The 144,179-nt window shown below is 42.6% G+C and overlaps 3 protein-coding genes across 5 annotated transcripts; 2 read left to right on the plus strand and 1 right to left on the minus strand.

Moving 5' to 3' along the window:
• The first annotated feature begins 2,645 nt into the window (after positions 1-2,645).
• LOC111972242 (lysosome-associated membrane glycoprotein 3-like) lies at positions 2,646-5,310 on the plus strand. The gene is made up of 6 exons (XM_023999183.2): positions 2,646-2,781; positions 3,563-3,747; positions 3,986-4,111; positions 4,383-4,437; positions 4,556-4,729; positions 4,937-5,310. The coding sequence occupies exons 1-6, from the start codon at positions 2,736-2,738 to the stop codon at positions 5,077-5,079; spliced, it is 729 nt and encodes a 242-aa protein (XP_023854951.1). The 5' UTR covers positions 2,646-2,735; the 3' UTR covers positions 5,080-5,310.
• A 143-nt stretch (positions 5,311-5,453) lies between these two features.
• mccc1 (methylcrotonyl-CoA carboxylase subunit) lies at positions 5,454-25,811 on the plus strand. The gene is made up of 19 exons (XM_023999182.2): positions 5,454-6,279; positions 6,949-6,992; positions 8,340-8,479; positions 8,565-8,660; positions 8,795-8,916; positions 9,037-9,184; positions 9,307-9,428; positions 9,521-9,632; positions 10,850-10,931; positions 11,104-11,231; positions 12,761-12,944; positions 13,051-13,160; positions 13,242-13,458; positions 21,524-21,610; positions 23,665-23,714; positions 23,814-23,951; positions 24,206-24,310; positions 24,666-24,737; positions 24,865-25,811. Exons 1-19 carry the CDS (start codon positions 6,227-6,229, stop codon positions 24,979-24,981), a joined length of 2,127 nt encoding a protein of 708 aa, XP_023854950.1. The 5' UTR covers positions 5,454-6,226; the 3' UTR covers positions 24,982-25,811.
• A 102-nt stretch (positions 25,812-25,913) lies between these two features.
• Positions 25,914-93,449, minus strand: LOC111972240 (phospholipid-transporting ATPase IF). 3 transcript variants are annotated; one of them, XM_023999181.1, is made up of 30 exons: positions 93,193-93,449; positions 72,227-72,343; positions 72,004-72,093; positions 71,558-71,638; positions 71,094-71,201; positions 69,085-69,213; positions 67,645-67,748; positions 64,537-64,584; positions 64,348-64,412; positions 64,136-64,217; positions 63,856-64,006; positions 60,553-60,750; positions 60,277-60,435; positions 59,864-60,042; positions 59,505-59,573; positions 59,325-59,398; positions 59,021-59,124; positions 58,452-58,633; positions 51,425-51,628; positions 50,037-50,190; positions 48,806-48,908; positions 47,002-47,147; positions 46,835-46,894; positions 46,360-46,487; positions 46,081-46,219; positions 45,201-45,266; positions 44,925-45,028; positions 44,478-44,643; positions 31,460-31,596; positions 25,914-27,243 (listed from the first exon to the last, which is right to left on the minus strand). In XM_023999181.1, the coding sequence occupies exons 1-30, from the start codon at positions 93,220-93,222 to the stop codon at positions 27,162-27,164; spliced, it is 3,459 nt and encodes a 1,152-aa protein (XP_023854949.1). In that variant the 5' UTR covers positions 93,223-93,449; the 3' UTR covers positions 25,914-27,161. The 3 variants fall into 3 exon arrangements, with proteins under 3 accessions (XP_023854949.1, XP_023854947.1, XP_023854948.1); XM_023999179.2 differs by lacking the exons at positions 25,914-27,243; positions 31,460-31,596 and adding exons at positions 41,559-42,865; positions 43,733-43,818; XM_023999180.2 differs by lacking the exons at positions 25,914-27,243; positions 31,460-31,596 and adding an exon at positions 41,559-42,865.
• Between the last annotated feature and the right edge of the window lie 50,730 nt (positions 93,450-144,179).

Raw genomic sequence — 144,179 nt, forward strand, 5'->3', positions numbered from 1 at the left:
GGGGGATGACCACGGCAGCTTTCCAATCTTTGGGAATCTCAGACGATACGAAAGAGAGATTGAACAGGCTAGTAATAGGGGTTGCAACAATTTTGGCAGATAATTTTTAAAAGTGAGGGTCCAGATTGTCTAGCCCGGCTGATTTGTAGGGGTCCYGGTTTTGCAGTTCTTTAAGAACATCAGCTATCTGGATTTGGGTGAAGGAGTAATGGGGGAGGCTTGGGCGAGTTGCTGTGGGGAGTGCAGGGCTGTTGACCGGGGTAGGGGTAGCCAGGTGGAAAGCATGGCCAGCCGTAGAAAAATTCTTATTGAAATTCTCAATTATAGTGGATTTATCGGTGGTGACAGTATTTCCTAGCCTCAGTGCAGTGGGCAGCTGGGAGGAGGTGCTCTTATTCTCCATGGACTTTACAGTGTCCCAGAACCTTTTTGAGTTTGTGCTACAGGATGCAAATTTCTGCTTGAAAACGCTAGCCTTAGCTTTCCTAACTGCCTGTGTATATTTGTTCCTGACTTCCCTGAAAAGTTGCATATCACGGGGGTTATCGATGCTAATGCAGAACGCCACAGGATGTTTTTGTGCTGGTCAAGGGCAGTCAGGTCTGGAGAGAACCAAGGGCTATATCTGTTCTTGGTTAAAAAAAATTTGAAAGGGGCATGCCTATTTAAGATGGTGAGGAAGGCACTTTTAATGAATGACCAGGCATCTTCTACTGACGGGATGAGGTCAATATCCTTCCAGGATACCTAGGCCAGGACGATTAGGAAGGCCTGCTCGCTGAAGTGTTTTAGGGAGTATTTGATAGTGATGAGGGGTGGTCGTTTGACCGCAGACCCGTTACGGATGCAGGCAATTAGGCAGTGATCGCTGAGATCTTGGTTGAAAACAGCAGAGGTGTATTTGGAGGGKAGGTTGGTTAGGATGATATCTATGAGGGTGCCCGTGTTTACAGATTTGGGGTTGTACCTGATGGGTTCATTYAWAATTTGGGAGAGATTGAGGGCATCAAGCTTAGATTGTTGTCACGCCCTGACCTTASTATTCTATGTTTTCTGTATTATTTTGGTCAGGTCAGGGTGTGACGAGGGTGGGTAMGATTGTTTTGTATTGTCTAGGGTTTTTGTATGTCTAGGMGTGTGTGTGTGTAGTCTAGGCATATGTAGGTCTATGGTGGCCTGAATTGGTTCCCAATCAGAGGCAGSTGTTTATTGTTGTCTCTGATTGGGGATCCTATTTAGGTTGCCATTTTCCAGTTTGGTTTGTAGGTTATTGTCTATGTGTAGTTGCCTGTTTAAGCACTCGTTGTTTATAGCGTCACGTTCGTGTTGTTAGTTTGTTTAGTGTTTCTTCGTTTTAATTAAACAGTATGTATTCATATCACGCTGCGCCTTGGTCTCCTCACTACGACGAACGTGACAATTGTAGGATGGCCGGGTTGTTAAGCATGTCCCAGTTCAGGTCACCTAGCAGCACTAGCTCTGAAGATAGATGGGGGGAGGCTTCTAATGTTAACATGTATGAAACCAAGGCTTTTATGGTTACAGAAGTAAGCAAATGATAGTGCCTGGGGAATGGGATTCGAGCTATGAACTGCATGGCCTGGATTAACCTCCACATCACCAGAGGAACAGAGGAGGAGTAGGATAAGGGTACGGCTAAAGGCTAAAATAACTGGTCGTCTAGTACATTCAGAACAGAGAGTAAAAGGAGCAGATTTCTGGGCACGGTAGAATAGATWCAAGGCATAATGTACAGACAAAGATATGGTAGGATGTGGATACAGTGAGGGTAAACCTGTGCATAGAGTGACGATGAAAGAGATATTCTCCCTAGAAATATAATTTAAACCAGGTGATGTCACCGCATGTGTGGTAGGTGGAACTAAAGTGTTAAATAAGGTGTATTGAGCAGGACTAGAGGCTCTACAGTGAAATAAGGCAATAAATACTAACCAAAACAGCAATGGACAAGGCATATTGACGTTAGCGAGAGGCATGCATAGCCGAGTGATCATATGAGTCCAGTGAGTGGCTTCAGGCAGCTTGCGGGCCGGGGCTAGCAAGCTAACAGAGGGCCTTGGAGGGACGTCGCGACGGAAGAAAGTCTGTTGTGGCCCCCTCGTGCTATTACATCGGCAGARGGATCAGCAGGGRTCTGTGTGGTAAACCAGGCCAATTGGCAGAATAGGTATAGTGGCCAAAGAATTTGTCCGGGGGGCCTCTTAAGCTAACAGTCTGATGTGCTCTGYACAGCTAGCAGGCCGRGGCTAGCATGCTAGCGGATGGGATTTCAGGGGGACGAAGCYACGGCGGAGCCAGTTGAGAAAAACCCCATCGGGCGAATCACGTCGGTGGTCCAGTCGTGATGAGTCGGTAAAGCCAGTTGGCAAAAAGAGGTATTGTAGCCCAAGTAGTGGCTGATGGACCTCTTTGGATAGCRGGGAGATGGGCCTAGCAAAGTTAGCTTCAGGCTAAAGAGTTGAGTAGACACAAAACAGAACATATCTGACCTGCAACAGCACAAGGTGCAGTTAGTTACATCATATACTGTCCATCAGCCATTTAAATAATAAAACAATTTAACACTCTTTGCCCCTCCCCTTGAATGTGCTCATCACTTGAACAAGACGTTTTGGTCTTCTGGAGAGGAATTAACCACGTCACATCTCACAACCCACATTTGGTGACAAACACCTAACTGAACACACAAGAAGACAGACAAACTCAGCAACAACATGCATCGTGAAACAATACTTTTTCTACTGGTTGTGATCATAATGGGTGAGTTACATGCACCTTTATCTAATAATGTTTAATCTATTCAGTGTTAGTGGTAGTCTGAAATAAATTGAAACTGGACAATGCTGCAATGCAGTTAACCACGAAGTATGGAATCGTTAATCTGCAAACAGAATAATACAGGCCATTTGAATCTGATTTTGATTCTGAGATGATAACAGTGGTACTCTATAACAGTGGTCTGTTGAGTGCACTCTTACATTTAAGTCATTTAGCAGACGCTCTTATCCAGAGCGACTTACAAATTGGAAAGTTCATACATATTCATCCTGGTCCCCCCGTGGGGAATGAACCCACAACCCTGGCGTTGCAAGCGCCATGCTCTACCAACTGAGCCACACGGGACCTCTTATAAAAAAAAGTGCTATATAGAACCTAAAAGGGTTCTTCAGCTGTCCTTATAGGTTCCAGGTGGAACCCTTTTGGTTTCCATGTAAAAAAAACTTTCCACAGAGGGTTCTACATGGAACCCAGAAGGGTTCTACCTGGGAAAAAAAGGGTTCTCCTATTGGGACAGCCGAATAACCTTTTTGGAACCCTTTTTTCTAAGAGTGTAAAACATTGCTCGTAAACTTCATGACATTTTACAAWCATAATCATGACCACTTCAACACATGTAGTAATACCAAACAAGTTGTTAGAATAGCTTATTTAGGTTTATTGTAAAAAAAGAAGCAGCTGAAACCAAAGGGTGCTTGTGAATGGTGCCTTGTGGTTTCTTTAAACTGTTTCACTTTACACTTCACTGCATACCCCTTTACAGGAAACAGCCTCATGACTGCAGCATTGGATCCTAAGCCCACTGAACAGGCCAYCCTACCACAGAGGCCTGTCCTTCAGCCCAAAGAGACTGTTCCTGTCACCGGAAACTATGTGCTGAAAGACCCTGCAGGCACGTCGTGCATCAAACTCTCCATGGGAGTTGAGTACATAGTTATTGAGAAGAAGGTAGGGGAAGTCACTTTCTCAGCACTTTTTGTTTAGTACATTTCAGCACTTCTTTGTCAGGGGTGAGATCTCATGTGGGTTGCTACCTAAGCTGTGAAAAATAGACAACAGTCACACAAAAAAAGGCTACAGATTAATATTATATTATAAGTAGCTGTAAATCCTACAACATCACTTGTTTGCTATTGCTTTTGTCCTTTTCCAATCCAATGCTACGTTGATTCTTATTTTTTTTCAGAAACCTTCCTATTTCAACTTAGACCCTACCACCACCAAGACTACTGGTAGATGTGCTGAAAAAGAGTCAGTTCTCTCCCTGGCTTTTCTAGGAAAGGGAGGCTATCTGAATCTCACCTTTGAAAAGGTACAAATTCAGAGACTTCCATTATCTCATGTCTGACACACATGACCACATTTTATAACTGGAAAACCTTTTTAGCCCCATATCTTTCTGACTCATACTGAGATAATGACTGTGAATTCACAGGTTGACCACAGTACTTTTCCATAACGAGCAGAAGCAGAGCCATAGATTATACATGGCTCTGAGTAGAAGCATACTCATTCAAATACATTRGCATGATGATTTGCATGTTTGGCTTTGAATAAACACTTAAGTATTTGTCCACCCACAGGAAGGGAACCTGACCTATGTGTCAAAGATCACAGCTAATTTGGCACCAGGCAAAGGTAAGTAAACCATCATGATCTCACAAAATAGACACATGATGTGAAACAAATGCATATAGATTTTTCTACAGATGTCATTGTCAGAAAAACAAGGCTGATCTTATTCTTCCACAATTAGGAATTAAGAACTATGCTGGGGTAATAGAACATGAGAAGCTGTTCCCAACTGCCGCTGGCCGCAGCCTCAAGTGCTACTCTCAGACRGAGTTTCATCTGTCTGAAAACCTTCGAGTGAAGATTGTGTCTCTTCAGTTCCAAGCTTTCAAACTCACCAATGGGAAGTTTGGAGAGGGTAGGTCACTTTAACTGGGGCCTTTCTGTTCACGATTTACAAAACCATTATACTTATGATTTTACTGTAGGGTTATATATGGTTTAATGCTCTTTGAAATGTAACATTGTAAAGGTAATGTTTTGCCCTTTCAGCCCATCAAAAACAATTATTCAAAGTGCTAAGATCCAGATGTTGTTTTCTAATGTCTCCCTTATGGCATTTCAGAGGTTGAGTGCAGGGCTGATTTCATCAAGAAGATCATTCCCATTATTTTTGGTGCCACGGTTGTGGGACTCTTGCTGATTGCTGTCCTGACCTTCCTGATAATCCGGGACCACCACAGACAAGCTGGCTATGACAGGATCTGAGAACGCTTCATGCAAAAAACATGAACACTTTTTATAGCCATGTTTTGTATTTCCTAAATGTTTTTTTTATCCATTGCTCAATTATACACTATTTATTGTTGTTTTTAAATATMAAATATTTCTGCAAAGAAAATATAAATAACATTATTACAGTAAAAAATATGTGAATGTGGTTAACACTTATAGGAAAGCTCTGTAAGTTTTCAATCATAATCAGCAAATATGGTCTGAATAATGTGGCTRTATTTTAGCAAATAGAATTTTGATGCTTCCTAATGTTTGGAAATMATATTCTGGTTTGAAGAGTGCATACATTCCCGTGTGGCTTTATCCAGTTGGAAATCCATTATCTTCAAATGCACGTATAAGTATAGATGTCTTGAATGCCTTTTTATAAAAACACACTGCCCAAAAACATATAATTCTGTAAGACATTGTTAATTCGGTCTTGAACCTCTCTGTGACCTCTCCTGAGGGTTAGTGCTATTCGTGATCCTTAGTATTTCCCGACCTTAAACACTAACCATAACCACTAACCATAACCATTTTACATTTCAACTTCAATAGTGTAGGGACACTCAAGGATCCCGCAAAGCACGGCCAGTCCAGAGACCCGGTTGACACTAGATAAAACACTCCACAAAGTCATAAACCTCGTCTATTTCTACAATTTATCTTCTTGATTTTAAACCTAACCCTAACCACACTGCTAACATTATTCCTAGCCCTTACCTTAAATTAAATTAAGACCAAAAAGTAKATMTAGGTTTTCGTACATTTTTACCATATAGACCGATTTTACTTTGTGGCTGTGGTAACTAGCSGAAACCCCACCTCCGTCTCGACTTTTTCTATTGGTTGATCATCTTACGGGTACTAAAGAGAGACAGTCTTAGCAAATGGAACTTCATTTTTGACATCACTCTGTATTTGTTGTTATTTTCACCAAACTAGAGCATGTTTTAGTTTTATAATTTCATAGAATACCAGTTCCACCGATCAACTCTAGTTGATAATACTTATTATAAAATGCAGTATCGTAACTAGCTAAGGCTTAATTGGTAAATCAAAATAATCGATTTCATAAAGGCAAACGCTTATAATTTTCTCATTCGGCTGCTACTAGACAGTTTGTTCGACAGCAGACATGTTTGCTGTCCTGAAAGTTCAAACCCTACAGGGTCTAAGAATATTTCAACAGTAAGTCGATAATGCTTGTCATATGTTATGTTATGTTTACTATTACTGTTATCTATTCACAATAAATGAACTGCTAAGAAGAAAATAAAAATGTTTATAGCTTTTTGTCTAGACAGTTGGCTAGCTAGCTAACTAGCTAGCGCCACTGGACAGCAAGTCGAACGTGCATCAGAATATTGTAGTTATCATCTAGTGTTAAACAAGTAAGCCAAAATAGCCACAACGACTAAGTCACTATCTTGTGTCGTGTATTTCAACATAACTAACGTAGTTAGCCTAATTACTTTTTAATATGCACCGATTTTGTGCAAGGTTAAATAAAGGTAACTAACTTAGCATAACAGCTAACAAACCAGCTAGCTAAACAATTTGAATGGTGAAATGTTTTGTTTCCAAAACAATGGGCAGTTCAGTTAATGCATATATATCAGCTAGCTAGCTAGTTAGATAATAGTCATTATCTTTGAGCAATGGTCATTATGCATTGTAGTATTATCCAGCTGTGATGAAGGTAGCCACCTGCACTGTGGTACATGGTGCAATTAGCATGTATGCCCTTGAAAGCCATTCATTTATGTAAACGGCTGTAACTACTGTAGGTGCTCTCTTGACATGACCTGTCCAACCAAGGTCTGTATCCTGCAATGACCTGTGATTGTCTCATCTTAGGAAATGTATATGGACCAAAGGATCAGTACGGTTTGCCTCAGTTGGTAAGTAACATGGGACAATAATATTCACAGAAGTGCTGACTTTAATGTGGTCTGTCTTTCAAGTTATTACTCTCCATCTAGATTGAACTGCAGAGGAAGCATTGTAAACTTAGCAAAAAAAAAGAAAACGTCCTCCCACTGTCAACTGTGTTTATTTTCAGCAAACTTAAAGTGTAAATATTTGCATGGACATAACAAGATTCAACAACTGAGACATAAACTGAACAAGTTCCACAGACATGTGCCAAACAGAAATTGAATAATATGTCCCTGAACAAAGGGGGGGTCAAAAGTAACAGTCAGTATCTGGTGTGGCTACCAGCTGCATTAAGTACTGCAGTGCATCTCCTCCTCATGGACTGCACCAGATTTGCCAGTTCTTGCTGTGAGATGTTACCCCACTCTTCCAAGGCACCTGCAAGTTTCCGGACATTTCTGGGGGGAATGGCCCTAGCCCTCACCCTCTGATCCAACAGGTCCCAGAAGTGCTCAATGGGATTGAGATCCGGGCTCTTCACATTGTTGCCAGTGATGTCTGGTGAGGACCTCCCTTACAACAGGCCCACGAGCTCTCAGTCCAGCCTCTCTCTCAGTCCAGCCTCTCTCTCAGTCCAGCCTCTCTCTCAGTCCAGCCTCTCTCTCAGTCCAGCCTCTCTCTCAGTCCAGCCTCTCTCTCTCTCTCGCTCTCTCTCTCGCTCTCTCTCGCTCTCTCTGTCTCTCTGTGTCCGTCCAGCCTCTCATTGTGCGTTCCTGGTGTAACTCGGGAAGTTGTTGTTGCCATCCTGTAACTGTCCCGCAGGTGTGACATTCGGATGTACCGATCCTGTGCAGGTGTTGTTACACGTGGTCTGCCACTGTGAGGACGATCAGCTGTCCGTCCTGTCTCCCTGTAGCACTCTCTTAGGCGTCTCACAGTATGGACATTGCAATTTATTGCCCTGGCCACATCTGCAGTCCTCATGCCTCCTTGCAGCATGCCTAAGGCACGTTCACGCAGATGAGCAGGGACCCTGGGCATATTTCTTTTGGTGTTTTGTCAGTAGAAAGGCCTCTTTAGTGTCCTAAGTTTTCATAACTGTGACCTTAATTGCCTACCGTCTGTAAGCTGTTAGTGTCTTACTGACTGTTCACATGTGCATGTTCATTAATTGTTATGGTTCATTGAACAAGCATGGGAAACAGTGTTTAAACCTTTTACAATGAAGATCTGTGAAGTTATTTGGATTTTTACGAATTATCTTTGAAAGACAGGGTCCTGAAAAAGGGACGTTTCTTTTTTTTGCTGAGTTTAATTTACTAAATTGGTACGTGTTACATCACTTATAGATCAGGTCTCTTTTCCTTTAGGGCAAGGCAGGATAGAGAAAGTACTCATTGCCAACAGAGGAGAGATTGCCTGCCGCGTGATGCGAACAGCAAAGAAGATGGGTGTGCGCTCTGTGGCAGTATACAGTGATGCAGACCGTCATTCCATGCATGTGGCCATGGTATGTCAAGGCTGTCAACTTTGACCCCTCAGTGTTATGTTTGTAGATGCAACTGTATTGATGAGGTTTTTCTCATGTTCCTTAGGCGGATGAGGCCTATAACATTGGGCCAGCTGCATCCCAGCAGAGTTACTTGTCAATGGAGAAAGTCTTGGAGGTTGCCAAGAGATCTGGATCACATGTATGTCAAGTGCAGTATTGTATTTATAGTATTTTTCGTTCTCAMTTATTATGACAATCCACTGTTTCTCAAAGTCGCCATACCGGCTATCACTGAAGAATAAGTTGGTGTTTGTAATTGTGTTTTTGTTATAGGCTGTCCATCCGGGATATGGCTTCCTGTCTGAGAACACAGAGTTTGCTGAGGCGTGCAAACAGGAGGGTATCATTTTCATTGGTCCTCCATCATCTGCCATCAGAGACATGGGTATCAAAAGGTATAGTTAAATGAATCCTCTCTTTTCAAGTCACTTTTCAGTTTTGTATGTTGTAAGTCTGATCTGAATTAGGGTTATTCAAAAGTTAAATCTTAAATCTACTCCTTTTCTTTTTCCTAGTACATCAAAATACATTATGTCAGCTGCGGGTGTTCCTATCATCGAGGGTTACCACGGAGAGGACCAATCAGATGAGAAGCTCCAAGCTGAGGCTGTCAGGATTGGCTACCCAGTGATGATAAAGGCTGTGCGTGGCGGGGGTGGTAAAGTAAGTAAGATATTGTAAATTCGGTTTTGAACCTCTCAATGTACAAACCAAAATGGTTGTTTCATGGAATGATAGTGTGGTTTGTGTTTCAAGGCTCCTATGGTTCTGATTGGTTTATCTAGGGAATGCGCATTTCACACACCGCTGAAGATTTCCATGAACAGCTAGAGTCTGCGAGACGAGAGGCTCGCAAGTCCTTCAACGATGACGTCATGCTAGTGGAGAAATTTGTAGAGGACCCCAGGTATGTAGAAGACGCTGTATATCTATTTGTTTTGGAGATTCAGACAGTACCCTTGTTTAGATGTCGTGTGACCAGATTCCTTCCCTGACCAGACACGTGGAGGTCCAGGTCTTTGGGGACCAGCATGGAAATGCTGTCTACCTGTTTGAGAGGGACTGCAGCGTGCAGAGAAGGCACCAGAAGATCATTGAGGAAGCACCAGGGGTAAGTGCAGGGTACCGGACTCCGCCCAGTACCCTGCCCTGAACTTTAGTCACTGTTACTAGCCGGCTACCACCCGGTACTCTACCTTGCACCTTAGACTGCTTCGACACTGGTATTTTTTATAATGTTACATACTGTTTTACCCATTTCATACTGTATTATAGTCAAAGTTAATCCTATATAACTACTGCAGTACACACCTTTTCTATTCATATACTGTCCACAATGTCTATACACACCATCATATATACATATACACTGAGTGTACAAAATATTAGGAAKACCTTGCTAATATTGCCTTCGGGACAGCCCCAATTTGTTGGGGCATGGACTCTACAAGGTGTTGAAAGCGTTCCACAGGGATGCTGGCCCATGTTGACTGCAATCTTTCCCACAGTTGTGTCAAGTTGGCTGGATGTTCTTTGGGTGGTGGACCATTCTTGATAAACACTGGAAATTGATGATCATGAAAAACACACTCAAACTGTCAAACTGGTGCACCTACAGTACTACCATACCCTTTTCAAAGGCACTTAAATATATTCACCCTCTGAATGCACGTATACACAATCCATGTCTCAAGACTTAAAAATCCATCTTTAACCTGTCTCTTCCCCTTCATCTACACTGATTGAAGTGGATTTAACAGGTGAGGATCATAGCTTTCACCTGGATTCACCTGGCCAGTCTGCCATGGAGAGAGCACTCAGTGTATATTTATATTCCGGACACTGACACTACTCATTCTCATATTTATTCATTCCTTTTTGGGATTTGTGTGTATTGTTAGGTATTACTGCACTGTTGGAGCTAGAATCATAAGCATTTTATTTATTTAACTAGGCAAGTCAGTTAAGAACAAATTCTTATTTACAATGACGGCCTACCAAGGAACAGTGGGTTAACTGCCTTGTCCAGTGTCAGAACGACAGATTTTTACCGTGTCAGCTCGGGATTCAATCTAGCAACCTTTCGGTTACTGGCCCAACGCTCTAACCACTAGGCTAGCTGCATTTCACTAGACCCGTGATAACATCAGCAAAATATGTACATGCAACCAATAACATTAGATTTTTGCTCTCAGCGCTAAAGTAACATGTCTTGGTTTCCTGTGTAAATGCTGAATAGGAGACTTGACTGCACTGTGGTTTGCACAACCTAGGCCATTCGAGTGTGTTTAATAATTTTTTGTTTGTGTTTGCACCTGTGCTTTGTAGCCTGGTATAAGCGAGGAGGTGAGGTGGAAACTGGGTGAGGCAGCGGTGAGAGCAGCCAAAGCCGTCAACTATGTGGGAGCAGGTGAGCAGAGAATGGACCTCAAACATTGTTGCTTTGAACACTCACTCACTAGAGGGTTATGAAAACATGATCTGTTGTTGTAATGTTTTAAATAGATGCTTTCCCATCCTTTGCACTACCCTGTGTAGCGGTGTGACAACCACATTTACAGTACGTCCCTGATTCTATGCAGGCACTGTGGAGTTCATCATGGATGCACAGCACAACTTCTACTTCATGGAGATGAACACACGTCTGCAGGTGGAGCACCCTGTGTCTGAGATGATCACTGGAACTGACCTGGTGGAGTGGCAGCTCAGGGTAAGATGGAAAGAGGGATGCCTTCAGAAAGAGGGGGTTGGGGACATCAATGTGTTGTAATACACTGGGTGTACAAAACATGAAGAACACCTGCTCTTTCAATGACATAGACTGACCAGGTGAATCCAGGTGAAAGCCATGATCCCTTATTGATGTTACTTGTTAAATCCACTTCAATCAGTGTCGATGAAGGGGAGGAGACCGGTTAAAGAAGGATTTTTAAGCCTTGAGACAGTTAAGATATGGATTGTGTGTGCCATTCAGAGAGTGAATGGGCAAGACAAAAGACTGAAGTGCCTTTGAACGAGGTATGGTAGTAGGTGCCAGGCGCACCGGTGTGAGTTTGTCAAGAACTGCAAAGCTGGTGGGTTTTTCACGCTCAAAAGTTTCRCATGTGTATCAAGAATGGGTCCACCACCCAAAGGACATCCAGCCAACTTGACACAACTGTGGGAAGCATTGGAGTCAACATGGGCCAGCATCCCTGTGGAACGCTTTCGACACCTTGTAGAGCCCATGTCCTGATGAATTGAAGCTGTTCTGAGGGCAAAAGGGGGTGCAACTCAATATTAGSAACACCTTCCCAGTTTTTTGTAGACTCGGTGTGTTGAGTGTATTTATGAGCTCCTCTAGAAGGCCTCATAATCCCAGAGATTAAAGATTGTATAAAGATTAAATGAACAATTTGTTAAAGCACCACCCTGATGTAGGGCTCCACGATATGGACAGAAAATCTTATAGCAATCTTTTTTATTTTCAATGTGTGATATAGATCAAAACACTTGGGTGAATTGTTGGAATCATAGTAATATAATTATTTACACTGAATGTACAAAACATTAACAACACACTGAGGGAGTGTGACGTAGCCTGTCCACCACTGTAAGCAGTGAGGTACAGTAGATAATTAATAACATGGGCTTTCTCTCTGAGGTTACGCAGCACAGCGGTAATGATAGCTAGCCACAAGATTACCACGTTAGATTACAGAGCAGTAATGCTATCACACAGCAGTCCTAAAGATAAGCTAACCATCAATGAGATGATTCACCCCAGCCATTACCAAATGTTCATACAATGCAAACTAATATTTTGTCCTCAGAACAGCCTCAATTCGCTGGGGCATGGACTCTACAATGTGTCGAAAGCATTCCACAGGGATACTGGCATAAGTCTTCAAAAATCCTTCTTTAACCTGTCTCCTCCCCTTCATCGACACTGATTGAAGTGGATTTTACGAGTGACATCAATAAGGGAGTATTGCTTTCACCTGGTCAGTCTGTCATGGAAAGAGCAGGTGTTCTAAATGTTTTGTACACTCAGTGTATATTAAAAAGCAAAGTGGAAAGCAGCATCGTTCTTCTTTGGATCAATCTGTTGACAGCATGCACATTTATAGTGAATCTAACAGTGAGGAGGAGGAACTGTGTTYCTTGAGTGACAGGGCGAGGCTTTGTGTGTGTGTGGGAAGCAGCCGCAACAGGAGAGAGACAACAAACCGAGTCAACTATAAACTACTTGGCTCTCAGGTGGCTGCAGGCGAGAGGCTGCCCCTCCTGCAGGAGGAGATCAAACTGATGGGCCATTCGTTTGAGGCCAGGATATACGCTGAGGACCCCAACAATGACTTCCTCCCTGGGGCAGGACCCCTCCTTCATCTGTCTACACCCCTGGCAGACGAATACACACGCATCGAGACGGGCGTCAGGGAAGGTACAGTACACCCAGCTTACCTGTAACTACTTACACCTATTTTGCACTAGACTGTCAGACAGAACTCTTAACCACATAGTGATGATGTACCGGTCTGTGTTCTCAGGAGATGAAGTGTCAGCCCACTATGACCCCATGATCGCTAAACTGGTGGTGTGGGGAGAAGACCGATCTGCTGCTCTGAAGAAGCTCAGATACGGTCTACGCCAGTACAACGTAAGAGCATTATACACACACTGGACACATCCCGTTTCTGTCAGAGACTTTTGATTGACCTTTGACCACTGATCRCGGCAGATCGTAGGCCTCAACACCAACATTGACTTCCTGCTGAGTCTGTCTGGGCATCCAGAGTTTGAGGCGGGGAATGTGACCACCAGCTTCATCCCCCAGCACTATGAGCAGCTGTTCCCTAAACCCATCGCTCCCTCCAGGGCCACACTGTGTCAGGCTGCCCTGGGCCTGCTGCTCAGAGAGAGGGCCAGCACCCAGACCTTCAGAGACCAGTCCAACGGTGAGGAACAACAACAGGCCTGTCTCTACAGGTCACTGAGAACTACACTACATGACCAAAAGTATGTGGACACCTGCTCGTCGAACACCTCATTCCAAAATTATGGCCATTTAATATGGAGTTGATCCCTTTTGCTGTTATAACAGCATCCGCTCTTCTGGGAAGGCTTCCCATTAGATGTTGGAACATTGCTGCGGGGGACTTTCTGCTTTTCTGTCACAAGCATTTGTGAGGTCAGGCACTGATGTTGGGAAATTAGGCCTGGCTCACAGTCGGCGTTCCAATTCATCACAAAGGTTTTTGATGGGGTTGAGGTCAGGGCTCTGTGCAGGCCAGTCAAGTTCTTCCACAKCGATCTTGATAAATCATTTCTGTATGGTCTTCACTTTGTGCACAGGGGCATTTGCTGAAACAAGAAACAAAGTTGGAAGCACAAAATTGTCTAGAATGTCATTGTATACTGTAGCGTTAAGATTTCCCTTAATTGGAACTAAGGGGCCTAGCCCGAGCCATGAAAAACAGCCCCAGACCATTATTCCTCCTCCAAACTTTACAGTTGGCACTATGTATTGGGGCAGGTAGCATCCTCCTGGCATCCGCCAAACCCAGATTTGTCCGTCAGAATGCCAGATGGTGAAGCTTGATTCAGAGAACGCGTTTCCACTGCTCTGGAGTCCAATAGCGGCAAGCTTTACACCACTCCAGCCGACGCTTGGCATTGCGTATGGTGATCTTAGGCTTGTGTGCAGCTGCTCGGCCATGGAAACCCATTTCATGAAGCTCCTGACGAACAGTTATTGTGCTGACGTTGCTTCCAGAGTCAGTTTGGAACTCGGTAGTGAGTGTTGCAACCGAGGACAGACAATTTTTACGTGCTTCAGCACTCGGCGGTCCCATTTTGTAGCTTGTGTGGCCTACCACTTTGCGGCTGCGCCGTTGTTACTCCTAGACGTTTACACTTCACAATAACAGCACTTGCAGTTGACCGGGGTTATACAGTTTGACAAACTGACTTGGAAAGGTTGCATCCTATGACGGTGCCACGTTGAATGTCACTGAGCTCTTCAGTAAGGCCATTCTACTGCCAATGTTTATCTATGGAGATGTTATACACCTGTCAGCAACAGGTGTGGCTGAAATAGCTGAATCCACTAATTTGAAGGGGTGTCCACATACTTTTGTATAGTGTGTGTGTACATACATATCCATACAGTTAAAGTCGGAAATTTACATACACAGCCAAATACATTTAAACTCAGTTTTTCACAATTCCTGACATTTAATCCTAGTAAAAATTCCCTGTCTTAGGTCAGTTTATTTTAAGAATGTGAAATGTCAGAATAATAGTAGAGAATGATTTATTTCAGCTTTTATTTCTTTCATCACATTCCCAGTCGGTCAGAAGTTTACAATACACTCAATTAGTATTTGGTAGCATTGCCTTTAAATTGTTTAACTTGGGTCAAACATTTTGGGTAGCCTTCCACAATAAGTTGGGTGAATTTTGGCCCATTCCTCCTGACAGCTGGTGTAACTGAGTCAGGATCGTAGGCCTCCTTGCTCGCACACGCTTTTTCAGTTTTGCCCACAAATGTTCTATAGGATTGAGGTCAGGGCTTTGTGATGGCCACTCCAATACCTTGACTTTGTTGTCCTTAAGCCATTTTGCCACAACTTTGGAAGTATGCTTGGGGTCATTGTCCATTTGGAAGACCCATTTGCGACCAAGCTTTAACTTCCTGACTGATGTCTTGAGATGTTGCTTCAATTTATCCACATAATTTTCTTACCTCATGATGCCATCTATTTTGTGAAGTGCACCAGTCCCTCCTGCAGGTTAGCAACATGATGCTGCCAACCCCGTGCTTCACGGTTGGGATGGTGTTCTTCGGCTTGCAAGCCTGCCCCTTTTTCCTCTAAACATAACGATGGTCATTATGGCCAAACAGTTCTATTTTGTTTCATCAGACCAGAGGACATTTCTCCAAAAAGTACAATCTTGGTCCCCATGTGCAGTTGCAAGCCGTAGTCTGGCTTTTTTAATGGCAGTTTTGGAGCAGTGGCTTCTTCCTTGCTGAGCAGCCTTTCAGGTTATGTCGATATAGGACTCGTCTTACTGTGGATATAGATACTTTTGTACCTGTTTCCTCCAGCATCTTCACAAGGTCCTTTGCTGTTGTTCTGGGATTGATTGGCACTTTTCACACCAAAGTATGTTCATCTCTAGGAGACAGAATGCGTCTCCTTCCTGAGTGGTATGACGGCTGCGTGGTCCCATGGTGTTTATACTTGCGTACTATTGTTTGTWCAGATGAACATGGTACCTTCATTGCTCCCAAGGATGAACCAGACTTGTGGAGGTCTACAATTTTTTTTCTGAGGTCTTGGCTGATTTCTTTTGATTTTCTCATGATGTCAAGCAAAGAGGCACTGAGTTGGAAGGTATGCCTTGAAATACATCCACAGGTACACCTCCAATTGACTCAAATGATGTCAATTAGCCTATCAGAAGCTTTTAAATGCATGACATCATTTTCTGGAATTTTCCAAGCTGTTTAAAGGCACAGTCAACTTAGTGTATGTAAACTTCTGACCCACTGGAATTGTGATACAGGGAATTATAATTGAAATAATCTGTCTGTAAACAATTGTTGGAAAAATTACTTGTCATGCACAAAGTAGATGTCCTAACCGACTTGCCAAAACTATAGTTTGTTAACAAGAAATTTGTGGAGTGGTTGAAAAACAAGTTTTAATGACTCCAACCTAAGTATATGTAAACTTCCGACTTCAACTGTACGTCATACAGTAAGTACCAGTCAAAAGTTTAGACGCATCTACTCATTCAAGGGTTTTTCTTTATTTTTAAAAACTATTTTCTACATTGAAGAATAGTGAAGGCTTCAAAACTATTAAATGACACACATGGAATCATGTAGTAACAAAAAAAGTGTTAAACAAATCAAAATATATTTGAGATTCTTCAAAGTTGCCACCCTTTGCCTTGATGACAGCTTTGCACATGCTTGGCATTCTCTCAACCAGCTTCATGAGGTAGTCACCTGGATTGCATTTCAATGAACAGGTGTGCCTTATTGAATTTCTTTCCTTAATGTGTTTGAGGCAATCAGTTATCTTGTGACAAAGTTTGAGTGCTATATAGAAGATGGCCCTATTTGGTAAAAGACCAAGTCCATATTATGGCAAGAACAGCTCAAATAAGCAAAGAGAAACGACAGTCCATCATTACTTTAAACAAGAAGGTCAGTCAATCTGGAAAATTTCAAGAACGTTTAACGTTTCTTCAAGTGCAGTCGCAAAAACCATACCATTAAGCGCTATGATGAAACTGGCTCTCATGAGGACCGCCAATGGAAAGGAAGACCCATAGTTACCTCTGCTGCAGAGGATAAGTTTAGAGTTACCAGCCTCAGAAATATCAGCTCAAATAAATGCTTCAGAGTTCAAGTAACAGACACATCATCAACTGTTCAGAGGAGATTGTGTCAATCAGGCCTTCATGGTCGAATTGCTGCAAAGAAACCACTTCTAAAGGACACAAATAATATTAAGAGGAGACTTTCTTTGGCCAAGAAACATGAGCAATGGACATTCGACTGGTAGAAATCTGTCTGAYTCCAACTTTGAGATTTTTGGTTCCAACCGCCATGTCTTTGTGAGACAGAGTAGGTGAACAGATGATCTCCGCATGTTCATGAGGGGATGGCTGCCGTCTTATCGGCTCTTAACCAACCATGCTATATATATWTTTTATTTTTTGCTTTTGTAACTTGTTTTGTACATGTTGCTGCTACTGTCTCCTTATCACTGAAAAGAGCTTCTGGACATCAGAACTGGGATTACTCCCCTCAGATTACACAGCYTTTTTCTTCAATGAGTCGGATGGGAGGGATATACTACAGACACCTGACCAGCCCAGATCGCCTTCATTCGRTGGGGAAGGAAACTGAGATTTTGGAAAAAGATCAGGGTGCCTTGTGAAGATCAGGTGARGAGTGGCTAATCTGCCTTTGCCTTCCGTCCTGCTAGCTAACGTTTTGCATGCCGCACCAACAATTTGCATACCACACCAACAGATCCACAGATGATGCAATCTCTATTGCACTCCACACTGCCCTTTCACACCTGGACAAAAGGAACACCTATGTGCGAATGCTATTCATTGACTATAACTCAGTGTTCAACACCATAGTGCCCTCAAAGCTCATCACTAAGCTAAGGGCCCTGGGACTAAACACCTCTCTCTGCAACTGGATCCTGGACTTCCTGACGGGCCGCCCCCAGGTGGTAAGGGTAGGTATCAACACATCCGCCACGCTGATCCTCAACATGGGGGCCCCTCAGGGTTGCGTGCTCAGTTCCCTCTTGTACTCCCTGTTCACTCATGACTGCACGACTCCAGCACCATCATTAAGTTTGCTGATGACCCAACAGTGCTAGGCCTGATCACCAACATCGATGAGACGGTCAATAGGGAGGAGGTCCGAGACCTGACCATGTGGTGCAAGGACAACAACCTCTCCCTCAATGTGATCAAGACAAAGGAGGTGATCGTGAACTACAGGGAAAGGAGGACTGAGCACGCCCCCATTCTCATCGGCGGGGCTGTAGTGGAACCGGTTGAGAGCTTCAAGTTCTTTGGCGTTCACATCATCAACAAACTAACATGGTCCAAGCACACCAAGACAGTCATGAAGAGGGCACGACAAAACCTATTCCCCCTCAGGAGACTGAAAAGATTTGGCATGGGTCCTCAGATCCTCAAAAGATTTTACAGCTGCACCATCGAGAGCATCCTGACGGGTTGCATCACTGCCTGGTATGGCAAATGCTCGGCCTCCAACTGCAAGGCACTAAAGAGGGTAGTGTGTACGGCCCAGTACATCACCGGGGCCAAGCTTCCTGCCATCCAGGACCTCTATACCAGGCGGTGTCAGATGAAGGCCCTAAAAATTGTCAAAGACTCAAGRCACCCTAGTCATAGACTGTTCTCTCTGCTACCGCACGGAAAGCGGTACTGGAGTGCCAAGTCTATGTCCAAGAGGCTTCTAAACATATTCTACCACCAAGCCATAAGACTCCTGAACAGCTAATCAAATGGCTACCCAGACTATTTGCATTGCCCCCACCCTCTTCTAAGCTGATGCTACTCTCTGTTATTATCTGTGCATAGTCACTTTAAATCTACCTACATGTTACCTCAACCAACTGGTGCCCCCGCACATTGACTCTGTACTGGTACCCCCTGTGTATAGCCCCGCTATTGTTATTTACTACTGCTCTTTAATTATTTGTTATTCTTACTTTTTTTGTGGTATTTTCTTAACTGCATTGTTGGTTAAGGGCTTGTAAGTAAGCATTTCACTAAGGTCTACACCTGTTTTATTTGGCGCATGTGACAAATAAAATTTGATTTGATGTGTGGTTCCCACCATGAAGCATGGAGTAAATGGTGTGATTGTGTGGGGGTGCTTTGCTGGTGACACTGTCTGGCATTTTTTTTAGAATTCAACCAGCATGGCTACCACAGCCTTCTGCAGCGATCCGCCATCCTATCTGGTTTGCGCTTAGTGGGACTATCATTTGTTTTTCAACAGGACATTGACCCAACACACCTCCAGGCTGTGTAAGGGCTACATTTTGACCTAGAAGGAGAGTGATGGAGTGCTGCATCAGATGACCTGGCCTCCACAATCACTTGATCTCAACCCAATTGAGATGGTTTGGGATGTGTTGGACCTCAGAGTGAAGGAAAAGCATCCAACAAGTGCTCAGCATATGTGGGAACTCCTTCAAGACTGTTGGAAAAGCATTACTCATGAAGCTGGTTGAGAGAATGCCAAGAGTGTACAAAGCTGTCATCGAGGAAAAGGGTGGCTACTTTGAAGAATCTCAAATATAAAATATATTTGGATTTGTTTAATACTTTTCTTTGCTTACTACATGATTTCATAGTTTTGATGTCTTCACTATTATTCTGCAATGTAGAAAGTAGTAAAAATACAGAAAAACCCTTGAATGAGTAGGTGTCCAAACTTGTGTGTGTGTGTGTATATATATATATATATATATATATACTGCTCAAAAAAATAAAGGGAACACTAAAATAACACATCCTAGATCTGAATGAATGAAATATTCTTATTAAATACTTTTTTTCTTTACATAGTTGAATGTGCTGACAACAAAATCACACAAAAATGATCAATGGAAATCAAATTTATCAACCCATGGAGGACTGGATTTGGGGAGTCTGCGAGCTGCTAGTGAGAGATAGATGATATAACCACCACTACAGGCTGATCCAACCTTTGATGTAATGTCCTTAAAACAAGTCAAAATGAGGCCCAGTATGTGTAGTGGCCTCCACGTGCCTGTATACCCCCTACAACGCCTGGGCATTGCTCCTGATGAAGGTGCCATCCGCCATTCCGCCGAATCTCCTGAGGGATCTTCCTCCCAGACCTAAACTAAAGCATTCCGCAACTCCTGGACAGATCTGTGGGTGCAAACGTGGCGTTGTCCCAGATGTGCTCAATTGGATTCAGGTCTGGGAACGGCGGCGGCCAGTCCATAGCATCAATGCCTTCCTCTTGCAGGAACTGCTGACACACTCCAGCCACATGAGGTCTTGCATTAGGAGGAACCAGGGCCAACCGCACCAGCATAATGTGTTCTCACAAGGGGTCTGAGGATCTCATCTGGTACCTAATGTGCAGTCAGGCTACCTCTGGCGAGCACATGGAGGGCTGTGGCGCCCCCAAAGAAATGCCAGCCCACACCCTGAACTGACCCACCGCCAAACCGGTCATGCTGGGTGGAGTGATGTTGCAGGCAGCAGAACGTTTCTTCACACGGGTCGTCTCCATATATGCTGTCACGGTCTGTCTCTGTGCCCAGTGTGAACCTGCTTTCATCTGTGAAGAGCACAGGGCGCCCAGTGATGCGAATTTGCCAATCTTGGTGTTCTCTGGCAAATGCCAAACGTCCTGCACGGTGTTGGGCTGTAAGCACAACCCCCACCTGTGGACTGTCGGGCCCTCCATACCACCCCTCATGGAGTCTGTTTCTGACCGTTGAGCAGACACATGCCACATTTGTGGCCTGCTGGAGGTCATTTTGCAGGGGATCTCACTGGCTCCTTCCTTTGCTCTATATCTAGGGAAGCGTTCCTGCTTGCTGGGTTGTTTTACATTTTACATTTAAAGTCATTTAAGCAGACGCTCTTATCCAGATGCGACTGTACTAAATTAAATTATATCTATATTCATCCTGGTCCCCCCGTGGGGAATGAAACCACCAAACCCTGGCGTTGCAAGCGCCATGCTCTACCAATGAGCCACACGCGGACCACGTTGTTGCCCTCCTACGGCCTTCCTCCAACTATCTTCCCTGATGTACTGCCTGTCTCCGGGTTAGCGCCTCCGATGCTCTGGACACTACGCTGACAGACACAGCAAACCTTCTTGCCACAGCTCGCATTGATGTGCCATCCTGGATGAGCTGCACTACCTGAGCCATTTGGTGTGGGTTGTAGACTCCGTCTCATGCTACCACTAGAGTATCACAGCCTCCATGCATTCAAAAAGTGACCAAAACATCAGCCAGGAAGCATAGGAACTGAGAAGTGGTCTGTGGTCACCACTGCTAACCACTCCTTTATTGGGGGTGTCTTGCTAATTGCCTATAATTTCTCCTGTTTCTATCTTTCTACATTTCCAACAGGCATGTGAAATTTATTGTCAATCAGTGTTGCTTCCTAAGTGGACAGTTTGATTTCACAGAAGTGTGATTGATTTGGAGTTACAAAGGTGTTCCCTTTATTTTTTTGAGCAGTGTATATACACACACACACAATTCTATTTTACTTGGTATTATTGTTTCACTCACATCTCTGACCTGTATTGTTGGTGCTTAAGAATTTCACTGAACCCTGCAATTACAGTACATCTGCGACCCTGTGCATGTGACTAATAAACTCTGATTTGATTTCTTCAACTGTTGGAGGAGATCCTAAACTGTCTCTTCTCTTCTCCCATCGCAGATCCCTTCTCTCCTTTTGCCTCCAGTAACGGCCGGAGGGTGAACATCCTATACAGTAGGAATATGACCCTCCAGCTGGGTGAAACTAGTGAGTCCGAACCTCCTTCACTAGGTCATAGACCAGTGGTCACCAGCCTTTTCTGAGTCAAGTTCACTTTCTGAGTTAAAATGAATGCCCAGATCTACAGCTCAGATTTTTTTGTTCATGACATAAAAAGCGTAAGCCTATGCAACGTTATCCTATTGAAAACAGTATTGTAGCATTGAGGTTTGCAGTAGGCCAGGGTTCATCATCAACTACTGTAAATTCAGCCGCGGGACAATTTTTTAATAAATTCTTCAGCTGAGGGTCTGGGGGCTGGATCAGAATTACAAATCATTTGTAGACTGCAAATTGAACGCAAGACGCCCAAACAAATATAATATTTGACTAAAACATGATCATTTCTCAAACCTTGCTTACATTTGTATACGATCATGTGTCTCTTTTATTATGTGTGACTACTTGGGAACCTATTTACAAAATTATTATCACTTAGAGCTGATTTCCTGGTGTTTTTAGTCTCATGCAAAATAAGTACATTCTCAGAACTTGGGGGGACAAATAAAACCACTTGCGGTCCAAATTTGGGGAACCCTGCAGTAGGCTATAGGCCCAATACATTCTCACCACATATTGGCTGTGCTTGAATTGCCCTGCCAGTGCATTGTTGTTCAGACCATTTAAAAATATATATTTCAAAATTTGATGTAGACAGTATGATCACACCGGTAATAGATCAGTTGTTGTATTACTTGTTAGGCACAGCTGAGTGAGCATACATTTTTATTTTACTGGGCTGATGGTGTCATCATCAGTCTCAGCGAAGGGAAAGCGCAGCAGACTGAGGGTCCGCCTCTCAATGTCCCTCCGCTCTCCATTTTCTCTGCTGACACTGACCAAAAAGGGACACTTGTCTTCCAGCTGATGGCGCAATTCGAGTTSGCATTATTACACAAATTCATGTTACTCCTATGAACAGAGAAGGTTTCTCTATTAAAAAAAGACCCAAGCCACTAATAATAAAACAAGCCTATCGATACATGTTCCTACTCATTCATTACAGCTGCAGTGCTGGTTGTAGCAGGAAGAATGCGCATTTGATTCCTTATATAAGTGTTGAATAAAAAGTGTTGCCGGGGCCGAGTAAAAACCTAAACCATGCAGTCACTCAAAACCAGCAGCTCTTTCCTGTATTCGTTGACAGTCTCTCTCTAGTCATGGTTTTAAACGTTTCTAAATCTCACAGTAGGCTATCAACTGTGCTGTAGCTTTCTTTTACGCCTGCTACGTTACTGCAGACACGGTATTCTGAGTCATCCAACCAATTGGCCAGCGGAAGGCCTATAGTGCACTTGATTTGCTCTCTGGGACCGCCGGAAGGCAGAGTTGATCCCTTCAGACATGAAAATGGTTATAAATGTGAATAKTTTGCCTACCCGATGCACAGGGCAGCTGAATCGGGTGAACTTACTGCCAACAATGCGAGACAAKAAAAAAATTGTAACGCAAGGCTTTATCGTTGGMTTTTTTACAGAAATGTTTGCAGATCAACTAGGAATGCCTAGGAGGTCGATCACGATCGACTAGTTGGTGACCACTGTCATAGAGAAAGCAGCCAGTAGAACCTGGTTTGATTGAAATGCTAAGTCAATCTTCATGTTGATGAGGAGCCCAAGTCTGTCTTCCTAGACCTTATTCTAATGACTGTTTTTAAATAATTCATGTGGTAATGACATTGATTAATTAGTGCGTCTGATTCCTCCCAGTCTATCAGCAAGCCCATCATCTATAATTGAACTTTCAGCAGTCCATATGACATCATTAGTCACTCTCATCCTCATGTTTCACTTTTGCTGAAAATATTTATTTGAATACAGAGAAAAGTACTTTAAGAGCTTTAAATCTGCTTTTTGTTTACTTGTCACATGAAATGTATAAGTAGTTTCCACTGAGGATAAAAGTTATTCATATTTTGTCATACAAAACAATCTTTAGAATAGGACACATAGATTTGCCTTTTATAGAAAATGCATGAGTCCATTAATCAAGTGGCAGAGGAAAGACTTCACACAGAACTTGTTTTTTTATTTTCTCTGCAGAAGTGGAAGTAACGGTTACATACAATTCAGATGGGACTTACTCTATGGAGGTACATGTTCTGTGTGTGTGTTGTAAAAATTGCCATACATATGTCTAAGTTCTCTGTGGCACATGATTTACAACTGATGGGTTCTGTCCCCTTCATCAGATTGGAGGGGAAATGTTCCAGGTGTCAGGGGAGGTGGAGACAGAGGGACAGGCATCATTCCTGCACTGCTCTGTCAACGGGGTGAAGTCCCGGCCCAAACTGGTCATCCTTGATAACACAGTACACCTCTTCTCTATGGTGAGTCTCGCTCCACTACAGCAGGGTTTCTCAAACTCGGTCCTGGGGCCCCCTGGAAGCACGTTTTGGTTTTTGCCCTAGCACTACACAGCTGATTCAAATAATCAAAACTTGATGACTTGGTTATTTMAATCAGCTGTGTAGTGCTAGGGCAAAAACCAAAACGTGCACCCAGGTAGGGCCCCAGGACCCTGCTCTAGAACACTGTCACTTTCCTTCTCAGGTCTTCTAACCCATCCTCTTCTCCCCATCAGGAGGGCAGCGCAGAGGTGAGCATTCCAGTGCCCAAGTTCCTGGCTGGTGTGAGCACAGGAGCACAGGGAGGAGCTGTGGCACCCATGACCGGAACCATTGAGAAGGTAATACATTATGGATCATCCCTTTTTTCTCTCACCACCATTATTTCTGTCTATAAAAGCTGACCCAGCCATTCTGACAGATGATCTTTAATATGTTGCTCTGGGATATGATTTCCTGCCAGATGGTCAGTTAGCACTCAGGCATGCTGATTCATGGGATATTAGCTCACTCAGCAGCTAATGTCGGCACATTATTTAAGCTGTACCTCCTATTGATGACATGGTGTGCATCGTTCAGATGTGCCACTTGATAAATGTCAGTTGTGGAAAAACAGACATTGAGACTCCTGTCCTAACATTAACAGGGCCATTTATAATCTATAGGTAAGGTCCTTAATATCTCCTCTTCCTCTAGGTGCTTGTGAAGGCAGGAGACACTGTGCAAATGGGAGACGCCTTGATGGTGATGAATGCCATGAAAATGGAGGTGAGCTTGTCATTTCCTACACACACACACACACTCGCTCACCACGTTGACTTTTCGAACCCTGTAGCCACTTACATTGTGCTGTAAATGAACTGGTCCTCAGACTGTGTCCTCTCGCTCTCTGCAGCACACCATCCGAGCACCTAAAGCTGGAGTTATCAAGAAGGTGTTTTTCAAAGAGGGCTCCCAGGCCAACCGACACGCAGCCCTGGTGGAGTTTGAGGAAGCCGCTGAAGAGGAATAATGTCTTGTGAATTTTCAGAAGCTGTAAGAGTTACTGTAGAAATCATAGGGAAGAGGAATTTACTATAGGAGTCGCAAACTGCTGTACCATCCTACAGGTCCATGTGGATCACACTGTACACAGTATGAGATGCCAGAAAATTCCCTTRGAGTTGTGGCAAATGTAGATTTAACAATACTGGTATATTTGCTTTGGGTTATTTTATCTTAATTTTCAAATGGCTGTATAAAAGTAGACATCTGGCTTTTGTACTGTCCTCTGCAAAGTTCTCTTGTAGTGTTTGTCTATGCAGCTTGGCTCATGGTACTACTGTAACCACTAGKTTTTTGGTGGGTGTTCTTCCTCTCCTTCAAACTTCTTTTTTTTCTAGCTTCACTATAGCCTGGTCCCATATGCTCTTGTCAAGTCAAACATGTTTTAATGATAAGGAGTTGGCATAGCACCCAGGCTACATCTCCAATTAAGGGCCATTTGCTGCTAACAGCCTCGCCTCACAGGCCTACCATGTTGTGTTAAATGACCAGAATCTGGTTACTTTACAGTCCAATAGCTAATACCAGGGCAAAGATGGCCTGCCAGCTCTCTTATCGTGTGACATACAAAATAGATTGACCATCAAATAACCAGAGCACATGTTTTTATAGGTGTTGTAATGTCAGTTAGTGTTGAATCCCCGCAAGCACACACTCCTGTGGTGAGTTATGAATGTCTACTAACCTGTGCAGTCATCCATTCAGTAGTGCATCTATTATTCACGTTGATTTGTATTTAGCTGAGGGTTGTCATTGTTTTTCTAAAAGATAATTTCAGATAAATTCTCTCTAAATGTCTCATTTTGTGGTTTTATAGAGGTATACTACTATGTTGGTCACAGTAGTGTGTGTGTGTATATTAGTTGCATACACGGTCTGCTGGAAAGGACAAAGGTTACATGCTTTTTAAAAACATTTATTCCGTAAACAGAATTTGCTTTAAACATCAGCAATGAAACCGTTTCACTGACAGGTGAGTAACATAACTTTTTTAAATGAACATGATCAAGAGATGCTGTTCATGTTCCTGACTTCATTGTCCAGTGCAGATGCATCCTTATTGCCAATGAAAATGGAGACTTCKATATTCAAACACCTCTTGGTGAATACTGGCTCGAGGCCAAATTTGACAATCTGAACTTAAAGCTGCATATATAAAACTGACAAATGACAACCGTAGCATACTAGTACAATAAGTATACTTCGCCAGTGACCAATGCTGACCTTGATAAATCGTGCTGTGCAAAGAAAAAAAGCTCCACTGACTACTTGATGGGCATTTCAGTGTCTCCCACTTCAAGCTGATGAGGCAACCAAATAATTCCCACGATTTTATATGAACTTGGCCATAATCGAATAAATCTGTGTGCATAAGTCATGGTCATTGATAGCAAGTTTAAAACGGTTGTCTCAATGACCCTCTAGACTCGACTCTGGCATTTCCGTTATTGTGGGCCAAAGGCCCCAAAAGATAGTTGAGTCAGGTGATGGAAATAAATACGCAAACAAACATTAAGTGGTTAATAGCATAGGGGGAAAGACACACACAAACATGATTTCAATGGTAATTAGCAATGAATGGAAAATAAAAACAATATTTGGGATTTTAAACAAACTAATATGTGCAAGCCATATTATACATTGACAGCTATTTAATATCTCATTGGGAGCTATTATATGGACATTCTCTTGACATTTCTGAACAAACGTACTACTAACAATCTGTGCAGAAAAGGCATATTTTAGGGACAGTTTCCAAAAAAAGCAGACTCGAGACCTGATCCAACTGRTTTCACATGTTCAAACCTTGAAAAATCAGGTTGTAAAAATGGAGGATATGGCTATCACGAGGCCCACCTAATTTCCTCAGGAAAGATGGCAGACCTTCCACAGTCAGGTGAAGCAGCAGCAACACTAACCTACAGGCGTAAAGTAGACCATGTTCTTTTTTTTCACTCAAGTCTGACAATTATTTTATCTTTGGTAGCATCTTATTCCCTTTTATTATTTACAGGAAGAGAACAGAGGCCCATGTAGCATCTCTCTCAAAGTGGTGGTGCAAAGCCTCATGTCATTGCTGGTCAGCCCTGGGCTGTGGTGAGTAGTTCCTCTCCGTGTGACAGGGTGGCACTACTGCTCTCTGCTACCTTAGCAATGAGCGGCCTCCATGGGTGCGAGCGTCAAGATGCTCCGATCGTTGGAATAGAAGGGGTCCGAGTCGCTCCATGATCTAAAAGCATCAACGACAGGAGTGAGGGGTGTGGGAGGAGAACTAGGCTGAAAACCTGTCTCGAGTGCTTCAATCCATCTCGGACCTGCCTAAAATACCCTTTTATTTACTGTTGGATGTGACATCCATCTTGCCATGGCATGGTACAGTAGGGTGATGGTACAGGAGTAGTTGAAGACCTTATCTGTATTGATATGAGGAGGCCCTGCCTTGGAATTGAAACCCTGTCATTCTGCTCATCTTCTACTGGCTTCCTGCCCTGTCACCAGACTCGTTTCCTGCCCTACACTTCAACCTACAGGGGTAGCAGCACAAGCAAACAGAGTTAAACTCAAAAGGAGGAGAGAGAATAGGGTGAGTACAGTGAGGGTTAGTACAGGATGATTTAACATGGATGACACACACAGTCAACTTCCTTCTCTCAGTAATGTCACTATATGCATAACCAGGTATACTAAATACTGTTTCTTTGAATGATATGATGCTCAGACCTTGGCTATACAAGTATATATGTGAACAATTTACACTGACTACCTACTGCTAATAGGAAAATATCATATAATCAATATATCAAAGACATCTTAAATATGTGCATATTTATAGTAAAATACATATCTAATATCAAAGAGCCCTTAAAGAAGGCTCTCAACTCTCCTTCAGGAAAGGCACAAGGCCCCTCCCTATCTATAGCCTGTATAAATTAACATTGCCACCAGGGGGCATAGTAGGGACTTGCTACATCTCAACCATATTCAGACTCCTGTAGAATATAATATAAATCATCTTGTTCATCACTATACCCATTTTATCATCTTTGCATCACAAGTAGCAATACCCTATACGTGCTATATGGATTATAAGACAAAGACAACCGTTTTAAGATCTTGTATGTACATGGTGCTGTATTTCTCGATAAATGTGTATGTTGGTGTGAATTGTCTAGTCTAGTGGTACTCCCACTTGATATCAAGCTATTAGTCCATTGTCTATGGCGATCTATCAGAACAGAAAACCAGGCAAGTAGCAGAATATTAGATTGAATAGTGACGTCAAGGTGATATAACAGCTGCTTATGAATAACGTAGATGGGGGAAGTTGAATATGATCTAGATTTTAGACAGAGAGGTTAAGACAAAGTGCAGCTAAGCAGGAGGAGTAACGTTATAGAAAAGATCAGGACACACATGAACACATAACGTCTGGTTACTCCGCATACATAATACCAAAGGCAGCCCCATGCAACAAGACAGTTCTCTTCTCAAAAGCACCTAAGGCTTCAAATACTTTACTTTATCAAATAAATAGCAAAAAGACTCCTATTCTCATGTTGAGACTACGGTTTTCTAGTACATCTGTCAGGGAGTGTGGTCCCCATGTTTCAGCTGAGGCACACCGACACCAAACACTGCAGCATGTCAAAACACAAGCATCATTCAGTAACAGTACAGGGTACGGTAAAGTAGGGCATATGTACTGCCATGCTGCCAGTCAGCGATGGTGGGGTCTCTCTCCCCCTGTGTACTGGCAGTATCCTAGCATTAAGGCCGGAACAAGTCTCACTGACTATTTTCTTTGAGTGCTCATCTCACCTCAGTGTTGAGAGTGAGGGTGTGAAGTAGATGTGTGGGCTGAGAAAGCATTACACTGGCATCATGCTGTCATTGTCCATAGATACAAAAATACAGTATAACAAACAAGTCAGAGACCAAGAGTACAGTCGTGGCCAAAAGTTGAGAATGACATTCATTTTCAAAGTCTGCTGCCTCAGTTTGTATGATGGCAATTTGCATATACTCCAGAATGTTATGAAGAGTGATCAGATGAAATGCAATTAATTGCAAAGTCCCTCTTTGCCATGCAAATGAACTGAATCCCCCAAAAACATTTCCATTGCATTTCAGCCCTGCCACAAAAGGATCAGCTGACATCATGTCAGTGATTCTCTCATTAACACAGGTGTGAGTGACCGGGAGGCCCATGGGGTGARGCACAATTGGCCCAGCGTCGTCTGGGTTAGGGAGGGTTTGGCCGGCAGGGATATCCTGGTCTCATCGCGCACTAGCGACTCCTGTGGTGGGCTGGGCGCAYTGCACGCTGACCAGGTCGCCAGGTGTACAGTGTTTCCTCTGACACATTGGTGCGGCTGGCTTCCAGGTTGGATGTGCATTGTGTCAAGAAGCAGTGCGGCTAGTTTGGGTTGTGTTTCAGAGGACGCATGGCTCTCGACCTTCGCCTCTCCTGAGTCCGTACGGGAGTTGCAGCGATGAGACGACTAACTACTACCAATTGGAAACCACAAAATTGGGGAGGAAAAAAAAGGTGTGAGTGTTGATGAGGACAAGGCTGGAGATCACTCGGTCATGCTGATTGAGTTCGAATAACAGACTGGAAGCTTCAAAAGGAGGGTGGTGCTTGGAATCATTGTTCTTCCTCGGTCATCCATGTTTACCTGCAAGGAAACACGTGCCGTCATCATTGCTTTGGACAAAAAAGGGCTTCACAGGCAAGGATATTGCTGGATATTGCAAGGATATTGCTGCAAGTAAGATTGCATTTATCAGATCATCAAGAACTTCAAGGAGAGCGGTTCAATTGTTGTGAAGAAGGCTTCAGGGCGCCCAAGAAAGTCCAGCAAGCGCCAGGACCGTCTCCTAAAGTTGATTCAGCTGCGGGATCGGGGCACCACCAGTACAGTGCATCTGCACGCACAGTGAGGCGAAGACTTTTGGAGGATGGCCTGGTGTCAAGAAGGGCAGCAAAGAAGCCACTTCTCTCCAGGAAAAACATCAGAGACAGACTGATATTCTGCAAAAGGTACAGGGATTGGACTGCTGAGGACTGAGGTAAAGTCGTTTTCTCTGATGAATCCCCTTTCCGATTGTTTGGGGCAGCCGGAAAAAACATTGTCCGGAGAAGACAAGGTGAGCGCTACCATCAGTCCTGTGTCATGCCAACAGTAAAGCATCCTAAGACCGTTCATGTGTGGGGTTGCTTCTCAGCCAAAGGAGTGGGCCCCTCACAATTTTGCCTAAGAACACAGCCATGAATAAAGAATGGTACCAACACATCCTCCGAGAGCAACTTSTCCCAACCATCCAGGAACAGTTTGGTGACAAACAATGCCTTTTCCAGCATGATAGAGCACCTTGCCATGAAGCAAAAGTGATAACTAAGTGGCTCGGGGAACAAAACATCTATTTTGGGTCCATGGCCAGGAAACTCCCCAGACCTTTAATCCCATTGAGAACTTGTGGTCAATCCTCGAGGCGGGTGGACAAACAAAAACACACAAATTCTGACAAACTCCAAGCATTGATTATGCAAGAATGGGCTGCCATCAGTCAGGATGTGGCCCAGAAGTTAATTGACAGCATGCCAGGGTGGATTGCAGAGGTCTTGAAAAAGAAGGGTCAACACTGCAAATATTGACTCTTTGCATCAACTTCATGTAATTGTCAATAAAAGCCTTTGACACTTATGAAATGCTTGTAATTATACTTCAGTATTCCATAGTAACATCTGACAAAAATATCTAAAGACACTGAAGCAGCAAACGTGGAAATTAATATTTGTGTCATTCTCAAAACTTTTGGTCATGACTGTACAAGTAAAAAGCAGAACGAGAATGCTACATCTAACAATGGTCAAATAAATCTAGCGTTACCTCCGTTAGCATTCTCTTGAATAGATTTAGCAGCATAAACACATTGTCATAGATCAATAGAGACTTAGACTCTGAACCTGGGCTTTGCCRACACTGTGAAGGACAAACACACTGACTCGGCAGGCTTTGGAAAAGTTAAAAGCACAAAACTTCAGACAGGTGACAGAAAGCCCCGAGTGAAAGAAGACTTGCATACGAGTACAGACTTAGAAGGAGAGATTACATAGACACATGGCTACATTGGTGAACATGTTGTCCCACTGAATATAGAAGACAAATAGACTAGAAGGACTCCATGAAGTCGATCATAGTATACGAGATAAACATGTATTAAAGAACATTTAAGATCCAGGATCCAGATACTAGTCTCCCTCCCTACAAACCTTTCTCTGTCACTGGGGTGCCTGTCCTACCAGTAAGACCTTAGTCTAGTCTACCTCTCTCTCTACTAGGCTAGGCCTTCACTACTCCTGGGGAGCAGTGGGCTCATCCTGCTCCAGCTTGTAGGAGATGCGCCTGCAGCAACAGAGGCTACAGAGGGTGGGTTCACACCTGTTGGCGTAGGCAGGGTTGCAGCAGCCCATCACTTGCGCCACCATCCGGCCCAGCCGGGCGCACCCGTTCTCCCCCTCTGAGTAGCAACACATGGAGTCCACGCAGCCGATGCCCTGGTAGTTAGTCTCAATAAGCTGCAYAGAGAGAGAGAAACAGGAATGGCGAGGAAGGGGAGACAGAGGGGTGGGCAGAGCACAAKAGAATATTAGAATCAGAACACAGGTCACGCCAATATCCATAAAACAGCCCAATGACTGTCCAGGGAGCCGGGAGGGGATTTGGAGCTCTTCAAAACAATAAGAGGTGGGTGATGATGCACAAGGTGTCGGACACAAATGTACATGGCCAAGCTGGAGGTGAAAATCAATCAAATGAAAAAAACTCAAATCTATACATTTAAAAAAAGTTAAACAATGCAGTATTTTCCAAGGCCAGGCTGTCCTTGTCCCTGGCCTGGCCAAGCCTTGAAGGCACTAATCAAATCACACAGGAGTTACAGGCAGTTGCCATGCCAGTCTGACGTGTGCTTAAAATCCTATTCTCACATTAATCTGTCAGCTCAGCTCCACATAAAAATGATAAATAACGGTGATTCACTCGCAATCAAAGACAATCTACGGCTGCAAATGAATGGCGAAGGCAGAGAATTTTGTGAATATAAAATGCATAGCATTAAGTGGAGGAAAGTCGATTCCTAGGCAATTCTTGATTTTCCCCGAGTAAGCACTGGCGCAGTGAGTGCTTGAGCACTGCTAAAAAGGCAGTCCTGAACACATCCCAAGACTATCGACACTGGTTTGGGGTTACAACGCTCAATTCCCTCCTCTCCCTACCACTCAGAAACTACTGCATATTTGCAACAGCAGCAGAAACAGTGGTAAGAAGAGTGAGAACAAAATAGGTATTAGGCTACACTGCCATGGATGTATCATTCTACAGTATCCTACATTAAACACTGTCCTCCAAATGCTACTGTATGAGAATCTGATGTGCAAAGGCAAGCCGGTTTTCAGGAGATATGTATATTCTTCTCAACAGGACTGATTACATTTACATTTACATTTTAGTCATTTAGCAGACGCTCTTATCCAGAGCGACTTACAGTAGAGTGCATAATTTTTTTTACATTTTACATACTGAGACAAGGATATCCCTACCGGCCAAACCCTCCCTAACCCGGACGACGCTATGCCAATTGTGCGTCGCCCCACGGACCTCCCGGTTGCGGCCGGCTGCGACAGAGCCTGGGCGCGAACCCAGCCCAGCCTGGGCGCGAACCCAGAGACTCTGGTGGCGCAGCTAGCACTGCGATGCAGTGCCCTAGACCACTGCGCCACGCGGGAGACAGGGTTACACAAACATCCTTCATGTTTCCACCTTGACCTGTAGTTAGGGGACCACTAACATGGTTGGAGGTGGTGATGATGATTGACAAGTAACCGTCCAGTMTTTCCAGATTTGTAGAAAAAACATTGTTTGATATAATGACTTTTGCTGGTTTAAAGGCATACATAGACAGACAGGTGAAAAATGACACGAGTCATGATTAAGTAAGGTTGGGTTTTGTTTTCAAAAACTAAAAGCATTGTATTTGGGACAAATCATTCACTAAACCTCAACTAAATCTGGTAATGAATACTGTGGAAATGGAGCAAGTTGAGGAGACTAAGCAGCTATGATGGGTAGAAGTCTGTCCATAATAAAGTGTTGCTCTGCTTTCTTAACAAGGCAGGTCCTACAGGCCCTAGTTTTGTCGTACCTGGACTACTGTCCAGTCGTGTGGTCAGGAGCCACAAAGAAGGACTTAGGAAAATTACAGTGGCCCAGAACAGGGCAGCACGGTGTCCCTTTAATGTAAACGGAGAGCTAACATTAATAATATGCATGTCAATATCTCCTGGCTCAAAGTAGAGGAGAGATTGACTTCATCACTACTTGTATGTGTGAGAGGTATGTTGAATGCAGCAAGCTGTCTGTTTAAACTACTTGCACACAGCTCAGACACCCATTGGGGGAGGGGGGCAGTATTACATAGAGCCATGACCACATGGAAATCTATTCCACATCAAGTAACTTATGCAAGCAGTACAATGTCAGATAAAAAAAACAGCGCAATGGGCTGCATACTGCATTACCACAGACCCGGGTTTGATCCCGGGCTGTATCACAACCGACCGTGAACGGGAGTCCCATAGGGCGGAACACAATTGGCCCAGCGTCGTCTGGGTTACGGAAGGGTTTGGCCAGGGGACTTTACTTGTCTCATCGCGCTATAGCGACTGTGGCAGGCCGGGCACCTGCAGGCTGACCTCGGTCATATGTTGAACAGTGTTTCCTCCCGACACATTGGTGCGGCTGGCTTCAGGGGGCGGGTGTTAAGAAGTGCGGTTTGGCGGGTCATGTTTCAGAGGATGCATGACTCAACCTTTGCCTCCCGAGTCCGTTAGGGAGTTGCAGCGATGAGACAAGATCAAAATTGGGAAGAAAAAGGGGGTAAAATACAAAAAAATGAAAACAGAGCAATATGGGGATGGGTAGACAGGGGAGGATCCACACACACAGAGGCCTGGCCTGGCTGGGCCAGGGAAGCAGTAGGTTTACTACCTTGGCAGCAGCTAATGGGGATCCATAATAAATACAAATACTACCTAGGGGAGCATAGGGCTGGGCCTTGGACGGGGGGAGGAGAAGCAACTAGCAGTTGCCAATTGTCCTCCCCTCGGCTCCTGCCTTCAGCAGAGTCATATTCTGAGCTGACTGAACTCTTATCCTCTTCCATCTGGAAGCACAAAACAACCCATTAAGTCTCATGCACGGAAGAAAACAAGACAAATGAGCACAAAAACCACTCCCACATCCATAGGAGGTAGAGGATAGCCACACCAATCAATTTGTGTCCAAAACAATTAGTGTACACTAACATTTTAATTAGGAGACTGGGCACAAAGATGTTCCAAAGAACCAATGAGCCAGTTTAGTAATTTCAGTGTACTCTCAATTATGTAAATGTATCAATTTTAACTGGATGATTGAGGAATTAATTTAGAATTTGGCTTAGCAATTATTCTGTAAACATGTCAATCCAATTAGGAAATTGATCACTTGCTTTTGGATGGAGTGGTTGTCATTTTCTCTCCTCATTGTGCATATCTTAAGAAAATAATGCTATTGTTTAAAAGCATGCTATCCAGAATATGATCCGGAGATACAGTGAATAAACTACTATGAAAATAGCATTCACCAGCTTTTGCTCACTATAATGTTGGGCCTCAGAATTACTGTATTAGCAGCATACATTAAACAGTCTCAAGCTGTGCTCCACATGCCMTTATGACTGGAACATTATATCAGGGCTGCTGCAGTGAGAGGCTGCTCTGCCCAATGCATAGTGCACTAGGCTAAACTAAAGTGGCATGCAGTTGATGGATGATTTCCTAGAGCCAACATGCAGGGGTGCATAACAAAATGCCTTATCTTTCCCTTTTTTACCCCTATCCCTTTTTCCTAGAAAGCTTGGTTAGTTAGTTTGTCGTCTGCATGGGTAGGCCATCATTGTAAATAAGAATTTGTTCTTAACTGACTTAGTTAAATAAATAAATAAAATCTTATAATAAAAATGTAGCAGGGCCCCTCCTACTCTACCTAATTTTGCCCAGCTGATTCTTGGCTCTGGAAAGAGGCTGCAGTGCGATGAAGTCATCACCTATGACGACTCGATTGGAGTACATCTACAGAGCAGAGGGAAGGAGGCAAGGGCGCAACACAGAGAAGGTCAGTTAGGAGGGAAGATGACATACAAAGTAGACACAAACAGAGGCTGATCATAACACACTCATACAGACACACACCAGCCTGAGAAAGGAAGAAAATCATCTATCACAGAGACAGGAAATGAGACTCAACCCTGAGAAAGAGCTTTTATCTTCTAAGACCCACTGAGCAGCACTTTAATACTTAACTTTCTCCATCACAGATGCTAGAATTGCTGACTCGCCAACTATTTGATGCAAAAAAAGGCTTAATACGTGTAAGTAAACAAACAAAAAGAGGGCGTGTCAATATCAACCTTTTAAGCAAAGAGGAAGTTGTGACCACAAAAATGGAACTGTTCAAGAGGCTGTTTTCAAAAAATAGTTTGTTCAGCAATATGCTGCTACCATATGGCATCCACTGTCTAGCTCTCCCACGCTACAGTAGATTAAGATCAGGAACAGAGATGCACCCGCTTTGTTTGGAGCATGCCTTTGTCAGTTGCACAGTGAATTGTTCTTGTGTTGTCTGTGAGGTGAGAAGCCATGCTTTGGTGTCATGCGTTTCCTGTCAGTGTATAGTTTATTACCGCAACCCACCCCTTCCCCCTCCTCTCCCCTGTCCCTGGGTGTCCTACCTGAGACTTCTGGGTGCTGGTGGGCTGGAGGTGCCTATAGATCACCTTCTTGATGATGTCGGGGAAAAGGCAGGCGATGAGGATGATGATGATGGCGAACCAGGCAGAGCCGCTGGAGAGCAGCTGGACAAAGACAAAGTACATGTCCTGGGTGTGGAGGAAAGGCCTGGAGYGGGGCAAAGGTCAGAGAATCACACTGTTAGCCAGCCAACATCTGTTCAGGCTTAACTAACCCTGTGTGTAGAACACCCTTTGAGTACAGCCTGGAATAGAACTTCAAGGTTTGACTGTCTGGGATAGACAGTCCCTGAGGTGAAATTCTAAGTAGACTGTATGCCACATGCAGTACAATTACACTTGTTGGTCTTATCACATACTATATAATGAAATGTCATGTGTATTAGAGATACACAGGTTGTGTGGGAAAGAGATGGCAGTTCAGCTCACCAGATGATTCCCCCATAAAACAGYGAGAAGATGAAGTAGAAAGCGATGGAGCCCCAGGTAACAAAGTGATTCATCCACGTCCAGAAGTGGGTCTCCAAGGCCAGCTGTCGACAGAGTGAAAAAAAGAAACATAGTTTGGTCAGAAAAGCATGTGAAAGGTCATAGGAGAGTGAGGTGACTGACAACAATATCAAAAAGTGACAGATTTCATGTGGGATTGCTTTAAGAATTATTTATGAATTGAAGAATTGCAAAAACTCCACTGACATTATTTACCTTCAATGTAACAGTGATAACCATTACTGTGAATACCAAAGTGCCAAAGGTCCAGTTTCCAAACATCTACAAGAAAAATTAAATAAAACATTTAAGAATTTTCAAAGAGACAATACAATGGCTTAACATCCATCATAGGAAAACTGCTTTAATAGTAATGTAGATCGAGTCACGTGTTAGTAGTCACATATTTCTAGAAGACTAGGCCTAAGCCTTCTAAGCTAAATTGCTGACAAACTTGTGAAGACACTGGAAGTTACTGACTCGTCATCACTCACCCCTTGAGAAACACGGCACATCAAAAGCATAACCAAGCAGGGTGTTCATACAGAATGGACCAATTACAGCAACAGATGTTAGGGGGGTAACTATGACAGGGCTATGCATCAACTGATTCAGTCAACTCTTACCAGTTGTCTGTTAGCTCTCAAAATCTGATGACATGCAGAGCATGAAAAGAGGGAGGAGGTGAAGAAGAGAAATGAACAAAAAAGAGCAACATGGCAAGTGCTTTTTCAACAACATCAATCTAGTAGAAAGACTGACACAAACAGAAGAGACAGGAGAGAGAGAGGGCTGCAGCCCAAATAGAAAAATAAAAAACAGCACAGCCTCCTAGAACAGTCTCGAATTTACTGCCATCACACTGCCTAACTTAAACTGAAAAGGAAATATTTCATATTACTGTGCACCTTGGTAAAAMACCCAATCAATATTCCCAGAGATCCACACAGAACATTCAAAATCAGGTTCAAAGTCAAGTTCCCCTTGGAGCCAAGCCAGGTGGGGGGTGTGGATCTCCTTACCCTTTCCTTCCCCGGCAGAACCACTACCAGAGGTAGAACAGATAGTACAGTACATGCTGCCCAGCCCACCTCACCTGCCCATTCCCCATGAGAGACGTGTCCTCCCCCATCAGGATGTAGGAACCAAAGAAGAAGACAAAGGCATGGCAGAAGCCCAGCAGTGTCCAGTACAAAAAGGTCTTGAAGGAGAGGAGGGAATTCTTGCTGATGTCTCTGTTGGTGTGAAAGGATACAAAGCAACATGGTTCTGTCCGTAGCAAATGCTTGTTGTGTTTTCATGTAATTGCATCCAACGGAGGTACAGCCTCATTCTGTATGGAAAAAAATATGTCAAATAGAACACCATGTCCTACCTGTAGAGCACTGGCTTACTCTGCAGCATGTGTGGATGGACCTGTTGCTCAAACAGGCTGTACACCAGTATGGGCAGGGAGGTGAAACAGATGTTGTAGAGTGTCAGGTAAACGCTGTCATACAGAGTCTGGGGAAACAGGGACACAAAAACGAGTTAGGACAAGGTTGCCACATAACCCCGGGCCATGTACAGCACAGCACATACACCTGCCAAAAAAATCACTTCCGTTCTTTATCCAGCATCAACTAGGGACGACATTTGGCTAATTTATACTGTATGTTGATGATCCAAAGCTGGACAGTTTGAGTTGTTGATCCCTCAATGGAGATAAAGCTACACGTGGTACCTTCAGAACAACAGGGATGTTTATCACACAGAACACACTACACTGACACAACACTTAAAAAGCAACAGTAATAAGGGACCACAAAAAATGAACAAATAGAACTAATGAGACATTGAAAGACACTTACTTGTTGTGAAAACAGACAGAAGAACTGGTATAAAAACTGGGGCGTAATAAAGCACACATTCTAAAAGAAGACAAAAAGGGATTTAGACCCGAGACAAMKACATCTAGCTCCTGTATTGATTATCATTGTGTAAGACACCGCAACGCATCCTTGAACATAGAACTCACCTTGTAAAAAAAGTACTGTACAAGGGTTGCAATTCTAATGTAGTAGAAGTGGCCATGGACGAGCAGTAACTTGGAAAGGAATCTAAACCTTGCTATTGCATAGTCACTGTTTCGTACTGCTTGTCTTCCCTCCTTGCCCATGATACCTGAAATGTTTTTAAAGTCTGTTACTAGTCACTTTGTTCTGAAACTACAAGCAAAATGCACTATTGAGTAATGGGTTATTGTAATTTGATAGGGTGGAGGACTTGAAAATAAAGGAGAGCCGCACACTCTAAGKGCTCAGATGCAAAAATGTAATGTCCGACGTTTCGACAGGCAAGCTGTCTTCATCAGGGTATAATCACAAACACTGCAGGGTGACTCGTTCATATAGTGTCAAAAGACACACAGGTGTCGGTAATCATGGCCAAGTATGGCCTAATATTATTGGTTAATTCTCAAATACTAAAATGACAAAGAAAATACAAAAAAAACAAATGGATAGCATACAATTTAGATTCAATGTAGACTACATAAGCCTACAAACAATTACAAAGTCACAATAATCACAAGAATGGCTTCAGATCAAAGTCTACGTTGAGACCGAAGGGAACAAGGGTCTTTAAATTAAAGATCCAGGCAGCCTCTTGTTTTAACAATAAATGATCGAGGTCACCCCCTCTCCTAGGGAGGGTGACATGTTCAATGCCAATATAACGCAGAGATGAAATCGAGTGGTTTGCTTCCAAAAAGTGGGCCGCAACTGGGCAAGTCGAGTTTTTGCACCTACGGTGCTACGATGCGGAGATACGTACTTTTAATTCACYCTTTGTTTTACCCACATCATTTTTACCACAAGGACAWGTTGTAAGATAAATAACTGCCTTAGTGGAGCACGTAATGACACCTTTTATTGGGATCTGTTTCCCTGTTTGTGGGTGTTGAAGGATCTGCATTTATAAGTGCCATTGCATTGAGCACAGCCATTACACTTATAATTTCCATCCAGTAGGGGCGCAAATAGACGTTGTTCAGGGATATCTTGGGGTGGTAAATCAGAGTGTACCAATTGGTCTGAGATTTCTGCCCCGCGAGAATACGACCAAGGGAAGGTCCGAAAACACATTACCGAGACTATCATCGGATCTTAGAATGTGCCAATGTTTGTGAACGATTCCCTTAATTTGTTCAGAGCACTTTGAATAGCGGGTAGTTAGAACGCAAGAATGCTTCTTTTTGAGAGACTGACCTTGAAAAAGGTCATGTCTCGTTTTGTTTAGAATTTTCTCAATGTAAATATTAATCTGATCATATTTGTACCTCCTCTCCTTGAATTTTCTTTGCGTCTCAGCCATATTTCTGTCGAAATCTGATTGWTTTTTGCAAATTCTTTTGATTCGACAGAATTGGCTATAGGGCAAACTATTTTTGAATGATCTGAAGCCATTCTTGTGATTATTGTGGCTTTGCCATTGTAATTGTTTGTAGGCTTATGTAGTCTAAATTGAATCTATGATCGTATGCTATCCATTTGGTTTTTTGTATGTTCTTTGTATGTCATTTTAATATTTGAGAATTAATCAATGATATTAGGCCATGATTACCGACACCTGTGTGTCTTTTGACACTATATAAACAAGTCACTCTGCAGTGTTTGTGATTATACCCTGATGAAGACAGCTTGCCTGTCGAAATGTTGGACATTACATTTTTGCATCTGAGAGTGTGCGGCTCTCCTTTATTTTCAAGTTTTCCACTCCGCTAGCCAGCACCTCGCCTAAATAGGTGTGCGTTTCTTTTTCCTCTAGGGTAGAGGACTTACCTATGCCAACATGGGCCTCTTGAATCATGCTGACATCATTGGCTCCATCCCCAATGGCTAAAGTGATGGGTTTCTCTGGAGACGTTTTCAGCAATCTCACCACCTGCCAAGCACAGAATTCTCATTAAGCAGCCCAAATGAGACCAGGAGCATGTCCATGGCAATTAGCCTTTACTGTAACACCTGCTACTTCAGATAAAACCACAACACTGGCCAGATACTCTACTCTCCCCAGCCATGACCACAACTTTAAAAGTCTGAGAAACCAAAAGACAAAACTGAAATTGCTAGCCATCTTAAGGAAGTTTTTCTAAACAATTTCAGTAAGTGTCACGTAAGTGCACTGTTGTACGTGAGTTGTAAAGGAGTCTATAGACCTTATGCAAACTACGGAAACACAGCGCAACGTACTTGAATGTCGTTTTGTGTCACAAAATGGGCGGTTCCTTGAAGAACATAGTTCTGCCTATGTTGCTACGTCGACAAATCACATTTTGGACTGCCCTGGGACTTTAAACCATGAACCAAATATTAGTATCCCCCCAACAAAAAGGTATTTTGTTGAGAAGTGAAACAATAAAAACAGCTGGTAGCCATGTACCTTTTCTCCGTAATATATGACATTCTATTTTTAGCTGATGGGAACATATCAAATTCCGATAATGTTGTAGGTTACACTGGCAAGTATAACAATATTTGCCAGGGCACATTATTTAATTATAAATCTCATTTTTTCACATTGAATCTAAAAAGGGTAGTTGTTTTGCTGTGTTTTTAGCTAGGCTAATGCCCTCTAGCTACTACTAGCAAGGGAAGACCACTCTTAGTTTTATTCACCACAAATGAGAAGACAATTTTTTTTTTAAATAAACTCTGCTATCGCCCCCTTGTGAATGGGAGTCTAGGAAAGACGGACCGGCATCATGTCATCAAAAGGTTGCTCCAAAAAACCTGATTCACCCAGGCGCACACATACGGTAAATGACCACTGTTGTAATCATAAATCATCTACTTCAATCACGTTAATTCTACTAGCAGGTGTTATGTATTACTACAAAATGATTTATACTAATATACTATTATTGCTAATTTATTTAGCCAATTATCTTTACATGAACAATATATTTGTTTTAAATACTTGAGGGCATGAGAGATATGAGATTGGCGCTGTTGACTGATTCATTCATAAAGGAAAGCCCTAAAGGCTGGGAGTGACAGTGAGGGGACTTGCCTTGGCCTTCTGCAGAGGCGCCATGCGGCAGCACAGCACGGCAGAGCAGTTCTTGCACACCTCCATGAAGAGCTTCTCGTGCCCCCGCAGTGCCAGAGACAGGCTGGCCCCGTCCACCACNCCAGTGTTTCCAGATTTGTAGAAAAAACATTGTTTGATATAATGACTTTTGCTGGTTTAAAGGCATACATAGACAGACAGGTGAAAAATGACACGAGTCATGATTAAGTAAGGTTGGGTTTTGTTTTCAAAAACTAAAAGCATTGTATTTGGGACAAATCATTCACTAAACCTCAACTAAATCTGGTAATGAATACTGTGGAAATGGAGCAAGTTGAGGAGACTAAGCAGCTATGATGGGTAGAAGTCTGTCCATAATAAAGTGTTGCTCTGCTTTCTTAACAAGGCAGGTCCTACAGGCCCTAGTTTTGTCGTACCTGGACTACTGTCCAGTCGTGTGGTCAGGAGCCACAAAGAAGGACTTAGGAAAATTACAGTGGCCCAGAACAGGGCAGCACGGTGTCCCTTTAATGTAAACGGAGAGCTAACATTAATAATATGCATGTCAATATCTCCTGGCTCAAAGTAGAGGAGAGATTGACTTCATCACTACTTGTATGTGTGAGAGGTATGTTGAATGCAGCAAGCTGTCTGTTTAAACTACTTGCACACAGCTCAGACACCCATTGGGGGAGGGGGGCAGTATTACATAGAGCCATGACCACATGGAAATCTATTCCACATCAAGTAACTTATGCAAGCAGTACAATGTCAGATAAAAAAAACAGCGCAATGGGCTGCATACTGCATTACCACAGACCCGGGTTTGATCCCGGGCTGTATCACAACCGACCGTGAACGGGAGTCCCATAGGGCGGAACACAATTGGCCCAGCGTCGTCTGGGTTACGGAAGGGTTTGGCCAGGGGACTTTACTTGTCTCATCGCGCTATAGCGACTGTGGCAGGCCGGGCACCTGCAGGCTGACCTCGGTCATATGTTGAACAGTGTTTCCTCCCGACACATTGGTGCGGCTGGCTTCAGGGGGCGGGTGTTAAGAAGTGCGGTTTGGCGGGTCATGTTTCAGAGGATGCATGACTCAACCTTTGCCTCCCGAGTCCGTTAGGGAGTTGCAGCGATGAGACAAGATCAAAATTGGGAAGAAAAAGGGGGTAAAATACAAAAAAATGAAAACAGAGCAATATGGGGATGGGTAGACAGGGGAGGATCCACACACACAGAGGCCTGGCCTGGCTGGGCCAGGGAAGCAGTAGGTTTACTACCTTGGCAGCAGCTAATGGGGATCCATAATAAATACAAATACTACCTAGGGGAGCATAGGGCTGGGCCTTGGACGGGGGGAGGAGAAGCAACTAGCAGTTGCCAATTGTCCTCCCCTCGGCTCCTGCCTTCAGCAGAGTCATATTCTGAGCTGACTGAACTCTTATCCTCTTCCATCTGGAAGCACAAAACAACCCATTAAGTCTCATGCACGGAAGAAAACAAGACAAATGAGCACAAAAACCACTCCCACATCCATAGGAGGTAGAGGATAGCCACACCAATCAATTTGTGTCCAAAACAATTAGTGTACACTAACATTTTAATTAGGAGACTGGGCACAAAGATGTTCCAAAGAACCAATGAGCCAGTTTAGTAATTTCAGTGTACTCTCAATTATGTAAATGTATCAATTTTAACTGGATGATTGAGGAATTAATTTAGAATTTGGCTTAGCAATTATTCTGTAAACATGTCAATCCAATTAGGAAATTGATCACTTGCTTTTGGATGGAGTGGTTGTCATTTTCTCTCCTCATTGTGCATATCTTAAGAAAATAATGCTATTGTTTAAAAGCATGCTATCCAGAATATGATCCGGAGATACAGTGAATAAACTACTATGAAAATAGCATTCACCAGCTTTTGCTCACTATAATGTTGGGCCTCAGAATTACTGTATTAGCAGCATACATTAAACAGTCTCAAGCTGTGCTCCACATGCCMTTATGACTGGAACATTATATCAGGGCTGCTGCAGTGAGAGGCTGCTCTGCCCAATGCATAGTGCACTAGGCTAAACTAAAGTGGCATGCAGTTGATGGATGATTTCCTAGAGCCAACATGCAGGGGTGCATAACAAAATGCCTTATCTTTCCCTTTTTTACCCCTATCCCTTTTTCCTAGAAAGCTTGGTTAGTTAGTTTGTCGTCTGCATGGGTAGGCCATCATTGTAAATAAGAATTTGTTCTTAACTGACTTGCCTAGTTAAATAAATAAATCAATTCTTATAATAAAAATGTAGCAGGGCCCCTCCTACTCTACCTAATTTTGCCCAGCTGATTCTTGGCTCTGGAAAGAGGCTGCAGTGCGATGAAGTCATCACCTATGACGACTCGATTGGAGTACATCTACAGAGCAGAGGGAAGGAGGCAAGGGCGCAACACAGAGAAGGTCAGTTAGGAGGGAAGATGACATACAAAGTAGACACAAACAGAGGCTGATCATAACACACTCATACAGACACACACCAGCCTGAGAAAGGAAGAAAATCATCTATCACAGAGACAGGAAATGAGACTCAACCCTGAGAAAGAGCTTTTATCTTCTAAGACCCACTGAGCAGCACTTTAATACTTAACTTTCTCCATCACAGATGCTAGAATTGCTGACTCGCCAACTATTTGATGCAAAAAAAGGCTTAATACGTGTAAGTAAACAAACAAAAAGAGGGCGTGTCAATATCAACCTTTTAAGCAAAGAGGAAGTTGTGACCACAAAAATGGAACTGTTCAAGAGGCTGTTTTCAAAAAATAGTTTGTTCAGCAATATGCTGCTACCATATGGCATCCACTGTCTAGCTCTCCCACGCTACAGTAGATTAAGATCAGGAACAGAGATGCACCCGCTTTGTTTGGAGCATGCCTTTGTCAGTTGCACAGTGAATTGTTCTTGTGTTGTCTGTGAGGTGAGAAGCCATGCTTTGGTGTCATGCGTTTCCTGTCAGTGTATAGTTTATTACCGCAACCCACCCCTTCCCCCTCCTCTCCCCTGTCCCTGGGTGTCCTACCTGAGACTTCTGGGTGCTGGTGGGCTGGAGGTGCCTATAGATCACCTTCTTGATGATGTCGGGGAAAAGGCAGGCGATGAGGATGATGATGATGGCGAACCAGGCAGAGCCGCTGGAGAGCAGCTGGACAAAGACAAAGTACATGTCCTGGGTGTGGAGGAAAGGCCTGGAGYGGGGCAAAGGTCAGAGAATCACACTGTTAGCCAGCCAACATCTGTTCAGGCTTAACTAACCCTGTGTGTAGAACACCCTTTGAGTACAGCCTGGAATAGAACTTCAAGGTTTGACTGTCTGGGATAGACAGTCCCTGAGGTGAAATTCTAAGTAGACTGTATGCCACATGCAGTACAATTACACTTGTTGGTCTTATCACATACTATATAATGAAATGTCATGTGTATTAGAGATACACAGGTTGTGTGGGAAAGAGATGGCAGTTCAGCTCACCAGATGATTCCCCCATAAAACAGYGAGAAGATGAAGTAGAAAGCGATGGAGCCCCAGGTAACAAAGTGATTCATCCACGTCCAGAAGTGGGTCTCCAAGGCCAGCTGTCGACAGAGTGAAAAAAAGAAACATAGTTTGGTCAGAAAAGCATGTGAAAGGTCATAGGAGAGTGAGGTGACTGACAACAATATCAAAAAGTGACAGATTTCATGTGGGATTGCTTTAAGAATTATTTATGAATTGAAGAATTGCAAAAACTCCACTGACATTATTTACCTTCAATGTAACAGTGATAACCATTACTGTGAATACCAAAGTGCCAAAGGTCCAGTTTCCAAACATCTACAAGAAAAATTAAATAAAACATTTAAGAATTTTCAAAGAGACAATACAATGGCTTAACATCCATCATAGGAAAACTGCTTTAATAGTAATGTAGATCGAGTCACGTGTTAGTAGTCACATATTTCTAGAAGACTAGGCCTAAGCCTTCTAAGCTAAATTGCTGACAAACTTGTGAAGACACTGGAAGTTACTGACTCGTCATCACTCACCCCTTGAGAAACACGGCACATCAAAAGCATAACCAAGCAGGGTGTTCATACAGAATGGACCAATTACAGCAACAGATGTTAGGGGGGTAACTATGACAGGGCTATGCATCAACTGATTCAGTCAACTCTTACCAGTTGTCTGTTAGCTCTCAAAATCTGATGACATGCAGAGCATGAAAAGAGGGAGGAGGTGAAGAAGAGAAATGAACAAAAAAGAGCAACATGGCAAGTGCTTTTTCAACAACATCAATCTAGTAGAAAGACTGACACAAACAGAAGAGACAGGAGAGAGAGAGGGCTGCAGCCCAAATAGAAAAATAAAAAACAGCACAGCCTCCTAGAACAGTCTCGAATTTACTGCCATCACACTGCCTAACTTAAACTGAAAAGGAAATATTTCATATTACTGTGCACCTTGGTAAAAMACCCAATCAATATTCCCAGAGATCCACACAGAACATTCAAAATCAGGTTCAAAGTCAAGTTCCCCTTGGAGCCAAGCCAGGTGGGGGGTGTGGATCTCCTTACCCTTTCCTTCCCCGGCAGAACCACTACCAGAGGTAGAACAGATAGTACAGTACATGCTGCCCAGCCCACCTCACCTGCCCATTCCCCATGAGAGACGTGTCCTCCCCCATCAGGATGTAGGAACCAAAGAAGAAGACAAAGGCATGGCAGAAGCCCAGCAGTGTCCAGTACAAAAAGGTCTTGAAGGAGAGGAGGGAATTCTTGCTGATGTCTCTGTTGGTGTGAAAGGATACAAAGCAACATGGTTCTGTCCGTAGCAAATGCTTGTTGTGTTTTCATGTAATTGCATCCAACGGAGGTACAGCCTCATTCTGTATGGAAAAAAATATGTCAAATAGAACACCATGTCCTACCTGTAGAGCACTGGCTTACTCTGCAGCATGTGTGGATGGACCTGTTGCTCAAACAGGCTGTACACCAGTATGGGCAGGGAGGTGAAACAGATGTTGTAGAGTGTCAGGTAAACGCTGTCATACAGAGTCTGGGGAAACAGGGACACAAAAACGAGTTAGGACAAGGTTGCCACATAACCCCGGGCCATGTACAGCACAGCACATACACCTGCCAAAAAAATCACTTCCGTTCTTTATCCAGCATCAACTAGGGACGACATTTGGCTAATTTATACTGTATGTTGATGATCCAAAGCTGGACAGTTTGAGTTGTTGATCCCTCAATGGAGATAAAGCTACACGTGGTACCTTCAGAACAACAGGGATGTTTATCACACAGAACACACTACACTGACACAACACTTAAAAAGCAACAGTAATAAGGGACCACAAAAAATGAACAAATAGAACTAATGAGACATTGAAAGACACTTACTTGTTGTGAAAACAGACAGAAGAACTGGTATAAAAACTGGGGCGTAATAAAGCACACATTCTAAAAGAAGACAAAAAGGGATTTAGACCCGAGACAAMKACATCTAGCTCCTGTATTGATTATCATTGTGTAAGACACCGCAACGCATCCTTGAACATAGAACTCACCTTGTAAAAAAAGTACTGTACAAGGGTTGCAATTCTAATGTAGTAGAAGTGGCCATGGACGAGCAGTAACTTGGAAAGGAATCTAAACCTTGCTATTGCATAGTCACTGTTTCGTACTGCTTGTCTTCCCTCCTTGCCCATGATACCTGAAATGTTTTTAAAGTCTGTTACTAGTCACTTTGTTCTGAAACTACAAGCAAAATGCACTATTGAGTAATGGGTTATTGTAATTTGATAGGGTGGAGGACTTGAAAATAAAGGAGAGCCGCACACTCTAAGKGCTCAGATGCAAAAATGTAATGTCCGACGTTTCGACAGGCAAGCTGTCTTCATCAGGGTATAATCACAAACACTGCAGGGTGACTCGTTCATATAGTGTCAAAAGACACACAGGTGTCGGTAATCATGGCCAAGTATGGCCTAATATTATTGGTTAATTCTCAAATACTAAAATGACAAAGAAAATACAAAAAAAACAAATGGATAGCATACAATTTAGATTCAATGTAGACTACATAAGCCTACAAACAATTACAAAGTCACAATAATCACAAGAATGGCTTCAGATCAAAGTCTACGTTGAGACCGAAGGGAACAAGGGTCTTTAAATTAAAGATCCAGGCAGCCTCTTGTTTTAACAATAAATGATCGAGGTCACCCCCTCTCCTAGGGAGGGTGACATGTTCAATGCCAATATAACGCAGAGATGAAATCGAGTGGTTTGCTTCCAAAAAGTGGGCCGCAACTGGGCAAGTCGAGTTTTTGCACCTACGGTGCTACGATGCGGAGATACGTACTTTTAATTCACYCTTTGTTTTACCCACATCATTTTTACCACAAGGACAWGTTGTAAGATAAATAACTGCCTTAGTGGAGCACGTAATGACACCTTTTATTGGGATCTGTTTCCCTGTTTGTGGGTGTTGAAGGATCTGCATTTATAAGTGCCATTGCATTGAGCACAGCCATTACACTTATAATTTCCATCCAGTAGGGGCGCAAATAGACGTTGTTCAGGGATATCTTGGGGTGGTAAATCAGAGTGTACCAATTGGTCTGAGATTTCTGCCCCGCGAGAATACGACCAAGGGAAGGTCCGAAAACACATTACCGAGACTATCATCGGATCTTAGAATGTGCCAATGTTTGTGAACGATTCCCTTAATTTGTTCAGAGCACTTTGAATAGCGGGTAGTTAGAACGCAAGAATGCTTCTTTTTGAGAGACTGACCTTGAAAAAGGTCATGTCTCGTTTTGTTTAGAATTTTCTCAATGTAAATATTAATCTGATCATATTTGTACCTCCTCTCCTTGAATTTTCTTTGCGTCTCAGCCATATTTCTGTCGAAATCTGATTGWTTTTTGCAAATTCTTTTGATTCGACAGAATTGGCTATAGGGCAAACTATTTTTGAATGATCTGAAGCCATTCTTGTGATTATTGTGGCTTTGCCATTGTAATTGTTTGTAGGCTTATGTAGTCTAAATTGAATCTATGATCGTATGCTATCCATTTGGTTTTTTGTATGTTCTTTGTATGTCATTTTAATATTTGAGAATTAATCAATGATATTAGGCCATGATTACCGACACCTGTGTGTCTTTTGACACTATATAAACAAGTCACTCTGCAGTGTTTGTGATTATACCCTGATGAAGACAGCTTGCCTGTCGAAATGTTGGACATTACATTTTTGCATCTGAGAGTGTGCGGCTCTCCTTTATTTTCAAGTTTTCCACTCCGCTAGCCAGCACCTCGCCTAAATAGGTGTGCGTTTCTTTTTCCTCTAGGGTAGAGGACTTACCTATGCCAACATGGGCCTCTTGAATCATGCTGACATCATTGGCTCCATCCCCAATGGCTAAAGTGATGGGTTTCTCTGGAGACGTTTTCAGCAATCTCACCACCTGCCAAGCACAGAATTCTCATTAAGCAGCCCAAATGAGACCAGGAGCATGTCCATGGCAATTAGCCTTTACTGTAACACCTGCTACTTCAGATAAAACCACAACACTGGCCAGATACTCTACTCTCCCCAGCCATGACCACAACTTTAAAAGTCTGAGAAACCAAAAGACAAAACTGAAATTGCTAGCCATCTTAAGGAAGTTTTTCTAAACAATTTCAGTAAGTGTCACGTAAGTGCACTGTTGTACGTGAGTTGTAAAGGAGTCTATAGACCTTATGCAAACTACGGAAACACAGCGCAACGTACTTGAATGTCGTTTTGTGTCACAAAATGGGCGGTTCCTTGAAGAACATAGTTCTGCCTATGTTGCTACGTCGACAAATCACATTTTGGACTGCCCTGGGACTTTAAACCATGAACCAAATATTAGTATCCCCCCAACAAAAAGGTATTTTGTTGAGAAGTGAAACAATAAAAACAGCTGGTAGCCATGTACCTTTTCTCCGTAATATATGACATTCTATTTTTAGCTGATGGGAACATATCAAATTCCGATAATGTTGTAGGTTACACTGGCAAGTATAACAATATTTGCCAGGGCACATTATTTAATTATAAATCTCATTTTTTCACATTGAATCTAAAAAGGGTAGTTGTTTTGCTGTGTTTTTAGCTAGGCTAATGCCCTCTAGCTACTACTAGCAAGGGAAGACCACTCTTAGTTTTATTCACCACAAATGAGAAGACAATTTTTTTTTTAAATAAACTCTGCTATCGCCCCCTTGTGAATGGGAGTCTAGGAAAGACGGACCGGCATCATGTCATCAAAAGGTTGCTCCAAAAAACCTGATTCACCCAGGCGCACACATACGGTAAATGACCACTGTTGTAATCATAAATCATCTACTTCAATCACGTTAATTCTACTAGCAGGTGTTATGTATTACTACAAAATGATTTATACTAATATACTATTATTGCTAATTTATTTAGCCAATTATCTTTACATGAACAATATATTTGTTTTAAATACTTGAGGGCATGAGAGATATGAGATTGGCGCTGTTGACTGATTCATTCATAAAGGAAAGCCCTAAAGGCTGGGAGTGACAGTGAGGGGACTTGCCTTGGCCTTCTGCAGAGGCGCCATGCGGCAGCACAGCACGGCAGAGCAGTTCTTGCACACCTCCATGAAGAGCTTCTCGTGCCCCCGCAGTGCCAGAGACAGGCTGGCCCCGTCCACCACCAGGCCATGCTGGACCACATGGTCCTCTCTTATCCTACACACAGGCAGACACACACAAGCAGACAGAGAAAGGGACACATAGAAGAGCAGGTATAACTATACAGCACTAACGTGGAGGTCCTCGACACACACACACACACACACACACACACACACACACACCTTTGTTTTACTATCCTTGTGGGGACAAAATAAAATTGATTGATTCTCATTCAAAATCCTATTTTCCCTGACTATAAAAAAAGCTTTTTTCCTTGTGGGGATCAGCGACATGTCCCCACTTGTCAGAATTTTCCTTGTTTTATTATCCTTCTGGTCACCACCAGGATAGTAAAACCACACACACAAGTCTACAGTGCATCTCACACTAGAATGATTATGCATCATCTCCCAACATAAATCCACTTATTTTAAATGGAGTATAATAAAAACCTTAATTGTCTTGATTTCTCATAARCATTTCGAAACTTTGTCACACGACGCGGGTGGTATATAGGATGCGTCGTGACTACCAAAAAAATGTGGTTTCCCTGGTTTCCAGACTGAGTCATCTGCAATGCATCGTGCRTAATGACACTATCCCCCCCAGGGGACCATAAACAAGACTCCTTCACCATTAATAAGCCAAGGACCATTGGAAAAGGGACTGCATCCGTGGGCAAGAAGACATCTCTATATATCAGTGGTGATAAACAACAGAAGGTTCCCAGAGCTGCTCTGACAACATCCTGACATGTTTAAGCTATACATAGCCCAGAATTCTCAACTCCACAATCCCCGATGGAGTGGAGTGCCGAGGCTATGAGCTTTATAAATAAACTATGGATTGCAGCACCCAAAGTAAATAATGCAACTAAACAGGACAAACGTAGGTACAAGTTACGCATGAAAGAATTCCTTCTTTTCTTTTTTAAGTATCGACTGATGCCGACTCGATGTAGTCGGACGTAGACTACACTCCTCACCACTCAACTTCATCGGGGATCGTGGAGTTCAGAATTCTTGGCTAGGCTACACAGTGATTCTCTTAATTGGAGCACTGTCCTTAACACTCATAACTGATTATGATAAATATGAAGTTAAACTCTGCCTCCTATAGTTCTTTATTGCACCCAGACCTGTATATTACCCTGAATACATTAACATGCTGATGAGGGCTTGTAGACTAGTTAACCCAGAAGGACACAACATGGACTACAGACATGGTGAGTGACTGACGTGAATGGCATGGGGAGACATGGTGGTAGATGTAGGACACTGTCACTAACCTCCTGGCSAGTTGTCGGAGCTGCTCGGCACACTCGTTGTCAGACTTCTGCTGCACCAGCTCCAGGATGTTCATGGTGCGGTGGAAGTGGCCGCAGGACAGGCTGACACTGACCGCCGTCTCGTGCTTGTCCCCGGTCAGCACCCACACCTTGATCCCAGCCAGGCGCAGCGCCTCAATGGTCTCCTGGACCTTCTCCTGCAGCCTGGGGACACAGACACACACCAGTCACAGCACGTTAGCCTCCATGCCATATGAAGAACTAAAAAGGTAGCCCCAGAGGTGGGTTAATTTACAGTAAACAGAATCGCCCCGGTATGACTAAGGGGAGGCTCTGTACGAGTGCACTGCACAATGATTGCAGAAAAAGGAATAATGTTAGTTATATATGTGTGTCTTTCTTTCAGCTTCAAATGTATTATCCCGCTACCACATAATGCAAACAAATGATTGATTTCACCTTTAACCTATTTGATTAGCTTTAAAAGGGCCAATCCACAGTTGAAACAATAGCAAAGCAGGCTCCCCGCCTCTGTTTTGCTAAGAATCTGAGGGATGAGGCTGGAGAAATGAAACCACTCAAATGCCTTGTCAGTCCTAGCATCCATAGCTCTGTCCAATATATAAACATTATAGTTAAGCATGTTGAGGCTATACAGTTTGTTTACATTTACAAATGTTGACAAACATTGCAGAAAAACAAGCTTATATTTTGGGTTCGACAGTTGAACTAAGTTCACAAGGCATTTATGAGTTGAGCGATTAACCCCAATTTTTGGGGGGGGGTGAGCCCAATGTGCCGTTTCTCTAGAGCMAAATCAAATTATTCACGAGAGAAATCAAGTCAAGTACTATGTGGGATGATGGGGTGAAGGGAGTTGTAGTTTTCATTAAGCAAATATTCAACTTAGTTCAGCGCAGAAACATGGTAATTAATGACAATGACCATCATCCATTGTGCCTGCTCTTTCCGCCTCAGAGATGGATACACTTAAGCCTGCTATGTTAGGTTAGATACACATACTGCATGAGAGAAGAATGTACACAACAATGAGAGGGATAGAGACAGTTTGTGAAAGTACGACTTATCTACTTTGAAGAACTAGTAAAAGGATTTCATCAGACAGCTCGGCAGCATACTTTAGGCAGATTAGCCTAGCTAAATAGGATGACTAAAGACAGTACAATATTGGGAGCACAGAAAGAACGTCTGGCTGGCTGGCTGCTACTGCCTGAGAAGAGATGATGACTTTAAGGAATAAAAAAGAATAAAGCCATCAAATAAAAACCAAGTAATATACACACACACAACTGAAATATTTTATTATTTCATTGCAATTTCCTATTTTTCTATTGATATCTACKCAATGTGGACCTGAGACAATGGAATATTTTCAATGTTTTGGCAATTGAATGTTTCCTATTTTGGGCTTTGGAATAATTTTGTAATTATTTCATAATGCATTTTATGTAGACTTTTTTWWAATCAAAACCGAAATCCGTGATAATTTTTTATAATCGAACCGAAACGACCTCAAAAAGCACTAATCGCTCAGCACTACAATGGGTATACCGTAAAACTTCAATTAATAGCCTGGSCGTTTATTTGCTTGATTCACAACCTGCGCTTAGAGGCTTCTATTGAGCCAGGTGTCTAATTCCTTAATRCACACAGCTTTTGCTACCAAACTTAATTGTGACCAGTATAAACATTATAATAAAAGAAACCATTGCTCTTCTTTTGCACCGTCTCGATGAAGTTCACTCCTAACCAATTAATTTAGACCATACGTTTATATGAAACAGGTGGTTATTTGCTGAAATGTATGCTGATGCCCAGTTATTAAAAAAGGGACAGGCGGCTCTTTGATACTTGTCYTTTTTATTTAAGTTTTACATTATTTCAGTAATTTACAAGTCCAAAAATGGATGTACAGTAGCAACTGCAGATTGACCCTTTTATGCTGCTGCAGCTAATTGGCACACATCCATATTCCATAGGAGTGTGTTGAGATCATCCTCCTGAAGTAAACATGTAGGGTGTGGTTCATCACGACTCAAACCAATCACTTAATTCAGTTTCATTTACCATTTAATTTGCTATGGATMTTGATATGATATCAGAATCAACAGAGGTAACGAGGGCATCAATGAGATGTCATAGTCAGACCAGGCCATTAGTCAATCAACTAACTAACAAGACTTAATCTTAGAGTCAATATCCTTCACCCTAAGCTTGATGTACACTAGAAACACTGTAATTTGAATACAGAGATAACTTTAACATGTCTAAGTGGTAAAAGCCAGATTGATTAAGAGTCTAAAGAGTGGGTGCTTAAGATTAATCATATAGAAGCTTGTTCCTTTGAAGATTTTTGGGGGTGAACAGAGCAGCATCCTCTAAGTACCATTACTACTGGACGGAGGGAGAGAGAACATGATGGTGTCTGTGTCTCACTGCAGAGCAAGCGCACACACACAAATGCCAACAGAAAGTCTCTCCCGGACTGCCACTCACTGACCAATGATCAAATCCAGACTGCCTCTGCTTTAGTGTCTCCACGGCCACTCTGTTCAGTATGTGTGAATGACATGGAGGTACACCAGACAAGTCTGAGGCATTCTATATAATACATGTAGTAATCAGCGTAGATGTGGATCGTCATTTTAAGATGCATGCAAATCTAACCCAGAGGCAGCTAATGGCAAGTGAGCCCTTGTGWCATAATTGTTCTAATGGAGCATGGATACGTCCCATTACATTTCATTGCAACGGCCCCCTCAACACAATCGCAAAAAACGAGCTACAATGTTGGATCCTGAGCCTTTGTAAAGGCTTGCCTTGAAGCCCCTCTAACACAATTTTGCTCAGCAGCAGCACACTAGGCATGGCTGCATGTAGAAAGGCATGAGTCATGTTTTAAGTGGCTAAGTGCATTAGACCCAGGAGGGCTGAGCCCAGCCCCTGACCCTTACACAGGGAGGCTGCTGCACGGTGCTGGTGAGTCACAATGTGCTGTCAAGGTAAAAAATAAATAATCTGTTGACAAGGAACAGAGGAGGACGCGATCTGCCACTAGTGCCCATCTTAACAATGGCTGAGCCTCAAGACTGTTTTCACATTGACAATAGCAAAGGGACATTTAGAGAGATTAATTCTTGAGAGACAATACTGCTGTGTAAAGCTGCTAAATTAGCACGTCCAGAGGTCGGGCATCACACTCACCTGACAGTTGCCCCCCTCTGAGCAGAGCAGTGCAAACAGAAAGAGCCAGACCAATGGTTTTTGGGGTCCGATACAGATTCTTGGGGGGACAAAATGTACCGAAACCGATATACAGTGAGCTCCAAAAGTATTGGGACAGTGAATTTTGTTTTAGCCTCTGTAATCCAGCACTTTGGATTTGAAATTCTACAATGACTATGGATGTTAAAGTGCAGAATGTCAGCTTTAATTGTAAGGTATTTTCATCCATATCAGGTGAACAGTTTAGAAATTACAGCATTTTTTGTACATAGTGTGTGTGTGTGTGTGTCCCCGTCAAGGGATCAAAAGTATTGGGACAAATTCACTTGTGTATTAAAGTAGTAAAAAGTTAAGTATTTGGTCCCATATTCATTGTACGCAATGACTACATCAAGCTTGTGACTCTACACATTTGTTGGATGTATTTGCTGTTTGTGTCACTGATCCAATACCTTTCGATCTCACTGTATGTAACGATGTACTGTTTGACGCCAGTGAAATAAAAGAGTAATTGTCATTAAAATCAGCAATAGTCCAAGAAATATGCTTCAAATGTTGATTTCTTAAATTGTGAAATGAATGATATCATGAGAAGTGTTCATTCAGATAAGCATGAGATTGCTTTTTCTCTCCATACTATTTATTGAATATCGGTGGAATTATTGGCCGATACCGATATAGCAGTGAAAAGCCACTATCAGCAGATAATATTGGTGAACCGATATATCGTTCAGGCTCCAAACAGAATTGTCTCATTGAGCTCAACACTCCTACAGTATAATTGGTAATACCAGAGCAATGTTTTTGAAACAGCTGAAATTGCAGTAACAGCCTGTTAAATACTAAAATTGTAACAGTAGCTGCCGCCTGCTGGTTGCACTGAGCCACATAAAACTATGGAAGCCCATTCCCACCAGCATTCTTTTGGGTGTCGATAGGCCTACCACAGAGGTAGGCAAGACCAAAAGTATGTGGACACCTGCTCCTCGAACACCTCATTCCAAAATCATGGGCATTAACATGGAGTTGGTCCCAACTTTAAAACACATTTCATGAAGCTGCTGAGTGTTGCACCGAGGACATAGGATTTTTATGCGCTATGCACTTCAGCAGTCGGCGGTCTCGTTCTGTGAGCTTGTGTGGCCTACCACTTCGCGGCTGAGCAGTTGTTGTTCCTAGACGTTTCAACTTCACAATAACAGCACTTAGTTGACRGGGTCAACTCTAGCAGGGCAGAAATTTGACGAACTGACTTGTTGGAAAGGTGTCATCCTATTACGGTGCCACGTTGAAAGTCACTGAGCTCTTCAGTAAGGCCATTCTACTGCCAGTGTTTGTCTATGGCWGTGTGCTCGAAGTGTCAGCAACGGGTGTGGCTGAAATAGCTACATCCGTTGCTCATTTGAAGGGGTGTGCACATWTTTTTTTATACATTGCATTCGGAAAGTATTCAGAGCCTTTCACTTTTTCCACATTTTGTTAGGTTACAGACATTCTAAAATTGATTAAATAGAAAAAAATTATCAGCAATCTTCACACAATACCTCATAATGACAAAGCGAAAAAACTTTCTTTTTTTTATGTTTGCAAATGTATTAAATATAAAAATAGAAATACCTTATTTACATAAATATTCAGACCATTTGCTATGATACTCGAAATTGAGCTCATATGCATCCTGTTTCCATTGATCATCCTTGAGATGTTTCTACAACTTCATTGGAGTCCACCTGTGGTAAATTCAATTGATTGGACATTATTTGGAAAGGCACACCTGTCTATATAAGGTCCCACAGTTGACAGTGTATATCAGAGCAAAAACCAAGCCAGGTCGAAGTAATTGTCCGTAGAGCTCCTAGACAGGATTGTGTTGAGGCACAGATCTGGGGAAGGGTACCAAAACATTTCTGCAGCATTGAAGGTCCCCAAGAACACAGTGGCCTCCATCATTCTTAAATGGAAGAAGTTTGGAACCACCAAGACTCTTTCTAGAGCTGGCCACCCAGCCAAACTGAGCAATTGGGGGAGAAGGGCCTCGGTCAGGGASGTGACCAAGAACCCGATGGTCACCCTGACAGAGCTCCAGAGGTTCTCTGTGGAGATGGTAAAACCTTCCAGAAGGACAACCATCTCTGCAGCACTCRACCAAATCGGGCCTTTARYGTAGAGTTGCCAGARGAAAGTCACTCCTCAGTAAAAGGCACATGACAGCCCACTTGAAGTTTTCCAAAAGMCACCTAAAGACTCTCAGACCATTAGAAACAAGATTCTGATGAAACCAAGATTGAACTCTTTGGCCTGAATGCCAAGTGTCACATCTGGAGGAAACCTGGCACCATCCCTACGGTGAAGCATGGTGGTGGCAGCATCATGTTGTAMGGATGTTTTTCAGCAACAGGGACTGGGAGAGTAGTCAGGATCGAGGAAAAGATCAACGGAGCAAAGTGCAGAGAGATCCTTGATGAAAACCMMCTCCAGAGCGCTCAGSACCACAGACTGGGGCGAAGGTTCACCTTCCAACAGGACAACGACCCTAAGCACACAGCCAAGACAATGCAGGAGTGGCTTTGGGACAAGTTTCTGAATGTCCTTGAGGGGCCCAGCCCCTCAAGGACATTAATCAAGGAATGTATTGATGTCTTCAGTATTATTCTACAATGTAGAAAATAGTAAAAAGAAAAGAAAAACACTTGAATGAGTAGGTGTGTTCAAACTTTTGACTGATACTGTACATACAGTATATTTGTAATTCATGGATTCTATTTCCACTGCTCATAAAAGTGGGGCGCAAATGTGTACATTTTCCTGTTTCAAAAATATATTGTTCAAAACAAGCAGTTTAGTTACTTACTATTCTYCCCCTCAGTGACTACCAGCAGAAGCAGCTCCTCCTCCGTGGGCGCACAGGCCGTGTGAACAATGCTTCAATTGTTTTTCCAGCTATTTGCTATGGGATGGAACTACCCCAATGAATTCGGAGGATTGCATAGCATAAATTKTAACGGCAAAGTAAATGGACCAATCCTGGGGCACTCAAATGTGTGTCCATTCCGCCAGAACTTCTGGATGTGCTCTAGTCTCCATCACATTGAGTCTCTTGCATGACGGCTTACTTGCCAGACAGCTTACTTCCACACGTGAGACTAGATCTGCTCTATCAGGTACAGATGGGGCTAAACCAAAAAGCTAATTGTAATTGACTTGTAAATYAATWATCATAACAGTCACAGGAGCCTGGGACCTGATAAACCGGAGGGATACACTAGCTAGAACCTTATCGTGGATCTGGTAGGACAAAAAAGCATGACCAACTTTGTTGTTCATCAGGTTCTACTGTAGGTGACAAGGCGAKGTTGTCTGGACTAAAACAGCATAAAAATCAGGTGTATCGCAAAGCATGATCAAATTAATTTGCAAGCTACAGTAATGTTGATAAACATTGAGAAATGCTTAGGTCCCCAAAACATTTTTGGAGGGGGGTCAAATTAACCAGTTATCGACTTTTGAAAAGCAGCTAGCTGTTAGATTGCCACCTAGTTAACGCCCATGCCAATTTCAAGTCTTTCTAAACTAATATCTGACTAGCTGGGAAATATGAAGTTACTTCAGAATAAAAGTTGAAATTGATTGGTCTTCCAGGTCGGTTAAATCAAAAACATGAAGTACAGTGTATATACAGTGCATTCGGAAAGTATTCAGACACCTTTCTGATATCATTGCTTGGTGCTCATAATGAGCTAACCCTTGACAAGACAGACACCAAACAGTGTTGTTGACGTACTTGTCCTCCACCCCGGTCGCTCCCAACAGCTCCAGGTCCTTTTCTATGAAGCTGAAGACCTCGGCCAGCCTCTCCTCTCTCTGCTGCAGGGCCGCGCGGGCCTCGTGGAGCCGCCGGTCCACCTCCTCATACTCCTCCACATTGAAGTGTCTGCAGGCCACCACCAACGTCCGCAAGCCCTTCTGAAGAAGGGGAAGAAAGAGAAACGAGGAGCTGACAGGGACTGGCTTTATATCAAATAAACACTCGCCTGCCAATCACAAATCAAAAACAAATCTCTGTAGATCCTGATGTCTGGATAAATTGTCTGTTAAGTTGTAGGATTTATTGATTTTCTGGGGGAAAGGACCACAAGTAATATTTACATTGTTGTAAAAAATAAATAAATACAAGAGTCAAAAATCGGCCACGAGAGCCCTCGCATGGAAAAAAGGACGGGAGGCAACCCAGCTGCACTGGTGCTCTTCAGCACAGACAATAAAAGATGGCATTCAGCATAGCAAAAATCTGCTGTACTTAAGGGCTGGAAATAGTGCCTTGTCTAATATGATGTGATGTGGTATACTCACCAAGGCAAATTCATCTACATGTACTCTTGTTTTGTCAATTTCTCCACTTTTAGTAAAGGGAAGAATGGCGGACTCAGCTCCCTTTGTAAATAGTACTTTCCCCCCTACAGCAATAGATAAAATATATTGCATTGTCATAGTGAGTATGGGCCAGATATGAAATACAGGGTAGCAGCAACAGTTAGGGAAATGAACTGAACAATGTTGCAGAACCAAATCAAAGGTGGGTTACATAATGTAATGAAATCCTAATACAATGTTTATGAATGAGCAATTTGTCTAATATGGAGAGAAATCACTGTACCTGAGGGTGTCTGTAATATGACACTCATTCTCCTTCGGGTTGCATCAAACTCTAGTACATGGAGTAGTTTATACCTGTGGGACACGGGAATAATAGGTTTTACATCACTTTCTATGCACAGTAGAGGTTCATCATCAACATTAAATGTCCGTCTTTTTAACCATAGAAYATTATACTTACTTTTCTGACTTTCCAAATGTTTTTATTTCCATAACTTCTCCATGGCTACCAATAAAGGTTACCCCCATCCTGCAATTAAATTGTTTCATGTGACATTGCTGACCATAAATACTGTAACATGCAGACTGTCGCCCATACATAACCCATGACCATAACTGTAATATGCAGACTGTGGTCTGGAATGTGGTGAACCTCAAACTATTTGTCTCAATAAATGTTCATTTGTCTGAGTGCTTGTATGTCCATAAAGACCTGTGTGTCCAGCATTGGTCATATAGCTACATATATATGAATCTGATTTACCAACAACAGTARAAATGGGTTGAACAGCGAAACATGACAGCTATCCTCCTYGGTACCTTTTAGTGGCTTCCACCAGTGCTTTCTCATCCGGCGAGGAGGCATAGTATTCCATCTGGGAGGAGAAGCCATTAGCGTGGGAGAAGGGGTTCCCCGGGCCGTCGCCTGGCTGCTCGTAGCTGATCTGCACTGTGTGACACAGCGATACTGCCTTCAGGAACAGCAACTCCTCCCGACTCTGAGAGGTGGCAGACAGACGGAGAGCGAGAGAGACAGACATGAGAAAAGTACTTAGAGTCATCAAACCAGTGCGAGGGTCCAAATCCATGAGGACAGTCAATTAATAATTGTTTAACACATGATTGGAAATGCAGACCTAACCATGTATATTTAATGAATGCACAGACAACACATGGATAAATAATGTATTGCAAGTCACTTGGGCGATATGAGAGGTTTTAATGGTGTTTACRAGAGGAGGCACAGGTCCGTCAGGCGAGTCATCCATCATCCCCTCGTGTATAAGCTTTCCATTGATTTCCTGGTATTTGATACCATTGATTGAACATTCACGGAACAGCATCTCATTCTCCGTCAGGGTGCCGGTTTTATCCGTAAACACGTATTCCACCTAGAACACACACACACACACACACACACACACACAGAGGCTGATCATAACACACAAACTCTGCGATGACGTTGAGCATGGGGCGCCATACAGTAATGAAGTGCTTTATGTCCAGACCTGTCCCAGCTCCTCGTTGAGGTCAGAAGTGTTGACCTGAGCCATCTGGTCGCTCTCCTCATGATAGAGGTCCAAGTCCCAGCCAATGAAAAACGAGCCCAGGAATTTCTGCATCTCCACAGTGACGTAGAGCGAGATGGGGATGATAAAGTTGTACAGGACCAGAAACGCCAGGAAATCAGAGATGAACTTCAGGATCTGTCAACAAGGAAGTGGGTGGAAAATAATAAAAACGGGGAAATAATAGTATAGTGTATTTTATTGGAGTTAAGACTGATGTTAAATAATTTCTATTCTATTATTTATTTATAGTATTTATAAATWGATAAAAGACAATTCATAAAATAAAAAAATCCCCAAATACAAGGAACTGGAAAACAAAAGTACTCAAAGCCRGAAATTAGGCAGGAATCAACAGGGCAGAAATAAAAACACTTCAAAGAGAGGACATAGAAGGCACAGTATGTGGGTATGTATGGGTGTATARGTGGGGGCAGTACGGGTGTGTTGGAAGATGGGGTGCCTGTGTGTTTTGTGTGATTAGGAAAGTTTGAATAGAAAAGTGAGTGCCTTCATTTCTCAGAACAAGAAAAGACTGACGAGTTTCAGAAGAAAGGTCTTTGTTTCTAACCGTTTTGAGCCTGTAATCGAACCCACAAATGCTGATGATCCAGATACTCAACTAGTCTAAAGAAGGTTAGTTTTAATGCTTCTTTAATCATAACAGTTTACAGCTGTGCTAACATAATTGCAAAAGGGTTTTCTAATGATCAATTAGCCTTTTAAATGTATAAACTTGGATTAGCTAACACAACGTGCCATTGGAACACAGGACTGATGGTTGCTGATAATGGGCCTCTGCACGCCTATGTAGATAATCTTTTTTTATTTTATTTTATTTTAAATCAGCCGTTTCCAGCTACAATAGTCATTTACAACATTAACCATGTCTACACTGTATGTCTGATCAATTTGATGTTATTTTAATGGCCCAAAAAATTAGCTTTTCTTTCAAAAACAAGGACATTTCTAAGTGACCCCAATCTTTGGAACGGTAGTGCATGCATACACACAAACACACACAGTTGAAGTCGTGAGATTACATACACTTAGGTTGGAGTCATTAAAACWAATTTTTCAACCACTCCACAAATTTCTTGTTAACAAACTATAGTTTTGGCAAGTCGGTTCGGACATATACTTTGTGCATGACACAAGTAATCTTTCCAACAATTGTTTACAGACAGATTATTTCACTTATAATTCACTGTATCACAATTCCAGTGGGTCAGAAGTTAACATATATTAAGTTGACTGTGCCTTTAAACAGCTTGGAAAATTCCAGAAAATMATGTCATGGCTTTAGAAGCTTCTGATAGGCTAATTGACATCATTTGAGTCAATTGGAGGTGTACCTGTGGATGTATTTCATGACCTACCTTCAAACTCAGTGCCTCTTTGCTTGAAATCATGGGAAAATCAAAAGAAATCAGCCAGAAATCAAGAAATCAAAAAATTGTASACCTCAACAAGTCTGGTTCATCCTTGAGAGCAATTTCCAAATGCCCAAAGGTACCACGTTCATCTGTACAAACAATAGTACGCAAGTATAAACACCATGCGACCACGCAGCCGTCATACCGCTCAGGAAGAAGACACATTCTGTCTCCTAGACATGAACGTACTTTGGTGCGAAAAGTGCAAATAAATCCCAGAACAACAGCAAAGGACCTTGTGAAGACGCTGGAGGAAAAGGGTACAAAAGTATCTATATCCACAGTAAAAACGAGTCCTATATCGACATAACCTGAAAGGCCGCTCAGCAAGGAAGAAGCCACTGCTCCAAAACCGCCATAAAAAAGCCAGACTACGGTTTGCAACTGCACATGGGGACAAAGATCGTACTTTTTGGAGAAATGTCCCTTGGTCTGATGAAACAAAAATAGAACTGTTTGGCCATAATGATCATCGTTATGTTTGAAGGAAAAAGGGGGAGGCTTGCAAGCCAAAGAACACCATCCCAACTGTGAAGCACAGGGGTGGCAGCATCATGTTGTGGGGGTGTTAAGCTGCAGGAGGGACTGGTGCACTTCACAAAATAGATGGCATGGATGTTAAAGCTAAAGCTTAGTCGCAAATGGGTCTTACAAATGGACAATGACCCCAAGCATACTTCCAAAGTTGTGGCAAAATGGCTTAAGGACAACAAAGTCAAGGTATTGGAGTGGCCATCACAAAGCCCTGACCTCAATCCTATAGAACATTTGTGGGCAGAACTGAAAAAGTGTGTGCGAGCAAGGAGGCCTACAAACCTGACRCAGTTACACCAGCTCTTTCAGGAGGATGGGGCCAAAATTCACAAAACTTATTGTGGGAAGCTTGTGGAAGGCTACCCGAAACGTTTGACCCAAGTTAAACAATGTAAAGGCAATGCTACCAAATACTAATTGAGTGTATTGTAAACTTCTGACCCAACGGGAATGTGATGAYAGAAATAAAAGCTGAAAGAAATCATTCTCTCTACTATTATTCTGACATTTCACATTCTTAAAATAAAGTGGTGATCCTAACTGACCTAAGACAGTGKATTTTTGCTAGGATTAAATGTCAGGAAATGTGAAAACAGAGTTTAAATGTATTTGGCTAAGGTGTATGTAAACTTCCGACTTCAACTGTACATATATATACACACACACACATACATACACACATGCATACAACTAGTGTTCAGGGAAACTCCAACTCATTTTCTGGTGCACTGCTCAAATCTCCCCTTTCGCCCTCAGAACAGCCTCATTTCATCAAGGTAAGGATATGTAACCTGATACCGCAGTCCTCTGATTTAGCCTAACAGAAGTTGGTTTATAAGCAAATTACCTCTACCTGCATTGCTCCTCGCAATGGCCGCCGGTCCCCCCATTATGCCATCAATGACTTGAATGGGGACACCCGTTCTATTCATTTTATTTCTACAGCAGCACATGCAGTCAGGAGCGGAGGTGTGTCTGAAATTATTATTTTAGTTATTCAAATGGTTGTGTGTGTCTGAAATTKTTATTTTAGTTATTCAAATGGTTATGACAGTGACCATAGTCATTTGGCTGGCCAATTACCATCATACAAAGACCCATGACCGTTACCGCCCTAGTGAAAACATCTTCCCACCTTCACTGCATTATCCACAAAAACAACAAACTATTTGTAAATATAGAATACGTATCCAAGAATACTATAAAATCAAAGATCATCAGTTTAAGAGAGTGATTTACCAGTGTGAATAAAGTGTCTCAGACAGTGACTGACCTGGCTGCTGTTCCTCTCCTGCTCTGTCTGCTGGTTGTAGAAGGGCTCGTCCCACTTGTTCTCAGCCTGCCAGGCGTACTTCAGGATGGTGCTGAGGATGGCCTCAAACAGCAGGATGCCCAGGTAGATGAGCAGAAAGGTATTCATGGACCTGAGAAAAAAACACCAAAGATTCACACTCTCTGATATACTTACTGTAAAGCTGAACCTGAAATCTGAGAAGAAGAAACTCAGAAGTGTTCAGTGTTGCTGTAGAGGTGTAGAATATCCTAATGCTCACTTCTCCACTGCAGAGCGCTTCTGGGATTTGCACTTGTAGTTCAGGGCCATCTTAGACTCCATCCCAGTGTAAACTGCTACACCTGCAAATCAAGAGTGGAACTTTAGTGAACCATGCATAGACAACAACCAACTGGTCAACTAGGGACAAAAGAGGATAACTGAGGACAGAAAGCAATATGACGACAACAMTGAGAGCAAGAAGACACTTACCAAATATTTCTTTGGTATTTTTCAATCTTGCTCCTCGAAGCAGCAGGTTTTCAGGTCCAAGGGGTCTAATGAAGCAGGTGCAACATAATAACTTTTCTTTCACCAGCAAATGGAAACAATGTGCTATTCAATCCATGCAACCCAGATAAAAATCCAATCAACTAGAATTGGCGAATTTTGCAATCTCACCTTACAATCTCTTCTTCTTGTTGTGTTACTGTTATTCGCCCAACAAACCTGAAAGTAGAGGCATTTCTTCTGAGTGGGAAGAGTTACAGAGTAGCAGAGAAACTGCAACACCCACGATCCCTAAAAATACCTCCATTCCGGCCAGTAGAAATGTGAAAAATAATAAGTGGTTCTTTTCAGTCATGGCAGTGGGCCTCTTTGAGCAGCCCCATCGCGGTGATTTTCCTTTGTTCCATTCATAATACATAACAATGCTACATACAATTTCAATTCAATGTGTTTAATGCAGTCCTGAATCACTTAACTGAATATATCTATTGCTCCCTGGATGGCAGATAGATGGCAGTATAGCGCAGCTGTTGAACAGAAAGGCTGAAATAGAACGTTTGCCAAAATAGAACGCAACTGCTCAGCTACAGCGACCGACACATATCAGTTTGCTACTAGCTAATTTTGCAGTCTGTTGATATGGATCGATTTATTGCAAAAAAGAAACGTAAATCTATTGACAATGAAAATGAGGGGGAAGAGCTGGAGAACAACATGACAGCAATGAACGAACAACCACCGGAGAACCAGGAAAATCAGGAAGATGGCGGCGGGGTAATGCAGCTAGCTAACGTAGCTCCGGTGCCTAAGAAAAAGATACGGTCGATTCAAGAACACAGAAAGTTCCAAGAGAAATGGACAGACAAGTATTTTTGTGTACTGCATGCTGGGACTAGTTTTGTCTTATTTGCCAGAAGGCAGTCAATTGTTTTAAACAAGCAAATTTAGAGCAACATTTCCAGTCACACCATGCCCACTTTGACAAAACATATCCGCCACAAAGCAACCTCAGAAATAACAAAATAGCGCAACTCAAAGGACAGCAACAAACGATGGACAGATCTAGCACTGTTGCAGAGAAAACGGCAGAGGCAACATATGAGATTGCTTAGATACTCGCAAGAAACAAAAAGGTCTTCACAGACACGGAGATTGTCAAAGACGTTTTTTGTCCTTAGACAAAATATTGTATGCTGATTTCACAAACAAGGAAGCTATTTTAAAGCAAATTAAGGGACTGCAACTCTCAGACTCGACCATAACAAGACGCACAGGAGACATTGGCGAGGACATCGGTAAGCAACTGATTACTGACATATCCGTGGCGCCGTGTTTTAGTATTGCGGTTGACGAAATCACTGATTTAAGTGACATTGCCCAATTATGTGTTTGGGTCCGCTTCCCTTAAAAACAAGTCGTTCAGAGAGGAACTTTTAAGTTTCCTTCCCCTTCAGGAACAAACACGAGGAGAGGATATTCTGAAAGCCCTTGTTACATTTTTTGCCGATAARAATGTAATAAAACAGGCAGGGAGCAAAAGCATGCTCAAGCGGCAGAGTCGATTTCCACGCTTATAAACCCAGGTTCGTTACACTACTCCCTCCTTTCAAAGAGTGCGTCCTCGCGCTAGCTTGCGACTCTACGTCTTACAGGAACGTGCTCACCAACCAAGCACACGCACTGTRGTGGATGCAAGGTCCGATCACTTCTGACACCAWTGTAATGAAACAGCAGGGAGCAGGTCTCGAACCCTCGACCTTCTAGCCCGAAGTCCAGCGCGCTATCGACTGGGCCGCAAAAGCATGCTCGTGCGGCAGAGTCGATTTCCGCGCTTATAAACCCAGGGTCGTTACAATGATATTGACTGGTCAAATCTGTTATCTGTGTGCACTGACGGTGCCCCAAACATGCGAGGGAAGGAGAAGGGACTCATAGGCCTGATGAAAGAGAGAGGATATTCCCGAATTTGTTAATTTTCATTGTATCATTCATCAGGAAGCACTTGTGGCTAAACTCAAAGACTGTGACTTACAGAATGTGATGCAGCAAGTCGTGRGCATGGTGAACATTATTATTGCGAGGTCACGGAATCACCTGCAATTCCATGAGTTGCTGGAGGAATACCTGACAGAATACGGCGACTTGATATTTCACAATGAGGTAAGATGGCTGTCTCGTGGCTTTTGGAAACATCCCTCCTCCCTCAAATCTGTGAATTTGTTGCAAGCAAGGGAAGAGAGAAGCCAGAGCTGGATGTCCACAGTGGATATTAAAGCTGGCTTTTTTGACTGACATCACCTGAACACTGTGAATCTCCAGCTCCAAGGTYAAGCTAAAACTCCGGGCAAAATGCTGCGTGTGGTCACAGCGTTTCAAAATAAAATCACCACACTCTTCATACTTGACAGTTTGTTAATTTCCCAAAACTCAGAGCAGTCACCACATCCAACCCAGACATACTGCAACATTTTATCTATGATGCATTTGTGCGTGTGTTGGAAGAGTTGAAGTTGGGAGTTTAAGTCAAGATTCAAGGATATCATGAAGTTTTTCAACTTCATTGAGAACCCATTTCATGTGCCAGTGTCATCTCTGGCCCCAGTCATCACAGTCCTCTGTCCTGACCGTGCAGGAATAGAGTGAGATAGTGGAGCTGCAGGCAAATGACACATTGCAAGGTGAACTAAGATCAGGTGTTACCCATTTCTGGAGCCTTGTGTCAGACACAGAGTATCCACTTCTGAAGCAGTGTGTGCAAAGAGTAACATTTTTTGTCAGCACTTATTCACGTGATGCAACATTTCAACAATGAACATGTTGAAACAAAAACAGAGAAACAGACTGACCAATGCACACCTGGATCACCTCACAAGGATAGCAACAACAGACTATACATTTATAATGAATTCATTCAAGGAGCAGAAGGGACATTTTCGCTCATCCAACTACTGAGGTAACCCTTGATATGGGTCTTATACATGTGATGTAGCCTATTTGATGTGTGTATGTATACATTTGTGATGCGCTGGGCATCAAATCAATTGCATGTGCTTTATTGCTCTGAATTTGCTCTCAATTTATAATTGATAATATTGGAAGAAAAAGTACAACAAATTAAAGATCTGTGCAGCCCTCTGAATGATTGTCTCAACTCAAAGTGTTACAAAAAATAGTGAGTAACACTGAGTTATGAGGACAGTGAAAGGAGAGCTCAGAGTTCTGACTGGCCAGTAAGAGCAAGGTCTTCTGTTCTGGGCTGTAGCTGTGACTATACCGTACCTATAAAGATCTGCATCTGGCTGCTGACACTCCACCACAGCATGTAGGGCCTCTAGCCTGGACACCGACTGAGACACCAATGTCTCTGGCACAGAGTAATGAGTCTACAAGACCAAAGAGAGAGTAGAGATATCTTCATGGAAAGGGACAAAGATGGCACTTTTATAGAATATAAATAAAAACATTTACAATGACGCAGTGAGCCTAGACGACAAAGAAATAGCCAAGTACATTGTAATGATTTACCAATGAATGTAGCTTAATAGTGCCGTACAAATTGCAACCGTTCCACAGCTCCAGCCTCTGTCTACTGTTTGACAGGTTGAAGGCCACGAGGCTTGTTAGGTTTCCATTTATAATTGAACTGAACCACTCTATGACTGCTTGAGGGGCAAAATCCAATCTGGTGGCTAAAGGAGTCTGCTTTCCAGCTGAAACAGTTTGTGCATATATTATGATGACATTTTGTGACATTTTCAGTTGTTGGTGCACACAAACATTTTAATGGAGGCAAGCCGAATTCGGTAGCCGAGGTCTATGGCCCTTCGTTGGTGATTGGTCAACAGTAGGGATTCTTCAATTAAGTGTTTTATTGAATCATTCTCATGCAAATTTTTGCACTTGAGAAATACTGCACCAAAGCATATTGTGTTAGATGTAAAATTGCGTGACTATGATGTAATCTGCAAAAATATCAACATCAATGACAGATTTCTTAAAATGTCTAAGATTAATATAGACTATTTTGTGGCAGGGACTGGCTACGGCGTCTCAAGATTGACAAACAGTATTATTTACGCTTTTTTGTTTTTAAGCGAAGGTCTTTTAAGGGAGTATGCGAGCACACTCGTTCGCTTAGCAGAGGTCGACTAGGCGCCAGGCGAACAGAAGCATGCTGACGCCTTTACCCATGTGCAACCTTTCGTTGCTCTAACCCCCTCAGTGAGAAAGCTAGTCCATCCCCCATTGGATTCTAATGTCATTACTGCAACACAAACAGCCATAAAAGACAAGTAGCTGGCACAGAAAGATGACATAGGCTGCACTCCTGAGATTGCACAAGAAAGAATACATTGCAGTTGTCCAAAAAATCTTCTGTTTGTGGCAATATACTCTTCAAATGTCAAATTTCCAGAGTGGGCTCCCTGATACTTTTAATAATATGACKAATTTATTAAAATAAAAAAAATAGATAAATAAGTTATATGGCAGAAGCATTTTGATTAGAAGCAGATAATTAGATATTGCCTCAGGCAAAAACACGATATCGATAGAATGCATAAGTACTAGTTCAGGGAAATGAAAGGAAGGAGACGGGCCATGAAAAGAGCAGTTTGTCCTCCCTCTATGAGAGGGGAAAGCTAATCCTTTTAGGGCTCATCCTTTTAGGGCTCAGAGAGAACGAAAGCGAGAGCGGGGAAAGAAGATTAAAAGCCCAACCTTCAGATTAGTCTCTCCGTCCAGGCTGGTTGTGGTGATGTGACACGTCCCCTCGGCTCGGTCCGATGATAAGAGGACCAAGTCCACTGGGAATGTCTCATCTTTGGCCACACGGACTATATCCCCCACCTGAGCAGACAGCACAGAAAGACACGTCACAACAGATGAATGATAAGCAAAACTCCCCCATGAAATCCACGACCTCAGAATCCAATCTTTTCTGAAGACAAGGACAGTGTAGTTCAATAGTGAATGCCACCATACACTGTTTAAAAAAAAAAATAGTACAGTTTTTCCCATGTGAAAACTGATACATTCCAGCTGCAGAACTGTTAAAACAATAAACTAAAACAGCCCTTGAATACACTTCTGGAATCTTCTGGCAGTTTAATGTACGATTTATTTTACCTTCAAAATGGATTATCAAAATAAACAAAAGATTAGTGCTAATCTTTCCCTTTCAAGATGATTCGATATGCATCTAGATACATGCGCTCTGATACGATACAGGAACAATGCGTTTTAGTTTGAAACAATTCAATTTGGTTTGATTAGAGAATGAATCGATGCGATACACTAACATTTGTTGCAAAACACATTCATTTTCCATTCTAAATTAAAATCTGTTGCTGTTGGAACTCATGAACTGGATCTGTCTGAGCCGACTTCTCTAACTGTGTGTGTGTGTGTGTGTGTGTGTGTGTGCGCGTGTGTAAATTATGTATGTCTATGGTGCATGCACTATGTAGGCACCGAAGCTGAAGGGAGACTAGGCATCTACCACCCCACTACCACTATCAGATTACAGGGGGCAATGTAGCCTTTGTACCCACAGTTTGGTTCTGAAATCACCGTCACCCACTAATTAACTTGTCATTTTTGCACATTAAGTGTTTTAGCTAGTAATGTATCAATATWTATTGTTTACAAAATAGCTATGGTACTGCCAATGAATATATAGCACAACTTTGGATTACACCCCCTCTCTCAAAATCGAATGGTCTTGAAGTTTGGAAGTCTTTAATGGAGTGATTTTCTCCTCTCGCGTCGGCCATGCAGTGTGCCTCGCAAAAGAGATTGGTGTCCTAGTTATGAAATGATCAACTTCACCCTGTATATCTAAAAATGACCATATACATTGATTGTTTAAAGCAAAACTACCAAAACTATTTGCTGATTGTGAACCTGYACAATCAAAATAAAATCTATTTTAAGCCCCGTTCAGCAGGTACAGTATAGCCAGATGAGTTATGTCTCCGGTAGCTTACTTTTATTCCGGTAAAACACCATTTTCAACAGCGCACAGATAACAATAACCTAGAAAATTAGAAAGGTTGTCACTCAATCAATAAAGCCTGATATCATGTGTACCTTGCATTGGTAAGCGCGCAAAGCTGGGCACAGTGAGCAGTTTGACTAGGCTGCTGATATTGCCTGGGGTTGTTCGTCACGTAAAATGACTTGTAGATCAATTACTGTCAACACAGTTACATGCAATTCGACAATGAAGAGGAGTGGACGCATCAGTTGTCACAAAAGATGAGGTAGAAAATGTAATGAGAAGAAAAAGTGTAACCCAGCAATTTCGTACAGTTTGAATCTATTTTCTGACTGATTTTGGAATCCGCGGACCGATGCACTTGCATCTTAAACATTTGAAATCGGGGAACTATGCGTATAGTTGGCTAGCTACATCTGGCTAACATTTGTTAATTGGGAACAAATCCTCTTATTCAATAACTATCTGGTGAGTAGATAACCAACATTTAGGCAAATAATGTAGCAACTGAGACTTGTCTGTGGGGGGGTACCTTGTTTTCACATTCCTGGCCTGGCCAATTGGTTTACTGACAAATTGTTAACACAGTGGTACAAAGCACCAGCCAAAGGTGGGAGTTATATGAAATATAACCATTTGTGCGACATCCGTGTGTGGCTGTAAGGTTTGATAAGTGTTAGGATGGTGTGCTGTACAAGGCAGGACTCATTATGACAGTGAGGTGACTCACTCGTATGTTCTTTGAGCGAGTCTGCACAAGGCTGCCACTGCGAACCACAAACACAGGCGCCCCGTTCACCTCGTTGTCCGCCTTGTGCCTCAGCCAGTCCTCATAGCCCTGAGTGGTGGGGGGAGGGAAGGAAAGAAGGGATGAGATTAGACTAGGGCTGCCCAACCCTCTTCCTGGAGATCTACCGTCCTGTGGGTTTTCAGTCCAACCCTAATTTAACACACCTGATTCTACATATATTAGCTGCTCAACAAGACCTTAACTAGCTGAATCTGATATGCTAAATGAGGGTTGGGCTGAAAACCTACAGGACAGTAGATCTCCAGGAAGAGGGTTGGGCAGCCCTGATCTAGACATTCTGACATCTAGACAAAGTATATATGATAAGCAGCCATATTTAATTTGCTGAATATACGGTTGTTGTTTTAGAAAAAAAGAGGAATTAAACATGTTAATACTCTCACCTGTTTGATGGCAGTTACTGTGATGACAAAGAACAGAGGAAGTCCGCTGGTGACAGGGGAAGTGGGGGTATCTATCATTAGCTGGAAAATAAAGAGATTATGTCAAAGGAAACAACAGCTGGCAATAATGTGGTTTCCTCATATAACCTGAAAACACTCTGGCCATCTATCGCAGAAAATGCATCATGAATAAGTATAACGAATTAACACATGTAGAATTGGACACAGTAGTGGCCATAGAAAGCTTCAGAATATCTGAAGAAACCGTGTGGTCTCTGTGTAGCCTGATACATACTGAAGGTTAGCTGCTTGGGACCTCCAGGCACAGTATGCTCAACAGCACACAGCAATTGTTGGTTAATGCCCACTGAATAGAACTGAGTCACGTCACACAGGCCAGCAACAATTTGAAACATGGTCGACTGGGTGCTGAGGAAAGCCCTTACCTGGACCAGGAATATGATGAGAAAATAAAAATTGGCTATTCTTCTGAACTGTTCAAACAGATTCTTGGGAACAAAATTCCAAACGGTGTACTAAAGAGGGGGGAGGGGAGAACAGAAACGTCAGAGTGTGAGTTGTTTGACACTGAAATTAAGTGGTTGAGTAACTTGAACATTTGTTGACACTTTTGACACAAAAGCTAGGGATTCAACACCTCTGCCTTACCTTGGATGATATGATTCTGTTGTCTGCAAACCGCTGAGGGACATAATGGCCATGTTGAGGGAAGCGGTTTGCGATGTAAACCGTTCTGGTATCACTTTGATGGGGAGGGTCAAAGCCCTGGAGGAGAGAGAGAGAGAGAAGAGAGGTTAAGCAACAGGTCAAACTTATACAACTTACTCAGAACCAATATGGACAACTTTTACCTAGAGACTGCCTGGTCAGAAAAATTACAGCCCATTTTTGAAGAGCACTGTGTCTAAGTCTATATTTAAGACATGTTGAATGCAAACACTACTTTGCACTCTGATTATCTGTCAGAAACACACAGGCTAGATTATATCCTGATTATAGTCTGTAGCCAGTGATCAAGCATTGTACTGAACAAAATATCTCCGAATTAGCATAATTCTACAGCTGCACCATCGAGAGCGTCTTGACTGGCTGCATCAACTGCAAGGCACCCAACCACAAGGTGCTACAGAGGGTGGTGAGTACGGACCAGTACATCACTCGGGCCGAGCTGCCATCCAAGACCTCTACACCAGGCGGTGTCAGAGGAAGGCCCAAAAATTGTCAAAGACTCCAGCCACCCCAGCCATGCTACCGCTCTGCTACCGCACAGCAAGCGGTACCTGTGCACCAAGTCGGGAACCAACAGGACCCTGAACAGCTTCTAAGACACCTAAAGAAGACTAGCTATTTAGCAATCAAATGGCCATCTGGACTCCCTGCTTTCACCCTTTTTTGCACTAACTATCTTGCACACACACTGGACTCTACCCATGCACCATGCACTTACACTTACATCCCAACACACATACACACACACACACACGACTTACAACCACACACACACACACGCATACTGACACACACGCATACTGTTGGAAAAGGATTTCACTGTTTGTCTACACCTGTTGCTTACGAAGCATGTGACAAATACAATATGAATTGATTTGAAATGAGCCTATTCAAGTCAATGACACTTCTCTCGTGGGCTGGTCAATAACTTCCTTATTGCAGGGAACTGAAAAAAAATCCCAGAAGTCTAATCCTAGAATGCTATAGGCTAGCCGTATCTTAAAATTACATTTCTGTACGCAATTTTCAAAAGAGTAAATGAATCCCGGTCACATGATGGGGAACAATAATGAAGACAGACTGTGTGTGTCCATTGCTCATGAGTATTGAGAATGAGTGGGCCACGTCACCGATGCCAGACATCAACACATGCATTCAATTACTGTCCCAGCCCGCCCTCCTCAATGAGCTTTTGTGTTTGCACAACACTCTCACACATCGCACTCCCCATCTTGGCCATGTTCACTGCACCCAGGCAAAATCTCTCATCTTATGATCTGCCTGTGCTGCTAAGCCCCAAGCACAGTCTTAGTCCTCCTTGGTGATCAAACATCATCATCTGTGGTCACTTGTTTGAATCATAGGCTATGTGTACAGAATGTGCTGCAGTGGGGAATGTCAGAGGGGAGGAGCCGACAATGTTACAAAGAGTACAGTTATATTTTCACCAGGCAGGCATGTTGACAGAGTTTCTGGAAGTTCTTGTGTAACCAGTATCAGTGTCAATATGGCTGTCTGGGCCAGGGAATGAGTGACTCATCAACACGGTTAATTCATTGATAGACATCTGCATACGGTAACTCCTTGTTCTGAGATAATTATGTTCTATTGTTAGGTTTGGCCTACTACCTTTGACAAACTACTACTTACTTGAACAAAATTGCTTGTCACCTGGTCTGTTGTGCCCCTCATTCGCCAAATAACTGTCAAGTTATTTCATGCTCTAACAAAGCCTACAACTCCCATGATATCTTGAGGGAACCCCCAGAGCCCAGCTACATAGAGGGGATAATGAATGAGGAGCTGTAATAAATCAAACAGGGTAAATCCATTTGAATTCAATCACTTTTTGARAGCACCCCTTTCGATTTGAATCAAATCAAATTTATTTATATAGCCCTTCGTACATCAGCTGATATCTCAAAGTGCTGTACAGAATGAAACCTTCCATACATATTTGCCCATTTTACATCTAAGGTTTTTGGGTTGTGCCCYCCATCGGTTGAGACYCAACATGTTCTTGAATAGAGGGTGGGTGTCATGTTTTGGCTAATAAATGTACTAAAATTGAAGCAAAATACAAATATCGAATTTCAAAAATAGTACCAAAAAGATGGAGGTCTACACATCAGAGAATGATGACTTGAATGGGAATAKCTGTTGTTTTTTAAAATATACTGTCAATCCTCCATAGGAAACCTATTGAAATCATATAAATAATAGAATAGACATGACCATATAAAGTTGACATTCAACGTGGGTGGACCGGCAGCCATATTTGTTGTAGTAAATAAAAGGTGAACATTTAATTTATAAATGTTTTATACACGTTTCATTTTTTTTACCCAAGATACAAACAAGAACATCAATTTACAGATTAACACAAACAGCGACTACGTCTCATCTGCCCAGAACTGCATGCTCACACCCCCATCCCTAGTGCCTGCAATATATTTTACCACATGAACTTAAATTGTACTAATTTGTTTTTCTTTGGTTGCCCATGCTATTTCAATATGTGCATAATAAATCATTAGATTTTTCCATTGTGTTAAATTGCAGATTTACACATTCTTACCTATCATATGAAAAGCATTTTCTGACTTAAATAACACTCCCTTAAGGATGCTTGTGATATGTAGCTTAAGTTGCATGTATTTGTATATGTATTTTGTATCTACATTTGTCAATCCAAAATTGCTTTTTAATTGTGTCATGGAAATACAWTTATTTCCTGTTACCAAGTAATTTACGGTTTCTATGCCTTTAGTTTTCCATGTGGACCAATTTATCTGTGAATTCTGAAAAGATATCCAAGGATTGTTCCATAGGGTTGTGTTTTTAGGGAGTGATATTGATTATTGTAGAATATGTTTAATTTTCTTCCATATTGTTAGCGCTTAACTATGAAGTTGTTAATGTTCTTAGCTTTACCCTTTGAAAAGGGACACGTACAAATATTCTGGGGATGAGCATTCATTCTTCAATATGTACCCATTGTTCCTCTTTAGTGCATTTAACTATATGTCCCATGTAAAAGCCTTGGGAAGCAAGTTGATACAATTTCAAGTCTGGAAGGTTAAAACCACCCTCAGATTAGGTAGATGTGAAACTTTATTTTTTATTCTATATGCCCATAAAATCTGTTATGACCAATCATACTTTTTTTTTTTAAATGTCTTCACTGGTATTTTTGTGCTCGAGTTTTTACTTTGCTTCCTGTCTTTAAGTTTGGTGTGTTTTTTGTTTGTTTGCCTGTTCTTGGGAAAGGTTTGTGGGCGCTCATGGTGTCTTCAGTCCCACTTGTTGCTCGTCAACGTTCAGTGGACACCCCCCATGAGCGTCTTTCAGAACCCGTCCTAAAACCCCACCTGTTTCGTTTTGGTTGTTGTCAGTGACTTTGTTAGTTCCCCCTTCCTTTCTTGCTGGGGAACGTATCACCACTTTAAGGATTGCTGTAGATTGTGAGGTTTTTTCCCTATTGCCATTAGTTTTTTCTCCCCCACATATATTTTATTTTTAAAATAAAATAAAATAAAATTGAGAGGGGAGGCAGGTAGCCTAGTGGTTAGAGTGTTGGGCCAGTAACCAAAAGTTAGCTAAATTGAATTCCTGAGCTGACAAGGTAAAAATCTGTTGTTCTACCCCTGAACAAGGCAGTTAACCCACCTTTCCTAGGTCGTCATTGTAAATAAGAATTTGTTCTTAAATGACTTGCCTAGTTAAATAAAAAGGTTAAAAAAAAATTAAATGAGATTTTAGAGAGTATTCAGAAAATATTGGTCAGGTATAAATCCAGAGATCATCTGCAAATAAGTTTAGTTTATTTTCATGTTTACCAATACCTGTTACTTTTTTGTCCTGTCTAATTATTTCTGCAACCGGTTCAATGGCCAGTGCAAACAGGAAGGGGGAGAGGGCACACCCCTGTCTTGTGCCCCTTTCTAAAGCAATTTCATCAGAATACATTATTTGTGTATGTTTTTGCTTAAGGACATTTATAATAATTTTTATAAAATCTATTATTTCCACTGGAAAGTTGAAAGCTGTCCAAAGTTTTGAATAAAACAAAGGTAATTCAAGACGGTCAAAATTATTTTCGGCATCAGACATTGATCTATATCCAGTTTCTTTGCGTATTGTATTAAACTGAAACATGTTATTGTATTTGTTTGTAAGTGTCTAGTTTTAATAAAGCTTGTTTGATATGTATCAAGTCTGGTAAGACTTCAGCCATCTTATTGCTTATAAGTTTTTTCATTATTTTGTCACAATGTATTAAAATGTAGGTCTATAATCATCAGGGGACTGGTTTTAATATAACTGAAATAAACTGCTTGATGTTGTTATGTGTAAATAGGGGCTTTGTTCCAAAATGTTGAATAGAATTCTAATCGAAAAGTCATCCATTCCTGGTGCTTTTCTCCGTGTGAATGTTTTAACAGTATATAATATATTTTTTTTTTGGGGGGGGGGGGGGGGGGGGGCCCTGGTTTTTAGTGAGTCTTTGTCTACTGATAATTGCTTCAGGGTTGTTGAGTCTAAGAAGGCTATAGGATCCGTCCTTCTGTTTAATTCTGATTTACATACATTTTTCATGAATCTTTTACAATTGTTATTAATTGCGTTGGTTCTAATTACCGCATTTGTATCTTTTAAAATTATAACTGGCTTAGTGTGGATTTGTTTTGCGAGAGCTGCAAGATATTCACCAGGGGTCGGCTTTTCTCGGTCCAAAAGACATTTTGGTTCTGTACCTTCTCCAAATTCTGTCACTAAGTATATTTTCTATTGCTGTAATTAAGAATGATACAGTAATAAAGCATGCATTTTTAATCCCAAAAATTGTTACATCCATTTTAGGAAAAAAATATATAGTTAATTCTTGAATAGCTTTTCTTACTTTGAGAAAAAAAGCATAGTATTTTGTAGTTGGGAATAGTAATCCAGGTGTCCTGTAAATTATTTGTAGAGATGACATTTTCAGCCTCTTTGGACGCTCTCTAAATGTGCCTGTTTTAATACTAAGTCTGTCAATCTTATTGAAGGTATGATTTAGGTCAGGATTTGATATAATATTCTGTATATTAAGTGCATTCAGAAAGTATGCAGACCCCTTGACTTTTCCACATTTTGTTACGTAACAGCCTCATTCTATAATGGATTACATTGTTTTTCCCCCTCCCTCAATCTACACACAAAGCCCATAATTTTTGCAAATGTATAAGGGAAAAAAATGGAAATATCACATTTACATAAGTATTCAAACCCTTTACTCAGTACTTTGTTAATGCACCTTTGGCAGCGATTACAGGCTTGAGTCTTCTTGGGTATGATAAAAGCTTAGCACACCTGTATTTGGAGAGTTTCTCCCCTTCTTCTCTGCAGATCCTCTCAGGCTCTATCAGGTTGGATGGGGAGCGTTGCTGCACAGCTATTTTCAGGTCTCGCCAGAGATGTTAGATCGGGTTCAAGTCCGTGCTCTGGCTAGGCCATTCAAGGACATTGAGACTTGTCCTGAAGCCACTCCTGCATTGTCTTGGCTGTGCGCTTAGGGGTTTTGTCCTGTTGGAAGGTGAACCGTCGCCCCAGTCTGAGATCCTGAGTGCTCTGGAGCAGGTTTTCATCAAGGTTATGTCTGTACGTTTCTTCGTTCATCTTTCCTTTGACCCTGACTAGCCTCCCAGTCCCAGCAGCTGAAAAACATCCCCGCAGCACGATGCACCAACATGCTCTACCGTAGGAATGGTGCCAAGTTTCCTCCCAGACGTGACGCTTGGCAATGAGGCCWTAGAGTTCAATCTTGGTTTCATCAGACCAGAAAATCTTGTTTCTCATGGTCTGAGAGTCCTTTAAGTGCCTTTTGGCAAACTCCAAGCAAGCTTTCATCTGCCTTCTGAGGAGCGGCTTTCGTCTGGCCACTACCAAAAAGTCCTGATTGGTGGAGTGCTGCAGAGATGGTAGAACCTTCCAGAAGAATAACCATCTCCACAGAGGAACTCTGGAGCTCTGTCAGAGTGACCATCGGGTCCCTGGCCAAGGCCCTTCTCCCCCAATTGCTCAGTTTGGCCGGGCAGCCAGCTCTAGGAAGAGTCTTAGTGGTTCCAAACTTATTCCATTTAAGAATGATGGAGGCCACTGTGTTCTTGGGGACCTTCAATGCTGCAGAAATGTTTTGGTATCCTTCCCAGATCTGTGCCTCGACACAATCCTGTCTCAGCACTCTACMGAGAATTCCTTCGACCTCATGGCTTGGCTTTTGCTCTGACTTGGCTTTTGCTCTGACTTCCACTGTCAACTGTGGAACCTTATAAAGACAGGTGTGCGCCTTTCCAAATTATGTCCAATCAATTAAATTTACCACAGGTGAACTCCAAATCAAGATGTAGAAACATCAATTTCGAGTCTCATAGCAAAGGGTATGAATACTTATGTTAAGGTAGTTCTGTTCATTTTTTATATATAGGCAAAAACGAATCTAAAAACCTGTTTTCGCTGAGTCATTATGGGGTATTGTGTGTAGATTGAGGATTTGAAATTGTATTTAATCCATTTTAGAATAAGGCTGTAACGTAACAAAATGTGGAAAACGGGAAGGGGTCTGAATACTTTCAGAATGCACTGTATACAAAAGTATGTGGACACCCCTTAAAATGAGTGGATTTGGCTATTTCAGACACCCCGGTTGCTTAAATTTAAGCACACAGTCATGCAATATCCATAGACAAAGAAACATCGGCAGTAGAATGGCTTTACAGAAGAGCTCAGTGTCTTCCGTCATAAGATGCCACCTTTCCAACAAGTCAGTTTGTCACATTTATGCCTTGCTAGAGTTGCTCCGCTCAACTGTAAGTGCTGTTATTGTGAAGTGGAAACGTAGAGGAGCAACAACGGCTCTGCCGCGAAGTGGTAGGCCACACAAGCTCACAGAACGGGACTGCTGAGAAATGAAGCGCGTAAGAATCGTCTGCCCTCGGTTGCAACACTCACTACCGAATTCCAAACTGCCTCTGGAAGCAACGTCAGCACAATACCTGTTCGTTGGGAGCTTCAAGAAATGGGTTTCCATGGCCGAGCAGCTGCACACAAGCCTAAGGTCACCATGAGCAATGCCAAGCGTCAGCCCGAGTGGTGTAAAGCTAACCGCCATTGGACTCCGGAGCAGTGGAAACAAGTTCTTTGGAGTGATGAATCACACCTCACCATCTAGCAGTCCAACGGACTAATCTGGGTTTGGTGGATTCCAGGAGAACGCTACTTGCCCGAATGCATAGTGCCAAATGTAAAGTTTGGTAGAGGAGGAATAATGGCCTGGGGCTGGTTTTCATGGTTCAGGCTAGGCCCCTTAGTTCCAGTGAAGGGACATATGGAATTGTTAAGATGATCAAACTATGGATCATTTAGCTATTTGATTTAGTATTTTAGGACCCATTTAGGTATAAAAATAAATACATTTGGCCTCTACTACTATAGCCCAGAGAGACCCATTGAATAACATTCATAAATGGCAAAAACAATAATGTAAAAAAATAAATCATAGGAAACAAGGTTTTGAAGTGTTTGTCCTATACATTTTTTTTTAAAGCTCAGGAAATACATACATTTACATTTAAGTCATTTAGCAGACGCTCTTATCCAGAGCGTCTGCAAATACAGCTCTGGAAAAAAATTAAGAGACCACTGCAAAATGATCAGTTTCTTCCAGGACAACCTTGTACGTGGCTTGATTCATGCGTCCTTCACAAAGACAAATCTGCTCGATTCCAGCCTTGTCGAAGCACCCCCAGATCATCATCGATCCTACACCAGATTTCACATTGGGTTGCGAGACCTGGAGAGGCCTACAAGACAAATCTGCTCGATTCCAGCCTTGTCGAAGCACCCCCAGATCATCATCGATCCTACACCAGATTTCACATTGGGTTGCGAGATGTCTCGCATCCACTGTGAAATTTGGTGGAGGATCGGTGATGATTTGGGGGTGCTTCAGCAAGGCTGGAATCAGGCAGATTTGTCTTTGTGAAGGACGCATGAATCAAGCCACGTACAAGGTTGTCCTGGAAGAAAACGTGTTTCCTTCTGTTCTGACAATGTTCCCCAACTCTGAGGATTGGTTTTTCCAGCAGGACAATGCTCCATGCCACACTGCCAGGTCAATCAAGGTGTGGATGGAGGACCACCAGATAAAGACCCTGTCATGGCCAGCCAAAATCTCCAGACCTGAACCACATTGAAAACCTCTGGAATGTGATCAAGAGGAAGATGGATGCTCACAAGCCATCAAACAAAGCTGCCATCAAACGAGCTGCTTGAATTTGTGCGCCAGGAGTGGAATAAAGTCACCCAACATAAATGTGTAAGACTGGTGGAGAGCATGCCAAGACGCATGAAAGCTGTGATTGAAAATCACCAAATATTGATTTCAACTCTTCCAAAGTTAAAACATTAGTATTATGTTGTTTAAAAATTAATATGAACTTATTTTCTGTGCATTATCCGAGGTCTGACAACACTGCATCTTTTTTGCTATTTTGACCAGTTGTTATTTTCTGCAAATAAATGCTCTAAATTACAATATTTTTATTTGGAATTTGTGAGAAATATTGTCAGTAGTTTATAGAATAAAACAACAAAAAATGTTTTACCCAAACACATACCTATAAACAGTAAAACTGTTTTTTCCAGAGCTCTGTGTGTGTGTGTGTTACTATATATATACACTGCTCAAAAAAATAAAGGGAACACTTAAACAACACAATGTAACTCCAAGTCAATCACACTTCTGTGAAATCAAACTGTCCACTTAGGAAGCAACACTGATGATGACAAATAATTTCACATGCTGTTGTGCAAATGGAATAGACAAAAGTGGGAAATTATAGGCAATAGCAAGACACCCCCAAAAAAAGGAGTGATTCTGCAGGTGGTGACCACAGACAAGGCCAGTACATCAGGAGCGTGGAGGAGGCCGTAGGAGGGCAACAACCCAGCAGCAGGACCGCTACCTCCGCCTTTGTGCAAGGAGGTGCACTGCCAGAGCCCTGCAAATGACCTCCAGCAGGCCACAAATGTGCATGTGTCTGCTCAAACGGTCAGAAACAGACTCCATGAGGGTGGTATGAGGGCCGACGTCCACAGTGGGGGTTGTGCTTACAGCCAGCACCGTGCAGGACGTTTGGCATTTGCCAGAGAACACCAAGATTGCAAATTCGCCACTGGCGCCCTGTGCTCTTCACAGATGAAAGCAGGTTCACACTGAGCACCATGAGCACATGTGACAGACGTGACAGAGTCTGGAGACGCCGTGGAGAATGTTCTGCTGCCTGCAACATCCTCCAGCATGACCGGTTTGGCGGTGGGTCAGTCATGGTGGTGGTGGCATTTCTTTGTGGGGCCGCACAGCCCTCCATGTGCTCGCCAGAGGTAGCCTGACTGCCATTAGGTACCGAGATGAGATCCTCAGACCCCTTGTGAGACCATTTGCTGACATATGCACATTTGTGGCCTGCTGGAGGTCATTTTGCAGGGCTCTGGCAGTGCACCTCCTTGCACAAAGGGGAGGTAGCGGTCCTGCTGCTGGGTTTGTGCCTCCTACGGCCTCCTCCACGTCTCCTGATGTAGGCCTGTCTCCTGGTAGCGCCTCCATGCTCTGGACACTACGCTGACAGACACAGCAAACCTTTTTGCCACAGCTCGCATTGATGTGCCATCCTGATGAACTGCACTACCTGAGCCACTTGTGTGGGTTGTAGACTCCGTCTCATGCTACCACTAGAGTGAGAGCACCGCCAGCATTCAAAAGTGACCAAAACATCAGCCAGGAAGCATAGGAACTGAGAAGTTGTCTGTGGTCACCACCTGCAGAATCACTCCTTTTTGGGTGTTCTTGCTAATTGCCTATAATTTCCACCTTTTGTCTATTCCATTTGCACAACAGCATGTGAAATTTATTGTCATCAGTGTTGCTTCCTAAGTGGACAGTTTGATTTCATAGAAGTGTGATTGACTTGGAGTTACATTGTGTTGTTTAAGTGTTCCCTTTATTTTTTGAGCAGTGTATATATATTTTTTTTTTATAAACATATTTAACCCCTTTTGGGTAGGCACAAAACTACCTTCATAAATTTTTTTAAAAACCGGTTACCTTCAGACGAGTCCTGTGACACTTGTGGGGTCATAGAGCAAAATGGAGTGTCCCCTTTCCATAGTGGTCATAATAGTTTGTAGGTCAAACCATTCGGATGTTAGACATTTTCGTGAGAAGACCAGTCTAACAAACACCACTCTAGCTCTGCCACCTTTTCACCACAGATGCAGAAGTGCGACATCGGTGGATGCAAAAAAACATCTCTAGCTTAAACTGACGGATTTTGCTGGGGATTGTTTGATTATGTTACTTAGATTTGGTGCATCAATCGACTCTTGGGGGTTAAAAAAAAAGCTATAGAGTTCAATGGCTGTGACTGGAGAAAACTAAGGATGGATCAACAACATTATAGTGACTCCACAATATTGACCTAAATGACAGAGTGAAAAGAAATACAAATCTACTGATTTTTTTTTTTTAAACATACAAGGCACTGAAGAAAAAAAACACAGCAAAGGAATACCCTTTTTAGCCTAAATGCAAAGCCTTGTTTGGGGCAAATCCAACACATCACTGAGTAACTGGCTCCATATTTTCAATTCTGGTGGCTGCATCATGGTACAGTATGGATATGCTTGACATCAGCAAATACTGGAGTTTTTCAGGATAAAAAGAAACAGAACATAGCTAACCACAGGCAAAATCCTAGAGGAAAACCTGCTTCAGTCTGATTTACACCAAAGATGTATCTATACAATCCCGTATTGATTTCTGGCTGATATCTGACGATATGGCTGACAAGGTTCATACGGTCTCGATTGAACCATCGATTTTAACAGACCGCAAAGGGATCTCAATAAAGATAAATATGCATGGTTTGTCAACAAAAAAGTTAGTAAAGGTTACTGGAAAATGAGCAAGACTTTACTAGAGAATGAAGTATTTAAGAAGGAAGTAGCAGGAATTATTGATAAATACTGGAATTATTGATAAATACTGGAATTGTGCCTGTGTTATGAATGCGTTTGGAAGTTACTGGGAGCTAATGAAATTTTATATAAGGCTTTTGGCTATTTCAATAGGGAAAGAAATTGCTCGTGCCAAGAAAGAGAAAGAATATGACATCATAAAGGGAATAATGGATTATACTAAAAAACTGAACTAACTAATCATGAATTACTGGAGCTATCATCAATGCAAATGCAGTTACTGTATCTACGAGGAAAAGGCCCGGGGAGCGTTGGTAAGATCAAGACAAAAATGGATGGAAGAGGGAGAGAAAAATACAAAATATTTCTTTAATTTGGCAAAAAGACATCCAGATGTAAATTAATGATTAATAATACTCCCAATGAAAATCTCTCAGCATGTTGCCCAGTTCTATCAGAATCTGTATACATCAACTTCCAATATGGATCTTTTCTTAGACAATSTAGCAAACATTGCCAAGAAGATAGATAATGATTTCGGGGATGTTTTTGATGAGGAGTTATCTGAAATTGAGATAAAAGACTGTATTAAAYGCCTTAAGGACAATAGGTCCCCTTCGAAATGATGGTTTCTAAGCAAGTTTTATAAACCATTCAATGATACATTGATTCCTTTCATTCTTGCTATGTTTCAGGAATCAATAGAAAAAGGGGAGTTACCGGCTTCCTTAAAGCAAGGTGTAATTACTTTGATTCCCAAAACTAATAAGGATACTCTTTATATAGACAACTGGAGACCCATTAGCCTGTTGAATAATGATGGGAAATTATTTGCCCTTGTATTTGCTAAGAGGTTGAAACAAGGCATGCATCATATAATTGATGAAGAACAATCTGGTTTTATGCATGGTCGACACGTTAATAATAACATCAGGTTGATCTTAGATATGATTGACTATAATGACCTCATCCTTGATGATAGTTTTCTTATGTTTGTTGATTTTTATAAAGCTTTTGACACTGTTGAACATGATTTTATGTTCAAAGCAATAGTTTTTTGCGTTTGGTAACTTTTTTTGAAAGCAGTCCAAACTTTATACAGTGGTTGTACTAGCTCTGTAAATTAGCTCATAGGACATCCCAAAGATTTGATATTGGCCGTGGCATTAGGCAGGGCTGCCCAATTTTTTTTATTGGTTACTCAAATTATGGCTCTTCATATCAAGAAAGGGAATTTTCAAGGTGTTTCAGCACTTGGCAATGAATTTAAACTATGTCAACTGGCTGATGATACCACCATATTCTTCTTATGGCTGCAATCCCGTTAACGGGATCGATATGACAACAGCCAGTGAAAGTGCAGGGCGCCAAATTCAAACAACAGAAATCTCATAATTAAAATTCCTCAAGCATACAAGTATTTCACACCATTTTAAAATATACAATTCTTGTTAATCCCACCACAGTGTCCGATTTCAAAAAGGCTTTACAGCGAAAGCACCACAAACGATTATGTTAGGTCACCGCAAAATCACAGAAAAACAGAGCCATTTTTCCAGCCAAAGACAGGAGTCACAAGAAGCAGGAATAGAGATAAAATTAATCACTAACCTTTGATGATCTTCATCKGATGACACTCATAGGACTTCATGTTATACAATACATATATGTTTTGTTCGATAAAGTTCATATTTATATCCAAAAACCTCAGTTTACATTGGCGCCATGTTCAGAAATGCCTCCAAAATATCCAGAGAAATTGCAAAGCCACATCAAACAACAGAAATACTCATCATAAACTTTGATGAAAGATACATGTTTTACATAGAATTAAAGATACACTTGTTCTTAATCTAACTGCTGTGTCAGATTTCAAAAAAGCTTTACGGCAAAAGCACAATATTCAATAATCTGAGAACAGCATTCAGCCACAAAAGGAAGCCATACAGTTACCCGCCAAATTGTGGAGTCAACAAATGTCATAAATAGCATTATAAATCTTCACTTACCTTTGCTGATCTTCGTCGGAATGTACTCCCAGGACTCCCACAAGAAATTTTCGTTTTGTTCGGTAATGTCCATCATTTATGTCCAAATAGCTATTTTTGTTAGCGTGTTTGGTAAACAAATCCAAAGTCAGGAAGCGTGTTCACTAAAAGCAGAAAAAATGTCAAAAAGTTCCGTAACATTCAGTAGAAACATGTCAAACGATGTATTGAATCAATCTTTAGGTTCCAACCGGAGAATTCCATTGTCTTCAGAAGTGCGATGGAACAGAGCTCCCTCTCATGTGAACGTACATGGTCAGAGCATGTTCAGGTCATGATAGACCTGACTCATTCCTCTCTTCTTCGGCCCCACTTCACAGTAGAAGCATCAGACAAGGTTCTACAGACTGTTGACATCTAGTGGAAGCCGTAGGAAGMGCAAACTGACCCATATCCCACTGTGTATTCGATAGGCGATGAGTTGAAACCTCAGATTTCCCACTTCCTGGTTGGATTTTTTTCTCAGGTTTGTTCCCTGCCATATGAGTTCTGTTATACTCACAGACATCATTCAAACAGTTTTAGAAACTTCAGAGTGTTTTCTATCCAATACTAATAATAATATGCATATATTAGCAACTGGGACTGAGGAGCAGGCAGTTTACTCTGGGCACCTTTTCATCCAAGCTACTCAGTACTGCCCCTGCAGCCATAAGAAGTTTTAAGTAACAGGAATGAGGTTTCTAAAGCAGTTTCCTGTATTGAAGACTCCTCCTTAGTTTCGGGTTTGAAAATMAATATCAATAAGTCAGTCTTATTTCCACTCAAGGATTGTGTTTTACAGGAAGTATATGGTATCCCAAKTAAAGATAAGGTTACTTATCTTGGAATTGTTATATGCAAGGATGAAAAACAAATGAGTGAATTAAACTTTAACCCCACTATTGAGAAAACAAAGAAGAAATTGAACCCCTGGTTGCTGAAAGATATTTCGTTATACGGTTGGGTTTTATTGTCCAAAGCTGAAGGGTTATCCAGATCGGTTTGTCTCTCATTATCACTTGAATTATCCCCTAAAATTGTAAAAGACTTAGATAAGATTCTTTATAATTTTATTTGGAGGAACAAGCCTCACTATCTATGAAAAMATATTCTCACTAATACCCAAGAACAAGGAGGTCTTGAGGTTTTAGATTTCAATACTCTAAATAATACTTTTAAAATAAATTGGATTCTGAAGTATGTTAAGAACCAGCACAGTATTTGTAATGTCTTCCCTAAGTATTTATTTGACTCTGTTAGTGGTTTAGAATTTTTGCTTCGATGTAATTTTGATAAAATCCCAGTAAAGTTGGCCAAATTCCATAAGCAGGCAATTTTAAACACGATTTCCCCCTCACAGATACTTTATATGGAACAACAAAGATATACGATTTAAAAATAATTCTCTTTTTTTTCATAACTGGTTTGAGAATAAAATAAATGTTGGTTGGTCAGTTACTGAATGAGGATGGATTTCAACTCTCATATGGGGAATTTCTTGATAAATTTTAAATTCCAATAACCCCGAAAYAATATGCAATTGTTTTTGATGCGATTCCAAGMGGGGTTGTATCTCTTTTAAATTCCTCTGTGGTTGATGTAAGTAACATAGATTTACATGAAAATATATTCATTGGCAATATTAACATCAAAGATAAATGTAGTAATAAACAGATTAGGAATATTGTTTCAGATAATACAATTCCCACAGCAAGATTATTTTGGTCAAAWATCTATGGTGATACACAATGGGGGAAAGCATGGAAAAATGCTAACAAATATTGTATCAGTAACAAGGTAAAGGAAATGTAATTTAAAATGTTACATAGGATACATTTTGTGAAACATGTTTTGGAAAGATTCAAGTTGAATATTGACTATAAATGTGATTTCTGTGGAAGGAGACCATTTTGCATATTTTTCCAGCTATCTGCTGGAGGATGTCATGTCATTGGAGGAGTGGGTGTCTGACCAACTTTTTCCCCTCATATGGTTTTTTAGTGGCTACTGCTAGAGATGCAGGTGTTATTTGGTTAGCTGGCAAGAAATGTGAATCGCTTTGCTAGCTAGCTATGCTGAACTTGAATGACTGTTATCCAGTTAGCACATCTCTTGCACTCGTAAATTCACTAGCTATCTACTCAGATTTCTGAGCACTCTCATCTGATTGTGCATGAGCMCAGAATAACTGATGAATTTACGAACACACGCTGAATATGACCGGTGTCAGTGAACTTCAGCAAAAAAGTTATACAAAAAGTTGTTGCCTGCAGCACAGTTAGTCACTAAAGCTCTAGATAACATGTAAACTGGCTTTGCTAGGGCGAMTAAAATGGTCAGTGAGGTTCTCTCTCATTTGAGTCTGGAATAAGCTAGCAATCTAGCCAAKTTTAGCCAGTTAGCTTGGTCCTTGATTTCTGTTTTAGGAACACTTGGCTCAACCATACTCCTCAACCAGAGCYTCCAGTGTCAATACTGCAGTGTACACTCTGAATTTATGAACAGACAATGTGACAACACTCTGAATTCACGAATGCAGGGCACACTAACACATAGGAGGCAATTTACAAATGGATCCTTAGTTGTCAATCAAATGTACTTGTCATCGATCAAATGGGCAGGCAGGCAAGTTCCCATTCAGTTGTCAAAACGTGGGTTGGGACAAGCATGCATTGGCAGGCAAGCGGCAGAAAGACGAGCAGGCTACTATTCCCCATCGTTTATAAGTGCAATTTTGACAGCCAACTAGCTGAAAAAGTTTGAGAGGGTTTAMCTAATGTTCCCTTGTTAGATTTTAGCTCATCTCGCTCTGGATAGCATTAGTTGTTGATGTGCATAACTGAGGGAGCGAGAGCCTACCTTTTCAAGGTTGTTTGATCAATAGGACTGTAAAGTTCCCAATGTAACATATTTGAAGAAATCCATTCAGGTGTATTTTGTGCGAGCGCGCGGTGTGGTCAGCATGTCAGGGTCACAAGCAGCTTATCGGCAAGAGGAGAGGAAAAGTTCAGCTAACAAGGGGAACTACAAGGAGCTTGCAGAGGTAATTGCACATTACGATGCTTTACTTTCTGAGCATATGGAAGCCCCTACAGTCTTCTCTAGGTTTTCGAAATCAATTCAGAAAGATTTGATCACTTCCATTAAAAGTGAGATTAAAAAGGTTGACGCAGCGCATTTTTTTGCTCAAGTAGGCTTTCCACTTTCCTCCACTCTCTTTGCACTCTTTACATAAATGTTGCAGCAGCCTAGACTACACCTAAACATTAGAGATCTGACATGCTGTATGGGATGAAATCAAGATGATTTTTCAGTCTTATCAACTGTAGGCTACTAATAATAACAGCTGCATACAGCCTATGCGCCATGTCCATCTGGCTAGGGTAAACAAATTGGTAACGTTATGTATTTATAGTCCATTTGTTTGTCAGGAGGAAATGTGAATGTGAAAAAAATTGGTTTATATTCAAACTTGGGCTGACTAAGCTGCCTATACCTTTTCAATCCAAAATTATTAACTGGAATGAATCAATCAACATAGTGATGACAAACTGAATGAATTTTTAATTAGACCTACAGTGACATAGGCCTGTATGACGCAAACATGCATAAAGCAAATTCAGCCCTGTAAGTTCTATTGTCCATCAGTTGTGGTCTCTGTGTGGAATAAACCCTGTTAGTCTAGTATAAAACAGAGGGACCAAGTCATTGTTTTACAAGTCACGAGTAAATCTCAAGTCTTAGCACTCAAGTCCCAAGTCAAGTCACAAGTCAAGACAGACAAGTCCGAGTCAAGTCTCAAGTCAAGACCGTCAAGTATCAAGTCAAGTCTCAAGTCCAAAACTTTGAGTTTCGAGTCCTAAACAAGTCATAATGTGCTCTTCACCAAATGTAATACCATTTCATATTTTGAACAAGAGTAATAGTTAGCATATTACATTTACGCAAATCATGAATGCTTTTTAAAAATATCTATATATTTATTACTTTCCAAATAAACATTATATATTTACATGGAAATACATGGGTAGCCATGAGAAAGAGAGACGCATACACACACCCCCCATAGTGATCGACTATCGAGGATCGCTATGGGGCGCAATCGGGCGATGTAGGCTTGTACACAATCGCCCAGCCTTACACACACTCTCTCTCTGTGGCTACAGCAGGCTAACGTATGTCAATGGTTTTAGGAACAGCAGTAACATCAGGCAAGATTTAAGCTACCAACTGCCTAGCCAGTTGTAGCTCAATCTTGGGTGCAATGATAACGTTCCCGCACTGACTGACCGTGTGGAGGCTCATTGATTAAACGTTACATTAGCCTACATGATACACTAGTAAAGTAATAAAATATATAGCTGTCGGCTATATTAGCCACGACTTAGTTTTTTGTGCAGCTTCAAATGTCGAACAAAGTTGGAAATTGTTGCGCCTCTGTCTGTAATTTTCTTCCCGCATTTTTTGCAATTTGCAATCCGTTTTTTGTTTATACAGCGTCGTCTTTATATCCGAAAATAATAAGTTAGGGTATCATCTTTCCAAGGGCTCCATCTGAATTCACCCGCCGACCTTCCTATGCACTGCCACGCACAACTTTTTCTCAGCTGGCACAATTTGATTGGCTGCAGTCCGATTCAAACTGTAATCCGTTAAATGAAGAGTTGATGCGCTGCACACTTTTTTTTAATAGCATAATTTTTTATATTTGGGCTTGGGGAGGGTATCAAGTCAGGTCGAGTCATAAGGCAAGTCCAAGTCATGTCACGAGTCATTGGTGTTYAAGTCAAAGTCGAGTTGCAAGTCATCATATTTGTGACTCGAGTCTGATTCGAGTCCAAGTCATGTGACTCGAGTTCACACCTCTGAGTATAAATATAAATAATTTGAACAAGTATAAGGTTGCCGCAGTTTGACAGGGTTTATCCTCCCCAGGACCAGGAGTTTTTTTTAAACCATGTGACATAATTAGAAAAACTGGTCCCATCATAGCCGTATAAAACCTTATTAGAACTGATTAATCATTGTCATACCCTACAGGGTCCGGCATTTTCCTTTTCCTGGTTAGGTTACAAGATAGGGAAAAACTCCGGGCCCCAGGGGGGGGGGAATTGCCCCATCACTCTGGGACCTATGGTGCCACCAGTCTGCTCGCAGTTGTCAGTAATCGTCAGGCACAGCGCATTCGGAAAGTATTCAGACCCCTTGACTTTTACCACATTTTGTTATGTTACAGCCTTATTCTAAAATGGATTAAATTAATTGTTTTCCTCATCAACCGACACACAATACCCCATAATGACAAAGTGAAAACAGGTTTTTAATGCTCAGACCCTTTGCTATGAGACTTGAAATTGAGCTCAGGTGCATGCTGTTTCCATTGATCATACTTGAGACGTTTCTACAACTTGATTGGAGTCCACTTGTGGTAAATTCAATTGATTGGACATGATTTGGAAAGGTACACACCTGTCTATATAAACGTCCCACAGTTGACAGTGCATGTCTGAGCAAAAACAAAGCCATGAGGTTGAAGGAATTGTATGTAGTGCTCAGAGACAGGATTGTGTTGAGGCACAGATCTGTGGAAGGTTACCAAAACATTTCTGCAGCATTGAAGGTCCCCAAGAACACAGTGGCCTCCATCATTCTTAAATGGAAGACAATTAGAATCACCAAGACTCTTCCTAAAGCTGAGCAATCAGGAGAGATGGGCCTTGGTCAGGGAGGTGACCAAGAACCTGATGGTCACTCTGACAGAGCTCCAGAGTTCCTCTGTGGAGATGGGTGAACCTTCCAGAAGGACAACCATCTCTGCAGCACTCCACCAATCAGGCCTTCACGGTAGAACGGCCAGACGGAAGCCACTCAAAAGGCACATGACAGCCCGCTTGGAGTTTGCCAAAAGGCACCTAAAGACTCTCAGACCATGAGAAACAAGATTCTCTGATCTGATGAAACTAAGATTGAACTCTTTGGCCTGAATGCCAAGCGTCACGTCTGGAGGAAACCTGGCACCATCCCTACGGTGAAGCATGGTGGTGGTGGCAGCATCATCCTGTGGAGATGTTTATCAGCGGCAGAGACTGGGAGACTGGTCAGGCTCAAGGGAACGATGACTGGAGCAAAGTAGAGATCCTTAATACCACCCAACCAGAGCCCTCATGACCTCAGACTGGGGCCAAGGTTCACCTTCCAACAAGACAACGACCCTAAGCACACAGCCAAGACAACGCAGGAGTGGCTTCGGGGCAAGTATCAATGTCTTTGAGAGGCCCAGCCAGAGCACGGACTTGAACCCGATTGAACATCTCTGGAGAGACCTGAAAAAAGCTGTGCAGCAACGCTTTTTGCTGTGCAGCAACGCAGCAAGGGAAAAGGGTCTGAATACTTTCCGAATGCACTATGTGGATGATCAGGGATTTACCCAGGAAGGTTTCTTGGGCTACTTTGTGTCAAGTGGGTAGCGATGCGCAGCCTGTTAGACTTTATTAATTCTGAGATGTCTGAGTTTAACTTCATGGAAAGTTGCTGCCCAAACCTATCATGGCGCTGCTGTAATGGAATGTCTGCTATTTGTATTTAAGTCCCCTCCTGTTCCCTGATTATTATTTTTTTTTAAGAGGTGATTACCCCTCCAATCCACTACCATTGTCAATTCTCTCCTGACAAGAACTTAAGGTCACATGTGTTCTCTCATCCACTGGCACATTGACTGTTTCCTCTCCAAGCACTGAGTAGGCCTGTCAATTCTCTCATTACTGTATGTTGAGTCAATCACATTACAAATTATTTTACTCCTTGCTTGGACTAACTCATTATTAGCCCTGGTCTAAATGTGTGTTATTGTTGTCTTCCCAGTCAAATCCTGTCCTGCCCTCAGTGGAAGAGTTGAGCTCTTCTCCAACACCATCCACGATGAGCATGTCCTGCACTGAAGCCTACAGTATAAACACCTCAACTAAAGTCAAGAATCTGAACACCTCAACTCATGCCCTCATTCAATCACTGCTGTAATCCCGTCCCAACACTAAGTAGCCATCTCATTCCCCATAATATTCTAATATAAATATTTGTTATTCTTTAGGTAACAAAAGTGAAACACGCTTTGTCGTCTGTGTGGTCCGCACCTATACGTGGGTCTCACATCCTCATAATGTGTTAATATCCCACTAGCGTCTAATTGTCCAAATGCACGGCTGCGTTCACTCTGTATTGCAATAGAATTTTCAAATGCCTTTGTCATTCCCAAACATTCTATGCATTTATGAATGCCCATAAGTGCTTGCGTGTCAAATGTACAAAACGTGTCATTCTTCCTGGGCTTGGGGTGTATTATGAACAGATTTAATAAGAGTTCATGTTGCTAAAACGCTGTCAGTTCCACTTTAAGATGAATACACTAATTGTAAGTAACATTAACTAACTCTCGATAACGTCTGCTAAATGACTCAAATGTAGCTAATTATAGTTAGCTATTTTAGTATAACTAACTGGCCAACAGCTTAGCTCATCGTGCATAACAGAACAGCCAACTTGCTAGATAAATTTGAGTTACGTTAGAATGTATAAGTGAGCCCTGGTTGGATTAATGCAGTAGCTAGCTGCTAGCCCTGCTCATCTTTGGTAAATAAACAAGCCAGCTTGCTCAGCGGCGAATTTACACAGGCAGCCAGTTGGTCGGATTCTTAACTCTTCAAAGCAACTAGGTAGCTAAATCAAATCAAAATCAAATCATGTGCATCAACGTCTTTCTCAATAGCAAAGTCTACTTGCTAGCGGATATTTCTAGCTAGTTAACGAGTATTTCTAGCTAGTTAACGAGGATACTTTACTTACCAGCTGTTGCCGTATCCACCGTAGTAGCATCCTTGCCAAATGTCATACAAAGTAGCCAGCAAGGTGGCTAGCTCGCTATTCCCGTAAACCCTTCCCAAACCATAAATATTTCCTTTTACAGGCAGGTCTTGTGTCCGTTACACAAAACATCCAGGCTGTGTGATTATGTGATCAAAGATGATCTCTCCATTACGTGGAAGTAATTATGTCCCTATTAATGTGACGGCTGCAAAGTCTGTCTCGTCCATAGAGAATGATAGAGGCCTCTAGTGGCCAAAAGTCCGTTTTGGCATGGGCAGCGCCATTAAGGGCTTCCACCATTTTTTTAATATGTAGTCCACTGGGTGGGACTCCTGGTGACCCTGTTGGAGTCATATCCAACCGGTTCATCAGGAGTGATCAGCCAATTGTGAAGAACATTTAGTACTTCAAAATGTGACCCACCACCTTTATTGGGTCCTATATAGCAGCATTTGAAAMTGTGTTTTTTACATTGGATAYAAGTAAACTCAGAACTAGAAAATTGTATATTAATGGGAAAGTAATTCTGCTTTGAAAGTTGCTAAAAGTTTGAGAAATTGGCCTGGGAATGTTTTGGTACACCTACTGGCGAGCTCTTTGTCTACACCCATTCAGCATCGTTCACACCCTCTTAAGCCTTAGCCCCACTAGTCTCTTTAAGGATTCACAGTGTAGTCAACAACCAAAGATTTCAAGACTAAGTGGTGATAGTAGTAAAAATACACTATCTAATCCTTGACCTATATCCTAATCTGACTTTGTTGCAGGCTATGTTCTTAACATTACAGTCTCTGGTAAACACACGCTATATCAAATAGAATCAAGGTTTACTTGTCATATGCACAGGATCGAGAAAGTGTAAACGGTATAGTTAAATTCTTACTTTCATAGTGAAGTCTTTTGTTTAGACATGTAGCTAGCTAGCCAAACAATGAACCATAATCCCAACTCTAACGCTGTGTTGAAAACAACTGGGAACTCGGGGGGGAAAATGGCTCCGACTGGGGGGAAAAAATGTACTTGAATGGTCATCCAACTCAGAATTCCAACTCGGGGAAACGTTCTAGAGCTCTGACGTTCTGATCTGAAGATCAATGACGTCATGATTTGACTTTGCATTTTTCCAAGGTCCCAGTTGTTTTCAATGCTGCAATACTACCATGCATGAATCTGCAAGTAGCTAAAGCTAAACAACTAGGTTACATTTTAGCTAGCAACGCAAATGGCTTTCTGAGACTACACAGATCATACACAATGTTAGCTTGCGAACCAGCTAGTCATTTGTGTTGCTAGCTGTCTAATGTTGAACCTAGTTGTTTAGCTTTAGCTACCTGCAGAGTCATGCATGGTAGTATTGCAGCGTTGGCAACAATTTGCTTTAACTTGCAATGAAAGTCCGTATACATGGATGAACACTTCTCCCTTTGTCATCGATGCCATGGTTGCCCTTAGTTTGAAGATGTAATCCGGAGACAGGTTTTTTATACAACAGCCTTTTGTGTTCTCTTTTGAAATCTCTCCGCATTTGGCAATCATCTCTCTGCTTCCTCCGGGCATTCCACTGATTTAAAAACTCGGTCAACTTCATTCATAACGACACCGTTTATTTTTCGCCACTTATCAGAAGACTACAATCTCTGGTTCAATTAAAATATTTTTACCTAAATCTGGGATTTAATCATTGTCTGATTCATTTTCAGAATCGGAGTCAGCATGGCACGATCATCCTCAAAGTACAGCAAAACTTTTTCAGTTCCTCATATCTTAAAAAAAAAAAAGCAGTGGTAGAAAGGATTATCCACACATACTGAGCAGCTCATGTTATAGACTGATACTAACCCGCACTCCTTTCTTGGCATGTCCAGCCCATCCATTTGCTAATCAAATCATGGCTAGCGATAAGGTTCCTGTATTTTTCCCTGGCTAAATCAACTAGCCTTGTACCTTAACAATTGTATTTGTATTAACGTGGGGGAACATTTCAAATGTCTCTCCTGTGAAGTAGTGATGTGCAACATACACCTAGCTTCTTGAAACAGGTCACACATGCTGTCAGACGCTAATATGGCACAGATGCAAAGATGAGTCCTCTGTCTATCTCTATGGTCTTGCGTATACTGTCCCACATCCTTTGTGGACCCCAGGAAGAGTAGCTGCTGCATGTGTGGAATGCCGTTTAGATCTTTGCGTGTCAAAAAGGATACATGTCAAAACGCTTGTTGACCAATCATGATCTGTATATGACTGCACGTCACAATACTTTTTTTACATCGTCTTTACACATTGATTACACTAGCACTCATATTAGCCAGCAGCATACCACCCTGCATACCACTGCTGGCTTGCTTCTGAAGCTAAGCAGGGTTGGTCCTGGTCAGTCCCTGGATGGGAGACCAGGTGCTGCTGGAAGTGGTGTTGGAGGGCCAGTAGGAGGCACTCTTTCCTCTGGTCTAAACAAAGATCCCAATGCCCCAGGGCAGTGATTGGGGACACTGCTCTGTGTAGGGTGCCGTCTTTCGGATGGGACGTTTAAACGGGTGTCCTGACTCTCTGAGGTCATTAAAGATCCCATGGCACTTATCGTAAGAGTAGGGGTGTTAACCCRGGTGTCCTGGTTAAATTCCCAATCTGGCCCTCAACCATCACGGTCACCTAATAATCCCCAGTTTACAATTGGCTCATTCATCCCCCTCCTCTCCCCTGTAACTATTCCCCAGGTCGTTGCTGCAAATGAGAACGTGTTCTCAGTCAACTTACCTGGTAAAATAACGGTAAAATAAATAAATAAATAAAAATTTCATGTCAGTGATGCAATGTGCTGGTAAAGTTGTTGCACAACTGCCATTGCCGCACAAGGGAGATACACACTTCCTAGCAAAATGACCTCATCTGTTGCATTAGCGATAGTTATGTCCCACGTTCACATGCTAATCAGAACTAGGAAACTCAAAAATGTACGACTTGCTAACTGGTTGTAGTTGTACATGTGCCGAGTTGAACGAATTAGCAAATAGAACGTTTCCTAGTTCAGACTAGCATGTGAATGCAAATGCCGCGTTAAAAACAACAGGGATCTCGGGAATCTGACTTCAAACTACAGTTTGTTCGGGACGACTGGCAACTCTGGGGGGCGTTTAGAACTTTCTGACCTTAAGATCAATGATGTCATGATTTGACCTCGTTTATTTCCAGAGTTCCCAGTTGTCTTGAAAGCACCATAACTGTCTAGCTAGGTGTCATCATCTAAAGAACCCCTAATTTTGTAAGACAGTTTTTGTATTTGATTGAAGATTGTCAGACCTGGTCTGGTCAAGCCATGCTTATAAGTGTATCTCGGGGCAACAGGGCTAGGTAGCTGGGAAGCTTATTGCTAAGAAAATCAAATTATTGCAGTTTCTGGTCATTGTTTTCAGGCTGGTTCCATTGACGCTAGCAAGGTAACTAGCTAGCTACCCCAGAAGTTGCTAAAACATCGGAATKAAAGCTATTTGTGAGTGACTTTGTTATTCTGCAAACTGAAGTAAACATAGTAGGTAGACCGCTTTACATCGAGTTAACAAGCTGTTATCACTGTTGACAAAATGCTTGATTATTATTCTGTATTTTGACCGGCCCGGTTCCACAAGGGGGCTTAGCCCTATTATTCACTTGTGCCCCGCAGTATTAGTTTTGTCACTATATAAAAAAWWAAAAAAAATGTAATGATTGAGTGAAAGGTTGCCACAAAATGTGTATCTCCACTGCTCTGTCAGCACAATGTACAGAGCGTGCTACGGTATGTGTAAGGGGGCTGGGGAAAGCAACCCATATAGAAAAGTAATATATTGCAATATACAGTGGAAAGTATTCAGACCCTTGACGTTTTCCACATTTTGTTATGTTACAGCCTTATTCTAAAATGGATTAAATGTAAAAAAAAAAATCTTTAGTGAAAAGTTTTTGGACATTTTTGCAAATGCATTAAAATATAACTGATTTACATAGGTGTTGACACTTTGCTATTAGACTTGAAATTGTGCCCAGGTGCATCCTGTTTCCAGTGATCATCCTTGAGATGTTTCTTTAACTTGATTGGAGTCCATCTGTGGCAAATTCAATTGATTGGACATGATTTGGAAAGGCTCACACATAGGTAATATAAGGCCCCGCAGTTGACAGTGCATGTCAGATCAAAAACCAAGCTACGAGGTTGACGGAATTGTCCGTAGAGCTCAGACAGGATTGTGTCGAGGTACAGATCTGGGGAAGGTTAACAAAAAATGTTGGCGGCATTGAAGGTCCCCAAGAACCCAGTTGCCTCCATTCATAAATGGAAGAAGTTTGGAACCACCAAGGCTCTTCCTAGAGATGGCTGCCCGGCTAAACTGAGCAATTGGTGAAGGGCCTTGGTCAGGGAGGTGACCAAGAACCCAATGGTCACTCTGACAGAGCTCCAGAGTTCCTCTGTGGAGATGGGTGAACCTTCCAGAAGGACAATCATCTCTGCAGCACTCCACCAATCAGGCCTTCACGGTAGAATGGCCCAACGGAAGCCACTCCTCAGTAAAAGGTACATGACAGCCCGCTTGGAGTTTGCCAAAAGGCACCTAAAGACTCTCAGACCATAAGAAACAAGATTCTCTGGTCTGATGAAACTAAGATTGAACTCTTTGGCCTGAATGCCAAGCGTCACGTCTGGAAGAAACCAGCCACTGCTCATCACCTGGCCAATACCATCCCTACGGTGAAGCGTGGTGGCTGCATCATGCTGTGGGGATGTTTTTTTAGCGGCAGGGACTTGGAGACTAGTTAGGATCAAGGCAAAGATGAACGGAGCAACGTACAGAGATCCTTGATGAAAACTTGCTCCAGTGCGCTCAGGACCTCAGACTGGAGTAAAGGTTCACCTTCCAACAGGACAACGACCCTAAGCACACAGCCACGACAATGCAGGAGTGTCTTCGGGACAAGTCTCTGAATATCCTTGAGTGGCCCAGCCAGAGCCCAGACTTGAACCTGATCAAACATCTCTGAAGAGACCTGAAAATGGCTGTGCAGCAACGTTCCCCATCTTACTTGACAGAGCTTGAGAGGATCTGCAAAGAAGAATGGGAGAACTCCGCAAACACAGGTGTGCCAAGCTTTTAGCGTCATACCAAGAAGACTCAATGCTGTTATTGCTGCCAAAGGTGCTGCAACAAAGTACTGAGTAACGGGTCTGAGTACTTATGTAAATCATATTTCAGTTGAATTTGTAATACATTTGCAAAAATGTCTTAACCTGTTTTTGCTTTGTCATTATCGGGAATTGTGTGTAGATTTGTGAGGGGCGGGGACTATTTATTTAATACATTTTAGAATAAGGCTGTAACATAACAAAATGTGGATAGAGTCAAGGGGTCTGAAAACTTTCCGAATGCACTGTAGGTGTGCACCAAAATGACCAAAAGTATTTGCACACCTGCTCATTAAACATCTCATTCCAAAATCATGGGCGTTAATATGGAGTTGGTCCCCCCCTTTGCTGCTATAACAGCCTCCACTCTTCTGGGAAGGCTTTCCACTAGATGTTGGAACATTGCTGCAGGGACTTGCTTCCATTAAGCCACAAGAGCATTAGTGAGGTCGAGCACTGATGTTGGGCGTTCAATTCATCCCTAAGGTGTTTSATGGGGTTGAGGTCAGGGTTCTGACCTAGCCCAAACCATGAAAAACAGCCCTAGACGATTATTCCTCCTTCACCAAACTTTACAGTTGGCAATATGCATTCAGGCAGGTAGCGTTCTCCTGGCATCCGCCAAACCCAGATTCATCCGTCGGACTGCCAGATGGTAAAATGTGATTCATCACTCCAAAGAACGCGTTTCCAGTGCTGGAAAAAGTACCCAATTGTCATACTTGAGTAAAAGTATAGATACTTTTTTTTAATAGAAAGTTACTCAGGGAAACTCAAACTATTTGGTTCTAAATATACTTAAGTATCAAAAGTATAAATCATTACAAATTCCTTATATTAAGCAAAGCAGACGGCGCCATTGTCTTGCTTTAAACATTTACGGATAGCCAGGGGCACACTCAGACATAATTTACAAAGATGCATTTGTGTTTAGTGAGTCCGCCATATCAGAGGCAGTAGGGATGACCAGGGATGTTCTCTTGATAAGTGTGTGAATGGACCCTTTTCCTGTCCTGCTAAGCATTCAAAATGTAACGAGTACCTTTGGGTGTCAGGTAAAAAGTACARACTTTTCTTTAGGAAAGTAGTGAAGTAAAAGTTGTCAAAAATAGTAAAGTACAGATACCCTGAAAAAATATATTTTTACTTAAGTACTTTACACTACTCCAGCCAATGCTTGGCATTGCGCATAGTAATCTTAGCCTTGTGTGCGGCTGCTCGGACAATGAAAATCAATTTCATGAATCTCCCGATGAACAGTTCTTGGGGTGACATTGCATCCAGAGGCAGTTTGGAACTCGGTAGTGAGCACCCTGGGCCTCAACCCCGCCCTGTGCAATTGGGTCCTGGACTTTCTGACGGGCCGCCCACAAGTGGTGAAGGTAGGAAACAACGTCTCCACCTCGCTGACCCTCAACACTGGGGCCCCACAAGGGTGCCTGCTCAGCCCCCCCCCTGTACTCCCTGTTCACCCATGACTGCGTGGCCTTGCATGCCTTCAACTCAGTCATCAAGTTTTCAGACGACACAACAGTAGTGGGCTTGATTACCAACAACGACGAGACAGCCTACAGGGAGGAGGTGATGGCACTCGGAGTGTGGTGTCAGGAAAACAACTCTCACTCAACATCAACCAAACAAAGGAGATGATTGTGGACTTCAGTAAACAGCAGAAGGAGCCCCCCGCCCCCCCCCCCCCTATCCACATCAAAGACCCATGGAGAAAGTGGAAAGTTTTAAGTTCTTCTGTGTACACATCAATGACAAACTGAAATGGTCCACCCACACACAGAGTGGTGAACGCTTCTTCAACCTCAGGAGGCTGAAGAAATTTGTCTTGTCACCCAAAACCCTGACTAACTAACTTTTACAGATCCACAATCAAGAGCATCCTGTCGGGCTGTATCGCAGCCTGGTACTGCAACTGCACCGCCCACAACCGTAGGGCTCTCCAGAGGGTGGCGCGGTCTGCACATCGCATCACTTGGGGCAAACTAACTGCCCTCCATGACACCTATAGCACCCTATGTCACAGGAAGACAAAAAAGCTCATCAAAGACAAACACCCGAGTCACTGCCTGTTCATACCGCTACCATGCAGCAGGCGAGCTCAGTACAGGTGCATCAAAGCTGGGACCGAGAAGCTGTTCAGTCTATCTCAAGGCCATCCGAGTGCTAAACAGCAATCACTAACTCAGAGGCTGCTGCCTACATGGAAACCCATTCACTGCCACTTTAACAAATGGATCACTAGTCACTTTAAAAGATGCCACTTTAAATAATGCCACTTTACTGTTTACATATCTTACATTACTCATATCATATGAATGTACTGCATTTTATGCCATCTATTGCACCTTGCCTATGCCGCTCGGCCATAGCTCATCCATATATTTATATGTACATATTCTCATTCACCCCTTTTTTAGATTGGTGTGTATTAGGTAGTTGTTGAGGAATTGTGTGATATTACTACACTGTCGGAACCAGAAGCGCAAGCATTTTGCTACTCGCATTAACATCTGCTGACCATGTGTATATGACCAATAGAATTTGATTTGAGTGTTGCAACCGAGTACAGACGACTTTTACACGTTATGCGTTTCAGCACTTGATGGTCCCATTCTGTGAGCTTGTGTGGCCTACCACTTCGCGGCTGAGCCATTGTTGCTCCTAGACGTTTCCACTTCACAATAACAGCACTTACAGTTGACCGGGGCAGCTCTAACAGGGCAGAATTTGACAAACTGACCTTTTGGAAAGTTGGCTGTCTRTCCTACTCCCGCTGCCACTCTCCAGTGCTTGACATCGCCAGTCTACTAACCACCGGTCCTGGCAATATTACGCACACCTGCTCCCCATCATTACACACACCTGGACCTCGCTCCATTTATTTAGCCCTCAGTCATTAGGCAGTATTGGTTTTGGTCACGTTCAGTACGCTTCTGTTTATCTGCCTTCTCTCATCATTAAACTCACCTTCTACACCTGCTTCCTGACAGAATACTGCCTCAGATATTATAGAAGCAGCAGAAGAGAAAGACCTCTCCCAGATGGTCGGTGAACAGGGATACCTTCTCTGCCAACACCACGATCAGCTGGCGCAACTGGGTGCGGCTATGGATGAGGTCCTCCGCGTTCTCCACCCCCTCGACGCCACCCGACAGGTGTCACCTCCAACTAGCGGTGGGCCTCCTACCATGAGGCGAGCCAGCTCCCCAGCCTACCCAGCAGTCCACTCAGGGAGGTGATGCCTGACTGTCCCTCCTGAACAAGTATGACGGCACTCTATCCAAATGCTGTGGCTTCCTWCTCCAGTGCTCCCTCTATTTCAGTCGGGATACCCCACCGCCAAGAGGTCCAAGGTTGCCACGGCCATTTCCCTGCTGACCGGGCAGATGTTGGAGAGGGCTACAGCTGTCTGGGAGAGAGGAGAGGAAGTGCTGGGTTCTTACAAGAGGTTCAGGGCGGTCTTTGACCATCCACTGGAGGGCAAAGAGGGAGGTGAGCAAATATTCCAAATCTGGCAGGGTGCCCAGACCTCTGAGTAAGCTCTCACCTTCCGGACCGTGGCACCCTCCATGGGATCGAGTGAACAGGTGCTCTGCACCCTATTCCGTAGAGGACTGTGAGGAGGTCCAGATGGAGTTGGCGTACCGGGACGACAACTTTTCCTTGGAGGTGCTCATCACGATGGCCACCAAACTTCTTCGGGAGCGCTGGTACCTCCCTCGCCCCCTCCTTGGCCGTTCTGAGGCAGAGCCTGAACCCATGGAGGTAGGGGCTACACACCACTCTGCGGAAGAGCGACATCGCCAGAAACCACTGGGGCTGTGTTCCTATTGCGGCCAGGATGGGCACCAGCTTCAGATGAGTCCACTAGGGCAGAGGGATGCTCCTGTGATCATCTGTCTCCCAGGGTAGGTGTGAGTATTCCGTCATCGTTTCCGCCAAAGACTTCCTGGTTTCCATTTCACTGGCTGTCCCTCGGGTGTTGTCTCTACAGCTCTAGTGGACTCCGGTGCCTCGGGAATTTCATCGACCAGGCCTTCGCCTCCTCCCTAAACATCACCTCGTACCTGCTCCTTTCCTTTTTCGGTCCAAGCCATTGGGATCCGGCACTATCACGCACATCACAGCACCCCTCACCGTGGGACCAGTGCACCAAGAAAGCCTTCCCTTCCTCATCACTGCACCAGTACACAACGTCATCCTCAGCCTCCCCACCATATCCTGGTTGAGGATGAAAATCACAGCCTGGGCACGAGGATGTCGGGAGACCTGCTTTCCCTTACCCTGTGGTTCCACAGGTGCCCATCATTCCATCCGCCAGGCTCTGGAGAGTGAACCCGCATCTACGTTCCCACAGGGTTAAGGGATCGGCTGTTGACCTGGGCGCACACATCCCTCGCCGCTGGACACATAGGTATCACCCGCACAATTCAATCCCTCTCCGCTAAGTACTGGTGGTCCACCTTGTCGCAAGACGTTGCTCGCTATGTCAACTCCTGCTCTATGTGCCCAAACTATATATCCCTGGCACGCTCCAGCGGGGAAACTCCTTCCCATGCCTCAGCGGCCTTGGTCCCATCTGTCCATGGACTTCGTTACTGATCTCCCTCTGTCTGATTGTTTCACCACTATTATGGTTGTTGTGGACAAGTTATCTAAATCCTACCTTTTAATCCCTCTCTCTGGTCTCCCTACCGCTCTCCAGGTTGCCGAGGCACTGTTCCAGCAGGTCTTCCGGCACTATGGCCTTCTGGAGGACATAGTCTCTGACGTGGCCCCCAATTCAGGTTGCGGGTATGGAGAGCCTTCATGGAGAAGCTGGGGGCCACGGCCAACCTCCCATCCAGGTACCGGCCTCAGTCCAACGGGCAGGTGGAGAGGACTAAGCAGGAGCTGTAGAGGTTCCTTAGAAGTCACTGCCTTCCAGTACGTCCTGGGACTGTGAGCCTGACCGACGCCCCTGCAGTGAACGAGCGGTTCCAGCGCACAGAGGAAGTTTTGGACACTGCCCACGTGAGGCTCCAGTGTGCTGTCCGCCACCAGAAGGGGCAGGCTGACCACCACTGCAGTGAGGCTCCCGTGTTCCATCCTGGTAATCGCGTCTGGCTCTCCACCAGGAACCTCACGCTCCGCCTGCCCTACCGGAAGCTGAGCCCCTGGTTTGTGGGGCCCTTCAAGGTCCACCGGAGAGTCAACGAGGTAACCTATCGTTTAAACTTCCCACCAACTACATGATCTCACCCTCTTTTCATGCATTGGGGCAGGTAGCATTGTCCTGGCATCCGCCAAACCCAGATTCGTCCGTCAGACTGCCAGATGGTGAAGCGTGATTCATCACTCAAGAGAATGCGTTTCCACTGCTCCAGAGTCCAACAGCAGCGAGCTTTACACCACTCCAGCTGAAACGCTTGGCATTGTGCATGGTGATTTTAGGCTTATATGCGGCTGCTAGGCCATGGAAGCCCACTTCATGAAGCTCCCGATGAACAGTTCTTGTGCTGACATGGCTTCCAGAGGCAGTTAGTGTTGCGACCGAGGACAGACGCTCTACGCACTTAAGACCATGGCAGCTCTAGCAAGGCAGAAATTTGACGGACTGACTTGTTGGAGAGGTGGCATCTATGACGGTGCCACGTTCAAAGTCACTGAGCTCTTTAGTAAGGCCGTTCTATTGCCAATGTTTGTCTATGGAGATTTCATGGCCGTGTGCTCGTTTTATACCTGTAAGCAATGGGTGTGGCTGAAYTAGCCGAATCCACTCATTTGAAGGGGTGTCCACATACGTTTGTGTGTATGTCTAGCTTAAATTGACTGATTTTGATTGGGATTTTTTTATTAAATTACTTCGATTGAGATATATTAATAGCAACTGGTTCATAGGAAGAGAGTGTCTGGAATACTCGCTTAATGCCACATCTACAGTTTGTTTCCAATATCGAAAGGATTCGCTAGGCAAGCACAGTGTCACGCCCTGACCTTAGAGTTCTATGTTTTCTGTATTATTTTGGTCAGGTCAGGGTGTGACGAGGGTGAATATTATTGTTTTGTATTGTCTAGGGTTTTTGTATGTCTAGGTGTGTGTGTGTAGTCTAGGCATATGTAGGTCTATGGTGGCCTAGATTGGTTCCCAATCAGAGGCAGCTGTTTATCGTTGTCTCTGATTGGGGATCCTATTTAGGTTGCCATTTTCCAGTTTGGTTTGTGGGTTATTGTCTATGTGATGTTGCATGTCTGCACTCATTGTTTATAGCGGTCACGTTCGTTTTGATGTTTTGTATTAGTTTATTCAGTATATTTCTTTATTTAAAGAAGTATGTATTATAATCACGCTGCGCCTTGGTCTCCTCTCTACGACGTTCGTGACAGAATAACCCACCAAACAAGGACCAAGCAGCGTGAAAAAAAGGAACAGCGCTTAATGMGGAAATGGACCTGGGAGGAGATATTAGATGGAGCAGGACCCTGGACACAGCCGGGGGAGTATCGCCTTTCTGAAGAAGAGATAGAGGCAGCGAAAGCAGAAAGGCGCTACTACGAGGAGAAGTGCCGGAGAATAGAGGAACGGCGACGAGATGAGGAAACACGGCTTGCATGAAAGCCTGAGAGGCAGCCCCAATAAATGTTTTGGGGGAGGGGGCACACGAGGAGATTGGCTGAGTCAGGTAGGGGACCTGAGCCAACTCCTCGTGCTTACCATGGGGAGCGTGTAACTGGTCAGGCACCGTGTTCTGCAGAGATGCGCACTGTGTCTCCAGTTCGCATTCTTAGCCCGGTGCGCTCTATTCCAGCTCCTCGCATTTACCGGGATAGAATGGGCATCCAGCCAGGACATATTGAGCCAGCTCTATGTTCTGGATKTCCAATGCATCTCCACGGTCCATTGTGTCCTGTTCCTCCTCCCCACACTCGCCCTGAAGTGTGTGTCCTCAGCCCGGTTCCAGCACCAGGCCTCCAGTGCGCCTCCAGGGTCCAGTACGCCCTGTTCCTGCTCCTCGCACTCGCCCTGAGGTGCGTGTCCGCAGCCTCCAGTGATGATCCATGGCAAGAAGCCTCCAGTGATGATCCATGGCACGAAGCCTCCAGTGAGGAGTCATGGCACGAAGCCTCCAACAAAGGCTGCCAGTACGGAGCCTCCAGTGACGTCCTCCAGTACGGAGCCTCCAGCGTCGCCCTCCAATCCGGAGCCGCCAGAGTCGCCCGGCAGCCGCCAGAGTCGCCCGGCAGCCGCCAGAGTCGCCCGGCAGCCGCCAGAGTCGCCCGGCAGCCGCCAGAGTCGCCCGGCAGCCGCCAGAGTCGCACGGCAGCCGCCAGAGTCGCCCTCCTGTCCGGCAGCCGCCAGCGACGGTCCCCAGTCCGGGGCCTCCAGCGACGGTCCCCAGCCCAGAACATCCGGCGATGATCCACGCAGTGAGGCACCCCAGCCCGGGGCCTGTGGCGAGGATCCACAGTCCAGAGCCTCCGGCGATGATCCACGGGTCAGTGCTACAATTGAGGACACCGAGGGTAGATGCCCACCCGGACCCTCCCCTATAAGTTCAGGTTTGCGGTCGGAAGTCCGCACCTTTGGGGGGGGGGGTACTGTCATGCCCTGACCTTAGTATTCTATGTTTTCTGTATTATTTTGGTCAGGTCAGGGTGTGACGAGGGTGGATATGATTGTTTGTATTGTCTAGGGGTTTTGTATGTCTAGGTGTGTGTGTGTGGTCTAGGCATATGTAGGTCTATGGTGGCCTAGATTGGTTCCCAATCAGAGGCAGCTGTTTATCGTCTCTGATTGGGGATCCTATTTAGGTTGCCATTTTCCAGTTTGGTTTGTGGGTGATTGTCTATGTGATGTTGCATGTCTGCACTCATTGTTTATAGCGGTCATGTTCGTTTTGTTGTTTTGTATAGTTTGTTCAGTATATTTCTTTATTTGAAGAAGTATGTATTATAATCACGCTGCGCCTTGGTCTCCTCTCTGACGTTTGTGACACACAGAGCATTTGAAATGCACTGCACTGTGGAAAGAGAAACAAGTTTGAAGTGCTATACTGAGGTCTTGTTAATGATGGGCAGCTGGCAAGAAATCCCATGTATGTGTCAGCAATTGTGGACATTATTGAGTTCCTTGTTTCAAACCAGCAACCACTGAGGGGGACATTGAACGTGACAAACGTGTTTAGTCTGCACAGAAGAAGTATGCTACACCCGAGGAAAGCTCAACTAATCCAACTGGCATTTGAGGGGGATCTATAAGAAGATTTCGGGAGAATGGAATTGTCAATTACTCAAGTTCTACAGAGCATCAAGGATGCTCCAACTCCTTCTGATAAGCTGTTTGGTTTTTATCAAAATCTTGCTTTAGTGTGTAGGGCACTGTCCATGTTGACAGAACTCAGCAGAGATTTTGTGCGAATTGAACTTCTGTTTATTGTGGTATAGCATTATATGAATAGAATTCAATATAATTCCAATGCAACAATCCAAATGACGGTGAGCCTATTGGTTTTCGTGGTTTTAAATAAAACTGTATGTATTAGAAACATGTTTATGGTAGGCTGGCATTACAATTTTTTTTTACGTGGGTTAAATTTGTGTATTGTGCCACATCACAACATGTTGTTTACGCGGGCCTATATGCCTATTTATTTGGTAAGACAGCTGTTCATGGCTGCATCTGACTGTATTAGGCTATTTGGATCTCCATTCGCCTCTTGTTTACTGCGTTTGTTTACGCTTAATGTAACTAGCCTAAATATAGGTTGTATAATGCCTTTATCGAGGTGATATTTGGTTTCCTAGGCCAACTACTTGGTAGCGTGTTCTGTTCGCATTCCTTTGGTCGCATTCGCAGTTGTCAGTATTCTAAGCCAAACTGCTAGTCAGTATTTTTGTTTGCATGCATGAATAACTAGGCTACTTACTACTTTCAGAATTTTTTGTTTGCATTATTGGTGAGATGCACATATGCCACACATGTCAGATGGATGGATTATCTTGGCAAAGGAGGAATGCTCACTAACAGGGATGTAAACAAATTAGTGCACAAAATTGGAGAGAAATAAGCTTTTTGTGAGTATGGACAATTTCTGGGATCTTTTATTTCAGCTCATGAAACATGGGTCCAACACTTTACGTGTTGCATTTTATATTTTTGTTCAGTGTATCTTGTAGCCTATATTCATTACCAAAACAGCCTTGGTTTACTGTGTAGGATGCTGACACAGTGCAGCGGAGATTTTGTGCCAACCTGTCACTTCAAAAGCATTCAATGTTCTCGAAGTCTCTGCATTTTAACTTAGTTTATTTTTGGTATTGTGTGATATAAGCATAATTTCAATGCAAGAACCCCCAATTGATTTTGACTCTAGGATGAATGAGGTGTAACTACTTGGGATATGTCCGGCTGGCAGGAAGGCAGCAGGATCATCATCCTTTCTCCCCTGCCTCTGGGATGGTTGCATGGCAGGGAGAATGTTGGACAAGCCTACCTAGCTATCACTTTTGATCCTGCTCTTATTTCAAGTACTCAGATGTTTTCCCATTGGTCGTACAAATAATGGTGTATTATGACCAGCTTGTTTGCAGTGTTTTATTTTTAAACAAAATTGACAGCCCTACTGACCCTAGTGGTAGCGCTTGGCTTGCTCTTGGAAAATTCAGCATACACAACATTCTCAAATATAATTTTGTTATTTTACACGTCAAATTAAAACCTTATTTTGCGCGTAGCTAACTGGGATCCTAGTAAATTAACTTTCTCCCCAGCTACATCCCTGTCGTGACTAGATTCAATACTGCTAAAGATGAGATTTACCATAGAAATACCATGATAGTTTGGACCAAAGATTTTTATAACTATCTGTGTTTGGACGTTTTTGAAGCTAGACAGCAACTTGCCGTTTTTCGTTGCTATGGCAATAGCTACCTTGAGGTAGGTTAGTTTAGTAGTAAGCTAGCTAGAGTCCCTCCGCGATTACAAAAAATATTATTTTTAAACATACAATTTGTTTCGTCATCTTTGATGACAGCTAGCTAGGATTTATATGGATGTGACATGACAATTAGCTAACCTCACTGCCCTCAGGATGCACAACGAAAAGCTGGTGCGAATGACTAATGCACCGGTGTTGTGTCGGTACTTTCATCAAATAAATAATACACAATATTATTTTGTGGTAAACTATAACCAGTCACAAAGTCATAATTATGGCTTAACCCTGCCTATTTCTAAAATGTATCTCATTAAAATCTGCTTTAAACCTAACCTTAACCGTATGCCTAACCTTAAATTCAGGACTAAGATTGAATCGTACTATACCAGCTCTGACGCTCGTCGGATGTGGCAGGGCTTGCAAAGTATTCTAGACTACAAAGAGAAGCACAGCCGCGAGCTGTCCAGTGACACAAGCCTACCAGACGAGCTAAATTACTTCTAAGCTCGCTTCGAGGCAAGCAACACTGAAGCATGCATGAGAGCATCAACTGTTCCGGATGACTGTGCGATCACGCTCTCCGTAGCCGATGTGAGTAAGACCTTTAAACAGATCAACATTCACAAGTATAGTACTTATAGTACTATAATGATTAATATTTTTTTTACTTAACCAACAATTGTTTTTCTTAACTGCATTGATAAGGGCTTGTAAGTAAGCATGTGACAAATAAAATTTGATTTGATTTCTGGCTGTGGAATCTGACGTTGTGGTATCTAGCTGAAACCGCAATCCGTGGCCACAGGGTATCCCCTGTATAACACAGCCACAACGTCAAAATTGGCTACAAAAKAATAGGGTTAGGCATAAGGTTAGCAGTGTAYATTTAAGGTTAGAGTTCAGGTTTAAAATCTGATTTTAAGAAAATAATGTGTAGAACTGGGCGGGTTTAGCCGTAAAAAAAGAAAAAATTWAATATGCAAGAAACTCAAGAACAGAGGGGTTTGCTTTAGCCGGCCTATCAACTGGGATTAAAGTCGGCGCCGATTGGGAACAATGTCGTACAGAATGGAGACCCGAGCTAGCTACAACCAGAGGACAAGAAGAATAAAGAGTTCCGGAGTGTAGGAATATGGAAGGTGGATGGACAAACTTGAATCTGGTCCGATGGTGGCAGGTATTGTAATGGCGGCAGCTGATGCAATGTTTGACTTTGTTGACGTGAGTGAAGTTGGTAATTATGACTGGACGACGGTAATAAAGAAGAATGGAGCTAAAACTAAAGTTGGAAATGAACAGCAGTTTCTGGTTGGAGTACGCTCCATGAATAAGCATGTTTATTTGGGAGACCCGTTATGAAGATGGTGAAGGACGAATTGGGAAAAGTGGAGTCGGTCAGAGTGACCAAGAGCGGTATGATAGTGATTTCATGTGTATCGAAAGAGCAAAAAGAGAAAGCTCTATAAACATTCAACTTATGAAGTGTAGAGTTATGATTTTCAGAGTAGGGCACCGAGGAAATGTGTCATCTCTGGCGTCTCGCTGGATAGAGGCTTCTTTTTATTGAGACAACATGACGGGAATAGTTGGGTCATGTCGATTAACCCATACAGTGAATGGAAAGGAGGAAAGACATTTCTGTACTATTGATTTTTGGTAAAAAGTCTCTCCCGACCCATATAACGATATGTGGTCTGAGCGTATGTACAAAAACCGCTACACTGTCATAAATGTAAAACGTTGGCCAAGTGTCAAGTATTTGCAGATGGAATATCAGTGTTGAAGAGTCTGAGGATGCACGATGCTGCAACTGTGATGGGAATCATGTTCCAGAGTTCACTGTTAGGTTGAAGGAGGTCAAAGTAGTGAGGATCAGGGCTGCCGAGCAGGTCTCCTATACGGAGGCAGTAAAAATTAAGAGAGTAGATGATGCTATGGCAGTGGATGAGTAGCAGCCTGTTGATGTTGTTCATCAGACGAAATACTAAGGGTGAAGGTTAATTTTTTTATTTTTTTTAAATACATTCGTTGTGCTGGTGATTAATTGTACAGGACAAACAAATAAATTAAGACACTGGATATCACCGTGAAAGCAGCAAAAAGGTTATTGGATCTTCAGGACTTCACGGCTGAAACATTGCAGGGAATACTGTCGGAAGATACTCCCCCTCTCAGGCTCCAGAGCCTGTGTAGGGATCTGAGTTGACATTTGAAACTGAATGAAGGAATACATACTGAGTATGTTTTTCACCCTTTCCTTTTTTTTTCCTGTGTTAAAGTTTCTCAGTTTTCACCCCACCCAGTAGGTGGCAGCAATACACCTTTTAGAGTCTGCCAATAAAAATTCAAAGAAGTAGAAGAAGCGCTCAATAGCTGCCTAATGTAATATGGTATCCAACGGAAAACATGCAGTCAGCGAATGAAAGTAGGAAATTGATCAGCAAATGAAAGTCTATTGTGCACGCGCAATGCGAGCAGTACAACATGCACCCTAGAGTCGGACGATAAAGATCACTTGCCAGTTCTGCAGGCTGATCCTCAGGCATATAARGTCACCCACTCCTAGCCAATACAGTCCATACAAAGCGGAGTGGACCAACCAAAATGCCATGAATCTGTTTCCAACCAATGCATCCACACGTTTTGCACTCTACAATCCTTAACGAATAAGTCTCCTCTTCTGTTTGTCTCTGACAATGACTTTGACATCTATCTCACTAAAACATGGCACAGAGAGGGTGACTTTTACCATTTTAAAGAAGCGAATATACTGAACAAACGCAACATGTAAAGTGTTGGTCCCATGCACAAAGTTTATTTCTCTACAATTTTGTGCACWAATTTGTTTACACCCCAGTTAGTGAGCATTTCTCCTTTTCCAAGATAATCCTTCCAATTGATAGGTGTGGCATATCAAGAATCTGATTAAACAGCAAGATTATTACCCAGTTGCACCTTGTGCTGGGAACAATAAAATGCCACTCTAAAAGACCACAGATATCTCAAGTTTTGAGGGAACGTGTAATTTGGCATGTTGACTGCAGGAATGTCCACCAGAGCTGTTGCCAGAGAATGTAATGTTCATTTCTCTACCATAAGCCACCTCCAACGTCGTTTTAGAGAATTGGGCAGTACGTCCAACCGGCCTCACAACCGCAGACCACGTGTAACCATGCCAGCCCAGGATCTCTACATCCGGCTTCGGGATCGTCTGAGAACAGCCACCCGGACAGCTGATGAAACAGGAGTATTTCTGTCTGTAATAAAGCCCTTTTTCTCATGAAAAACTCATTCTGATTGGCTGGGCCTGGCTCCCCAGTGAGTGACTCATACTTTTATATATTTGACTCAAATATCAAAAGTGAGTGAAAGCTTAAAGATAATTTGCTTTTACTGTAGATTAATACATTATTATTACTATAACAGAATATTACACTATTTTCTTCAAATTGCAAAGGTCTAGGCACTTTCCTCCATATACAGTTGTGGCCAAATGTTTCGAGAATGACACACATTAATTTTCACAAAGTCTGCTGCCTCAGTTTGTTTGATGGCAATTTGTATATACTCCAGAATGTTATGAAGAGTGATCAGATGAATTGCAATTAATTGCAAAGTTCCTCTTTGCCATGCAAATTAACTGAATCCCCAAACAACATTTCCACTGTATTTCAGCCCTGCCACAAAAGGACCAGCTGACATCATGTCAGTGATTCTCTCGTTAACACAGGTGTGAGTGTTGACGAGGACAAGGCTCGAGATCACTCTGTCATGCTGATTGAGTTCGAATAACAGACTGGAAGCTTCAAAAGGAGGGTGGTGCTTGGAATCATTGTTCTTCCTCTGTCAACCATGGTTACCTGCAAGGAAACACGTGCCATCATCATTGCTTTGCACAAAAAGGGCTTCACAGGCAAGGATGTTGCTGCCAGTAAGATTGCACCTAAATCAACCATTTATCGCATCATCAAGAACTTCAAGGAGAGCGGTTCAATTGTTGTGAAGAAGGCTTCAGGGCGCCCAAGAAAGTCCAGCAAGCGCCAGGACCGTCTCCTAAAGTTGATTCCGCTGCGGGATCGGGGCACCACCAGTACAGAGCTTGCTCAGGAATGGCAGCAGGCAGGTGTGAGTGCATCTGCACGCAAAGTGAGGCGAAGACTTTTGGAAGATGGCCTGGTGTAAAGAAGGGCAGCAAAGAAGCCACTTCTCTCCAGGAAAAACATCAGGGACAGACTGATATTCTGCAAAAGGTACAGGGATTGGACTGATGAGGACTGGGGCAGTCATTTTCTCTGATGAATCCCCTTTCCAATTGTTTGGGACATCCGGAAAAAAGCTTGTCCGGAGAAGACAAGGTGAGCGCTACCATCAGTCCTGTGTCATGCCAACAGTAAAGCATCCTGAGACCATTCATGTGTGGGGTTGCTTCTCAGCCAAGGCAGTGGGCTCACTCTCACAATGCTGCCTAAGAACACAGCCATGAATAAAGAATGGTACCAACTCAACTTCTCCCAACCATCCAGGAACAGTTTGGTGATGAACAATGCCTTTTCCAGCATGGAGCACCTTGCCATAAGGCAAAAGTGATAACTAAGTGGCTCGGGGAACAAAACATCGATATTTTTGGTCCATGGCCAGGAAACTCCCCAGACCTTTAATCCCATTGAGAACTTGTGGTCAATCCTCGAGGTGGGTGGACAAACAAAACCCCACAAATTCTGTCAAACTCCAAGCATTGATTATGCAAGAATGGGCTGCCATCAGTCAGGATGTGGCCCAGAAGTTAATTGACAGCATGCCAGGGCAGATTGCAGAGGTCTTGAAAAAGAAGGGTCAACACTGCAAATATTGACTCTTTGCATTAACTTCATGTAATTGTCAATAAAAGCCTTTGACACGTATGAAATGCTTGTAATTATACTTCAGTATTCCATAGTAYCATCTGACAAAGACACTGAAGAAGCAAACTTTGTGGAAATTAGTATTTGTGTCATTCTCAACCTTTGGCCACGACTGTATGGTAACAAATAGTGTGTTATTGATGAAGCAGCAATAATATTTTGTATAAAAAAATTACTGATGTAGACCACCTAAAACTGAAAGCATATTTACAAGGAAATTGTTTCATTAAAGTGTTGTATAACAGTTTTCAGAGCAGTGTATGACAATAATTACTCAAGTACCATTTCCATAATTATATCATTCTCCCACATGATTACCKTAATGCAGCACCTGTCTAACAGATAAAGTAAGTCTATGTTGGTTTTACAGTACACTTACACTACCTCAGATAAACATGCATAAAATAAAACATGCTTGTTATTAAGACCAACATCTGAATCGTTGTATTCTGTGTTCTTCCTCCTGTAGTGAAGCATGGTTGTGAGGTCCTGATAAAATGGCCCTGTTCAATAGTCTTGAGGAGCTCTACATGTTTGTGTAAGTGGATTTAATTATCACTCGCTACATGAAGCACAGACAATTGGTGTTGTTTTTTTACAARTTGTGCACTAACACTCGCACTTTCCTCCTGGAGAAATCCCAAAGCACAGACGCAGGTGAGAATCACACACTACGTCTGATTGATGTGATACTTTATCTTCTCACTAGAGTGCAGTATTTGCTTAGAAATAAATCCTTCCCAACTAAGGAAATCTGATGACAAAATTGTGCACCCATTGCCTTGTTCATACAGGTAGATATCAATGCATGTTCGTGAGCTCAGACAGAAAATCTATTGAGTAGGCCTGATTTCAATCTCTTTCCTTTCATGGAAATGACAGTCAGATTTATTGGGGTCTTTCATTCAGTTCTTTGAGGTCCAACGCATCATCATGATAAGATGGACACAAGACTTGGTGGGTGGTATGAAAAGCCCTCCTTCCTGTTTCTGTAATTTTTAACTGAATGAAGATCAGTATCTGTGCTGTGAGCCTGTGGCGAAACCTTTGTCAAAGATGATAAAAAGAGACACGGAGGAAAGAGAAGTACATTGGTCATTTTAGTGTCATTGAAAATGGTTTTCTATGTATGGTGAATCTTAATGCCATTTATTCACCTTTTTGAACACAAAGACAGGATCTTATATTAATAAAACTCTATTCACTGTTTCTAAAGCCTTTAAGCTTTTGTAAGCTAATTTAGCATAGTTCTTTCATGGAGTACTATTTAAATGAATGACTATTGAATCCATCAATATGGATGTAGTCCTATCATTTTAATGATGTGCTTTCTCTGTATACAGTTGTAATGATCAACTGAGATGGGTTAAAAGCCGAGAATGTGAATGCTGTGAAAAGGAGACGCTGGGTATAGGTCGTAGAGCATCCCTGCTTTAAAGGAAATCAGTCAGTTTGGGACACATTCATTAAAGTATAAACGCAAGTCGAAAATGGAAATGTGTGTTCAAATTGCAGCTTGTGTCCTCTTCCATAATGAGAAATAGATTTGGGCAATGGTTGGTGCTAATGCCCTCTGATCCTTCAATTTAGATTAATTCTCAGTGCAATGTTTTCCCTTTTTTAATTAACTCCTAATATTCTAAATACAATATTATGTAGATTAAAAGCTCTCAGAAGTAATTTGGGATTATTTGGTGAAAAGGCCTAATATGATGTGTCACGCTCGTCGTAGTGAGGAGACCAAGGCGCAGCGGGATGATAAAACATCTTTTTAATAACGAAGAAGACTGAACAAACTATACAAAATAACAAAACGAACGTGAACGCTAAATGACACGAGTGCAGACATGCAACATCACATAGACAATAACCCACAAACCAAACTGGAAAATGGCAACCTAAATAGGATCCCCAATCAGAGACAACGATAAACAGCTGCCTCTGATTGGGAACCAATCTAGGCCACCATAGACCTACATATGCCTAGACTACACACACACACCTAGACATACAAAAACCCTAGACAATACAAAACAATCATATTCACCCTCGTCACACCCTGACCTGACCAAAATAATACAGAAAACATAGAATACTAAGGTCAGGGCGTGACAAGATGTCCATTTAGACTCCATAATCATTATAGTACTATAAAGTGCAACAACAGAATTTTGCTATGCATTAATATACTTTTCAGTATAGTACACATGTACCTTTTTACAAAATGTTTGAGTATATTAACATTCAAAGTAACCCTTGTCAGAGGAAGGCACTAAGAATTGTCAGACTCCAGCCACCCTAGTCATAGACTGTTCCTTCTGCTACCGGAGCGTCAAGTCTGGGTCCAAAAGGCTTCTCAACAGCTTCTACCCCCAAGCCATAAGACTTCTGAACAGCTAATCAAATGGCTACCCAGACAATTTGCACCCCCCCCCCCCCCCCCCACACACACACACTTTTACGCTGCTGCTATTCTCTGTTTATTATCTTTGCATATCACTTTAACTCTACCTACATGTACATACTACCTCAATTACCTTGACTAACCGGTGCCCCCCCGCACATTGACTCTGTACCAGTACCCCCAGTATATAGCCTCGCTATTGTTATTTTACTGCTGCTCTTTATTTTTTACTTGACACGTATTTTTCTTAAAACTGCATTGTTGGTTAAGGGCTTGTAAGCAAGCATTTCACTGTAAGGTCTACCTACACCTGTTGTATTCGGCGCATGTAACAAATACCATTTGATTTGTTCTATTCCACTCTTCTTATCTGGCTTTATCTGTCTTGTTTTAACATTTGTTKATTTTAAGGTCATGCAATGGTAATAAGCTGATGACGGGACCTGCGCAGTAGGTGTCCTTGTAAATGGGGCCTGTCATGCCAAATACTCTCTGCCTGCCAATTCGTGTACCCCCATGCGTCACATTATGATTCGATAAGCTGTTAACGTCTGTTGCTATGTCAACGGTGTGGTGAGCTAATGCGTAACATTTTGGAAAACATTGCAGCCAAATGGACATTTTCAGCGGAAGAGTCAAAAAAGGCCTTCGAGGACATTCAAACTCATACAACTGGCAAAGTCTCAACAGAGAGAAACAAAGACACATAAATGCACAGCTTGAATTCATTTCACAGCCTATCCATCTTTCTACTTTTCTCACAGTGGACCAACCAAAGGTGAGAAATATGACGACAGAAATGGAGGATGATGAAGAAATAATGTTACCAGATAACTGGGTTCTAAAGCTGAACACAGAGAGTGTACACCTTTTCGAGAATCACTCAATTGGTATGGCACTAACTGCTGTATTCTTGAAAAACAAGTGGAATTTCTAATACTCATATCTGAATGAAGTAACAGTTTCAATGTTGTGTATAAGCTGAGTTGTGCTTACTGCCCATATGTTAATCCATTGACAATTGGTTCTTACTTGGGCCTCTTGTTTGTGTTTATAAATATTTTGTAGATGAGGAACTACCTTGTATTAAACAGGGGGGAATGATCACAGACAGACGCAGCACCTTCCAGCTACAACTACCCACTGTGGTAACACCTAGACAGCTGCTGTGCAGGGCAGGCCCTCCCCTGTCTCGCTCCTCTTGCTGACTATAACATATTCCTATTCTGTCACATCTCACAGTTAGGCTTGTGAGCTACTTTCCTGAGAATATTCAAAAGACCATGCTAGACAATGCAACCTTGGTGGGAGACCAAAGTAGCTGTCAGTGAAGCTCATGTGGGGAGGATGTAGTTTCAATGCTAATGTAACTCTGATATGGAAAACTAACACCCTCAGGCTTTACTTTGCTGCTCAATGCTCTCAGGTTAAAAACAGAAAGAGCTGCTTTAAACARATCTCACCTTCCATCATAAGCAATTTGATAATTATGTAATTTCCTGGAGAGTACATGAACTGTGTCAATGTGATTACAGCACACATTGTACCATAAGTTAACTATTAAACCACTGTATGCTTCTCTTTCTACATGCTGTACATTTTCAGTATTACAATACTCACCCAATAGCCTATTCTTGTACAAAAACTGTTTTTATAAACTTMTGAAATAAAGTTATTATACATATTGTCATGAGTGTAAGTCAACAGCACCTGTCAGTCTTTCAGACACCTATCTTAGTCGTTCTGTTAGATACGCCATCCATTTGAAGAGTAATCAAGCAGATGTGTTGAAAATGATTACCCTCATCCACACAAGTGTTCTAAGATGAGAGTGGCGAACTTTTCTGAGTTTACTTTTCTGAGAACCTGTACTCTGTTAAAAACAAGCTGCCTCCGCAGYATAGATAATAACAGGTTATAATATTCACAGTTGCTGTAAATCAACCTAATCACACGGTTGATCACTTGTTATTTGATGATAATATAATCTGTCGCGGACAGATTCTGCGTGTAAAACAGGAAGTGACAAACTTTCACAATAATTCTACTTCAGGGTAATTGAGATTAAGGCTAATATAAAAAGAAAGACAGGTGTGTAATTTCTATCAACAGAGTTCATTACAGCTCTTAGAGGTCAAGTACAAACAGGGCTGAAAATAACAGCCTTTCATAGAAGAAAATTAGAGGTATGACAGGTGTGTGTGTGTCCTTGTGTCCTTGTGTGCTTGCATGCGGGCTAACAGGTGTTTGTGGGCGTGCGTGCGTTTGTGTGTGTGCGCGTGTGTGTGCTGTAAGTAGGCAGAACGGAGCTATGCTAGGTTTAATTAATTAGATCAAGAGCCTTTATGAGATGCTTGATATGCTTTATAAGTAGCCATTAACCTGGTAGGATATGGTGACATTTAGAGCAGTCAAATGTTTRCTTTGAGGAGACATGCCGTTTACAATACTGACATTCTGAAACTAAAAGTCAACCATCTACAACCTGTCTCCCTTTTATTGTCTCTATTGTAGGATATACTGTGAGGACAAGTAGAGTTTCCTGCAAGACTGTGAGGATGATGGAGATACGGCAGCAGGAGGACAATTGCTTCACTTACTACAGGTGCTTTGCTCTGTGTCCACTTTACTTCCTTCCCTTTGGTGCTCTATTCAGTATTCACATGGTTACCTCATGATATCCCGCCTGCTCAGGGACCCATTTTAAGTTATCAACCCAACCCTCTGTGGTCTTGGGGTTCACTGACCCTCATTGTATATATATATATATATATATATATACTTGAATATTATGTAAAGTCCAAGGTAAAATACATTATCTCCTATTTAATATTTCACTTGGATACTGCATTCTTAATGTGTCCTTGTTATCTCCAAGCACGCTTATTCCCAGGGTGCAGTGATGATGAGATGCCCTTTAAACTGACTGGGATATAGAAGGGGGCTTCTGTCTGTTCCTAGGCAACCCTTCCACCAGAAACAAATTAAAACCTGCAAGGTGACTTTATGTAAACTTTTACTCCAAAATAATGGCTTGAGACGAGGAACAAACACGTTTAGTTTTGCAGCAAAGGAGCATAAAAACATAATTGAACATAAAATCCACATGGATGACAATGACACACAGTTCTAGTGAATACACTGAGCTAGGACATTAAGTCAAGACAGTTATCAATACTAATATATACAGTAGGCCTACTAGTGATCAACATTAGCAGCAGCACAAAAGTAAAGCAAGCCAAAGTTGCCAAATAGGTAAAGTGCTCTTCGCGTTCTTAGATCATCTGGTCAACAACATATCAACAATGTGCTGACAAAAACAAAAAACATAATCAACATTACCTTCATCATCAACAACAACATATTACCATCGTCATCCTCAAAATCATCATCATCCTTAGCCTACCTCCTTCTATTCTCTGTATTCAAATGGGCAAAGGCCAATGACAGTCAAAAGCATACATTCTCTCCACAAACTATGACCAAACAAACATTGAAAGGCAAACAGGTAAAATCAAATCCAACAAAAAAGTGTGAAATGGTTTTAAGAATCCAAGGTCCAGGAAAACCCTTGAGACATTCATGCAAACCAGAAATATGTTATTATAAACATGCTTCAAGCAAAAGGGCCTTCAGAATAGACAGAGAGAACTTACACAGTGGTTTGTGGGTTGGCACCATAACACACACAAACAACACACACACACACACACAACACACACCACACACACACACACACACACAACACACACACACACACACACACACACACCACCCTACAGTACAAACATACACGCTCACCTATACACGTCTACTAACTTTACCCTGTCACTGTTTGAAGGCCAATCTGTGCTGTAATTGGTGTCAGTGGAAACAAAATAAGATGCTGTAATCCAAACTAAATGTTGCATTCAAGCAAGCATTCAATCCTGTCCAAGTCAATACCAGTTGGTACAGACTGAGGCTCCAACAATTAAATAATTTCCAAATCGTTTTCATTCCCTCTGTTTCATGCATTCGTATGCACGCACATCATCAGCCGGCATTAATGACAAATGTCAGACTATGACAGTGGAAGTGCACCACTGTGAAATGCCTCATTGCATTTCTCTGCTGGAGTCCAGAGCCTTGTTTACACATTTCTCAGATAAATCTGCCTTTGATTGTAGCCCTTTGCCAGAAACAAAAGCAATGMACCATGTCTGATTGGGAGAAGACATCTTGAGAGGAAGTACTGAGCTACTGAGCTGAACCCCACAAGACGTTGCTTTATCTATGCTCTGGACAATCTGATTTTGGATTATAGGTCGCAGTGAGTCTGTTCAATGGAGGCCTACTTAGTGAGGTATGTTGCTAACTAAATATGCAATATTGAATATCAAATGTGCTTCCCTCCTACAAGGGATATGATGTGTGTGTCAATGAGGGATGGTCAAGAGCTGGTCATATGTCATCATCCTCTCATTGCCACTGAATCTGACCCAACGAGTGAAGAGAAGAACCTTCCGTCTAATGCTCTATTACTCAAGTGCCTTTGGGTAATATTCTGATTAATGTTCTACTCACGCTTCTCAACACTGACAGGCAATTTACTTCGAGGGCTCATTCTTAATCTGTTCTTTTCTAATCTCTTTTCCTCTCAGTCCCCTTCTCCATTTCCTCATTTAGAATTGAGCGTTTATTCAACTCTGGGGTACGGATGTGAAGTGTGTAGCGGAGAATAAAGGGACACGTTTTTTAATACAGTAAATAGGCAGATGGCATTGGCGCTGTCTCCCATGCTGCGTGGAGGGCTCTTGATTGACAGCAGAGGGGTTGAGGCAGATATTCTCCCGGATAAAGGCTTATTCTTTGCGATGCAACTTGTGTCAGCTGCAGAGCTGAAACCAGACATCCAGGGGGTGTTCACTAGTCATCCCCTGTCACTTGTGGCCTGTCAATCATCTTGCTAATCATCACATCGTCTTTGGTATGACAGATGAGGAGGTGCTTGGGTACATGAACCAGTGACTACAATGTTTCTCTTCTAAATCGCCAAGCACACTGTTGTTGGACCACTTAGAGAGTTGACATAAACCATCTGTTGAGGGAAGATAATGTCAGTTATTAAGTCTATCTATATTTTGCCATGGGAACAATCCTACTACGACCACAAGTGGTTTTGTAAAATGATTCTCTCTGTATGCTAATATCTTTGTCATGGAAGAGGAAAACATGTCTGTTTATTGCTTAAAACTTCTTGTGAATAGGGGGCGCTGTTTTCACTTTGGGAAAAAATCGTGCCCAATTTAAACGGCCTCGTACTCTATTCTAGATCGTACAATATGCATATTATTATTACTATTGGATAGAAAACACTCTCAAGTTTCTAAAACTGTTTGAATTATATCTGTGAGTAAAACAGAACTCATTTGGCAGCAAACTTCCAGACAGGAAGTGAAAAATCTGAAAACGATGCTCTGTTCCAGGGCCTGCCTATTCAATTGCTTAATATTTATGGATTTGCATGCACTGCATACGCCTTCCACTAGATGTCAACCGGCAGTGGAAGGTGGAATGGGGTGTCTAGCTTGATCTGAGGTCGAACAAGAGCTCTTGGATAGACGTGACCAGAATTTCCTTTCTCTACCTAGGCGCGGGAYGGACATCAACATTGGCTTCTGAAAAGCGTTCGGTATACACGGTGGATGTCTCCGGCTCTGATTTTATTTGATAGATGTGATAAAAACATCATAAAGTAGTTTTTTTCAACCGAGTTGTATCAGTTTTTTCAACGTTTATTGCGACTTTTGGAATTTTCCTTTCTTTGCGTCAGGAGAAGATGMGCATGTTCGCGCCACATGGCTAGCTAAGGTTGCTAATTCGACAGGAGAGAAGGACATTCTAAAACCAAACAACGATTTATTCTGGACKWAGGACTCCTTGTACAAGATTCTGATGGAAGCTCAGCAAAAGTAGGAACAATTTATGATGTTATTTCGTATTTCTGTGGAAAATGTTGAGTCCTATTTTCCGCCCTTTTTGCGGGCGCTGTCTCGCTATAACTTAACCTGTTTGTTATGGTAAAGTWATTTTTTTAAATCTAACACGGCGATTGCATTAAGAACTAGTGTATCTTTCATTTGCTGTCCAACATGTATTTTTTAGTAAAGTTTATGATGAGTTCTTTGGTCAGATTAGGTGAGTGTCCAAAATATCTCCGGACAAACACAATTTGGTGAACATATTCACAATGTATAACCACGGTTTGCAGCTCAAAATATGCACATTTTCGAACAAAACATACGTGTTATATGACTGTCGTTATAGGACTGATGTTATAGGACTGTCATCTGATGAAGTTGGTCAAGGTTAGTGATTAATTTTATATATTTTGCTGGTTTTTGCGATCGCTACCTTTTGCTGCTGATAAATGCATTTGTGTGTTTGGCTATTGTGGTAAGCTAATATAATGCTATATTGTGTTTTCGCTGTAAAACACTTAAAAAATCGGAAATATTGGCTGGATTCACAAGATGTTTATCTTTCATTTGCTGTACACCATGTATTTTTCATAAATGTTTTCTGATGAGTATTTAGGTATTTCACGTTGCTCTCTGTAATTATTCTGGCTGCTTTGGTGATATTTTTGATGGTAGCTGCAATGTACAACTATGATTTATAACTCAAATATGCACATTTTCGAACAAAACATACATTTATTGTATAACATGTTATAAGACTGTCATCTGATGAAGTTGTTTCTTGGTTAGTGACTAATTATATCTATATTTGGTCGGTTTTGTGATAGCTACCTACGCGGTAGAAAAATTGTGAAAATATGCGGTTGAGTCTTTTGCTATTGTGGTTAGCTAATAGAAATACATATTGTGTTTTCGCTGTAAAACATTTTAAAAATCGGAAATGATGGCTGGATTCACAAGATGTTTATCTTTCATTTGCTGTATTGGACTTGTGATTTCATGAAAATTATATTATATGATATCCCTGTCCCGTTAGGCTAGGCTATGCTAGTCAGCTTTTTTGATGAGGAGGATCCCGGATCCGGGAGAGAGAAGCGGTAGAGGGAGAGAAACATCGGTTTTCGAATCTTTCTCCAAACAGCCATTATATGTAATTAATATCTGTCATTTGATGATGTGATTTTTTCCCAGCCCTCGTTGGGTCTATGTCAAACCTATGTTGTCCTAACAACAGAGCACAAGCACACACAATCACCAACATCCACACATATACAGTGCACTCTTTTTCCACATTTTGTTACGTCCCAGCCTTATTCTAAAATTGATTAAATTAAACATTTTCCTCATCAATCTACACACAATACCCCATAATGACAAAACAAAACAAAAAAATTTAGACATGTTTGCAAAAAAACTGTTTTTGCTTTGTCATTATGGTGTTTTCTTTGTAGATTGATGAGGGGGGGAAAAATTCAATCAATTTTAGAATAAGGRTATAACGTAACAAAATGTGGAAAAAGTCAAGGGTTCTGAATACTTTCGGAATGCACTGTAAATCATGTGCCACTGCTATTCCCACTGTGCCAACACCACTCTGTTGTCCCACCTCAGATCCTGGATGTGCGGAAGGTGGTTGTCTCGCTGGTATGGAGGGATTCTGCTGGGTCCAGACCGTTTCAAACATATCAACAACTCTGCCAGAAACATCTTGGTCCAGGAGGGATAAACTTCCTCTGCAGTGAGACCCTCTCTCCCTATTAGTAATGTGTCCAAGTTTGGCACAAGTCCACACTAAAGTATATAAGTTCAGTGACTTCAGTCTGAATGTTGAACAATGCCTTGAAAGCTGTTTGAGTTTCATGGGAAAATGTAAGTTTAAATGTTTGTTTCTAATCTCAAGCTTGATGGGGAATTGTTTTTGTGTTACTTGTTGTTGGAAGCTTTTGAGAAAAGCAGCATTAAAGAGGCATATACAAAGACACTAATCTGAGAGTAGAATGAAAACATTCCCCTCTCCGTATCTGAAACAAATGCTATTTATGGAAAATTGGGATGAGACCAGGTCAGAGAGTATTAGATGTTCTACTCTGAGATAAACTGTTTGTTGTTCTGTTTCCCCTAATTTCTGTGCAAATGAGGACTTTGAAACAGGTGTCAGGATTGTCATCATTGGATACACTCAGGTTTGAAGATGCTGGTACTCTATTGTTCCTCTGGTCTGTAGTCTGTACTTCAAAGGTGCATCAGAAAGAGCTGGGGAAAATACTCTCATATTTTTTTTTTTTTGTACGTTTAAAAAATATATATATATATTTTTCTCCCCAATTTCGTGGTATCCAATTGTTAGTAGTTACTATCTTGTCTCATCGCTACAACTCCCGTACGGGCTCGGGAGAGACAAAGGTCGAAAGCCATGCGTCCTCCGAAACACAACCCAACCAAGCCGCACTGCTTCTTAACACAGCTTCCAACCCGGAAGCCAGCCGCACCAATGTGTCGGAGGAAACACCGTGCACCTGGAGTCGCTGGTGCGCGATGAGACAAGGATATCCCTACCGGCCAAACCCTCCCTAACCCGGACGACGCTAGGCCAATTGTGCGTCGCCCCACGGACCTCCCGGTCGCGGCCGGCTGCGACAGAGCCTGGGCGCGAACCCAGAGTCTCTGGTGGAACAGCTAGCGCTGCGATGCAGTGCCCTAGACCACTGCGGAGGCTCATTGTTTGGTTTTGACTGAAGTATCTACTTAAACAAAAAACTGTTCATTCAGAACATGTATTATTTTTTATAAGTCAATAACAGTTGGGCAAATAACCAATTGAAGATGGTGTCCAACTTTACACTTTGTAGTCATTATTGCTGTTATTAATATGTAAAACCCTTAGCCACGACAAGGACTTGCGTGTCTCTGAAGGAAATTATGCATAACTCCTTCAGATCCTCCAGATCACAGTGTGTTTATCCGCCTTTATGACTGCTTCTCTGTTATTGTTTTAGAGTGCATAACGATAAGAACCATTCAATCGCAAGCTAGAGGTCATGTACAGTATTATGAAGTAGTGGCGGAGTGGAAGCATTTACCATTTACTACACACTAGACCCAAATCCCAGCCCAAACAATACTGCCATGAGATGAAACAGCATCCAATGTCGTCTCTCGTAGGCTGGTTTTACAAACGCGGATATCGACTCTGCCACAGGAGCATACTTTTGTGGCACAGTTGATGACGCGCTGGGCTTCGTGCCAGAACGTGCACACAAATGGCGTGCAATGCCTACAGCTAGGGCTGTTACTGTGACCGTCTTACTGCCACACCGGCGGTCACGAGTTATGACCGCAGTCAAATTCCATGTGAACGTTTAGTCACATACAGTGGGGAGAACAAGTATTTGATACACTGCCGATTTTGCAGGTTTTCCTACTTACTTCAACTGTGAGAGACGGAATCTAAAACAGAAATCCAGAAAATCACATTGTATGATTTTTAAGTAATTTATTTGCATTTTATTGCATGACATAAGTATTTGATCACCTACCACCAGTAAGAATTCCGMCTCTTACAGACCTGTTCGTTTTTCTTTAAGAAGCCCTCCTGTTCTCCACTCATTACCTGTATTAACCTGCACCTGCACCTGTCAAGGAGGCGGTGACTACTTACTTGTACAAAGTTATAGAAACAATTTCCTCTTATAGTTTCTAAAATCACATCCCCTCTTAACAAAAACACTTTCATAATTTGTCATATAGCATGCACAACGTAGAGGATGGAAACTTCGTACATGTAGTATGTATACTTTTCAAATTACAGTATTTCCTTTATAACATTTTTAATGACATCACAAAATAACACACAATATGACATTAGTGTTCTTTAGACCGCTTTTGAACATTCCCCACGTTCTATGTTAGAAATATTGTTCCAGTATTTCAGCGGGAAAAAGCATGTGACACAAAGGCACATTCCTCTGGTAATTTGAAGAGGGAGAGAGCTGAATGTTCTGTCCTTGATTTACAACAGTGTGTGAGGTGTTAAGTTATTTATTGCAAAGCTGATCTGACTTATTTGAATCCTCACAGGACAGTCATGACACTTTCATGCTACTTTTTTCAAAAAATCATTAGAGTCACATCCTTAGAATGTATTACAAATCAAAACATATAGCCCAACTGTCACGTTCTGACCTTAGTTCCTTTTTTATGTTTTTATTTTAGTTTGGTCAGAGCGTGAGTTGGGGTGGGCATTCTATGTTGTTTTTCTATGTTTTGTTCTATTAGGTATTTGCTATGTGTTTGGCCTAGTATGGTTCTCAATCAGAGGCAGGTGTCAGTCGTTGTCTCTGATTGGGAGCCATATTTGTAGCGCACCGCCATATTTGTAGCGCACCGCATAGCCCGGTGCGCTACATTGCCGCTCCTCGTATTGGCCGGGCTAGAGTGGGCATCGAGCCAGGTGCGATGAAGCCTGCTCAACGCATCTGGTCTCCAGTGTGTCTCCTCGGTCCATGTTATATGGCACCAGCCCTACGCACTGTGTCTCCCGTGGGTCTGCACAGCCCAGTGCGTCCTGTGCCTGCGCCCCGCAAGTGCCGGGCTAAAATCAACATCCAGCCAGGACGGGTTGTTCAGGCCCTTAGTGRGAGATCTCCAGTGCGCCTCCACGGACCGGTCTATCCTGTGCCTCTTCCAAGGACCAGGCCTCCAGTAGATCTCTCCAGCCTGGTGAGTACTGTGCCTGTTCTAAGAACTAAGTCTCCTGTGTGTCCCTCCAGTCCAGACGCTCCAGAGCCTCTCTCCAGTCCGGACCCTCCAGAGCCTCCCGTCTGTCCTGAGCCGCCTGAGCGGCCCGTCTGTCCTGAGCCGCCTGAGCGGCCCGTCTGTCCTGAGCCGCCTGAGCTGCCCGTCTGTCCTGAGCCGCCCGTCTGTCCTGAGCCGCCTGAGCCGCCCGTCTGTCCTGAGCCGCCTGAGCCGCCCGTCTGTCCTGAGCCCGGAGCCCCGTCTGTTGCTGAGCCGCCTGAGCCGCCGTCTGTGCTGAGCCGCTGAGCCGCCCGTCTGTCTGAGCCGCCTGAGCCGCCCGTCTGTCCTGAGCCGCCTGAGCCGCCCTTCAGTCAGGAGCCGCCTGAGCCGCCTTCAGTCAGGAGCCGCCTGAGCCGCCTTTCAGTCCAGAGGCGCTGAGCTGCCCTTCAGTCCAGAGGCGCCTGAGCTGCCTTCAGTCCAGAGGCGCCTGAGCCGCCCTTCAGTCCAGAGGCGCTGAGCCGCCCTTCAGTCCAGAGGCGCCTGAGCGCCCTTCAGTCCAGAGGCGCCTGAGCCGCCTTCAGTCCAGAGGCTTGAGCCGCCCTTCAGTCCAGAGGCGCCTGAGCCGCCCTTCAGTCCAGAGGCGCTGAGCCGCCCGCCAGTCCGGATCGCCTGAGGCCGCCGCAGTCCGGATCCGCCTGAGCCGCCCGCAGTCCGGATCGCCAGAATCTCCCGCCAGTCCGGATCCGCCAGAATCTCCGCCAGTCCGGATCCGCCAGAATCTCCCTCCAGTCAGATCTGCCAGAGTCCCCTCCAGTCCGGACCCGCCAGAGTCTCCTCCAGCCGGATCCGCCAGAATCTCCCTCCAGTCCGGATCTGCCAGAGTCTCCTCCAGTCCGGATCTGCTAGAGTCTCCCTCCAGCCCGGATCTGCCAGAGTCTCCCTCAGTCCGGATCTGCCAGAGTCTCCTCCGTCCGGATCTGCCAGAGTCTCCCGTCAGTCCAGAGGCGCCCTACAGTCCAGTGGTGCCCTTTACTAGGGTCTCGAATCCAGGGTCGGTGACGAGGGCGCGCTCTAAGGTATCACAGAAGGGGCCGAGACTATGGTGGAGGGGGTCCTCGTCCCGCTCCAGGCCCCACCGCGGTAAATGCCCACCCAGACCCTCCCCTATAGGTTCAGGTTTTGCGGCCGGAGTCCGCACCTTTGGGGGGGGGGGGGTACTGTCACGTTCTGACCTTAGTTCCTTTTTTATGTCTTTATTTTAGTTTGGTCAGAGCGTGAGTTGGGGTGGGCATTCTATGTTGTTTTTCTATGTTTTGTTCTATTAGGTATTTTCTATGTGTTTGCCCTAGTATGGTTCTCAATCAGAGGCAGGTGTCAGTCGTTGTCTCTGATTGGGAGCCATATTTAGGTAGCCTGTTTTCCTTTGTGTTTTGTGGGTGGGGTTATCCTGTGTTAGTGTTTTCACCATACGGGACTGTTTCGGGTTGTTTGTTTGTAATTTTGTTATTTCATTCAGTGTTCTGTTTGATTTATTAAGTATATCATTATGGACACTTACCACGCTGCATATTGGTCCGATCCTTGCTACTCCTCCTCAGACTAAGAGGACGAAACCCGTTACACCAACGTTTGTATCACAACTGAAGTTGCATAAATAACTCAAAATTAAGCATATACTGTAGGAGGCCCTGTTTCTTTGTTAACCGCTCAATTGAGCCGCATGTGTGCAGTCCCTTGGAAATCATTTGGAGAAAATATCCATTCTATTTTATTCAGCTATGTTCAAATGAATTCTTCATACTATAAAATTATATAAAATAATGCCACAGAATTGTAAGCAAATTTTTTTCTGCAAAATAAACTAGTGTAGCCCACAGCCAATCAAATGTATTTATAAAGCCCTTTTTACATCAGCAGAGATGAGTTTTCAGTAAAGACTCTCATATGGATAGGCAGACCATTCCATTAAAAGCTCTATGGGAGAAAGCCCTGTCTCCAGCTGTTTGCTTAGAAATTCTAGGGACAATAAGGAGGCCTGCGTCTTGTGACCATAGCGTATGTGAAGGTATGTACGGCAGGACCATATTGGAGAAAGTCCATGTAATGCTTTGTAGGTTCGCAGTAAAACCTTGGAATCAGCTCTAGCCTTAACAGGAAGCCAGTGTAGAGAGGCTAGCACTGGGGTAATATGATAACATTTTGGGGTTGTAGTCAAGATTCTAGCAGCTGTATTTATCAGTAACTGAAGTATATTTAGTGCTTTATCTGTGTAGCCAGAGAGTAGAGCATTGTAGTAGTCTAATCTAGAAGTGACAAAAGCATGGATTCGCTTTTCTGCATAATTATTTAACTAAAAGTTTCAGATTTTTTGCAATGTTAGGAAGATGGAGAAAAGCTGCCCTTGAAAAATTCTTGATATGTTTGTCAAAAGAGAGATCAGGGTCCAGAGTAACGCCAAGGTCCTTCACAGTTTTATTTGAGACAACTGTACAACCTTCAAGATTAATTGAAGAACAGTTTGCAGTTCTCCCAGGGTCAGCTCGATGATTGTGGAGGCCAGATGACCTGGCCTCCACAATCACCCGACCTCAACCCAATTGACATGGTTTGGGATGAGTTGGACCGCAGAGTGAAGGAAAAGCAGCCAACAAGTGCTCAGCATATGTGGGAACTTTTTCAAGAGTGTTGGAAAAGCATTTCAGGTGAAAGCTGTTGAGAGAATGCCTAGAGTGTGCAAAGCTGTCATCAAGGCAAAGGGTGTTGTGTGTTGAGTCAGTTGTGCCTACTAAGACCTGTAAAATCTCCCTAACAACAAGCCTTGGGTATCAAACATCTAAAATCACTACTTGATAGGAAGAAGGCAGTTTATGCTGGGGGTGATAGACAGGCTTTAAGAGATGTACAACGTGAGATAAAAAGACAGATATTGGTGGACAAGAGGCATACAAGCAAAGGGTGGAGAGGACCTCTCCTCAGGAAACGCAAGGGTGGCCTGGCAAGGGATTAAATCCATGGCTAGCGCCCCCATATAGGGCAGGGGAAAAACCAGTGTTGACCTTGGGGATATGAGGGCCAGAACATGGCTAATGAACTGAATGTTTTTTCTCAAGATTTGAATCAGACAACTTCGTGTCGGAGGTAAAACAAATGAAGCATCATTACAAATGTTTGAGAGAGTTGTTGTTCAACAGTCTGATGTTCTAAAGTTGTTTCAGGGGATGTAACACATACAAAAGCCAGGCCCAGACAAAATAAGTGGGCATGTGTTAAAGCACTGTGGCTGAACAACTGGCTGGTGTTTTTACAGACATTTCCAATCCTCACTCAACCAGCAACACGTTCCAGTATTGCGGAAAAATCAATAATTATACCAATTCCTAAAGTATCGGATCCCTCTGTGCTGAAATGACTATCGCCTGTCGCTTTGACATCCTTAGTTATGAAATGCCTTGAGAAAATTGTGAAAAGTCATATTCTCAGTGTCACCAGAAGCTCCTCGACCCATTCAGTTTTGCCTATCAGACCAGCAGAGAGTTGATGATGCCATTCTTACCCTCCTTAACATGGTCTATAGACATCTAGAAGGTACCAAATCCCATGTCAGGGTTCTGTTTGTTGACTTTTCTTCTGCCTTCAACACAATCCAGCCCTACATTCTGGCACAGAGACTCATTCGGACTTTTCCTTAGATGGGGGCTGTTTGTGGCTGTTGGACTCCTGAGCCAACGCTCACAGCGAGTCAAAATAGGTCCCCATGTGTCGGATATACGCAATACCAATACAGGCTCTCCTCAGGGATGTGTTTTGTCCCCACTTCTGTACATCTTGTACACTAATAGTTGTACTAGTTCCCATACTGACACACACCTCCTTAAGTTCGCTGATGACACTGCCTTGATCAGCCTGTTGCATGATGACGAGGAACATCATGGCCCGGTCCTAGATGACTTTGTAGAGTGGTTGAGGAATCACACTTGGTCCTCAATACCAACAAGACCAAAGAGATGTGCATAGACTTCAGGAAGCGTACAACACCTACTCTGCAACATCTATCAGAGGTCAGACATAGAAATTGTAGAGGAATATAAATATCTGGGTGTCTTTTTGGACAGTAAGCTTCAGTGGAGTAAATGTACAGACTAGATCTACAAAAAGAAGCCAACAGAAGACTGTACTTTCTAAAAAGTTGGGTTCTTTTAATATAGACTGTACTATATTGACTCTGTTTTACAATCCTTTATTGAGAGTATTTTAACTTTTTGTATTGTTTGTTGGTTTGGCAATGCCACTTGTCAGTCAGAGAACATGCTGAGAAGGATTTATTACCACCGCAAGCAAGGTACTTGGAAGTCAGAACAGACAGGCCTGGATGAGATTTTTAAGGTCAGGGCCCTCCGTAGGGCTCACAAAAATCATTTTAGACCCAAGTCCACCCCCTGTACCTGACTTTGAATTACTCCCCTCTGGGCGGAGGTTATGGGCACCCCTCAGCAGGAAAAATAGAAACGAGACAATCATTTGTGCCAGGTGTGATATCCCTCTTAAATAGCTCGGGCAAATGTTCCCATTGACCCCGTAAGGTCAGCAGGCTAGTCTTTTCTTCTTTTTTAAATTTTAAATTTTAAATTTTATTTTATTTATTGGTGCGTGACTGTTATTGAAAGTTGTATTGTCAATCTTGTTTTGTATTTAACGCCACTTTAAATGTGTACATGACACTGCAACAAAATTTCCCCATGGGGACAATAAAGTAAGTAAGTAAGTAAGTAAGTAAGTAAGTAAGGGTGGCTACTTTGAAGAATCTCAAATATAAAATATATTTTGATTAGTTTAACACTTTTTTTGCTTGCTACATGATTCCATATGTGTTATTTCATAGTTTTGATGTCTTCACTATTATTCTACAATGTAGAAAACCCTTGAATGAGTTGGTGTGTCCACATTTTTGACTGAAACTGTGTATTAGACCTTTCTAAGACTCACTTAGATAATTAATTTGATGATACAGCAGTAGGAATGCAAGGATATAACATCTATAGAAGAGACAGGAATGCGTATGGAGGAGGTGTTGCTGTATATCCAGAGCCATATTCCTGTAATGCTTAGAGAAGAGCTWATGTCAAGTGTTATTGAAGTGTTGTGGTTGCAGGTTAACCTGGCACATCTAAAGCAGTTTCTTTAGGTGAGGTGCAAAAAGTCAGTATCTAAAAAATGTGTGAAATGCTTGATAGTGTATGTGATGTAAACAAAGGGGTCTACTTTCTTGGGGACCTGAATATTGACTGGTTTTCATCAAGCTGTCTGCTCAAGAGGAAGCTTCTAACTGTAACCAGTGCCTGTAACCTGGTTCAGGTTATTAATCAACCTACCAGGGTGTTTACATACACTACAGAAACAAGATTATCCACATGTATTGATCACTAATACTGTAGAACTTTGTTCTAAAGCTGTATCCGTATCCATTGGATGAAGTGATCACAATATAGTGGCTATATCCAGGAAAGCCAAAGTTCCAAATAGCTGGGCCTAAAATAATGTATAAGAGAACCTACAAAAGATTTTGATGTGACTCTTATGTCTGGAACATCCAGAGTCTGGAACATCCAGACTCTGCACTTGATGCATTTATGAAATTGCTTCTTCCAATTATTGATAAACATGCACCTGTTAAGAAAGTGACTGTCAGAACTGTTAAGGCTCCATGGATTGATGAGGAATTGAACAACTGTATGGTTGAAAGAGATGGTGCAAAAGGAGTAGCTAATAAATCTGACTGGCTGACTTACTGCAAAGTGAGAAATGATGTGACTGAACTCAACAAAAAGAAGAAACTGTATTATGAAGCCAAAATCAATGATATAAAGAATGATGGATAAAAACTTTAAATGAAATGATGTGCAGCATTCAACTCCATCTTTCATGTATTGAGATGGCTTATTGATCACAAAACCATTTGATGTTGCAAATTATTTTAATTATTACATCTTTGGCAAAGTGGGCAAACTTAGGTAGGAAATGCCAAGTACAACCGATTGGCAAACATACTGCAAATGAAGAAATCATGTGACTAAACTGAATAAAAAGAAGAAACTACACTATGAAACAAAGATCAATGACATAAAGAATGATAGTAAAAAGCTTTGTAGCACCTTAAATTACATTTTGGGCAAAAGGCAAAATCCGCTCCATCATTCATTGAATCAGATGACTCATTTATCACAAAACCCACTGATATTGCCTTTAACGTTTTTTTTWATTTGCAAGATTAGCAAACTTAMGCATGACATGCCAGCAACAAAAGCTGACACTATGCATCCAAGTATATTTGACCAAATTATGAAAGACAAGCATTGTAATTTTGAATTCCGTAAAGTAAGTGTGGAAGAGGTTAAAATTATTTTGGTCTATCAACAATGACAAGCCACCGGTGTCTGACAACTTTGATGGAAAATTACTGAGGATAATAGCGAATGATATTGCCACTCCTATTTGCCATAACTTCAATTTAAGCCTACTAGAAAATGTGTGCCCTCAAGCCTGAAGGGAAGCAAAAGTTATTCCCCCTACCTAACAATAGTAAAGCCCCCTTTACTGGCTCAAATAGCCAACCAATCAGCCTGTTACCAACCCTTAGTAAACTTTGTGGAAGAGGTGAAAAAAATATTTTGGTCTATCAACAGTGACAAGCCACCGGGGTGTTTGACCAGATACAATGCTATTTCACAGTAAACAAAGGAAGGACATTCAACAAGCACAGCACTTACACAAATGACTGATGATTGGCTGAGAGAAATTGCTGATAAAATATTGTGGGGGCTGTTTTGTTAGACTTCAGTGCTGCTTTTGACATTATCGATCATAGTCTGTTGCTGGACAAATGTACATTACCGTTCAAAAGTGTGGTGTCACTTAATAATTTCTTTGTTTTTGAAAGAAAAGGAAATTGTTTGTCCATTAAAATAACATCAAATTGATCAGAAAGTGTAGACATTGTTAATGTTGTAAATGACTATTGTAGCTGGAAACGGCTGATTTTTWWTGGAATATCTACATAGGCGTAGAGGGCCCATTATCAGCAACCATCACTCCTGTGTTCCAATGGCACGTTGTGTTAGCTAATCCAAGTTTATCATTTTAAAAGGCTAATTGATCATTAGGAAACCCTTTTGCAATTATGTTAGCACAGCTGAAAACTGTTCTTCTGATTAAAGAAGCAATAAAACTGGCCTTCTTTAGACTAGTTGAGTATCTGGAGTATCAGCATTTGTGAGTTTGATTACAGGCTCAAAATGTCCAGAAACAAATAACTTTCTTCTGAAACACGTCAGTTAATTCTTGTTCTGAGAAATTAAGGCTATTCCATGTGAGAAATTGCCAAGAAACTCAAGATCTCATACAACGATGTGTACTACTCCCTTCACAGAACAGCACAAACTGGSTCTAACCAGAATAGAAAGAGGAGTGGGATGCCACGGTGCACAACTGAGCAAGAGGACAAGTACATTAGAGTGTCTAGTTAGAGAAACAGACACCTCGCACGTCCTCAACTGGCAGCTTCATGAAATAGTACCCGCAAAACACGTCTCAACGTCAACAGTGAAGAGGCGACTCCAGGATGCTGGTCTTCTAGGCGGGTTTCCAGGCAAGTTTAAGTACCTGTTCTGACAGAGCTGACTAAAAATTCTTGAAAGGAAATGAACCAMTGTTTTGAATCTGTTCAGACCCAGAAACGTGTTCCTGAAATAACATCATACTGCTAAAAAAGTGAGGAGGACATGCCTTTCACAACCATGGTCATGCATTGGGGGCAGTATAGCTTGCAAATAGGTTGCCTAATGTGACCATATTGTTACCCTTTTTCATAGAAGGCTAGGTTGGGCTTCAATTTATTTAGATAAATTACCAAGTATGCTTATTGCAATTTTCAGGCTTGAACTATATAATTTTACCACGCTGTGAAGTGGTTGGCTGATTAACAATCAGTACATTGAAATGATCACCAGTTTAGCTGTACAAAGTGAGCTTAGCAGGGAACATGACATGAGGCTTCAGACAATTTTTATTGTACCTTTATTTTAACAGGGAATCCCATTGAGATCAATGTCTCTTTCTCAGGGGAGCCATGCATGCACACAAAAGTACAATAGAATACAAAATCACAAACACACTCAAGAAAAACAAACAAAGAATCACATTCCTCATAAGAGGTCCCCAATATACATGTTGAACTGCCCAAGAGGCATCAGTACATCCAGTTGTAGAGAACTCTGTAGACTGTTCCATACAAGGGGTGCAAATAAACTAACAGCTGATATAGCTAACTCTGAGGAGAGAACAAAATAGACATAGTTTTAGCTAGAATATGGGTGCACTTTTGTTTCGGTAGTGAGTAAACCAATGCACTGATCACTGATCAGTGGACCAGTGGTCGTTCTGCCCTTGAGCAAGGCAGTTAACCCCCAACAACAACTGCTCCACAGGCGCCGATGATGTGGACGTTGATTAAGGCAGCCCCCCGCACCTCTCTGATTCAGAGGGGTTGGGTTAAATGCGGAAGACACATTTTCGGTTGAATGCATTCCGGTTGAATGCGTTCAGTTGTGCAAATGACTAGGTATCCCCTTTCCCCTTTTCCCCAATTTGGTCTTCTTGTGGAATAATGAATGATTTCTCATTTCCAGATTCAGATCAGAGAAATATGCGTAGTAATGTGAAACGTGGATAGCCATTTGCTATGCAACTACAGTCGTGGCCAAAAGTTGTGAGAATGACACACATATTAATTTTCACAAAGTCTGCTGCCTCAGTTTGTATGATGGCAATTTGCATATACTCCAGAATGTTATGAAGAGTGATCAGATGAATTGCAATTAATTGCAAAGTCCCTCTTTGCCATGCAAATTAACTGAATTTCCACTGCATTTCAGCCCTGCCACAAAAGGACCAGCTGACATCATGTCAGTGATTCTCTCATTAACACAGGTGTGAGTGTTGACGTGGACAAGGCTGGGATACTCTTCAGCTGGATTGAGTTCGAATAACAGACTGGAAGCTTCAAAAGGAGGGTGGTGCTTGGAATCATTGTTCTTCCTCTGTCAAACATGGTTACCTGCAAGAAACACGTGCTCCGTCATCATTGCTTTGCACAAAAAGGGCTTCACAGGCAAGGATATTGCTGCCAGTAAGATGCACCTAAATCAACCATTTATTGGATCATCAAGAAACTTCAAGGAGAGCGGTTCAATGTGTTGTGAAGAAGGCTTCAGGCGCCCAGAAAGTCCAGCAAGCGACAGGACCATCTCCTAAAGTTGATTCAGCTGCGGATCGGGGCACCACCAGTACAGAGCTTGCTCAGGAATGGCAGCAGGCAGGTGTGAGTGCATCTGCACGCACAGTGAGGCGAAGACTTTTGGGAGATGGCCTGGTGTCAAGAAGGGCAACAAAGAGCCACTTCTCTCCAGAAAAACATCAGGGACAGACTGAATTCTGCAAAAGGTACAGGGATTGGACTGTTGGAGACTGGGGCAGTCATTTTCTCTGATGAAATCACCTTTCCGATGTTATGGGGCATCCGGAAAAAGCTTGTCCGGAGAAGACCAAGGTGAGCGCTACACATCAGTCCTGTTCATGCCAACAGTAAAGCATCCTGAGACCATTCATGTGTGGGTTGCTTCTCAGCCAAGGAGTGGCTCACTCACAATTTTGCCTAGAAACACAGCCATAAATAAAGAATGGTACCAACACATCCTCGAGAGCAACTTCTCCAAACCATGCAGGAACAGTTTGTGGTGACGAACAATGCCGTTTCCAGCAGATGGAGCTCCTTGCCATAAGGCAAAAGTGATAACTAAGTGGCTCGGAGGGAACAAAACATCGATTATTTGGGTCCATGGCCAGGAAACTCCCCAGACCTTAATCCCATTTGAGAACTTTTGGTCAATCTCCAAGAGGCAGTAGACAAACAAACCCCACAAATTCTGTCAAACTCCAAGCATTGATTATGCAAGAATGGCTGTGAAGTCAGGATGTCGTCAGGATGTGGCCCAGAAGTTAATTGACAGCATTGCCAGGGCGGATTGCAGAGGTCTTGAAAAAGAAGGGTCAACACTGCAAATATTGACTCTTTGCATCAACTTCATGTAATTGTCAATAAAAGCCTTTGACACTTATGAAATGCTTGTAATTATACCTCAGTAATCCATAGTAACATCTGACAAAAATATCTAAAGACACTGAGGCAGCAGACTTTGTGAAAATGTATATTTGTGTCATTCTCAAAACRTTTGGCCACGACTGTACACTGAAAGCATAGAAATCTGATACACTGACAACAGGGTGAACAACTCACTGGTTGTCGATGAATACTATATGTTTTCCATCTTCGTAATGAAGTGGTGCTCTTCGAACTCTTCTCTTTTCCCTCATTTATTCAGTGTTATTTTCCTTTATTGTTTTGCAGGATGAGACATCCAAAGCTGGGGAGAAGAACAAAAAGTCAAAAAGCAAGGAGACAAAGTAAAAGTGATATCCTCTAAATCAGGGGTGGGCAAACTTTTTGGCTCGATGGCCACATCGGGATTTTGAAATTCAATGGAGGGCTGCATTTTTTGGGGAACCAATTGTTTGTTAAAATCAATTTGCGGGGGCCTCCCGAGTGGCGCAGCGGTCTAAGGCACTACATAGCAGTGCTTGAGGCGTCCCTACAGACCCGGGTTTGATCCCAGGCTGTGTCACAGCTGGCCGTGACTGGGAGACCCATGAGGCAGCGCACAATTGGCCCAGCGTCGTCCAGGTTAGGAGAGGGTTTGGCAGGCCGAGATTACCTTGTCCCATCCCGCTCTAGCAACTCCTGTGGCGGGCCGGGCGCATGCACACTTACACAGTCGCCAGGTGTACAGTGTTTCCTCTGACACATTGGTGTGGCTGGCTTCCGGGTTAAGCGGGCATTGTGTCAAGAACAGTGCGGCTTYGCTGGGTCGTGTTTCTAAGGACGCACGCCTCTCGACCTTCGCCTCTCCCGAGTCCGTACGGGAGTTGCAGCGATGGGACAAGCCTGTAACTACCAATTAGATACCATGGAATTGGGGATTCCTGTTGAATCAGCAACATAGTGTTCAATAGACACTTCATCTGGGTTTCACAGACAATAAAATCACATTTCCAAATGCCCTGTACATTATGCTGAAACATAGACAGTTCTGCTTTAGTAGCCTTAATGTCCATTACCATGCCAACTGTATCAGGGAATCAATCTTCTTTTGTATCTCAATGTGTCAGTCCAGGTTAATGAGTAGAGATTTGCTGTTTCAGTCAGATTTTAAACCTGAAAATGTGTGGCAGTTCAGGAGGCATAAAAACATGCTTTGAAATCCTCTGTTGGAATGGTTTCTCTGTTAGAGATGTTGGGCAGGCTTTCCAACACTCTCTTTTCATACAGAGTCAGTTTATTTTTCAATATAGTCCTAAGTGAGTCTTTAAATATGAGTTGTGAATTATCATTCCACACCTCCATTTATTTATCATTTACATGACAGATTACACATATACTTTATGCAGTGCTACTGAATTATTGCTGCTCTTTCTTGCTAATTCTTGCTGTCAAAACAGMTTTGGAATATACTGTATATACTGAACAAAAATATAAATGCATCATGCAACAATTTCAAAGATTTGACTGAGTTACAGTTCACATAAGGAAATCAGTCAATTGAAATACATTAATTACGCCCTAACCTATGGATTTCACATGACTGAGAATACAGATATGCATTTGTTGGTCACATATACCTAGTAGGGGCGTGGATCTGGAAAACCAGTCAGTATCTAGTGTGACCACCATTTACCTCATGCAGCCCGACACATCTCCTTCAAATAGAGTTGATCAGGCTGTTGATTGTGGAATGTTATCCCACTCCTCTTCAATGGATGTTCAAAGTTGCTGGATGTTGGCGGGAACTGGAACACGCTGTCGTACACGTTGATCCAGAGCATCCCAAACATTCTCAATGGGTGACATGTCTGGTGACTATACAGGCCATGGAAGAACTGGGACATTTTCAGCTTCCGGGAATTGTGTACAGATCCTTGCAACATGGGGCCGTGCTTTATCATGCTGAAACATGAGGTGATTGTGGCGGATGAATGGCATGACAATGGTCCTCAGGATTTCGTCATCTCTGTGCATTCAAATTGTCATCGATAAAATGCAATTGTGTTCGTTGTCCGTATCTTATGCCTGCCCACACCATTCACAACTTTTATTGACCATTTTGATACCTTCTGGAAACAAAGCTCGTATTTCAAGGAGAATGGGATCCACCGAAATCATTTGAGTTCCTGGATCCTTTCACAGCAATATAAGGCTGCATTGAAACAATGACTTATCATTGACCCAAGGAATGTATGTGATATCAGTAGAGAGGTATATTTTTTGGGTGATTTAAATATTGACTGGCTTTCATCAGGCTGCCCACTCAAGAGAGAGTTTCAAACTGTAACTAGTGCCTGCAACCTGGTTCATGTTATCAATCAGACTACCAGGGTAGTTACAAACAGCACAGGAATGAAATCATCAACATGTATTGATCACATCTTTACTAATGCTGCAGAAATTTGCTTTAAAGTAGTATCCAAATCCATTGGATGTAGTGATCACGATATAGTAGCCATATCTAGGAAAACTGAAGTTCCCAAAGCTGGGCCTATATAGTGTATAAGAGGTCATACAATAAGTTTTGTAGTGATTCCTATGTTGTTGATGTAAAGAATATTTGTTGGTCCATTGTGTGTAATGACGAGCAACCAGACGTTGCACTTGACACATTTATGAATCTGCTTATCTCAGTTACTAATAAGCATGCACCCATTAAGAAAATTACTGTAAAAACTGTTAAATCCCAGTGGGTTGATGAGGAGTTGAAAAATTGTGTGGTTGAGAGGGATGCGGCAAAAGAAATGACAAGTAATTCTGGCTGTACAATCGATTGGCAAACGTACTGCAAATTAAGAAATCATGTGACTAAACTGAATAAAAAGAAGAAGAAACTACACTATGAAACAAAGATAAATGAAATAAAGAATGATAGTAAAAAGCTATGGAGCATCTTAAATTAAAGTTTTGGGCAAAAAGGCAAACTCAGCTCCATCATTCATTGAATTAGATGGCTCATTCATCACAAAACCCACTGATATTGCCAACTACTTTAATGATTTTTTTCATTGAACAGATTAGCAAACTTATGCATGACATGCCAGCAACAAACGCTGACACTATGCATCCAAGTATATCTGACCAAATTATGAAAGACAAGCATTGTAATTTTGAATTCTGTAAAGTAAGTGTGGAAGAGGTTAAAATTATTTTGGTTTATCAACAATGACAAGCCACTGGGGTCTGACAACTTGGATGGAAAATTACTGAGGATAATAGCGAATGATATTGCCACTCCTATTTGCCATAACTTCAATTTAAGCCTACTAGAAAATGTGTGCCCTCAAGCCTGAAGGGAAGCAAAAGTTATTCCCCCTACCTAACAATATTAAAGCCCCCTTTACTGGCTCAAATAGCCAACCAATCAGCCTGTTACCAACCCTTAGTAAACTTTAGGAAAAAATTGTGTTTGACCAGATACAGTACTATTTCACAGTAAACAAATTGACAACAGACTTTCAGCATGCTTATAGGGAAGGACATTCAACAAGCACAGCACTTACACAAATGACTGATGATTGGCTGAGATAAATTAATGATAAAAAGATTGTGGGGCTGTTTGGCTTTTGACATTATCGATCATAGTCTGTTGCTGGAAAAATGTATGTGTTATGGCTTTACACCCCCTGCTATATTGTGGATAAAGAGTTACCTGTCTAACAGAACACAGAGGGTATTCTTTAATGGAATCCTCTCCAACAAAATCCCCAGGGCAGCTGTCTAGGCCCCTTACATTTTTCAATCTATACTAACGACATGCCAACACTGAACAAAGAGCTGCATTAGTTTCAGAATGGGTGGCAAGGATATGTTAGTCCTAAATATTTTTAAAACTCAAAGCATTGTATTTGGGAAAAATCATTCACTAAACCCTAAACTTCAACTAAATCGTGCAATGAATAATGTGGAAATATAGCAAGTTGAGGAGACTAAACTGCTTTGAGTAACCCTGGATTGTAAACGGTCATGGTCAAAACATTGATACATTGATACAAACATTGATACTACAGTTTCTAGGATGGGGCAAAGTCTGTCCATAATAAAGTGATGCTCTGCATTCTTAACAGCACTCTCAACAAGGCAGGTCCTACAGGCCCTAGTTTTGTCGCGCCTGGACTACTGTTCAGTTGTGTGGTCAGGTGCACTAAGAGGGACTTAGGAAAATTGCAATTGGCTCAGAAAAGGGCAGCACGGGTAGCATTTGGATGTACACAGAGAGCTAACATTAATAATATGCATGTCAATCTCTCCTGGCTCAAAGTGGAGGAGAGATTTTATTTGTGAGAGGTATTGATATGTTGAATGCACTGAGCTATCTGTTTGAACTACTGACACAGCTCGGACACCCATTCATACCCCACAAGACATGCCACCAGAAGTATCTTCACAGTCCCCAAATCCAGAACAGACTATGGGAGGTGCACAGTACTACATAGAGACATGACCACATCAAGTAACTAATGCAAGCAGAAAAATGTGATTTAAAAAACAGATAAAAATACACCTTATAGTGGGGACTGTGAAGAAACACAAACACTGGCACAGACACACATGATAAGACACGTACTCTACAAACACGTACACATGGATGTTGTATTGTAAATATGTGAGAGTGGAGTAGTGGTCCGAGGGAAAACACTAAATGTATTGGGTAAAGTATTATGAAATGTAATGTCATGTAATATTTTTAATTGTGTATAACTGCCTTAATGTTGCTGGACCCCAGGAAGAATAGCTGCTGCCTTGACAACAGCTAATGGGGATCCTTAATAAACACAAATACAATGTTGACATGAGCAAACCGGTCACCCACACAACGTTATACACGCTGTTTGCCATCTGCCCGGTACAGTTGAAACCGGGTTTCATCCGTGAAGAGCACACTTCTCCAGCATGCAAGTGGCCATCGAAGATGAGCATTTGCCCACTGACGTCGGTTACAACACCAAACTGCAGTCAGGTTAAGACCCTGGTGAGGACAACGAGCACGCAGATGAACTTCCCTGAGACGGTTCCAGACAGTTTGTGCAGAAATTCTTTGGTTGTGCAAACCCACAGTTTCATCAGCTGTCCAGGAGACTGGTCTCAGACGATTCTGCTGGTGAAGAAGCCGGATGTGGACGTCCTAGGCTGGCATGGTTACACGTGGTCTGCAGTGCTGGTGAAGAAGCCGGATGTGGACATCCTAGGCTGGCATGGTTACACGTGGTCTGCAGTGCTGGTGAAGAAGCCGGATGTGGACGTCCTAGGCTGGCATGGTTACACGTGGTCTGCAGTGCTGGGTGAAGAGCCAGATGTGGACGTCCTAGGCTGGCATGGTTACACGTGGTCTGCAGTGCTGGTGAAGAAGCCGGATGTGGACGTCCTAGGCTGGCATGGTTACACGTGGTCTTGCAGTGCTGGTGAAGAAGCCAGATGTGGACGTCCTAGCTGGCATGGTTACACGTGGTCTGCAGTGCTGGTGAAGAAGCCGGATGTGGACGTCCTAGCTGGCATGGTTACACGTGGTCTGCAGTGCTGGTGAAGAAGCCGGATGTGGACGTCCTAGTGTGGCATGGTTACACGTGGTCTGCAGTGCTGGTGAAGAAGCCGGTGTGGACGTCCTAGGCTGGCATGGTTACACGTGGTCTGCAGTGCTGGTGAAGAAAGCCGGATGTGGACGTCCTAGGCTGGCATGGTTACACGTGGTCTGCAGTGCTGGTGAAGAAGCCGGATGTGGACGTCCTAGGCTGGCATGGTTACACGTGGTCTGCAGTGCTGGTGAAGAAGCCGGATGTGGACGTCCTAGCTGGCATGGTTACACGTGGTCTGCAGTGCTGGTGAAGAAGCCGGATGTGGACGTCCTAGGCTGGCATGGTTACACGTGGTCTGCAGTGCTGGTGAAGAAAGCGGAATGTGGACGTCCTAGGCTGGCATGGTTACACGTGGTCTGCAGTGACTCTACCTGCACTGGCTGGATATATCCACACACTCACACACACATAAATACACATGTACACACACATACACATACCCACCATATACACAGGCGCTACTTTTCTTGACTTTTAGTATTATATATCCTGATGCCTAGTCACTTTACCCCTGCTTACACTCCCCTATGTAGTTTTTTGAACAGTGAAGCTAAAACTTTTGATTTGGCTCTACACGCCAGCATTTTGGATTTGAGATTTAACATTTTATATGAGGTGACAGGGTATTTTCATACATATGTTTTATCGTTTAGAAATAAAAGCACATGATGTATCTAGTCCCCCTATTTGAAGGTGTCATAAGTATTTTGACAAATTCACTTATAGTGTATTACATTTTGTCAAAAGTTTAGTATTTGGTCCCAAATTCCTAGCACGCAATGATGCATTTCAGTGGCGGTCGGTGCCGTTTAAGATGAGGGAGGATGATACATTTTTTTATGAGCATGGTCTTATTTCTATTATAACATATTGGATGACTGTCATTCATATTCCATTCACCCAGCTCAATGTTACATCGATAGGTTTAGGCTATTACATGATGCTAGAATGTTCTCTGTACCCATCAGGAGGTTGCTACAACTTAGCCTATGAATGAAAGTTTACAACCTAGGTGCACAGGTTGACAGAATTTTCATCACCTTTGTGATGAAGGTGACAGACAGTGACACATTCAATACTGCTTTGCACATTCTTGCCTGCATCTAGCTGATCTATGGTGTAATCATTTGTCAAACAGTTGCAAATGTGAGTTTCTATTGGACAAATTCAGGTATTTTTATCCCTGTTTTATTCCGTTTGGTTCTGTTTAAGAAACATTTTTCAACAGAATCGCCAGAATGAATACACCCCTGATCTCACGCAAACACAGTTCACTTTCATAGCAGCGACATAAAAACAACATGATCACTTTGCTCATTGTATATATCATGTTGTATATATAATTCCTTCTCGCAACTATCTACGTGTGTAACGTTCGTCCTCCTCCTCGTCTGAGGAGGAGCAAGGATCGGACCAAAATGCAGCGTGGTTTGAATACATACTTTTAATAATATCAACGAAGACGAAAAACACTTGATAAACTACAAAACAACAAAACGACGTGAACAGACCTGAACATGAGAACATAAAACATGAACGCACGAARGAACGAAACGAAACAGTACCGTGTGGCGAACAAACAGAGACACAGCAACAATCACCCACAAACAAACAGTGAGAACAGCCTACCTTAATATGGTTCTCAATCAGAGGAAACGTAAAACACCTGCCCCTGATTGAGAACCATATCAGGCTAGTTGAATGAACCCAACATAGAAACACATAACATAGAATGCCCACCCAGCTCACGTCCTGACCAACTAAACAAGACTAAACAAAGGAAAATAAGGTCAGGAACGTGACAACGTGCTCTCCTCCTCTCACATTTTCCCTTTGCTTGTGAACTTCAGTGCACAACACATCAGCTGTATGGTAAAACCTCAACTTGTCGTGTTTGGAGGACAAAGAATGCTGAGTTGCATCCAAAGAACACCATACCTACTGTGAAGCATGGGGGTGGAAACATCATGCTTTGGGGCTGTTTTTCTGCAGTCTCCAGATCTCAGCCCCATAGAAAATCTTTGGAGGGAGTTGAAAGTCCGTGTTGCCCAGCAACAGCCCCAAAACATCACAGCTCTAGAGGAGATCTGCATGGAG

The sequence above is a fragment of the Salvelinus sp. IW2-2015 genome, linkage group LG13, assembly GCF_002910315.2.
Source record: "Salvelinus sp. IW2-2015 linkage group LG13, ASM291031v2, whole genome shotgun sequence".
Lineage (NCBI taxonomy): Eukaryota > Metazoa > Chordata > Actinopteri > Salmoniformes > Salmonidae > Salvelinus > Salvelinus sp. IW2-2015.

Coding starts and splice junctions, on each gene's coding strand:
- mccc1 (XM_023999182.2), top strand. CDS start 6,227: ATGTTTGCTGTCCTGAAAGTTCAAACCCTACAGGGTCTAAGAATATTT. Junction 8,661..8,794: donor CCAAGAGATCTGGATCACAT/GTATGTCAAGTG, acceptor TTTTTGTTATAG/GCTGTCCATCCGGGATATGG. Junction 13,459..21,523: donor CTTCAGAGACCAGTCCAACG/GTGAGGAACAAC, acceptor CTCCCATCGCAG/ATCCCTTCTCTCCTTTTGCC.